The sequence below is a fragment of the Macaca fascicularis genome, chromosome 14 (assembly GCF_037993035.2).
Source record: "Macaca fascicularis isolate 582-1 chromosome 14, T2T-MFA8v1.1".
Classification (NCBI taxonomy): Eukaryota; Metazoa; Chordata; class Mammalia; order Primates; family Cercopithecidae; genus Macaca; species Macaca fascicularis.
This window is the reverse complement of record NC_088388.1, coordinates 32,612,131-32,736,125: the sequence shown is the minus strand read 5'-3', so window position 1 is coordinate 32,736,125 and position 123,995 is coordinate 32,612,131. Positions and strand designations below refer to the sequence as shown.

General features: G+C 39.7%; 1 protein-coding gene across 2 annotated transcripts; it reads left to right on the top strand.

The window, feature by feature from the left end:
- The first annotated feature begins 40,408 nt into the window (after positions 1-40,408).
- QSER1 (glutamine and serine rich 1) lies at positions 40,409-123,625 on the top strand. 2 transcript variants are annotated; one of them, XM_045371653.3, is made up of 13 exons: positions 40,409-40,929; positions 76,183-76,295; positions 76,983-77,144; positions 81,056-84,745; positions 96,998-97,320; positions 98,740-98,856; positions 99,445-99,578; positions 101,287-101,504; positions 109,661-109,798; positions 112,419-112,516; positions 116,757-116,909; positions 118,590-118,685; positions 119,685-123,625. In XM_045371653.3, the coding sequence occupies exons 1-13, from the start codon at positions 40,727-40,729 to the stop codon at positions 119,823-119,825; spliced, it is 5,586 nt and encodes a 1,861-aa protein (XP_045227588.2). In that variant the 5' UTR covers positions 40,409-40,726; the 3' UTR covers positions 119,826-123,625. The 2 variants fall into 2 exon arrangements, with proteins under 2 accessions (XP_045227588.2, XP_045227589.2); XM_045371654.3 differs by lacking the exon at positions 109,661-109,798.
- The last annotated feature ends 370 nt before the right edge of the window (positions 123,626-123,995 follow it).

The following is a 123,995-nucleotide window of genomic DNA, read 5'->3' as shown; positions in this document are numbered from 1 at the left end:
AGGTTGTGGATTTCTTGTGTTGAATATTAAAAAAGCAAGAATGTCCAACCATTAAGATTATCCAAAGTCAGGCTGGGTGCGGTGGCTCACGCCTGTAATCCCAGCAATTTGGGAGGCAGAGGTGGGTGGATCACCTGAGGTCAGGAGTTTGAGACCAGCCTGGCCAACATGGTGAAACCCCGTCTCTACAAAAATACAAAAAAAATTAGCCGGACATGATGGTAGGTGCCTGTAGTCCTAGCTACTGGGGAGGCTGAGGTGGGAGAATCACTTGAACTCGGGAGGTGGAAGTTGCAGTGAGGCAAGATTGCACCATTGCACTCCAGCCTGGGCAACAGAGCAACACTCCGTCTCAAAAAAAAAAAAAAAAAAATTATCCAAAAATATATTGGACTCTTTCTTAGGATTTTTTTGGCGGGGGGTTAGAAATACTTCACAGAATTTGACATTTCAGTATAAATCTGTGACCTTAATATAATCACTTGGTTTTATATGTTAAATTATTGCATAGCAGTCATCATATTTTGCAGGGTTTAATTCTTAACTCTTGCTGTCAGACATGTTTTATTATAGATAGTGGGGTCAGTAGTTTTCTTGTTCTAAAAAATACTATTTGCTATGAAGTTAGTTCTTCAGAGGATACAGGGTTGCAATGAAAAGGATTTGCAAGGGTTGTTATGCTATCAAATAAACAAACAGACCTCAAATCTAGGAGACACTAGAACTTAATGAAGTTGCCCCTGTTACTGATTAGTAAATACTCCCATCTTTGTTGCAAAATTATCTCCCTATATAACTACATATGATTATTTTGAAACTTGTTAAACTTCATAAATAATAGTTTGAGAATCTGGAAAAAGTAATTTGCTTTTCTCCTCTTAAAATAATATTGATTAACGTTACCAGAAACCTTTTGCATCTCTTAATATGTCTGAACACAAAAGGAAAACACCATAATCATTTAAACCCATTCTTTGCCTCTTCTTCTAAATCATATGTATAACCAGTTTTTCCTTAAGAATGTAGCAGCATATAAGCTATGAATTTCTGGAGTATGTGCACACAAATTTATCTGGGTGGGTATGTAGGTATATGTGAGTTTGTTTCCTCTTCCAGGAGCTCAAGAAATAACATACTGCTGGAAAATGGAATAGAAATTTCTGTGCTTTATTTTTTTTCCAGGCATTACATTTTCTTATCATTTAGGATCATTTATAAATGATCATTATTTATTTTGTTTTATAATTTTTACAAGAGTGAGACTGCAAACCCACATGTTTGATAACACCTACCAAATTAAAAGTTTAGAAAGTATAAATCAGATTACAGTGCATGTGTGAGTGTATGTCTCTCTTTTAAGATGCATCATTTTAAGGCAGATAAAAGTAAGTCCTTAATCATTACAGACTGCCAAAGACTTTATCCTTTTAGATTCTCAGTCTCTTTGTTGTGTGTTGCAAGTAAATCATCTAGCAACATTTACATTTAATTAGGAAATCTAACTTGCTTTTAAAAGTTACCCAGGTTGCGTATAAAAATCTTGCTATTTGTTGTGTCTTGGCTTTACATAAGCACTTTTGCTCATGTGACTTCGCACTTTGCACTTATTTTAATCCTCTTTAAAGGGCTACAGGCAAATTCTACTTTGCTATAATCACACTAAGGCATGGAAGAATAGCTTGCCCAAAATCTAGCAGGTTGGTGACAACTGGGTTTAGAATGAGTGAGCACACTTTTCTAGTCCCATGTCATGTGTATAAAATTACACTGCCTCAAATTATGAAATTCAGGGATCTTGTACGTAATTCTAAGTTTGGGACAGAAATTTACAAGCATTTCTCATATATATGTACATTTATATATGTACATGTTACATATATTTAGATGTATTCTCATATACATATGAAACACATTTATGATGAATAGAATTATAAGATATGTATGCATCTTTTACTGAATCATAATTTGAAATATTCCATGAATTCATTTACTTCTATTGACTCCCAAAATTCTAACTGCAAGCTAGCTTCAGAACCTGTGACAACGCCACCCACCCAAGCAGCTGCCTGGATTTGTCTACTGCTATCATTTTGTGTAAAGCAGTTGCTCTAACTTGATTGAGTCTAGAATTCATCATTAAGATTGTGATATTTATAAAGCATCCAATGTGGAGATCATGATACTTTAAATATAAAAAGTAAAATATGATAGAATTGTTATTGACAAATGCTTGTAATGATTAAAGGAAAGTATCTCAACATTGTATCAGTCACATATATTTCTGTTGCTTTCACCATTTGCTATTTCTGTTGTAAGTTTGGTGGTAGATTTGTTGTTTTGTTTGGTTTATCTGTTTTGTTTGTGTTTTGTCTTCCAGCAATTGATTAGTGTTAATCATTAAATCTATTTTGACACAAGGTTTTATATATAATTAGATCAGTTTTCCACTTTATGACAATTAAGAAATGAGTAAAATGTGGATATAAAAGGAGAACTGGATTGAAAAAGACAAATACACATTTACAAGGTTATACCTTCGGTAGGACAGACAATTCTATATAGAATATTCTCTTTTGATAATGAAAAAAAGTTAGAGAGCGCAAACTTTGGCTATGTCAAAATATTTTTATTTTTAAGTTTTTGCGACAAGGTCTTGCCGTGCCACCCAGGCTGGAGTGCAGTGGTACAATCACAACTCACTGCAACCTGAACCTCGGGGCTCCCGCGATCCTCCCACCTCAGCCCCCTGAGTAGCTGGGACTACCAGTGCGCCTCAATACACCTGGCTAATTTTTGTGTTTTTTGTAGAGACAGGATTTCACCATGTTGCCCATGGTGGTCTCCAACTCCTGAGCTCAAGCAATCCGCCCACCTCGGCCTCTCAAAGTGCTGGAATTACAGACATGAGCCACCACACCGGCCTGCTGTGTCAAAGTTTTGCATCTTTTTTTTTTTTTTTTTTTTCCAGAAGTCTCGCTCTGTCCCCCAGGCTGGAGTGCAGTGGAGTGATCATGGCTCACTGTAACCTCCGCCTCCCAGGTTCAAGCCATTCTCCTGCCTCAGGCTCCTGAGTAGGTGGGATTACAGGCACCTGCCACCACACCTTGCAAATGTTTGTATTTTCAGTGGAGACAGGGTTTTGCCATGTTGGCCAGGCTGGTCTCAAACTCCTGACCTCAGTTGATCCGCCTGCCTCGGCCTCCCTAAGGGCTGGGATTACAGGCATGAGCCACCGTGCCCGGCCCCAAGTTTTGCATCTTTTAATGCCCTCTGAGCGAATACATAGAGAAAACTCTCAGAACAATTAAAAACTGCAGAGCAACAGTTCTTCCATGTCTTAGGTTTCAAGTCCGCCTCTAAAATTCTAATCCATAGTTTTCTACTTCTCAGATAATTCATGTGTGTATACTCTTCCTAGATGTACAGGAGACTTTTTAATGCTAAAAGGTTTGTCAGTGCTTAACAAAAACTCAATTTCACATTACTCATATTGTTTTTGTTTTAATTGAATGTGAATTAAATTTTTGTTAGTTATTTGATTTGGAATGTTATGTATGCCATTAACACTATTAGGGGAATCTCTAGCATTTCTGTATTTTTAAAGAATTTAATTCTTGTGTAGGTTCTGCCTGTGTGGTCATTTTAAAACAAGTGTGACATATATCAGTACCTTCATTCTTTTATATTGTGTGTCTCCTCCAACTTTTTTTGTTTTTTGAAAAATGTTTCTCTAACACTTCAACAGTTTAAGGTGTTTCAATACACGTGTATCAGTATTTTCATGATCTGAAAAAGCAACCAATTTTTTAAATTCATATTTTTCCTAAAACTTTATTATGTTTTTATTTTAAATAAACTTTATACCAAGTGAATATTTATTGCTTGTTTCATTTAAGCATTCTTCCTCATATAATGACATACAATGAAATATATTATATTAATTAAATCTGAACAACACATTGTGTGTTTTCCAGACAATATTTATGGCATGATGTCGATGTATATCTTTCACCCAATGGGGCTAGCATTCTATTTAGACAATTTAGTTGCAGTTGTGAACGTGGTATTTTCTTTAACAAAATTTTAATATTTAATATATTGTTTGAGGCAAATATATTACTCCTTAATACTAAAGTTATTTTTTGAGCTATATCTATACATAATTGAAAAAAATCAGTAGTAATGTTATACTAAATTATGAGTAATACAGCAAGACTTCCAGCTTAAAAGAAGTAATACAAAGTATCATACACGTAAGTGAACATTGATTATTATTCAGTATTACTTAATGTTAAACATTTAGACTACCTTAAATTTTTTTGGATCTAAATGAGTTGACATAAATGTTAATATTTATACTCCTTAAAATTACTTTTATCAAGAGAATGAGAAGACTTCTCCCAGTCTTCTCATTTGTGATAAGATATTTGCAAAGACATGTATGATAAAATGTGTCCAAAAGTAAACAAAGACCTCTTACAACTCGACAACAAGAAAACAAGTGAGCCAATTTAAAAATGGGCAAAAGACTAAGACACTTCACCGAAGAAGAGATGCAGATGGCAAGAAAGCATATGAAATGATGTTTGACATGATAGGGGATTACAAATGAAAGCAACAGTGAGATGTCACTACACACCTATTAGTATGCCCCAAATCTAAAACACGAACACCACAAAACATCCTGTTGGGGAGGATGTGGAACAACAGGAACTCTTGTTCATTGCTGGTGGGAATGCAAAACGGTATAGCCACTTTAGAAGACAGTGGTAGTTTCTTACAAAATTAAACATATTCTCACCATATCATCCAGCAATCATGCTCCTTACTATTTACCCAATAGAGTTGGAAACTCATGCCCACACAAAAACCTGCACACAGGTGTTTGTAAGCAGTTTTGTTCGTAATTGCCAAAACTTGGAAGCAACCAAGATGTTCTTAAGTAAGTGAATGGATAAATAAACTGTGGCACATCCAGACAATGGAACAAAAAAGACTTTTGAATTCTTTTTTAGAGACAAGGTCTCGCTCTGTTGCCCAGGCTGGAGTGCAGTGCCGCAGTCATCGCTTACTGAAGCTCACTGCTGCCTCAAACTCCTGGGCTCACGTGATCTGCCCAGCTCAGCCTCTGGAGTCTCTGGGTTTACAGGCTCTAGGAGTATGACTCTTTTAGATTCCACATATAAGTAAGATCATACGGTATTTGTCTTTCTAGGCAATGCGAGTTAGCATGTATTGAACACTATACTAGTTTTCTATTGCTTCATAACAAAATACCACAAATTAGTAGCTTCAAACAACACACATCTCACAGTTTCTATCAGTCAGAGTCCAGGCACAGCTTAGCAGAGTCCTCTACTTAAGTTTTGACAGGGTCGGAATCAAGGTGTCGGCCAGGGTTGGAGTCAAGGTGTTTTCATCCGGAGGCTTTGCTATAGAAACCTCCACTGTGAAAGCTCTCTTGAGTTATTAGCAGAATTCATGCTGATGCATCTGTAAGACTGAAACCCTTTATGGGCAGGACACAGTAAGGCAACCATAGCTCCAAAAGCAGCCTGCGGTTCCTAGAAGCTACCTGTAGTTCCACATCAGCTTCCTCCGCATGGCCCTCACTCTGTCAAGCCGGCAAAGAGACCTCTAGAATGTGCCTGCTGCAAAATGAAGCCTTATATAATATGACGTCTTCAAGAGTGACATCTCATCACCTTCTATTAGTTAGAAACAAGCCATGGGTTTTATTAACTCATCGGGAGAAGATTCTACAAAGGAGTAAATACCAGAAGTGAGCAAGCCCTGAGAATCACTTTAGGTTCTGTCCACCAAAGGCCCTATCATGTGCCTGTTTCTAGGCCTTCATGTGCCTTCCATATGGTCTTTTCTTTCATATAAGCATATTTAAAAAGTCTTTCAGGCCAGGCGTGGTGGCTCATGCCTGTAATCCCAGCACTTTGGGAGGCTGAAGTGGTTGAATGACCTGAGGTCAGGAGTTGGAGACCAACCTGGCCAACATGGTGAAATTCCATCTCTACTAAAAATACAAAAATTAGCCGGGCATGGTGGCTTAAGCCTGTGATCCCAGCTACTTGGGAGGCTGAGGTAGGAGAATCACTTGAACCTGAGAGGCAGAGGTTGCAGTGAGCCGAGATTGGGCCACGGCACTCCAGCCTGGGTGACAAAGCAAGATCTTGTCTCAAAAAATAAATAAATAAATAAATAGTCTTTCAACTGTAAAGTGATATAAATATCATATAACACCTAATGCTAATATCTTAATGTTTCTTGAAAACTTTGTGACCTCTCACTATTTACTCATTTCACCTGTTCATTTTTCTACAATTCTTAGCATTAAATAGCCATAAACTGATTAAAGTGCTTATATCAGAGACAATAAACTGAGAGCAGCTTGGGAAACTGGTCCTACTCCTTAGCTGACCAAGGCAGATTCACCTAGATGGAAAGGAGCTGAAGAAGATCTGATCAAACCCACAGTCCTAGCATATCCCTGAATGTCTTCTTTACCCCACATTTGATTTATAATATGGCTGTATATCGTGTTCTAGGTTAATAATCATTTCCTTTGGCATTTTGCAGATATTCCTCTAATATCTTCTAGCGTTTGATTGCAAAAGAATTCTAACAATATTCTGATTTCATGACTTTGCACATGGCCCTTTATCCCACTGGAACTTTTCAAATATTTTCATCCCTGGTGATCTCAAATTCATGATTCTGTCCAGGCATGGTGCCTCATGCTTCTAATTCCAACTCTTTAGGTAGGCTTGAGCCCATGAGTTTGAGACCATCCTAGGCAACATAGTGAGATCCTGTCTCTACAAAAAAAATTTTTTTTAATTAGCTCAGTGGTACAAACTCCATACTACTCTGGAGGCTGAGGTGGGAGGATCGCTTGAGCCTGGGAGGTTGAGGCTGCAGTGAATCGTGATTGGGTCGCTACACTCCAGAATGAGCAAGAGAGCAAGACAGTGTCTCAAAAAAAAAAAAAAAGAAAAAGAAAGAAAGAAAGAAAAGAAAAAGAAAGCTGGGTGCGATGGCTCATGCCTGTAATCCCAGCACTTTGGGAGGCCAAGGCAGGCGGATCTCTTGAGCTCGAAGTTCAAAATCAGCCTGGGAAACACAGTGAAACAACATCTCTACCAAAAATACAAAAAAAATTAGCCAGGCGTGATGGTGCCTGCCTGTGGTCCCAGCTACTCGGGAGGCTGAGGCAGAAGGGTCAACTGAGCCTGGAAGGCAGAGGTTGCAGTAAGCCAAGATTGCACCATTACATTCAAGCCTGGATGACGGAGTGAGACCCTGACTCAAAAAAAAAATTATGATTCTGAGGCTTGGGATAAGTTTTCATTTATTGTTCATGGCACCCAATGCCTCCCTTTACTCTAGAGATCCGTGCCTTCCAATTCCAGGAAATATTCTTGTGTAGTTTTTTGCTAGTTTCCTTACCTTTGTTTTCTCTGCTTTTTCTGTGATTCATATTGGCTGAATATTGTACTTCCTGGACTGATCCACTATTTTCCATTTCCTTTCTATTCTACTTTCGGCATAACTGTAACTGAACCCAGCTTCAACTGCTTGCTGCTGAAAAGCCAGACACAAGAGACAAGGGTTGATGGGAGGAAACCACGTTCATTCAGAAAACCAGCAAAACTGACAAGATGGTGAACTAGTGTGCTAAAGCACCATCTTAAATTTTCAAGGTTGGCTGGAAAGTTTTTATGGGAGGGGAATAAAGCAAAGAGGAGGAGGTTGGGATCAAAAGGTGAGCAAGGACTGCAGATACCTGGGCACCAGCGAGGGTCAGAGGATGTTGGAAACTTCTTTGTCCTTGGTCAGTTCACAAGGCACTCCTGTAAATCTTTAACAAAACATAGTTAGTTGTTTTGATAGTTACCCTTTAATCCCAGACTTAGTTGTAAAAATTACATGATTATGTTTTTGCATATTATTTCAGTGCTCTAAAATTAGCTGGAATGGGGAAAGGCCACTTAAACAAAAATTGACTTAGTTATGTTAGTTCTTTGCTATTTCACTGTTAACAATTCTCCACTGTCAAAGGTTCATTCCACAATCTTGTGGAATTAGGGACAATGGGATGTTGTCTCTCATCTGGCTACTCCCTGTTGAACAGGGCTGATGTGGGGCAACTGTGAAATGAAACCATTTAACCTGGTAGCAAGCTGACGTTCAGGTCCTTGTTCCTTTCAGGTTTTTAGGAGGACCTGATCTCCCAGTTGAGAAGGATGTAGGGCCATGTTTGTGGGATAAGTGATCCTGCTAGAAGCAAACTCATGAATAGAATTCAGTATAGTGCCTAGAGTCTTAACATATTTGGCAATTGCTAAATTATTTATTTCGAGTTTGGTTCATTTTTTTTCAGTTTTTCCCATTGATCATGGTCTCCAAGATGACAATCTAAAGGTTAAAGGAAGGAGCACGTCAAAGTTTTCCCTGACATTTTGATAACCATCAGAGTCTTCTGTGAATCAGGGCATAGATAGGTATTAGCTATAGAATATGTGGCCCCCATATTCATAAGTTAATACACCTATTCCTCACTGTCAATTGTAGCCAGGGCTCCTGTGGGGATATGATGACAGGTTGGCAAAATATACATATTTAGCAGGTTACAGAAGGAACTATAAATATTTATGAAGGTGGTCCTGACACATACATATTGTACAAACATATATGTAACATACGACCCATGTTTTCCTTGGAGTGGAGACTTAACTCTTGCCTGGCATGGCCTTAGGTCTTATTTATACTTTGGTATCTTATTGCCACAAAGAGTTTGTTATGTTTTAATGTTAACTCTGGTCAGTTGCTGTGTCTAAACCACAAAAGGAAAGGGGTATAATAAGGTGTGTCTGACCTCCTGTCCTCTCATGGCTGGAAACTATGTTTTTTTTTTTTTAGTTTTTTTCTTGGGGGTTCACTTGGTCAAGGGGGATCCATTTGATTGGTGGGGTGCTTAGGACTTTATTTTTTAGTTTAAATTTCTGTTTTTTGATCAAGATATGCCAGAGGCAGCATCAATGGCTAAACTTTTATTTTGTCCCATGTTGTTGCCAGGATGGTGTGGCTACCTATCCCAGGTCCATCATGTCCTTTGGTGGGATCCCTATGGCCAAGGGACTTAGAGTAAAAAACTTATAGCCAATTAATCATTCTAAACCAGGTGGGAATGGAGGTGAGTAGACACTTAACCCTTAACACCCTTTTAAGTAACATAAGAGCCAAAAACCAAAAACCAAAAGGCAAGGTTACAAAATTGACTTATCTAAAAGCTTTACATGTTGAAAGAATTAGCACTGTTTATTTGATTTTGAGGACATTTGTCAAAGAGGTAAAAATCCTCAAAATATTTGATAAAAACAGAATAGTTATTCATTTAACCAAGAATGACAGTCAAAATACTTTAAGAGCAATACAAAAGTGACATGAAGGTACAAATTTTAACCCTTTTATTTATTTTTATTTTTTTGAGATAGGGTCTCACTCTTGCCCAGGCTGGTATGCAGTGACACAATCTTGGCTCACTGCAAATTCTGCCCCCAGTCTCAAGCCTCCCACCTCAGCCTCCACTGAGTAGCTGGGACCACAGGCGTGCACCACCACACTCAGCTATTTTTTAATATTTTTTTGTAGAGACAGGGTTTCACCATGTTGCCCAGGCTAGTCTCAAACTCCTAAGCTCAAGCGATCTGCCTGCCTTGGCCTCCCAAAGTGTTGGAATTACAGGCATGAACCACTGTGATTGGCCTTATCTCTTTTAAAGCTCAAGTTTCCTAAGGAAGCAAAAAATTAATACAGACAATATAGGAATTATCTTTTTAATTTTATTTTTATTTTTTTGAGGCAGAGTCTTGCTCTGTTGCTCAGGCTGGAGTGCAGTGGCACTATCCCAGCTCACTGCAACCTCCACCTCCCAGGTTCAAAGGATTTTCCTGCCTCAGCCTCCCAAGTAGCTGAGACTATAGGTACGTGCTACCACACCTGGCTAATTTTTATATTATTAGTAGAGACGGGATTTTGCCATGTTGTCCAGGCTGGTCTCGAACTCCTGACCTCAAGTGATCTGCCCACACTGACCTCCCAAAGTGCTGGGATTACAGGCATAAGCCACTGTGCCAGGCCAGGAATTATCATAATAAAATGCAAAATCTTGTTTCTTAAGCCATTTGCCAGAAAGGCAAAGAAAAACCATCTGCAGTGTGATTGCTTCTCCTTATGAGAAGCTCATTTAGATAACCTAGAAATCAAACCTGAAGAATAAAGTACCTGAACTTAATCAGACACAGGAAGAGTGTTTTCAAAGTTATGAGTATAGCATAGCAAGGGAATACATGACTCTCAGTAATTGCATGAGAAGTTTCCTAATTACATTTAAAAATTTAGACATATCAAGAAAAGTCAAGAGTACAGAATCAAGTTATACTGGAGGAAAGCATTGCTGTTTTAGACCTTCAAGATACCACTTTTCAGCATTAGGCCACAACAACAGTTAGAACCAGAGGAAAAAAGTTACAGAAGCTGATGAAAAAGCAGAAGGAGAGATTTCTCATTTCAGGCCTTCTCAAGAGGAGAATAAGCTGAAAGCACTGAGACACAACAAAAGCTGAACTTCTAAGATAAGAATCTGAGAAGTTTTCAAAAGAAATAGGTTTCAGAATTAAAAATCAAAATGTCTTATAATTTCACTAAGATCGGCCAGGCCTGGTGACTCTCGCCTGTAATCCCAGCACTTTGGGAGGCTGAGGCAGGTGCATCACCTGAGGTCAGGACTTCGAGACCAGCCTGGCCAACATAGTGAAACGCCGTCTCTACTAAAAATACAAAAAATTAGCTGGGCTTGGTAGCAGGTGCTTGTAATCCCAGCTACTCAGGAGGCTGAGGCAGGAGAATCGCTTGAACCTTGGAGGCAGAGGTTGCAGTGAGCCGAGATTGCGCCATTGCACTCCAGCCTGGGCAACAAGAGCAAAGCTCCGTCTCAAAAAAAAAAAAATTCACTAAGATCAAATTAATACCATAAGAAAATCTAGTTTTAATATAGAGGACCAATATTACAAGGACTATTATGAATAATTCTTTTTAAATTGTAGTCAACTTAATTACATACAAAATTCCTCTTGTAAATCCCCCTTCACAAACCTTATCACAACTCATACACAACACCCATGACTTGCTTGGACACTCTGATTTGTCCTACATTTTTTTCTTTTTTAAATAATCATATTACTTTAAGACAAAAATGTGCCATACAGGATCCTTTTTTACATACAATCTTTTTTTCTTTATAATCTTTTCTACCAAAAAAAAATTTTTTTTTTTTTTTTTTGAGATAGAGTCTTACTCTGTCACCCAGGCTAGAGTGCAGTGACACAGTCTCGGCTCACTGAAACCTCCACCTCCCAGGTTCAAGTGATTCTCGTGCCTCATCTTCCTGAGTAGCTGGGAGTACAGCACCACCACACATGGCTAATTTTTGTATTTTCAGTAGAGACAGGGTTTCACCATTTTGGCCAGGCTTGTCTTGAACTTCTGGCCTCAATGATCTGCCTGCCTTGGTCTCCCAAAGTGCTGAGATTACAGGTGTGAGCCACCATGTCCAGCCAAAAACAAAATTTTTGTTAATTCATAACTTTTCTTATACTTTCCTCTCTTACTGGTTCCTTTCTACCTTCCTTCATAAATAACTTTTAAATAAGCTCTAAATTATATAGAATTTTTTCTCCATTAGAACATAACTTACAAAATTATGTATTAACTAGAATTTTTATTTTTAGTAACCTTAAATTTTAATGAAAATCTAGGAAGCCAGAAATCCTGAACTATTTATCAGATAATAGCATTTTATAGATGAAACTATGCCACAATTTTTAGAAACATGTTACCCTATACCACAAAACTTTCTTAGTTGGTAGTGAACCAGACATCCAATGAGCATTTGTTATTTAATTTAAAATAATTTTGAGACATTAAATTACATAAAAAGTTCACCTACAAGCACTTGTTACATTTACTTGTATCAATTTTTTCATTTTTAACAGTTTATCTAGATTATTTTATTTCTAAAAACTGAGCTATCACAAAAAGCTAGTCATTATTATTATTATTATTTTTTTTTTTTTTGAGACGGAGTCTCGCTGTCTCGCCCAGGCTGGGGTGCAGTGGCGCAATCTTGGCTCACTGCAAGCTCCGCCTCCCAGGTTCACGCCATTCTCCTGCCTCAGCCTCCCGAGTTGCCGGGACTACAGGCGCCCGCCACCACGCCCAGCCAATTTTCTGTGTTTTTAGTAGAGACGGGGTTTCACCGTGTTAGCCAGGATGGTCTCGATTTCCTGATCTCGTGATCCGCCCGCCTCGGCCTCCCAAAGTGCTGGGATTACAGGCGTGAGCCACTGCGCCCAGCCAAAGCTACTCATTATTTAAAGTTATTTTCCTATTAACCATTTATAAAATCTGTGAACATCAAGTATTCACCTAGGTAAAAATCTTAAAGTGAAACACATGAGCAAGTTGCTAATAACTCAGAAGATTCAGATGTTTTCATTGAACCAACAATCCTAAAATAGTCTTATGTATCAAAACATACACACACACACACACACAAATATTATTCTCATTTTGACTTGGTTTATACTCTTATAATCTTTGTGTCAAACCCTGACATCTTAATATATCTAGCAGAGACAAATACAAAACTGTTTGGTCAATAAACTCAGATAAAAGTGTATGTTGACAATTCTGAAGACATTTTTATCTTACCAATAATTTTAAAACCAGCTTATTTATTAAAAATTTACTTAAGTCATATGAACATGAAAAACACTTGGACTTACTTAATTTATCAGTGCTCTTTTATTTATAATCCATTTTGGTACCATGTAGACACAACTTATATCATAATACATGTACAAGATACAAACACGCCTAAACATATATATACACACACGTATAAAGATCCTATAGCTTTTACCTTGGTAATCTAGCCATGAGATAGAAAGACAAACTAACCAGTTTACAAAAGATGGCTAGATCCAAATTATTTCTGACAAAATTGGAACCCGTTCACGTGGTTAAACTTTGTTTGCCTCAATTGGGCTGTAGGCCAAATTTTTGGGAAAAGTCATTTTCGTGGCAGTTTATTTTTTTTCATATTCTGTATTTATTATTTATTTTATCTTTTTTTGTATTTTTTATTTATTCTTTCTGGCAGTTTATTTTTAAAACCTCTCTTACCATTTTTTCCTTCAGCTTCAAATGAGTTTCCAATGTTTACATTTTAGCTAGAACTGGCTGAACTGTATAAGAAAAACAAAATTTCCAGGTATCCTTGAATTAGTGAGCTTTATCTCAATAGCAGTAACTTAATAACAGCAGATTCAAAGTAGCCAGGAAAACAGCCAGGCACAGTGGCTTATGCCTGTAATCCTAGCACTTTGGGAGGCTAAGGCAGGTAGATTGCTTGAGCTCAGGAATGTGAAGCCAGCCTGGGCAATAGGGTGAAACCGCTACAGAAAAAAAGCAAAAATTCGCCAGGCATGGTGGCACATGCCGGTAGTCCCAGCTACTCAGGAGGCCGAGGTAGGAAGATCGCTTGAGCCCAGGAGGTCAAGGGTGTAGTGAGCTGAGACGGTGACACTGCACTCCAGCCTGGGCACCAGAGAAAGACCCCATCTCAAAGCAAACACACAAACAAACAAAAACCCAAAAACCCAAAGGAGACAGAAAAGAGAGAAATAGAGAAATTTAAAAGACTCTACTTAACTCTATAGTTGCAGGTTAACCATTTGAACTCAGAATTTTCTTGCCATAATTTGCCTATCAGTTTAAAATGTGCACAAAAATGAGCCATAATGTATAACCAGCTGGAGTCCCAGAAAAATCTAGCATGCCTTTGAACTTTTCTGTTTTTAAATAATTTTTAAAAAGAAGAGAGAAGATCCAAATAAACACAATTAGAAATGATGAAGGGGGCTGGGCATGGTGGCTCAGGCCTGTAATCCTAGCGCTTTGGGAAGCCGAGGCGGGTGGATCACAAGATCAGGAGTTCAAGACCAGCCTGTCCAAGATGGTGAAACCCCGTCTCTACTAAAAATACAAAAAAAAAAAAAATAGCCAGGCCTGGTGGCGGGGACCTGTAATCCTGGCTACTTGGGAGGCTGAAGCAGAGAATTGCTTGAACCTGGGAGGCGGAGGTTGCAGTGAGCCGAGATCACGCCATTACACTCCAGCCTGGGCAACAGAGCAAGACTTGGTCTCAAAAAAAAAAAAAAAAAAAAAAGGCTGGGCACGGTGGATCATGCCTGTAATCCCAGCACTTTGGGAGGCCGAGGTGGGTGGATCACCTGAGGTCAGGAGTTTGAGACCAGCCTGGCCAACATGGTGAAACCCCATCTCTACTAAAAATATAAAAACTAGCTGGGCATGGTGGTAGGCACCTGTAATCCCAGCTACTCAGGAGGCTGAGGCAGGAGAATTGCTTGGACCCAGGAGATGGAGGTTGCAGTGAGCCGACACGGTGCTACTGCACTCCAGCCTGGGCAACAGAGTGAGACTCCGTCTCAAATTAAAAAAAAAAAAAAAAAAGAAAGAAATGATGAAGAAGATGTTACCATTGATCCCACAGAAATTAAAATAATCATCAGAAACTACTATGAACACTTATGTGCACACAAACTAGAAAACCTAGAAGAGATGGATAAATTCCTGGATATATACACCCTCCCAAGACTGAAACAGGAAGAAATTGATCCCCCGAACAGACCAATAGCAAGCTCCTACATTGAATCAGGAATACCAACCAAAAAAAGCCCAGGACTAGACGGATTTGCAGCCAAATTCTACCAGATGTATAAAGAAGAGCTGGTACCACTCCTACTAAAACTATTCCAAAAAATTGAAAGGGAAGGACTCCTCCCCAACTCTTTCTATGTGGCCAGCATGATTCTGATACCAAAACCTGGCAGAGAAACACGTAAATAAGAAAATTTCAGGCCAATATCCTTGATGAACATGGATTCAAAAATCCTCAACAAAATTCTCACAAGCCAAATCCAGCAGCACATCAAAAAGCTAATCTATCATGATCTAGTAGGCTTCATCCTCAGGATGCAAATTTGGTTCAACATACACCAATCAGTAAATGTGATTTAGCACATAAACAGAACTAAAGTAAAAAACCACATGATTATCTCAATAGATATAGAAAAGGCTTTTGATAACATTCAACATCCATCATGTTAAAAAACGCTCAATGAACTAGGTATTGAAGGAACATACCTCAAAATAATAAAAGCCATCTATGACAAACCCACAGCTGATATTATACCGAATGGGCAAAAGCTGGAAGTATTCCCCTTGAAGACAAGGATTCCTCTCTCTTACTACTTCTTTTTTTTTTTTTTTTTTTTTTTTTTTTGAGATGGAGTCTCGCTCTGTCGCCCAGGCTGGAGTGCAGTGGCCGGATCTCAGCTCACTGCAAGCTCCGCCTCCCGGGTTCGGGCCATTCTCCTGTCTCAGCCTCCTGAGTAGCTGGGACTACAGGCGCCCGCCACCTCGCCCGGCTAGTTTTTTTTTTTTGTATTTTTTAGTAGAGACGGGGTTTCACCGTGTTAGCCAGGATGGTCTCGATCTCCTGACCTAGTGATCCGCCCGTCTCGGCCTCCCAAAGTGCTGGGATTACAGGCTTGAGCCACCGCGCCCGGCCTCTCTTACTACTTCTATTCAACATAGTATTGAAAGTCCTAGCCAGAGCAATCAGGGAAGAGAAAGAAATAAAGGGCATCCTAGTAGGAAAAGAGGAAGTTAAACTACCCCTGTTTGCAGATAATGATTCTATAAGCAGAAAGCCCCATAGTCTCAGCCCTAAAGCTCCTTCAGCTGATAAACAAACAACTTCAGCAAAGTTTCAGGATACAAAATCAACGTATAAAAATCACTGGCATTCCTATATACCAACAACAGCCAAGCTGAGAGCCAAATGAGGAAGGCAATCCCATTCACAATTGCCACAAAATGAATAAAATACATAGGAATACAGCTAGCCAAGGAGGTGAATGATCTGTACAATGAGAATTACAAAACATGGCTCAAAAGAAATCGAAGAAGACACAAACAAATGGAAAACATACCATGCTCATGGATAGGAAGATTCAATATCATGAAAATGGCCATACTCCCCAAAGCAATTTACAGATTCAATGCTGTTCCTATCAAATTACCAATGACATTATTCACATAATTAGAAAAAACTATTTAAAAATTCATACAGAACAAAAAAATCCTAAGCAAAAACAACAAAGCTGGAGGCATCACATTACTCAACTTCAACCTATACTACAGGGCTACAGTAAGCAAAACAGCATGGTACTGGTACAAAAACAGACACATAGACCCAGGGAACAGAATAGAGAGCTCAGAAGCAAGGCTGCACACTTATGACCATAAGGTCTTTGACAAAGCTGACAAAAACAAGAAATGGGAAAAGATTCTCTATTCAATAAATGGTGCTAGGATAACTGGTTAGCCATATGCTGAAGTTTGAAGCTGGACTCCTTCCTTACACCATACACAAAAGTCAACTCAAGATGGATTAAAGACTTAAATGTAAAACCCAAAACTATAAAAATCCTGGAAGGCAACCTAGGTGATACCATCCTGGACATAGGAATGGGAAAAGAGTTCATGACAAAGACACCAAAAGCAATCACAACAAAACCAAAAGTTGACAAATGGGATCTAATTAAATTTAAGAGCTTCTGCACAGCAAAAGAAACTATCAAAGGAGTAAACAGACGACCTACAGAATGGGAGAAAATATCTGCAAACTATGCATCTGACAAAGGTCTAATATCCAGCATCTATAAGGAACTTAAATCTATAATAGAAAAACAATCAGGCCGGGCATGGTGGCTCATGCTTGTAATCCCAGCACTTTGGAAGGCCAAGGCGGAGAGATCACGAGGTCAGGAGTTCGAGACCAGTCTGGCCAATATGGTGGAACGCTGTCTCTACTAAAAATACAAAAAGTAGCTGGGCACAGTGGCATGCACCTGTAGTCCCTGCTACTCGGGAGGCTGAGGTGGAAGAATAGCTTGAACCTGGAAGGCAGAGGTTGCAGTGAGATGAGATTATACCACTGCACTCCAGTCTGGGTGACAGAGCAAGACTTCATCTCAAAAAAAAAAAAAAAAAAAGAGAAAAACAATCCCATTAAAAGTGGGCAAAGGACATGAACAGATACTTTTCAAAAGACACATGTGGCCAACAAGCATATAAAAAAAAAAAAAACAGTATCACTGAACATTAGAGAAATGCAAATCAAAACCACAATGAGATACCATCTTGCACAGTCAAAATGGCTATTGTTAAAAAGTCAAAAAATAACAGATGCTGGTGAGGTTGCAAAGGAAAGGGAACACTTATACACTGTTGGTAAAAATGTGAATTAGATCAACCATTGTGGAAAGCAGTATGGCGATTCCTCAAAGAACTAAAAACAGAACTACTATTCGACCCAGCAATCTCATTACTGGGTATATACACCCAGAGGAATATAAATCATTCTAACACAAAGACACATGCATGTGAATGTTCATTGCAGCACTATCCACAATAGTAAAGACATGGAATCAACCTAAATGCCCATCAATGATAGACTGGGTAAAGAAAATGTGGTACCTATACACCATGGAACACTATGCAGTCATGAAAAAGAACAAGATTGTGTCTTTTTCAGGAACATGGATAGAGCTGGAGGTTACTATCCTTAGCATACTAATGCAGGAACAGGAAACCAAATCCCACATGTTCTCACTTATAAGTGGAAGCTAAATAACTCATGAGCACAAAGAAGGGAACAACAGACACTAGGGTCTACTTGAGGGTGGAGGGTGGGAGGAGAGAGAAGCAGAAAAAATAACTATTGGGTACTAGGCTTAATACCTGGGTGATGAAATAATCTGTACAACAAACCCCCATGACACAAGTGTACCTATATAACAAGCCTTCACATGTACCTCTGAACCTAAAAGTGAAAAAAAGAGTAAAAAATAAAATAAAATAAAAATAAAATAAAATAATGTGAGTAGAAATAAAGAACTACTTGTGATAAAATAATCCATCAATTTATGGCTCAAAATTAAAGTTTGTTTTAATATAATTTTAAGGTAAGCTATGTCTCAAGACAAACTAACTGAAATTCTTTTTTTTTTGTTTGTTTGTTTGTTTTGTTTTCCAGACGGAGTTTCACTGTTGTTGCCAAGGCTGGAGTGCAATGGCGCGTTCTCGGCTCACTGCAACTTCCGCCTTCTGGGTTCGAGCAATTCTCCTGCCTCAACCTCTGGAGTAGCTGGGATTACAGGTGCGAGCCACCACACCCGGCTAATTTTTGTATTTTTAGTAGAGACGGGATTTCACCATGTTGGCCAGGCTGGTCTCAAACTCCTGACCTTGGGTGATCTGCCTGCCTTGGCCTCTCAAAGTGCTGGGATTACAGGTGTGAGCCACTGTGCCAGGCCTGAAATTCTTTTAAAAAATAATAATTAAGGCCAGGCGCAGTGGCTTACGCCTGTAATCCCAGCACTTTGGGAGTCTGAGGCAGGCAGATCATGCGGTCAGGAGATTGAGACCAGCCTGACCAACATGGTGAAACCCCATCTCTACTAAAAATACGAAAATTTGCCAGGCGTGGTGGTGCGCACCTGTAATCCCAGCTACTCAGGAGGCTGAGGCAGGAGAATCGCTTGAACCCAGGAGGTGGAGGTTGCAGTGAGCTGAGATCGCCCCACTGCACTCCAGGCTGGGCAACAGAGCGAGAGTCCATCTCCAAAAATAAAAATAAAATAAAATTTAAAAATAATAATTAAGCCAGGCCCGGTGGCTCATGCTTGTAATCCTAGCACTTTGGGAGGCTGAGGCAGGTGGATCACCTGAGGTCAAGAGTTCAAGACCAGCCTGGCCAACATGGTGAAACACCATCTTTACCAAAAATACAAAAATTTGCTGGGTGTGATAGCTCCTGCCTGTAATCTCAACTACTCGGGAAGCTGAGACAGGAGAATTGCTTGAACCCAGGAGATGGAAGTTGCAGTGAGCCAAGATCGTGCCACTGCACTCCAGCCTGGGTGACAGAGCAAGACTCCGTCTCAAAAATAAATAAATAAATAAATAATAATAATAATAATAATAATAATGTAAAAACTAATAAACACATAGAAACCAAAACAAATGGAGCACTCCCAAACTCATTCCTGAAAAGGGACACTGGAGAATTGTCTTTAAGAATCTTATCTTATACCAAATGGTACACAGGCAACCCATACTAGGTCCAAATGACACAAAAGCTCAAATAGCATAGGCAAAGGATTTCCAGTGTGTGCCTGGTTTGACTTACCCAGTCTTGGGGCCCATCAACTCCCTTGGATACGACTTCTTGCACCACCAAAGTGTTACAGGCTGCTGATTCCATGAAGGGGACAGAAGAGAAGGTCCCAAAAACAAAAGATTTCTCAGTTGCTGCTAGGACACCCCTGGAATCCCAGCCACAGGGGCAGCTAGCCATGAGCAGCAACTGGCACTCATAAGCGGTTGTTGCTCTGCCCGATAACATGAACAGGTAACCCCTGGTGCACTGCTGCCGCCAATTGCTCCATCCATGGAAACCAGGCAGGCTAGACCACCAGAGTGCACACAGCCCCACGTTGGGTGCCAAATTTTGTAACTGAACCTATGTTTGGCTGCTTGCTGCTCAAAAACCAGACACGAGAAATGAGGGTTGGTGGGAGGAAAAGCCAGATTTATTTGGATAGCCAGCAAAACCAATAACATGGTGAACTCATGTTTAAGAAATCATTGTGTACTCAAGGTTGTGAGGATTTTTGTTTGTTTATTTGTTTTTTTGAGACGGAGTCTCACTCTGTCGCCCAGGCTGGAATGCCATGGCATGATCTCGGCTCACTACAACCTCCGCCTCCCGGGTTCAAGCAATTCTCCTGCCTTAGCCTCCCGAATAGCTGGGACTACAGGCACACGCCACCACTCCCGGCTATTTTTTTTTTTTTTTGTATTTTAGTAGAGACAGGGTTTCACTGTGTTGCCCAGGCTGTTCATGAACGCCTGAGCCCAGGCAATCTGCCAGCTTCAGCCTCCCAAAGTGCTGGGATTACAGATATTGGGACACCGCACCCAGCCAGAAGATTTTTTTTAATGTTTTCTTCTAGTCACTTTATAACTTCAGCTTTTACATGTAAGTCTAATTTTTATGTTTATCAGGTAGGTACTGAAGTGTATTTTCTTCCTTGCAACTATGTAGTTCTTTTAGAAACACATCTTTAGGCCAGGCGCAGTGGCTCAAGCCTGTAATCCCAGCACTTCGGGAGGCCAAGACGGGCGGATCACGAGGTCAGGAGATCGAGACCATCCTGGCTAACACGGTGAAACCCCACCTCTACTAAAAAATACAAAAAACTAGCCGGGCGAGGTGGCAGGCGCCTGTAGTCCCAGCTACTCGGGAGGCTGAGGCAGGAGAATGGACTGAACCCGGGAGGCAGAGCTTGCAGTGAGCTGACATCTGGCCACTGTACTCCAGCCCAGGCGACAGAGCAAGACTCCGTCTCAAAAAAAAAAAAAAAAAAAAAGAAAGAAACACATCTTTAAAAGGCTGTCCTTTCTCCACTGAATTATCGTGGTCCCTTTGCTGAAAATCAATTGATCACACGTATGGGGTTCTGTTTCACTCATCATTGTTTATCCTTATATCAGTATCACATTATCTTGATGACTGTAGCCTTGTCATAAGTCTTCAAAAGAAGTAGTCTAAGTTCTGAAACTTCATTCTTTCCCCAAAATTTTTTGGCTATTTAATACATTTAACATTTGCATACATTTTGGAATTAGCCAGTCAATTTCTAAATCAAAAGACTGCTGAAAATTTGACTAGAATTGCATTTAATTTATAGAAAATCTTACATGTGTTGAATTAAACAATCCATAGTATTTTCTTTTTTTTTAGACAAAGTCTTGCTCTGTCGCCCAAGCTGAGTGCAGTGGTGCGATCTCAGCTCACTGCGACCTCTGCTTCCCAGGTTCAAGTGATTCTCCTACCTCAGCCTCCTGAGCAGCTGGAATTACAAGTGCATGCCACCATGCCCAGATAATTTTTGTACTTTTTGTAGAGACAGGGTTTCACCATGTTGGCCAGGCTGGTCTCAAACTCCTGACCTCAAATGATCTGCCTGCCTCAGCCTCCCAAAATCCTGGGATTACAGGTGTGAGCCACTGTGCCCAGCCCATAGTATGTTTTCTCATGTATTAAAATCTTTTAAATTTGTCTCAGCAATGTTTATAGGTTTCAGTATATAGGTGTTATGTATATTTTGTTAAATTCATCCTTAAGTACTTAATGTCTTTTTATACTGTTCCAGATGACATCTTTAAAATTTAATTTTCCAACTTTCTTTCCAAGAGAATTCCAATTATGTTTCCAAGAGAACTGAAAACGTATGTTCACATAAAAACTTGCACACAAATGTTTATAGCAGCATTATGCATAATAACCAAAAAGTGGAAACACCCAAGTTCATCAACCTATGAGTGAATAAACAAAAAGTAGTATATACATACAAGGGGATGTTATTCAGTTATAAAAAGGAATGAAGTGCTGACACATGCCACAACATTGGTGAACCTTGAAAGCATTTCAGTAAGTGAAAGAAGCCAGACACAAAAGCCCACATATATTGGGTGATTCCATTTTTATGAAATGTCAGAATAAGCAAATCCATAAAAACAGAAAGTAGATTAGTCATTGACAGGAACTGTGGGGAGGGGTAAATGACGAACAAGTGCCAATAGATAAGAGGTTTCTTTTTAGGATGATGTAAATGCTCTAGAATTAGATACTGGTGATGGTTACACAATTTTATGTACATATTAAAAACCACTGGATGGGCACGATGGCTCATGCCTGTAATCCCAGCACTTTGGGAGGCCGAGGTCAGGAGTTCGAGACCAGCCTGGCCAACATGGTGAAACCCCGTCTCTACTAAAAATACGAAAAAACTAGCCCGGCGTGATGGGGCGTGCCTGTAGTCCCAGCTACTCGGGAGGCTGAGGCAGGAGAATTGCTTGAACCCAGGAGGCGGAGGTTGCAGTGAGCCTAGATTGTGCCACTGCACTCCAGCCTGGGCAATAGAAGGAGACTCCGTCTCAAAAAAAAAAAAAAACAAAAAAACCCCACTGTATTGTATAATTTTAAATGGTGAGTTTTATGGTACAAGAATTATACCTCGATTTAAAAAAATTATTTTCCAATTGCTTATTGTTAGTATATAAAAATACAATTAATATTTGGTTATTGACGTTGTATCCTACGATCTTGCTAAATTCAACTTTTAATGCTATGGTTTGCATGTATTCCCCCAAAAGCATGTATTGAAAACTTAATCCCCGACGCAGCAGTGTTGGCAGCTAAGGCCTAATGACAGGCAATTAGGCCACGAGTGCTCCACCCTCATACATAGATTAGTGATGTTATCGTGGAAGTGAGTTCATTATTGTAGAAGTGGGTTCATTGTAAAAGGGTGAGTTCAGTGCCCTTTTCTCTTTCTTGCCCTCTTACCTTCTGCCATGAGATCACACAGCAAGAAGTCCCTTGCCAGCCTCTCAGTCTTGGACTTCCCAGCCACCAGAACCATGAGCCAAATAAACTTCTGTTCTTGGGCATCCTGTTACAGTAGCACAAAAGAACAAACATAGAAAATTGGTACCGGAGAAGTGGGGTATTGTTATAACAAACACCTGAAAATGTGGAAGTGACTTTGAAAGTGGGTAATGGGTAGAGGCTGAAGAATTTGGAGGAGAAGCCTAGGGAAAAAAAAAAAACTGTACAGAGCATTAAGGCTCAGAAGAAGAAAATAGCTGTTAGGAAAGTCTGAAATTGCTTAGAGATTACTTAAAGGGTCGTGACCAGAATGTTGGTGGAAATGTGGACCGTGAAGACTATTCTGATGAGTCTCAGATGAAAATGAGGAACAAGGTACTGGAAACTGGAAAAAGGGTCATCCTTATTATAAAGTGGCAAAGAAGTTAGCTGAATTGTGTCTGTGCCCAAGGGCTTTATGGAAGACAGAACTTAAGAACCATGAACTAGGATATCTGGCTGAAGTAAAATCTAAGAAGTAAAGCATCATGAAGCTGCGTGGCTTCTCTTAACTATATGTGGTAAATTTAGAGAGGACACACATGATTTAAAGATGGTGATTATCACTTAAAAGGGAAGCAGAATAGAAAGACTTGGAAAATGTCCATTCTGGCCATGTAAAGAGTGAAAAGCCATGTTTAGGAGAGCAAACCAAAGGTGTGGCAAAGCAACTGTTTACTAAAGAGATTAGTAGGGCTGGAAATGAGTCAGGTGCTATCAATCAAGACAATGCGAGGATGAGGCTGCCCCTCCCATCACAAGCGAGAGCAGGGTATTGAGGGTGAGCTTTCCAGAGAAGCACCAGCAGGTGATCAGCATTTACTACCTGCATTCCCTCAAGTCTCTGCTCCCTGCACAGCACTCCTTGGCCACCCCAGCCCTGGCTCAAGTGTGGCCAGGTGCAGCATGTGCTGCTGCTCCAGAGGGCGCAAGCTCTAAATCTTGGCAGTATTCACATGGTGCCAACTCTGCAGATGCCAAGAGGGTGCAAGCTATGGGCCTTCACCTAGATTTCAAGGAATATCTCGGACAGCCTGGGGGCCCAGGCAGAAATGTGGTGTAGGGTCAGAGCCACAGCAGAGAGTATCCTGGAGGCACCAGAGTCCCCGTTAGGACATCGCATAGTGGAACTTGTTTGATTTCACAGGCTCAAGGCTGGAAGAAGTTTCCCTCAGAATGAATTGTGCCATGAGTCTCTCCCATATCTAATGTAGATGAGACACTGCACTTTGGACTTTTGAATTGGTGCAGGAATGATTTAAGACGTGGTGTTATTAGGATGAAATGAATATCTTTTTCATGTGAGAAGGATGTGAATTTGAGGGGACAAGGATAGAATACTATGTTTTTAATGTATCTCCAAAAAGCATATGTTGGAAACTTAATCCTCAATGTAACATTATTGAGAAGTGGAGCCTAATGAGAGGTGATTAGGCCATGAAGCTCCAACTCTATGAATGGATTAAGGCCATCATCACAGGAGCAACTTCATTATTTCAGGAATAGGTTTGTTATAAAAGGGCAGATTCAGGCTGGGCGCGGTGGCTCAAGCCTGTGATCCCAGCACTTTGGGAGACCGAGATGGGCGGATCACGAGGTCAGGAGATCGAGACCATCCTGGCTAACACGGTGAAACCCCGTCTCTACTAAAAAAAAATACAAAAAACTAGCCGGGCATAGTGGCGGGCGCCTGTAGTCCCAGCTACTCCGGAGGCTGAGGCAGGAGAATGGCATAAACCCGGGAGGCGGAGCTTGCAGTGAGCTGAGATCTGGCCACTGCACTCCAGCCTGGGCGAGACAGTGAGACTCCATCTCAAAAAAAAAAAAAAAAAGGGCAGATTCAAGTTTGAACCCCTTCTCTCTCTCTCTCTCTCTCTCTCTCTCTCTCTCTCTCTCTCTGTTGTCTTTTTGCCTTCTGCCCTGAGATGATGCAGCAAGAAGGCCTTTACAAGATGCCAGCCCCTCAATCTTGGACTTCCCAGTCTCCAGAACCATGACCCAAATAAATTTCTGTTTATTTTAAATTACTCAGCCTTAGATATTCTGTTATAGCAGCACAAAATGAACGAAGACAATCAGTTCTACCTTTCAAATGTAGATTCCTTCAGATTTTTATGACATTCACAAATAAAAAGGGTTTTACTGTTTAATTTTTGTCCTATATATACTTTATTTATTTTTCTCCCCTTATTGCTCTGGCTAGATCTCCAGTACAATGTTGAATAGAATGGTAAGACAGAGAGCGATTGATAGCTAATATAAATGTTGATATTTAGAGAATGTTAATAACGGATACAAGGGAGTTCTTTGTACTATTCTTTAACCTTCTTTATATCAAAATAAATAGTTAAAAAGAAAAAACGTAAGAAACTATGTGCCACACACTGCTCTAAGCATATTTTAAGTTATTTAATTCTTTCAACATCCCTCTGAGGCAGATATTTTTACCCACTTTTACAAAGAAGGAAACTGAGGCATAGAAAGGTTAAGTAGCTTTACCAGGATCACACAGTTTGTAGTTAGCAGAAGCAATATTTGAATCAAGGCAGCCTGGCTCCCGAGTCTTTGCCCTTATCCACTATGCTATTCTGTCTATCCAAAGAGCATATCTTTAGTTTTTATTTATTTTATGAGGACATTCATGGGAACTTTCATAATCTCAGCCCCTCTAACTTACTTTTTCCCATTAGGTTAAGTTCTTCAACTAGAATTTCTCTTGGCCTCAGGTTTTGCTTGTTTGTTTATTCATTTGTTGAGGAACTTAAATGTGATAGCCGGAGAAGAACCACGGAACTTTATTGACTTTGATAGATAAGGGTCTGAAAACGTGGCAGAGTGTTGTCACTCTAAATAAGATGGCACAGAAGGTGAAGATGCTCAGGTCAAGAGGATGTCTGGTGTAGGGCTTGAGGCAAAGGGACTTATATGTAACATTAGCACTATCTAGCACTAACTGTAGAGAAAAAATGGACCAATTATGGTTATGTTTGTTTTTCTGTTTTTTGGAGACAGGGTCTTATTTTGTTGCCCAGGCTGGAGTGCAGTGGTGTGATCTCAGCTCACTGCAACCTCTGCCTCTTGGGCTCATGTGATCCTCCCGCCTCAGCCTCCCAAGTAGCTGGGCTATGGGCAAGTGCCACCATGTTCGGCTAACTTTTATATTTATTTGGGGGTATTTTTGTAGAGATGGGGTTTTGCCATGTCACACACCCTGTTCTCAAACTCCTGGACTCAAGCAATCTGCCGGCCTCAGCCTCCCAAAGTGCTGGGATTACAGGAGTTAGCCACCAAGCCTGGTCCCCAATTATGATTCTAAGCTTCTCAAAAACGTAAGGCAAACGACACAAATGTGGGTGTTGCAACCTTATTTTCTTCTTTTTTTTCTTTTTTTTTTTAGACAGAATCTCGCTCTGTTGCTCAGGCTGGAGTGCAATGGCCCGATCTCGGCTGACTGCAACCTCTGCCTCCTGGGTTCAAGAGATTCTCCTGCCTCAGCCTCCCGAGTAGCTGGGACGACAGGCATGTGCCACCACCATGCCCAGCTAAGTTTTTGTATTTTTAGTAGAGTTGTGGTTTCTCCATGTTGGTCAGGCTGGTCTCAAACTCCTGACCTCAGGTGATCTGCCTGCCTCAGCTTCCCAAAGTGCTGGGATTACAGCGTGAGCCACCACGCCTGGCCACCACGCCTGGCCTAGCAACTCTCACATCTGTGTCCTCCTTTGCTCTCCCGCTAGGCTGTAGCTGCTTGTCTAGCACAATAGTTTTCAAACTGTTTGCCTAGGGGCTTCAGAGTTCTATCAGGTGCCTTGGGAGCTGTGGTTGAGGAGCAAGAGAGAGGACGCATACGCCTCAGGATTCCACTTTTTTTTTGTTTTGAGACGGAGTCTCGCTCTGTCGCCCAGGCTGGAGTGCAGTGGTGTGATCTCCATTCACTGCAAGCTCCGCCGCCTCCTGGGTTCACGCCATTCTCCTGCTTTAGCCTCCCTAGAAGCTGGGACTACAGGCGCCCGCCACCACTTTTGTATACTAAAGTAGCATGTAAGTTTTTGTTTAGAAGGATTGCAATGTTTAAAAAAAAAAAGATGGTCCTGGTGCAGTGACTCACACCTGTAATCCTAGCACCTTGGGAGGCCAAGTTAGGCGCATCACTTGAGCCTGGGAGTTTGAGACCAGCATGGGTAACATAGGGAGGCTCTGTCTCTACAAAAATAAAACAATTCGCTGGGCATGGTGGCACATGCTTGTGTCCCAGCTACTTGGGAGGCTGACGTGGGAAGATTGCGTGGGCCCAGGAGGTTGAGGCTGTAGTGAAGTGTGAGGGCACCACTGCACTCCAGACTGGGTGACAGAGTGAGACCCTGTCTCAAAAAAGGAAAGAACAAAAAAGACCAAGTTCACTTATTTCACCCTCTATGTTGATAGCTTCTTTAATATTGTCCTAGTTCTGACCTCTTGAATATTCTTATAGGATGAAGCTTTGAGCACTTTTAGCAACATTACTTTGCCTTGTCTTTTTATTCAACTCACAGCTGACAGAAGAAGACCCAATAAGTAATTAGACTTGAGGGCAAGCCCCTTACGAAAGGACATCCATAAAAAGTTAAAATACAAAAACTAAAATTATATATCAAACAGTAATACAAGCAATGTTTCCCCAAAAGCAGATCCCAAGACAAGGATTTAGGTGCAGGTAGCTTATTTGGAAGGAAGCAAGGATGACAGAACAGGGAGAGAGACAGTGAAAATGGACAAGCCAGGGGTATATTATTAAAGTGGCTGCTGTAGGCAACAAGCACTCACTTCTATGAGCCTCCTAGAGGTGTAGGTTGCCTCCTAGAGAAGGGTGCAGAATGCCTCCTAGAACAGCCCACCTGGAAGCTGGGAGATTGCCGCAGTTACCCATTGACTTCCTCTATTAATTGAGGATTTATTTTGCTTTGTGGGGTGTGTTGGGAAGGAGATGCACTCAGTGGTGTTAAAGGAGAGCTCAGTGGTGTTAAAAAAAAAAAAAAAAAAAGCAGCAGGCTGGGTGCCCTGGCTCACACCTGTAATCCCAGCACATTAGAGGCTCTCTTGAGGCCAGAAAGTTTGAGACCAGCCTGGGGAAAAAAATGGGAGCCATCTTTACCAAATAATTAATTAACCTGGTGCGGGGTGGCATGCACCTATTCTGGAAACTGAGGTGGGAGGACTGAGGTTGCAGTGAGCTGTGATTGTGCCACTGCACTCCAGCCTGGTGACAAAGCAAGACACTGTTTCTTTTCTTTCCCTCTTTTTCTTTTCCTTCCTTCTTTCCTTCCCTCCCTTCCCTCCCACCCTTCCCTCCTCTCTCTCTCTCTCTCTCTCTCTTTCTTTCTTTCTTTCTCACTCTCTCGCCCAGGCTGGGGTGCTATGGCACAGTCTTGGCTCACTGCAACCTCCACCTCCTGGGTTCAAGTGATTCTCCTACCTCAGCCTCCCAAGTAGTTGGGACTCACAGGCATGTGCCACCATGCCCGGCTAATTTTTGTGGTTTTAGTAGAGATGGGGTTTTACCACGTTGGCCAGGCTGGTCTCAAACTCCCAACCTCAGGTGATCCACCCACCTCGGCTTCCCAAAGTGCTGGGATTACAGGCATGAGCCACTGCACCCGGCCGACACCCACCCTTCCTCTTTCTTCCTTTCTTCCTCTTTCTTTCCTTCTTTTTTTCCTTCCTTCCTTCCTTATTTCTGTTTATTTTTTTTATTGTTTTATTTTTTTGAGGCAGAGTCTCGCTCTGTTGCCCAGCCTGGAGTGCAGTGGTGTGCAGTCTCTGCTCACTGCAACCTCTGCCTCCTGGGTTCAAGCGATTCTCCTACCTCAGCCTCCCAAGTAGCTGGGATTACAGGCGTATGCCATGACACCTGGCTAATTTTTGTATTTTTAGTAGACATGGAGTTTCACCATGTTGGCCAGGCTGGTCTCAAACTCCTGACTTCATGTGATCTGCCCACCTTGGCCTCCCAAAATGCTGGGATTACAGGGGTGAGCCACTGTGCCCAGACCACTGTTTCTTAAAAAAAATTAAAAAATGGGCCAGGTGGTTCATGCCTGTAATCCCAGCACTTTGGGAGGCCAAGGTGGGCAGATCACGAGGTCAGGAGATTGAGACCAGCCTGGCCAACATGGTGAAACCCCATCTCTACTAAAATACAAAAAATTAGCTGGGCGTGGTGGCGTGCACCTGTAGTCCCAGCTACTAAGGAGGCTGAGGCAGAGGAATCGCTTGAATCTGGGAGGCGGAGGTTGCAGTGAGCTAAGATTGCGCCACTGCACTCCAGCCTGGTGACAGAGCGAGACTCTGTCTCAATAATAATAATAATAATAATAATAAATAAATAAATAAAGGCCAGGTACAGTGGCTCAGGCCTTTGGGAGGCTGAGGATGGCAAATTGCTTAAGGCCAGGAGTTCCAGACCAGCCTGGGCAAATAAACGAGACCCTGTCTCTACCAAAAATAATAATATTAAAATAAATTAGCCAAGTGTGGTGATGCACACCTGTAGTCCCATTTACTCCACATGCTGAGACAGGAGGATCACTTGAGCCCAGGAGCTCAAGGCTGCAGTGAGCTATGATCACTGCACTCCAACCTGGACAGTAGAGTGTGACCTTGTCTCTTAAAAAAAAAAAAAAAAAAAGGCTGGACACCATGGCTCATGCTTGTAATCCCAGAACTTTAGGAAGCAAAGGCAGGAGGATCACTTGAGCGCAGGAGTTAGAGAGCAGCCTGGGCAAGATAGGGAGATCCCTGTTTCTACAGAAAAAAAAAATAGCCAGGCATGGTGGCGTGTGCCTGGAGTCACAGCTACTCAGGAGTCTGAGGTAGGAGGATCCTTCAAGCCCAGGAGGGTAAGGCTGCAGTGAGCTTTGACTGAGCTGCTGCACTCCAGCCTGGGCAACAGGTGATACACTGTCTCAAAAAAATAAAAAAAATGGAGAAAGGGAAAAAGAAAAAGAAAAGAAAAAGCAGAATATAGAAAGACACATGGCAGGATCTTGAGGAAAGATGCTGTGAGTGTGAAGTAGGTTTAGAACTGTCTCAGAATTGAGCCAGGGGATGTGATGTGGGCATTCAAGGGGTCTGTTACAACATGCCATGAGCAATGTTCCTCTGAGTTTTTAAAGTTGTGAGCAAGCAGCCATATTCCATGAGCGGGAGCAAAATGAGTATACATAAATAGACTGATGGTGCAATAACACTAAACAGGTGTAATGAATAGTCCAGTGTTCACTTTGTTAATTTCATAAATGTTCTGTGTGCGTGTATTTTGGTGGAGGGAGGACTATGAAGAGGCTGAATTTCAATTTTTCCACTGAACAGAGAAAGGACTCATGGAAGCAGAAAGTTGAAGACGTATTGGACAAGAGACTGTAAGCCCCTCCAGAATTTGTAGATATTTGGGAGAGGCTTTTGGACTTCCACAAAAGCTTGAGTCTACCTTTTTGAATCTTAAGAAACAGAAAAATCCCTGTGACAAAATTTAACCTGATATCAAGCAATGATATGTTTAGCTAGTGTATTAGTCTGTTTTCACAAAGCTATAAAGAACTACCTGAGATTGAGTAATTTATAAAGAAAAGAGGTGACTGGGTGCGGTGACTCATGCATGTAATCCTAGCACTTTCGGAGGCCGAGGTGGGCAGATCATGAGGTTGGGAGTTTGAGACCAGCCTGACCCTAGTGAAACCCTGTCTCTAATAAAAATACAAAAAATTAGCTGTGTGTGGTGGCACACACCTGTAATCCCAGCTACTCAGGAGGCTGAGGCAGGAGAATCGCTTGAACCCAGGAGGCAGAGGTGGCAGTGAGCCGAGATCGCGCCACTGCACTCCAGCCTGGGAGAGACTCCATCTAAAAAAAAAAAAAAGAGAGAGGTTAGGAGGCCTCAGGAAAGTTACAATCATGGCAGAAGGGGAATGGGAAGCAAGGCACGTCTCACATGGCAGCAGGAGAGAGAGAGAGAGCAAGTGGGGAAGTGCCACGCTTTTAAACCATCAGATCTCATGAGAACTCACTCACTATCATGAGAACAGCATGGGGGAAATCCACCCCCATGATTCAATCACCTCCCACTAAGTCCCTCCCCTGACACATGGGGAATAAAATTCCACACGAGATTTGGGTGGGGACCTATAGCCAAACTATATCAGTTAGTATACATATACTAAAATTAACATGCAGCCTGGTCAACATGGTGAAATCTAGTGTTTACTAAAAATACAAAAATTAGCCAGGTGTGGTAGTGCATACCTATAATCCCAGCTACTCAGGAGGCTGAGGCATGAGAATTGCTTGAACCTGGGAGGTGGAGGTTGCAGTGAGCCGAGATCATGCCACTGCACCAGCCTGGGCAACAGAGCAAGACTCTGTCTCAAAAAAAAAAAATTAACTTGCATGATACTTAAGTGAAGTCTAGATCTCTCCCAACAAACTTCTTTTATCACCACCATATCTGGGGCTTTGCAATAAAGGGAACAGAGAAGTACCTAAGGAAAGGGGGAGGATATACCCAGCTGTGCAGAAGGCAGAGTGTGCTTTGGTATCTTAGGCCAGGCTGTAGCAAAGAGAAGCTGAGGCTTGAGAATATATGCTCTACAACCCTTAGTTTGGGGCTCAGTCCTCTGGAGACAAACCCTCTGAAAAATATTTGCCTCAAGCTGTGTTTTCAAACAACTGGGACAACAGGTGTACAATGAGACTGTACTAGGTAATAAAATGTTTTTTTTTTAAATTTTCTTTGTGTGTGTGTGTGTGTGTGTGTGTAGTATGTGTGTGTAAATCTATGAAGGGTCTATACTTGTCTTGTTGGCATACCAGTTCCAACCAGGCTGAAGATGTAGACTACAGTGGGACATTAGGAAGGGCAAGAGAATGTTTTCCATAGCGTTGATCAAATCACCCTCCTGCTTAAAATGTTCTCCTGGCTCCCTACTGTGAGAAAGTACACTCCCTATTGTGAGAAAGTATACTAAAGTACTTATATGTTTGGATGATGGTCCAAATCTGGGACTATTTGAACATCAAAATAAACAAATGTGGTAATGGATTATAATCCTATGGTTGGGAACCCCTAAGACCACCTTCAATTTCAATGATTTGCTACAAGAACTCAAAGAACTCAGACACATTGTTATACTCATGGTTATGATACATTACAGTAAAAGGATGCAAATTAAAATCAACAATAGGAAAAGGCACATAGTGCAGAGTCCAAGAGAGACCAGATGCAGGCTTCCAGTGTCCCCTTTTAGTGGAGCTGTGCAGACATTAATACTATGTGACAACACACGTGAAGTATTTTCAATCAGAAGCCCAACTAAGCCTTGGTGTCCAGGGTTTTTACTGGGGGTCATTTGCATAGTCATAGTAATTGCTTCTATGGCTGACCTGAACTCTCCAGTCCCTCCAGAGGTCAAGCTGATATTATGTGGCCCAAAGCGCCCACTATAAATTGCATTGTTAGCATGAATGATCTGGTGTGGCTCAAGGCCTTAACTAAACAAAAGTACTCTCTATTAAGAGCCTTGAAACTAGGCAAGGGCCAAACCTTTCTTTGCGCTGTACAGGGTTTGAACAACCCACACCTGCTAAGTTAAACCTTTATAAATCTGCTGAATAAAATAAAAATCCATGAGTACACATTGATATGAATAAACAAGGAATGTTAAATTAAGCTTAGCCTAAAGCTGCTGCCTTACATATTTTAATGTCAGCCTAAAAGTTTCTCCGTACATGGTGAACTACAACCTAACAGGATGTGCAAATAGATTGTACCTATTCTTGTGCCAGTAACTGAGTTTTAGCCAACCAAGGGTGGCCAACTGTTCAAACCATGTTCAAATAAGGCAAACACTGAGCTGTAATCAATCAGCTGTTTGTATACTTGTATTAGTCTGTTCTCACACTGCTATAAAGAACTACCTGAGACTGGGTAATTTATCAAGAAAAGAGGTTTAATTGACTTGCAGGCTGTAAAGGAGGCAAAGCTGGAGAGGCCTTAGGAAACTTACAATCGTGGGAGAAGGCAAAGGGGAAACAAGTAATTCTTCACATGGCAGCATGAGAGAGAGAGAGCAAAGGGCGAAGTGCTACACACTTTTAAACAACCAGATCTCGGGAAAACTCACTCACAATCACGAGAACAACAAGGGGGAAACCCACCCCCATGATCCAATCACCTACCACCAGGTCCCTCTCCCAACACTGGGAATTACAATGCAACATGGGATTTGTGTGAGGACGTAGAGCCAAATGATATCAATACTCACTTCCATTTTCTGTATATCACCTTCCTTTTTCTGTCTGTCAATCTTCCACCACCACACAGCTGTGCTGGAGCCTCTCTGAACCTATTCTGGTCTGGGGCTGCCCAATCCAAGTCATTTTTTGCTCAATTAAACTCTATTAAATTTAATTTGTCTGAGACTTTTCTTTTTAACACGGATAAGGAACAATCATTCTTGGAGAATGATAACTAATGATTGTAGAAGGAATGATGAAGTTAGAAAAATCACTACAGTTGGTCCTCTGTACGTGTATAGCAGAGCCTCCAGAGGAAGCGTGACCCTGCCAATGCCTTGATTTCAGACTTCTAGGCTTTGGAACTATGAGATAATGAATTTCTATTGTCATGTAGTTTGGGGTCATTTGTTGCAGCAGTCATAGGAAACTAATGATATGAACAGGAGACAGGGAGATTGGGAAATTCTGGGTAGAAGAGGGTGGTTCCCTGGCAAAGGCCCCAACTTCAAGCCTGGAGATCATGGCCTTAAATGGAGACAGGCATTCCTATTTTCATGCCCAAAACATTGCCTTTTGGCCCACCATGCCCCCTATCTTTTACCCATATAAACCTGGAACCTCAGGCTCCAGAAGCAGACGAGCAGACAAGCAGATGAGGAGACAAGGAGACAAGCAGATGAGCGGTAGCACGGCACAGCAGGGAAAGAGAGAAGAGGAGGAACGTCTGAATACCAAGAGGAGTTCGGCTGAGGGCAGTCAGAGAGGAGTTTGGCCACTGGAAGGCTAAACTCTAGGGGATCATCTTTTCACTCCATCCTCCCTTACAGCTCCCCATCCATCCCACTGACAGCTACCTCCGCTACTCAATAAAACCCCTCATTCGGCAGGGCGCGGTGGCTCAAGCCTGTAATCCCAGCACTTTGGGAGGTGGAGACGGGCGGATCACAAGGTCAGGAGATCAAGACCATCCTGGCTAACACGGTGAAACCCCGTCTCTACTAAAAAAAATACAAAAAACTAGCGCCTGTAGTCCCAGCTACTTGGGAGGCTGAGGCAGGAGAATGGCGTAAACCCAGGAGGCGGAGCTTGCAGTGAGCTGAGATCCGACCACTGCACTCCAGCCTGGGCGGCAGAGCGAGACTCCGTCTCAAAAAAAAACAAACCCCACATTCATCCTTCAAGCCTGTGTGTGACCTGATTCTTACGGGATGCTAGACAAGAGCTCAGGATACAGAAAGCTGTCACACTGGCCCTCTGCTCTTGCAAAAAGGCAGAGGGTCCGCTGAGCTGGCTAACACTCAAGCTGTCTGCAGACGGCAAGGCTAAAAGGGCACACGGTAACACACACCCCTTGTGCTCCTGTGCCTGCCTGTCCGTGTGCTCCGCCTCCCCTCAGGGGTTTGAGCAGTGGTGGCAACCAAAGAGGCAAACCACACCCCTGTCACACATCCTGCCAGGGAGATTAGGGAACACTCTTGTTTCACTAATACATATGCTAAAAGCAGAGGTGAAAGAATGATGCCTTGGGAATTTTTGTTTTTGTTTTTTTTTAGATGAAGTCTCACTCTTATTGCCCAGGCTAGAGTGCAATGGCGTGATCTCAGCTCACTGCAACCTCCGCCTCCCGCGTTCAAGCAATTCTGCTGCTTCAGCCTCCTGAGTAGTTGGGATTACAGGTGCCTGCTACCATGCCCAGCTAATTTTTGTATTTTTAGTAGAGATGGGGTTTCACTATGTTGGCCAGGGTGGTCTCGAACTGCTGACCTCAGGTGATCCACCCGCCTTGGCCTCCCAAAGTGCTGGGGTTACAGGCGTAAACCACTGCACCGGCCTCAGGAATTTACACAATATTCGAGTATCCACAAAATACTTATTGATCACAAAGTAAAATGTAGTAACTCTTTAGAGAAGAAATCTGGCGGTAACTCCTTAACCAAGCTTATTTGGTTTGAAGTCAAACAGCTGCATCGTCTTCTTTTTTTTTTTTTTTAAGACAGTCTCACTCTTGCCCGGGCAGGAGTGCAATGGCAAGATCACAGCTCACTGTAACCTCTGCCTCCCAGGCTCAGGTAATCCTTCTGCTGCAGCCTCCCAAGTAGCTGGTATACAGGCATGCATCAGCACACCCAGCTACTTTTGTATTTTTTGTAGAGACAGGGTTTCGCCAAGGTTACCTTGGCTGATCTCGAACTCACAGGCTCAATCAATCCGCCCACCTGGGCCTCCCCAAGTGCTGGGACTACACGCGTGAGCCACCAGGCCCTGCCTGCATCACCGTCTTATATTAGCTTGTACAATGTTGGGAAAGTTCCTTAATTTCACTAAGCTTCAATTTCCCGTAAGACAGGATTAATAATAATCCATACCCACATCTTAAGGATCTTATGAGGATTGTGACAATTCCACATCAAGCCCTTAGCACAGGACCTAAGACATACATGGTCAATATGTATCGGTTATTCTTATGAGAATCACTCTCATCTACAGAATAGGTTTAAATCTCCTGTAATCTATTTAGGGAGATAAAATATCCTCTCAGTGGAAGACTTCATGATAAGGCCACAGTCCTGTCTTTCCAGTTTATACTTAAATTGTACTCCTTTCCCAGATCTCCTGGTTTCTAATCATTCAACCTTGCTTATTGCAGGCCCTTGATCAATGAAACCATTCATCAGTGCCCCAAAGTCCCTCCATATCCATAGCTCAGAAAACTACCTCTGCACACATAATTGATGATCAAGTATGTTTCTTGAAGCTCTTTCAGGGACACCCCCTAGTGAGGCTGCAGCTTCCAGAGAAGCAGGATTAAACAGCAGCTTTCCTGATTCCGTTGCTGTCTCCGTAGAGGGGTATGGCAGTCAATAAACAGCAGAGTCAAAGATGACTGATAGGGTCAAGCCTCAGAGACAGAGGAAATTATAGTGGGACTTTGTTTCTTTTTAACTTTTTTTATTTGAATTTTTCTTTAGAGACAGAGTCTTGCTCTGTTGCCCAGGCTGGAGCATAGTGGCATGATCATTCCTTATGATAACCTCAAAATTCTGGGTTCAAGTGATCCTCCCACCTCAGCCTTTGGAGTAGCTAGGACTACAGGTGCACCACCATGCCTGGCTAATTTTTACTTCATTTCTGATGTTTTAATTTAATTTATGATGTTGACCTAAGAGATGGAAACTAGGGCTGCTCTGGCAAAGACAGGGCTTACAGTTTCCCTCAATGACAGAAGAGAAGGGAAAAATTTTAAACCGTATCTTCTTTCCCTGTTCAAATCACTTCTCACACACATATTCCTTGTATTCTCAGTGAAACTGCAAACTTGACCTTCTTGGATCTTTCTTCTTGATGGTAGGTCTATTTGTAACATAGGAGTGTGTGGACTTAACTGACTACATTTCCAGTTAGGCAACCCCAAATTCTGCATTTCCCAACAAGCTAATGAACAAGGCCACCTCAGTGAAGACAGGGTTTCCTGGGTCTCGCCCCAACTGATTCCCTCCATCACCTTATAAAGCAAGTCACTCAATGCCAGCCCTCAGTTTCCTCAACTACAAAAAGAAGGCAATGAACTATGTACTCAATAGAACTACAGTCTTTTTCTTTTCTTTTTTTTGTTTTCTTTTTTTGAGACAGAATTTTGCTCTTGTCACCCAGGCTGGAGTGCACTGGCGCTATCTCAGCTCACTTTTTTATTTTTATTTTTATTTTTTTTGAGATGGAGTCTTGCTCTGTCGCCCAGGCTGGAGTGCAGTGGCCGGATCTCAGCTCACTGCAAGCTCCGCCTCCCGGGTTCACGCCATTCTCCTGCCTCAGCCTCCCAAGTAGCTCGGACTACAGGTGCTCGCCAACTCGCCCGGCTAGTTTTTTGTATTTTTTTAGTAGAGACGGGGTTTCACCGTGTTAGCCAGGATGGTCTCGATCTCCTGACCTCATGATCCGCCCGTCTCGGCCTCCCAAAGTGCTGGGATTACAGGCTTGAGCCACCGCGCCCGGCCTATCTCAGCTCACTTTAACCTCTGCCTCTTGGGTTCAAGAGATTCTCCTGCCTCAGCCTCCTGAGTAGCTGGGAATACAGGCACACGCCACCACCCCCAGCAAATTTTTGTGTATTTTAGCACAGACGGGGTTTCACCATGTTGGCCAGGCTAGTCTCAAACTCCTGACCTCAGATGATCCGCCTGCCTCAGCCTCCCAAAGTGCTGGGATTACAGGCATGAGTCACCATGCCCTGTGAAATACATATTGATTTTCTAATGGGATGGGAGTTAGGGTGGAAAATGTGGGGGGATTGTTCATGGGCATATTCTAAGGCATGACTAATTCTAAACAATAAACTCAGAAGGAAGTGGGAGATGGAGGTGAGGAAGAAGGAAAGAGCTTTTTTCGTTGTTTTTTTGAGACAGGGTCTTGCTATGGTGTCCAAGGCTGGTCTTGAGCTCCTGGCTTCAAGCAATCCTCCCACCTCAGCCTTCCAAAGTGCTGAAGATTCCTTCTTAAGTGTAGGATTTACTCCAATTCATCTTACAACCAAACTGCCTTTGATTTTCAAATCTTGTCCCGATTTTAGAATTGAGATAGAAATAGTGTCTTTTTTTTTGGGTGGGGGGAAGGAAAGGAATATGTAAATTACTAATTGGAACTTCTGAATGGGCATTTTTTAAGTAGCATGCATATTTATTCATTCAATAAATATGCATTTAGAGCCTAATATAGTGTCAAGCATAATACTAAATGCTGCAAATATGAGAGTAAATTTAATACAACCCCTGTCTTTATGGAACCTAAGACCTTTATGAGGAAGTAAGTAATTTATGAGGAAAAGAGGCAGACACCCAACTAATTGTAATGCAATAGGATAGTGTTAAACGTAATAGAAATTGGAATAAAGCACCAGAGGACAAATGAAAAGGAAGTAATTGATTTTGCCTAAGGCAGTTTGCATAATGTCATGATAGATGTAATACTTTATTTGGATCTTGAAGGATGAGTAGGATCCGGGCAAAGAATAAAATGAACATTTTTATTTAAAACGAGACCACGGCTGGAGGCTGGAGGCTGAGGCAGGAGAATCGCTTTAATCCGGGAGGCAGAGGTTGCAGTGAGCCGAGATCACACCACTGCACTCATGCCTGAGCGACAGAGCGAGACTATCTCAACAAACAAACAAACAAACAAACAATCAAAAAAACGGGAGACCAACAATGCTCATTCTAGAGTTTGACACTACCTAGATCAGACTTGAAGCAGTTTGGTTATGAATCATTTGAGAGATCCCGAAACGTTCACAGAGCTGGAAGTGTATTTTCAGTAGGAAAGACATTCTTCAGATAGTATCATCAACTGCACAAATTTTTTAAAGATTTATTTACATATATCAAAGCATCACATTGTACCCCATAAATGTATGCAATTATTTGTCAATTAAAAATAGTATAATAAAAAATGTAATCATGTTATTTGTAGACATGTAACATTTGAAAATAAATATAATTGTACTGATTTAGAGTGAACTAAGGAAATTTCATTTAAATGGCAAAGGAACATATGGTGACAGAGTAATATTACTAAAAATACTCACTAGAATTTTTCCTTAATATCTTTCTCTGATTTATGTGACATAAACAAACTACATAATGGTGTGAGGGACTATAAAGGTTTTATTGCCACTTGTTTGGTATTGCCTGCCTAACTCACTCTGAGTGCCAGTTGTGGGTATCTCAAACTAAGTGCCATAAAACATTTATAGCATGCCACTCCATTTCCTATACTTTTCACAGAGACAGAACTTTAGCGCTCACAAAAGTACTTATAAATATAATAGCTAGTTGTGAAAACTTTTGAATTTAGATCCCACATTTCCAGTTTGCAGGAAGAAAAATAAATGTAATGAAGAATTACGGTACTTCTCTGCAGGAACTCAGATTAGTTGGCAAATTCCTTTTCCAAGAAAAACCACTTTTCAAAGATATCCTCGGTAAATGCATTTTGTAATTAACATAAAATTGGCAAAGTCGCTGTGCCTACACGTTTGAATTCATTTGTAAATAACGACTACTCACTTCCTTGCTTACCCACCCGGGGACCAGGCTCCAAGCATCACAGGTGGAGAAAGACTTGCAAAAAGGAATGAATAGGAACAAAAGGATGTAGGCGCCAGGAGGAAAACAGGATCTTCCAGAACAAAATTAATCTCGCAAGGCATAGCAGATCCAACACCAGATATTATAAAAGTTTAAACTTTTTCAATGGTCATCAGAGATAATGTATCAAGTTTATTAGGTCTTTCACTACGGCTGTCTGATTTGCTTAAACCTTTACGTTAGGCTTATCTTGAGGGATAGATTTCTGTGCTAAGCACATAATAGGTGTTAAACCAATATTGATTTTTAAAAGGAGGTGGTCATTAAATCGAAACTTTACTGTTATTTTAACCTTTAAATTTATGGCTCTAGGGCCAAACGATGATTTGTACGATTCCCTAGTTTCACTACTCATGTGTTATTACAAGAAATACAAGTCTGCTATGCAACAGAAGAACCGCAAATAGTCATTAAATTACCGCACACCAAACAGCTTGGAAATCAGATAGGAAATGTTTGGAGAGAGAGTCCTGCTTAAGTTCCAAATCTCAAACAAAACCCCTCAACATCAGAGTGCATAGTGAGTTTAAATTTATTGTAATTAAAGTCATCCAGATGGCAGTTGGATTAATCAATGAAGAGGTGGTTGTCTATCTTGGGATAGAAGATTCTGAAACCCAGAGTGAGAAAAATCCTCAAGGTGGGGGTGGGGACAGTTAATAAGAGCCCTTGGGAAAGGCCCTTTCAGCAAGGATTGGAAAATAATACGTTTGAATTTGAATCTTTTTGAATATAAATCTCCCCTAACAGCAGGAAAAGGCTCCTCTAGCTCAGCAAGCTTTGGGGAGGGAGTAAGCGGAACTGTAAAAGAGCCCGCTCAGCTGTTTCTGGATTGGGGCGCAGAGAAAGAAATCGCGATCAGAGAACTGAGTACTGGAGTCCCTCAAAATAACCCGAAGAGTCAAATAGTGAGCTCCAAGCAAAGCATTGACCCGGCTACCCCTGCGCAGCGCCCTACGCTGGGTTCCGCTCCACTTCCCCTCCCCCGCGCGGGGCGATAGCCAGGCGCGGTCTCTTCCCCCGCGGGACGCGGCGAGTGCGGACACCTCCCTTCGGGGCTGCGAAGGGCGGGAAGTCTGCGGTTCGCGGGCTCCGGCCGGCGGGCGCCTCTCGGAGTCCCTGAAGTCGGCCGGGCCTGCGCCTCCTCGGCCTCAGCTGTCCCTCGCGAAGCGTCCGACAGCGGCGGAGGCCTCGCGGCCGCCCGCCCGCCCCGCGAGCGGCAAGCGCGGGGCTCAGAGGGGAGGCGGGGCGAGGCCGCGGGGCGGAGGGGGGCGGGAGGTGCATCCTGGGAAATCCACCAACATGGGGCGCAGCGGCCGCCGCCGCCGCCGCCGCCGTCGCCGCGAGTCCCGGCCGCGGGTGCCTCCGCTTCCCTGACGCCCAGCTGGGGTCTCGCCGCCCGCCGCGGCCCGGGTCTTTGCGCCCCAGACTCGACAGCGCGCCCTTCTCCCGCCTGCTCGCCGGGGCCATGTGAGGAGGCAGCTCCCTCCGCCGCCGCCGCCTCCTCTTCCTCCCCCGCCCCCTCTCCCTGCCCGCCCCCCTCACACGGAGCCCTGGAGGATCCCCCGCTGCTGCCCGCCCTCCCTACGCCACCCCCACGATGGACAGGAACTACGCGACCTCGGGCTTCACCGAGCCGCCGCCGCCGCCCGCGCCCCCCGCCGCCCCCGCCCCCGCCAGTGCCGCGGCGCAGCCCCCCGCCCCAGCCTGGGCCTACGAACCCCGAGCCGCCGCCGCCGCCGCCAGCAGCAGCTGCAGCAGCGGCAGCTGTAGCAGCGGCAGCAGCCCCAGCCTCAAGGCCAGGTAGGGAGGGTGGGCGGCGGGGTCGCGGTGGACCAGGAAAGGCCGGGGATACGTTTGGGGCCTTCGCTCGGTTGCAGCGCCGCCCAGAGGTCTGGGCCGGGCGGGGAGCCCTCCGCTCGCCCTCGCCCAGCTCGGGGGAGGCGGCTGATGACTCCTACGGGGTGGTCGCGGATGGGTGGGGGCACCCGGTGCAGGATTCGTGCCTGGGGACGGCGGGTGAAGGGAGAGCTGGGCGGGAGTCGTGGGGCTCAGTCACCTCTCGGGTCCTGGGCTCTCACATGGTGAAGTTTGGGCTCGTGGCTGAACTCGGGATCTGGGAGACCCAAGATTGGCGCCGGGGGTCCGAAGGGGGCGCCGGAGAGTTTGGGGCAGTGGCGATCCATTGTATTGGAACCTGGGTGGCCGACAATGCAGTCTTGGGGACCCCGGCGTGTGAGGGTTGCGGAGGCGGGAGAGGACGAGTCGCGGAGCCGCGTCCCGGAGACACTGGGGGACCCAGGAGGGCTGGGCTACGGGAGAATCCCCGGGGCGCAGGGCAGAAGAGGGGGCCCGGCAGGGCGCGAACGCGGCTCCAGGGCCGGGTGACATATGTTTGCGCTGGTGGCCAAGATTTAGGCGATTTCTCTTCCACTCGTTCAAAGTTGCTCTTTGGTTTCCTCCCCTTTTAACAACAGCAGGAAGTAAGGAATCTTTCTGTGCTTCGGGGTGACGGAGAGTTGGGAAGAAATGGGGCGAGGGTTGGGGTGGGGGTAGTGAAGGCCATAAAGGTTGAAGAACGAAAGCATGCTTCTCCATCTCGACCTCTAAAGTCCGGGTGCATTATGTAGCGCGAGGTTCAAGAGTTCATCTTTCCTGCAGCATGACCAAGGGAATCTAAAATGTTGACTCCTACTTGATATTTAAGCTCGCGGGAAATGTGTAGTATAGTAGTGCCACACTGTGAAACGGTCCCATTTGAATGATAACTGGAAGGCGTGGTCTGGTTTGGAGGATTGGTGAGCGGGGTGTTTTAAAGCCACCTCTCCCGAACAATACAGAATCTGGTAGGTGCAGCTTCTGATTACATGGACCAGGGAATCCTGGGTTGCTAATGACTTCATCCTCAGCTACCAACAGGAAGCTTCGTGGCTTTATGATCTCATCAGATTTCTTCATTATTTTTCACGACAGAAGTGAACTTTTGTTTTAAGTTTATACATTACCGTGTTCCAGGTTATCTTCTTTGTTTTTATGAAAGTTCCACGTTCATGATTGAGCATATAAGTGTGAAGAGTAGCTGGTCTTTGTCTTAGATTGTCCATTGGGATGATTGTGAAAGAATGAGAAAAATTTGCTTCAAGAATAGGGATATAAGCTTTCTCAGAAAATTTTAGGCCCTTTGTTTGAAAGACGTGGGAGTTAACAAAAATAATGTGATGTGCCAGTTTGGAGCTAAGTAATTAAATGCTGAAACCTTTCAGAAATAGCCATAATTTTGTGTTATATACAAGTAAGCCATTTTAAGGAGTTTTATGAAAGACGGTTGGCACTTCACCCGTTATTTCTTTTTGATGGTAATTTGACTATCCTTTTTCAAGTAGCTTTTTGCATTGACTAGGATAATTTACAAATTAAAATTACTTTCTCATCATTGAACAGCATGATAGGTATTTGTGCCACATTTTTTATGTTTTAAATGAAAAATATTTTATCAGGTAAATGAAACTGAAATACTACCTAGTTACTTCTGTTGGTAGAATACTTTTGAGGCAAGAAACTAAAATCTACTTGTCATATTTTCCAAATTTATTTATCAGAGTAACACGGAATGACTTCCCAAACACACTTGAAAACAGTGAGTAGATTCACTTGGCATACATAATGTAAAGGAGATTTATTTTCTGTTTACTGGAAGTTATTGAATCTTAAATGTTACCCCCCATGCCCTCTCCCCCTGCTTTTTTAAAAAATAAGGGGGGCGGGAATCAGCTAAAATACAGCATAGAAAATGCAGGTTTACCCCCCTCCCCCGCCAACCTGCTTTGTTAACATCTTGTATTGGGATCAGGCCATCTGTACAGAGTTACACACACTTCTGAATTATACCTCATTTTATTCCTCAAACTGTGCAAATATTCCTCTTTGATTTCAGTTATATCAACAATAGCAAATCTGAAATACGCCCTGTAAGTCTAAATATTCTACATTTCAGAAGCTTATTTATATTTTTATAGCATTTTAAAAAGCTTTTTCATAATGCACGTATCAGTTGAATGTTTTTGTTCCCCTTTGTGGCAGTTTCTTCTGAAGGTGCAAATGAGTACTAGTTGTGATGATGTAATATGGATGCTTATCCGTAAAGAATTAGCCTGTCTGACACCTTGTTTCCTGTAACCTATTCAGAAGCTGACAGATGGTAATGACATTCAGTTGTTGCCGACAGGGGTCTAACATCCTACTTTATGCCTTCTTGGTCTTGAAATACATCATTTTCATCAGTTTATGGGAAAGTACATGATAAAGAGCTTTTCATGAGTTTGAAACAATACTTTTTTTGAATACAACAGCTCTGTTAGTTATTAGGTAATTTTATGGTACTAACAGTTGAAAAATAGAGTGGGAAACTCGAGCATTTTACCTTAAATAGGGCTTACAGAGAGATTTGTGAATATTTCTCAGAGTACTTGCTAGGTACTTGGAAAGTGCAGGAATAAGGACTGGCCATATAAATCTTCATTTATTTGTGCTCTTTTCAGTTAGTTTTAGGAACTAAATGAACAAACATGTCCTTTGCTGAACACCACGCAGTTGGAAATATCTTTTGGGGTGCAGTTTTGGATGTTGTAAATACCTTTGCGTGGCTTGGGAAGTAAGAAGGTCATCAGGAGTCTGCAGGTCCACTGCCCCATTCTGTACTTGATACTTTATCTTGTTCCCAACAGGAAGAGGCGGGCTGTTTTATGGTGATAATCGATGTGTTTGTATTTGAATATGCACCAGAAAGGGAATGGAAATATTTTGCATTTAAACAGTTTTATTTATTATTTATTTATTTATTTATTTATTTATTTATTTTTGCGATGGAATTTCACTCTTGTTGCCCAGGCTGGAGTGCATTGGCGTGATCTCAGCTCACTGCAGCCTCTGCCTCCTGGGTTCAAGCAATTCTTCTGCTTCAGCCTCCTGAGTAGCTGGGATTACAGGTGCCTGCCACCACGCCTGGCTAATTTTTGTATTTTTAGTAGAGTTGGGGTTTCACCACATTGGCCAGGATGGTAATTTTTGTATTTTTAGTGGAGATGGAGTTTCACTACCTTGGCCAGGCTGGTCTTGAACTCCTGACCTCAGGTATTTTGGCCCCCTAAAGTGCTGGGATTAGGTGTAAGCCACTGTGCCCGGCCTGTTTTTCACCTTTCTAACTTGAAATGATTTTTGGCACCGATTTTTAGAATTCCTAATGCAATTTTTTTTTAGTAGGATGTATAATGAGTATGATAAATACTCCTCTGAAAAACCAAAGTAATGATTAGCTCTTCTAAAACCTGTCAGTTTCTATATGATGGACATTTGTTTGATACATTTCAAATCTAGAGTTTTCCTCAAGGTTTTTGGAAAAAGGCCTTAAAGATCATAATTTGTAAGGAGTAAGAACAATCTCAAGTTAATGAAAGGTTATTTCAGACAAACTTCCACTGTTAGAGTTCAGAAAGTTTTTTCCCATGGAAACCATGTTGTAAGTAATAGTAGCTGTCATTTACCTCATGAGCAACTAATTTGTGCTAGCTGTTTTAAGTCACATATACATACACACATTCATTTATCAAAATTCATTATAAAAATCCTTTGAGGTAGGCATTCTTTTTACCATACTTTTATGGATGAGGAAACTGAGGGATAGAGACATGAAGTAATTTATACCTACAGCTACATAGCTAGTAAATAGTGGAGCTGTGATTGAAAACTGGGCATTGTGGATCTGGAGCCTGCGTGATGGCCAGTGTAACTACACTGCTTTATTGTAAGATGGTGGAATGCTGTAATCCACCTATATGTGAAAAGAGCTTCTGTGAGCTGTCCTGGAAACCTAAGCATCATTAATATCCTTATTTCAGTGTTCTTTGTCACTGTTGACCATTTCCTAGTTGAAATATATTCCTTTTCACTTCCATAGCACTGCACTTGCCTGGTTTTCCTCCTACTTTTCTGGCCCACTGCTTTTTCCTGTTCTTCACTGGTGTTTACTCCTCTTCTGTCTAATCTCTGCGTGTTACTGTTTCCTCAGGGCTTGGGATTGGTAAATTTCTTGTTCATTCCTTGCTTTCTCCTGAGGACTCACATCCATGTCCATGCTTTTAAATACTATCTCAGTGGAGATGCCCATGTTTGAGCAGACTCTTCTGAGGTCCTCAGACTCTTCTGAGAACCTGATCACATAACCAGCTACCTGTTTGACCTTTTACTTGAGCTTAATGATACGCTTTCCCAACCCATCACACCTCTGCTTCTCTAGTGAGGCCCATCTCAGTAAGTCATTAAGTCATACCTCTGTCCACCTAGTTGCCCAGGCCAGATGGTGGGAGTTGTGTGCTTAGTCACTAAAACCTACTGCTTTTGAATCTAATGTCTTGAAACTCTTTTGTATCCACTGCTCCAGCTGATCCAAGCCACCATTATTTTTCACTTGGACAACTGCTGTAGCTTCCTAATTTAGTCATCTTGGACCTTTTCTTTCCTCCCTTCAATTCATTCTTCTTAAACCATCCAGAGTGATTTTTAAAAACACACATCTACAAGTTTGCTCTTGGTCCTTTGCTTAAAGCCTTTCTATGGCTACTCCTACATATTAAGGTCACGTTTTTAAATATCCGTAATATGGTCAGGAGTGGTGTCTCACGCCTGTAATCCCAGCACTTTGGGAGGCTGAGGTGGGAGTATTGCTTGAGCCCAGGTGTTTGAGACCAGCCTATGAGATGTGATGAAACCCTAGCTCTACAAAAAAATAAATAGAAAAAATTAGCCAAGCATGGTGGCTTGCGCCTGTGGTCCCAGCTACTCTGGAGGCTAAGGCGGGAGGATCGCTTGAGCCTGGGAGGTGGAAGTTGCAGTGAGCTGTGATGGTGCCACTGCACTTCAGCTTGAGCGACAGAGGGGGAACCTGTCTCTCTCTCTGTCTGTGTCTCACACACACACACACACACACACACACACTGTATTGTGCTCTGTATGGCTCTGCATTTACTGACCTATTTTTTTTTAATTTATTTTCTTTTTTATTCTTGAGACACGGTCTAACTCTGCCGCCTAGGTTGGAGTAGAGTGGTATGAACACAGCTTACTGTAGCCTCGACCTCCTGGGCTCAAGTGATCCTCCCAAGTAGCTGGGACTACAGGCATGTGCCACCACACCTGGCCAATTTTAAAATTTTTTCTAGAGATGAGGTCTTGCTATGTTGACCAGGCTGGTCTGGAATTCCTGGCCTCAAGCAGTCTTCCTGCCTTAGCCTCCCAGGAGTGAGCCACCATGCCTAGCACTGGCCCATATTAAATTCTTTGAATCATCCTAAATTCCTTCTTACCTTAAAATTTTCATTCATCGTCTTTACCTTCACCTAGATAACTCTCACCCTATCCCCACCTCACACCCTGACTTCTTAAGGTATCTCATGTGAGAAACCTGCAGTATTTTCAACCCTCACTCCTTGTTGCTTTGTGCAATGGTGTATGTTTTCACAGAATATTTTATTTTACTTTCATATTCTTAGAAATATACCTATGTATTGTCTATGTAATATGTGTCTTCTTCAGAATGGAGGTTATTTGAGGAACCCTATCTGTTTTGCTGTTATATTTGTAGTACTTAGTATTTACTTTAATCCATGGTATATAGTTGGTGCTTAATACATGCTTATATCATGAAAGCCAGAACTCTGCTTCAGTGTGGGAATTAGAAGCCGCTTTCTTCCTGCTGCAGCCTCTACTGCCATTCCCCCCTACCCTGTAATTGGGACCAAGATGAAGGGTAAGTTTGTGATTATCCTTGGTTAGCAGCGTGGGGATATGGGCTACTACTTGTTTCTTCCTTTCCTTGCTATGTTCTCTGGAACAATGAGTAGTAAAATATGTCTACCAAAACACAGCTTTCTTTCATTCATTAAACAAATATTTGAGTACCTACAATTGTTAAGGCAGTGTTGCCTGTATTTCCTTGAGTTACTATATTTCTGCAGTGAAAGCTTGAGAAATCAAGTGACAAGCATGCAATCACTCATTAAAATGTAGTGACTGTCTCTGAGTTTCTGTTTCTCAGCTAAGTTCTGCAGGGTGCCACAAAAATGAAGAAAACACTGTCTTGCCTCTTAAAGAACTTGTGATCTGGAGGGTGACAGGGCAATGCACTTGCTTCCTCTCCTTGGCTTCTAAATGTTGAAGTGCTCAGAAACTTGGAGTTCTGTCCTTTTTTCTTCTCTCTCCACTGAGCCTAGGTGTAGTTGCCGTATATATGAGATGACTTTCAAATTTATATCTCTGGATTCATATCTAGCATCTGACATCTTTATTTGAATATTGAATAGGTGTTTCCAAAATGACACGTCCAAAACATGATTGTCACCCTGTCAACCTGGGCCTCCTCTAGCCTTCCCCACCTCAGTAATTATTATCACCATTTACTCCATTACTTATGTCCAGAAGGTTAGAGCCATCCATGATTCATTTCATTCCTTCCCATATCGAGTCCCTCAGCAAATCCTGTTGGTTCAGTCTCCATATCTTTAATTTCCTGCATGGATTATTGCAGTTGCCTCCTGTTGCTTTTCTTGCTTCCTTTTAGGCCTTCTATAATTTATTAAGTATGCAACAGCTAGAATTAACTTTTCAAAAGTATAAGTCAGGTAATGTCATTACCCTGCTTAGAACCTTCCAGTGTTAATCAGTAACATCCAATGACTTGGTCGGGTGTGGTGACTCATACCTGTAATCCCAGCACTTTGGGAGACTGAGGCAGGCAGATCACTTGAGGCCGGGAGTTTGAAACCAGCCTGGCCAACATGGTGAAACGCTGTCTCTACTAAAAATACAAAAATCAGCTGGGCATGATGGCAGGCGCCTGTAGTCCCAGCTACTCGGGAGACTGAGGCAGGAGACTAGCTTGAACCCAGGTGGCGGAGATTGCAGTGAGCCAAGATGGCGCCTCTGCACTCCAGCCTGGGTGACAGAGCAAGACTCCTTCTTAAAAAAAAAAAAAAAGAAAAGAAAAAAGAAAGAAAAATCCAGTGACTTATCGTGGCCTACAAAGCCCTGCATGATCTAAGCCTCAGCTAATTTATCCAACTTCGTGTCATTCCCCTCCCACCACCATCCTTCAGCCATACTGGCTTTACTTCTGTTCCTGAAACATGCTAAGATTATTTCTGTCTTAGGACTTTTGCACTAGCTGTTCTCTTTAACTGAAGTTTTCTTTCCAGGTCTTTGCTTTGCTGCTTCTGCTTTTGCTGATAGTTAGGTGTTTTCCCACATGTTACCTTCTCAGAAAGGCTTTCTCTGACTGCCATGTCTAAAGTAACTGCACATCACTAACACATGATAATTTTACTTCCTCAGAGCATTCTCACTCTCTGGAGTAATTTTGTTGATTTATATGTATCATTTATTACCACCCTTTCCCGATACCACTAACCATCACTGATAGAATGCATGTTCCATGAGAACAGGAACTTCTTTGTCTTGTTCACATCTGTACAAGGCAGGTTAGTATAGTAGTTGATAACATAAGCTCTGGAGTCAGAATGTTTGAATTTATATTTTGACTCCGCCGCTTGCAGTATGATCTTAGACAAGTTTCTTAACCTCTCTGTGCCTCAGTTTCCTTGTGTAAAATGACACTTTTCGAATTCTTGAAGATTAAATGGGAAAACTTAGAAAAGTATTTAGAGTGATGTCTAGCATATAGAATAGCATATAGATTATTAACTTTATTGTCAGCACTTAGAACAATGTCTAATGCATTGTGTCATTAAACATGCAATGAATGAATGAAATAACTATGCTATTAATACTTGTCAGACTATTCCTTTTCAAGAGGTACAAAAATACTTCAGGGACTTAGTGGGAAAATTATATTGAGTTCAAGGGGGATCATGGTAGCATTTGTCAGGTAGATTGCATACAAACTGATCTGAATTATTGCTAATGTTGCATAGTGGAATAAGGGATTAGTACAAAGAAGGAACTTCCAAGAACAAGTGTTCCAAGAGGGAGGAAATGGAATCTGCTGGCCAGTTATAGACTGGGCCTTGAACTGGCATAGCATCACTTCTGCAAGTGTGTTGGTCAAAGCAGTTCCTGGTCCATTACAGAATCGTCATGGGAGGGAAACTACACGAAGGTGTGATTCATTGGGGAGCTCAGCGGAGTAACACTGTGTCATAGAGCATTGGTACTAGATTGTAGAGGGCTTCTCATGACAGATCATGGAGTTTAGTCTCTCCACTCTAAAGGATAGGGAGTGGCCAGGTGTGGTGACTTGTGCCCATAATCCTGCACTTTGGGATGCCACGATGGGCTGATGGCTTGAGCTCAGGAGTTTGAGACCAGCCTGGGCAACATGGTGAAACCCCGTCTCTACAAAAATACAAAAATTAGCCTGGCGTGGTGGCATGCGCCTGTGGTCCCAGCTACTCAGGAGGCTGAGGTGGGAGGAGGAGCTACTCAGGAGGCTGAGGCTCAAGCCTGGGAGGTGGAGGCTACAGTCAGCCATGATTGTGCCACTGTACTTCCGTGTGGGCAAAGGGAGTGAGACCTGTCTCAAAAAAACGACAAAAAAACCCACACAAAATCTCTGTTCTTGTGGAGTTTACATTCTTGGGTGAAGGAGGTGGGCAAGCAAATAATTGAGAAAATTTTCTCCTGGAGGAAGTGCACTTCCCTGTGATCTGAGGAAGCAGCAAGTGCAAATGTCCCGAGGCAAGAACAAGCCTGGCAGTTCCCTTCCCTGGCAGGATCTTACTGTAGCTCAGTGGTACTTCAGAACCACCTGGAGAGCTTGTTGAAACATAGGTTGCTGGGCCCAACTCCAGTTTCTGAATCCATAGGTCTTAGGTGGAGCTTAAGAATTTGCATTTCTAACAAGTTCGTAGGTAATTCTTATGCTGCTCATCCAGTGAGGAGATTTTGAGAACCACTGATCTGGATCTCGTCAGTGTTGGCTTCTTGACATTCTTATCTCTCCTTAAATATTGTCTCTTTACAAAGACCTTCCTTGACCAACAGATCTAAAGTCCCACCAGGTTTCCTTTGTTCTAACACTTCTGTTTTCCCTACAGTATGTGTCCTTAGCTGACAAGACCAGAGAGCTGAGTTTAGGAGTCTGACTGGACATTTGTATAAAGACAATAGTGGAATCTCAGAGATAAGGTCTTTGGGGGTGAAGAATGAAAGTCTGAGAACTGAGCCTTTGCCGTTGTAGGTGATAGTGTCTATTACATGCCTACTATGTGCTGAGCACTGGCCTAATAATTTTATAGTGTTATTTCATTTAACTTCTCACAATAATTCTAGAATATAGGTACTATTGTTAGCCCATTTTATAGACAAGGAAACTCAAGCAAAGAGAGATTTATTAATTTGTCCAACATCACTGCTAGTAAGTGGCAGAGGCAAGATTTGAACCCAGGAGGTGTAACTTCAGAAACTGTGCTATTAATCATAAGCTTTCAGGGAAAAATCCTTTTGGGAAGTTGAGGGTATGGGATTAAATAGAATTGGCAAATGAAGTCAGAAAGAGGTTTAATGATAGAATACTTTGAAGAAGGATGTTGGGTCTTTGTGATTTAACATTGATGCTGGGAGGTTATATTTTCCATTTTTAAAAAAATTAGAATCATTTTCCCAGAGCGTACTTTTGCTAAAAGTTTTTGGAGAAAACGTGGGGACATGGGCTTATACCAAATTGAATAGTTGCCATAGGGATGGGTAGTTCAGAGATTTTAACTGACCTGAAGCACCTCTCATATTCTAGACACTGTTCTGGGGGCTTGGGATACATGTGAGAACAAAATCAAGTTCCTGAGGCGAATGGGGTGAGACAGTTGATTAAAAAATGAACATAACTGTACATTATCTAGTATGTTGGGAGGTGATACCAGAAAAAGAAAAGCAGAATAAGGAAGAATGGAATGTGGATGGGGGAGGCGTTTCTGATTTACAAACAAGGTGGACTGGGGAGGCTCATTGAAATGATATTTGAACAATGACTTGAAAGTGCTAACTTTTGAAATGAGAAGAAAAAATGTTACATTGGGAAACAGAGTGCTTCAGTAAGTTTTTTATTTGTTTGTTTGTGAGATACAGTCTTGCTGTGTCACCCAGGCTGGAGTGCAGTGGCGCGATCTCAGTCCACTGCAACTGCAACCTCCACCCCTGGGATCAGGCAATTCTCCTGCCTCAGCCTCCTGAGTAGTCGGGATTACAGATGCCCACCACCACACCCAGCTAATTTTTGTATTTTTAGTAGAGATGGTGTTTCACTGTGTTGGGCAGGCTGCTCTGGAACTCCTGACCTCAAGTGATCCACCCGCCTCAGCCTCCCAAAGTGCTGGGATTACGGGGATGAGCCACCATGCCCGGCCCCAATAAGTTTCTTTTGCCCCTAGTTGAAATGAGACTACAAGTTTTGTAAAAAAATTACCTGTTCCTTGGGTTAACTTGCTTACAGGAAATCTTATTTCTTTGTTTAATGTTTATCCCTGTTGCTGCTTCTGGTGGTTTAATTTCAGCCACATGCTAGGTGACTTTCTGTTACTAGGCTGCTACTAACACAGTTTCCTTACATTGACTCAGGCCAATCTAGCCGGGGCTTTCCAGTCTAGGCCTTTCTGCAGTCAAGGCAAGAGTAAGCATTTCTTTTTTTCTTTTTTTTGGGGGGGTGGGGGTGGGAAACAGAGTCTTGCTATGTCACCCAGGCTGGAGTGCAGTGGTGCGATCTCAGTTCACTGCAACCTCCAACTCCCAGGTTCAAGTGATTCTCTTGCCTTGGCCTCCTGTGTAATTGGGATTACAGGCATGCACCACCACACTCAGCTAATTTTTGTGTTTTTAGTAGAGACGAGGTTTCACCATGCTGGCCAGGCTGGTCTCTAACTCCTGACCTCGTGATCCACCCACCTTGGCCTCCCAAAGTGCTGGGATTACAGGTGTGAGCCACCGCGCCCAGCCAGTAGTAAGCATTTCTTAATGTGCTAGCAGTGAATATGAATATGTGTATGGATGTTGTATAATATGAAGAGGTAAATGAGAGGATGTGGGCCTGGTTTCAGTATATCCACTCGTTTTGCTTTTTTTTTTTTTTTTGCAGAACCATCTTCTCTTTTATCTTTGAATGAAACACACTGTTTTTTCACTGTTCCTTGAATGGTGTTAGGAATGCTCTTATCTACGGCCTTTGTGCTTTTTCCTGTGCCAGGACCACTTTTTCCTGAGATAATCTGCATAAGTTCCTCATGTTGATCAGTGGCCTCTCCTTAGTACCCTCAAAAGAATGGTATGCACCCCCATCACCGTCAACCCTGCTTAAGGTTTCTTCATAACGTTTATCAATCCTTGATATAAATACTTATCTGTTCTTGTTTATTGTAGTCTCTGTCCTTTAGCTTGGGTGTTTTTTGACAGTAGAACTTCAGCTGTGTTTCCCCCCACTTGCCTGGCATATAATAACTGTTAAGTGAATATTGATTTAATAAAGAATATGTTTAATGGGGAATATTCTGCTTTTACTTGTCTAATATTTCAGAGTTTAAATTTGGCCTCTCTAAGTTAAAGACTCTTACCGTGTAGCTTCTCCTATGTTGCTAGGCATGTAGGCATTTATGGGGTGTAACTAAACGTAAAATAATGAAATTTTCATATGGCCTAATGCCATCATTCTCATTACTGTGTGATCACTGATCCTGTTTAAGTAACTTGAGACCAGATTTGTCTGACCCAGTGAAGCAAACACAAATATGTGGATAAGCTAAAATACTTTTGCTTGGATCTGCTTAGATCAGATGGCTTAACATTTTAAAACATTTCTCATATTGAGCAAAACTGCAAGATGAACACTACTCTGGTAAAGCAGCTGGTACTATTTTCACTTAAACAGACATTAAACTACTTCAAGTCAGAGTTTGATTTGGTCAGAGCCACAAGGCACTGGTGGAATGAGGCCAGAGTAAAAGTGTGAACCATTTGGAAGGATGGGAATTAAGTAGAACTGTGCCTATGCGGAAAACTCCAACTCCTCAAGAAACCCAAAACTTAGAGATGGTCTTTTGCTATTTGTTAATACCTTTGTATTACTTTTTTTTAAACAGCAGGTTTTTGACTCAAATCTGATCCTCTAACATGGTAATGATTAAAATTGTTTCTAAGACTCCTAAGTTGTGTTTTTTTTGGTTTGTTTGTTTTTTGTTGTTTTTTTTTTTGAGACGGAGTCTTGCCCTATCGCCCAGGCTGGAATGCAGTGGTGCCATATCGGCTCACTGCAACCTCCGCCTCCCAGGTTCAAGCGATTCTCCGGCCCCAGCCTCCCAAGTAGCTGGGATTACAGGCGCACGCCACTACACCCAGCTAACTTTTGTATTTTCAGTAGAGACGGGGTTTCACTATGTTGGTCAGGCTGGTCTAGAACTCTTGACCTCGTGATCCGCCAGCCTCGGCCTCCCAAAGTGCGGGGATTACAGGTGTGAGCCACCGCGCCCAGCCCTAAGTTGTGTTTTAATAAGGCATAGGAGTTGAAGATTCCAAACTTGCTTTAAAAAGCTAATCTAGTATACCAGCTAATTAACCTTGATCTACTGGGCTGCCTTTTAAGAAGGTCATGTTAGCACCATCCTCATAGATATCAAGCATACTTCACAGTATGTCTACTATTTGCTCTTAATAGATATGCTTATTAGGGGAAATTTAAAAGATAGTAAACTTGTGTGTTATGACATTTGATTAATATGTTATAAAATCTTTTTTAGTGCATAACTTGTATTAAAATATATACGTCTCTAAAATTCATTATAATTTCTTTCTTTAACCTTTGTTGTGAATTCATAGTGCAGAACAAGAATTAGCCACCTTCAAGTTGATTTTCTCTACTATAAAAAAGACTATTTTTTAGTTTTTAGGGTTTTTTTTTTTTTAAGTTAAAAAAAATTGGGGCTGGGCACGGTGGCTCACCTGTAATCCCAGCACTTTGGGAGGTTGAGGTAGGTGGATCACCTGAGGTCAGGAGTTCAAGACCAGCCTGACTAATATGGTGAAACCCTGTCTCTACTAAAAATACAAAATTAGCCAGGTGTGGTGGCGCATGCCTGTAATCCCAGGTACTTGGGAGGCTGAGGCAGGAGAATCACTCGAACCTGGGAGGCAGAGGTTGCAGTGAGCCGAGATCGCACCACTGCACTCCAGCCAGGGCAACAAGAGCAAAACTCTGTTTTTTAAGAGACAGGGTCTTATCCTGTCATCTAGGCTAGAGTGCAGTGGCTCACTGCAACCTGAAGCTTCTGGGCTCAAGCGATCCTCCCACCTCAGCCTCCCAACTAGCTAGGACTACAGGTGTGTGCCACCATGCTTGGCTAAATTCGGGTTTGTTTTTGTTTTTGTTCATTGTAGAGATGGGGTCTTGCTATTTTCTCAGGGTAGTCTCAAACTTCTGGGCTTAAGTGACCCTCCTGCCTGACCCTTCCAAAGTGCTGGGATTATCAACATGAGCCACTGCACCTGGCCAACAACACTTTTATAGAAAATTTCAAACCAAACAAATTTAGAGAGAAAAGTATAATGAACCCCTGAGTATCCATTACCCACCTTCAACAATTTTAGCACATGGTGGGTCTTTCATGTATATCCCTACATACTTTCTCTCCCTACTCCCATGTATCATTTCAAAGCAAATTTCAGGCTATGTACCTCTTTCAACCGTAGTATGAAAGAGAACTCTGAAAGATAAATACTTAATTTTTTTTTTTTTTTTTTTTTGGAGACGGAGTGTTGCTGTGTCGCCCAGGCTGGAGTGCAATGGCACGATCTCGGCTCACTATAAGCTCCATCTCCCGGGTTCATGCCATTCTCCTGCCTCAGCCTCCTGAGTAGTTGGGACTACAGGCACACACCACCACGCCCGGCTGATTTTTGTTGTATTTTTTAGTAGAGACAGAGTTTCACCATGTTAGCCAGGATGGTCTCGATCTCCTGACCTCATGATCCGCCCGCCTCGATCCCCCAAAGTGCTGGGATTACAGGCGTGAGCCACTGCGCCCAGCCAGAATTAAATTTTTTTTGACATAACTACAATAGGTAGGATATTTTAAGGCAATCTGTACATATTTTATTGGTTTTAGTACTTGATGTCAGTCTTCTAATATTATAGTACAATTGAAATAGTATAAGTAGTATAGTACAGTTACAACAGGATAAAATACTACCGGTTTTATTATTAAGTCTTTGGCTTACAAATTTGTGGAATTTTCTTAGGAAAACAGAAGCATCAAACTTTTTAAGCTTCTAGATGATTTCAGATTACTTTTCTAAAAGTTTGTAAGGAAAGAACAGCACATTGAGTATAAAATGAATAATGCAATTTTGGATTTTGGTTCACCTGAAAATATTCTTTTCTACCCTAAAATGTTATTAAATTCTTGTATTAAACCAAAGATGTGTAAACGTTTGTCTGTAAATCTAGTTCATATCCAGATGTGAATTGTGATAAATATATTTTTAGACAGATTTCCTTTATCTAATGCCAGAAATCATAGACTGTGTTAATAATAATACATAAAATCGTGATGTAGTGAAAAATTGGCTCTACAAGTTTCTCAAACAAGGGAGAAAATTTAATTTGGTAAATGAAAGACTAAGCCACAAACAAAAGGATACATTGAAAAAGCTGAAAAAAACATTTCATAGCACCCATACATTTGAATCATGGAAATATGAACTGTGTTACGTGTTGAGAAGTAACCAGCTATATGTTAGTTCATTTTTATTCATTCCTTTGTAGCCAAAATAAGAGACAACCATCCAGGCAAGGCTCATATAACCACTTTTGTCTATCTCTTAAATAAACATGCCTGGTATTTACAGGTAGTTAGTACATGCAAACACAAAATAATTTGCTTTGATGGATGTATTTCTTTTAAAAGAAAAGCATAGGCTGGGCATGGTGGCTCACGCCTGTAGTCCCAGCGCTTTGGGAGGCCAAGGCAGGCATGGATCTCTTGAGCCCAGGAGTTTGAGACCAGCTTGGGCAACATAGGGAGACCCTCGTCTCTACAAAAAATATATAATTAGCTGAGCATGGTGGCATGCACCTGGAGTCCCAGCTACTCAGGTAGCTGAGGCAGGAGAATCACTTGAGCCCAGGAAGTCAAGGCTCCAGTGAACTATGATCACCACTTTACTGCAGCCTGGGCAGCAAAATGAGACACTTTCTCAAAAGAAAAGAAAAGCATTACAAAAAAATATTGAAATATTGGAAATGGGGAAAACTTGGGACCTAAAAATCTTATCTTTGTTCAGAAGAAAGATTGATAATGCAAATGATGACAGAAATAGAAAAGGAAGATGATGAAATGCAATTTTGGAGTTGTCCAATCCAGGCCTTGGTGGCTGTTATCATGGATATAGCCAAGCATATGCCATATCACCATCACATTTCATTATTTCCCTGTGAAACAGCAGACAGAAATTCTTAGCTGCCTTGACTTTGCCAGTATTTTTCTTGCGCATGTGTTACAAATGCCAACATCTGTCTCTTTTTGTTGTGAATACTGTTTGGAACTGATATATAAGTTTTTTAACATACTCTGCCACCCCACTAGATAGGAAATTCCATACTACTAATTTGACCTTGCTTAGTGAAAACAAACATCTTCTGCTTAACCAAGTTGAGTGTATCATTTGTACAAAATAGGATTTTTGGTAAAGATCATTAATGATGTATATGGCCGAATAATATTTCACTGCATAGACACAGCACATTTTGTTTATCTGAACTCTTTTGATGGACATTTGGGTTGTTTCTACTTTTTGCTTATTGCAAATAATGCTGCTGTGGATATTTGCATGTAAGACTTTGTATGAACATGTTTCCTGGGTAGATATCTGGGAGTGGAACTGTTGCAAATTTATGTTTAACATTTTAAGGAATTGCCAAATTTCTCTCTCCTAAATTGGCTGTACCATTTTATATTCCCATCAGAAATATATGGGCCAGGCGCAGTGTCTCACGCCTGTAATCCCAGCACTTTGGGAGTCTGAGATGGGTGGATCACGTGAGGTCAGAAGTTCAAGACCAACCTGGCCAACAGAGCGAAACCTCATCTCTACAAAAAATATAAGAATTAGCTGGGCGTGGTGGTACACGCCTGTAGTCCCAGCTACTTGGGAGGCTGAGGCAGGGGAATCACTTGAACCCAGGAAGTGGAGGTTGAAGTGAGCTGAGATCGTGCCACTGCACTCCAGCCTGGGCGGCAGAGCAAGACTCCATCTCAAAAAATGAAAAGAAATACGTGGATGTTCCAATTTCCCCATGTCTGTGCCACACTTGTGATTGTCTTTTTTATTATTGCTCATTCATTTCTTGAAAAGTTTAGCATGTTTGACTCATCTGTCTCTTCTACCTCTATTTTCTCTAAAATTGGGTTCAAGGAAGGGAAGTATCTTTTATCAACAGCTTTATCGATTTGATGTTTTCACTGATTTTTTTTTAAACTAAAAGATGATGTGAGATTATTCAGCAGTTGGTAGCCAAGTTCATTAAACTCTAGGTCCTTTTTTTTGAGTCAGAGTTTTGTTCTTGTGGCCCAGGCTGGAGGGCAGTGGCACAGTCTTGGCTCACTGCAACCTCCGCCCCCCGGGTTCAAGCAGTTCTCCTGCCTCAGCATCCCAAGTAGCTGGGACTAGAGACACACACCACCATGCCTGGCCAGTTTTTTTGTATTTTTAGTAGAGATGAGGTTGGCCAGGCTGGTCTTGAACTCCTGACCTCAGGTGATCCACCCACCTCGGCCTCCCAAAGTTCTGGGATTACAGGTGTGAGCCACTGCACCTGTCCTAACCTCTAGATCCTTTAACATTTATTTTAAAAGCAATTTCTCTTGAAACTTGGAGCTACTTGGGTAGTCATGTGTATATGGGGGGGTGTGGTCATGACATTATAAGGTGTATTTTGATTTTAGGATTCCCTTGGTATTGATTTTAGTTTGGAAACTAAGGTAAGTTGTGTAGCGGGTAGCTATGTTTAAAAAATGTAATTTAGACACTCCCATGCTTAAAAATCCTTTGGTTTTCCATTGCAGTTGGAATGAAATCCAGACTGGTTGTGTCTACAAGGCTTTCCATGTCTGACCCTTAACTACTACCTTTCCACGGATCTCCTACTGCTCACCCACTTCCCTTAGTACACTCACAATATGCTGGTGTTCTTTCAGCTTCTCTGTGTTCCAGACTCTTCCCAATTCAGGCCTTTTCCTAACTGTTATTTCTCTTCCTTTGGTTTGGGGCAGGGCTTGCTTAAGATCCCTTCTTCAGGAGGCATTGCTGATCACTGTGTCCTCTTTCTCCCATAACGTCTGTATTTAGACTTTTTTCTTCTTTATTCATTTGATAGAGTTTATAATTGTTTTATTAGTTGGTTTCCTTTTATTTACCACCTTGCCTCACAACTAAACTGTAAGCTCTTCAAAGACTTATCCTGTCTTTTATTATATCCCCAGTGCCTTGCTTATTGCCTGGTACATAACATCTAGTATCTGTTGAATAAATTAATTTACCCTGCTCTGCCATATATTTGTTTTATTCTATTTTGTAAAATTGGCTGGACACTTGTATACTGTTTAATCCCCCATAGTTAACAACAGGTCATGATGGCAGGAACTTTGTCATTGTGTATACCTTTCACTCATGCCTTTTGCATGCATATACTCAGTAAAGACATATAGACTTAAGGTGAAATTTTCCCTTGAAAATAACATTGAGCATGTTGAAATGGATATGGTAGAAATGTTCTGCAGCTACACTGCCAATATAATGAGAAATTTTAAACAAAAACTTTAAGATCAAAGGTAAATAGAGTAAAACTCAGAATGGACATTTTAGATCTAGGCCATAAATTAGGATTTACAGGCACTTTCTTCTTCCTGTTCCCTGCCTTTTCCTACCTCCCTCATGCCACTGTTATAACTGCTTTCTTGTTCCAGTTGGCTTTTTCTGTTTTGGTCCTAGCCTTCTGGTCCACAGAAATTCGTAGTGCAAGGGGTTGTGGGAGGAGATAGTACAATGTAATAATTGTACAGGTAATGTATATGTAATATGTGTGTCATAGCTATGCTTGATTTATTATTATTGTCTCCTCAAACAGTTTCTCTAACTGTCTAACCTTATTGCAGCAGTTAGTCCTCCTTTCTTGAAACTTAAGTTCCTTTAATTTTTGGAGACATTCCTGGTTTTCCTCTCAAGTTTTTAGTTAAACTTTCTTATGGTTTCCTCTTCCTCTACCTGTCCCTTAAATCTGCATCTCAGGTAATTGAGTTTAAAAGGACCAAGTTATAACACGGACACAGGGAAGGGAACAACACACACCAGGGCCTGTTGCGGGGGGTGGGGAAAGAGGGGAGGGAACTTAGAGGATGGGTCAGTAGGTGCAGCAAACCACTATGGCATATGTATACCTATGTAACAAGCGTGTACGTTCTGCACATGTATCCCATTATTTTTTAGAAGAAATAAAAAAATTAAAAAGTACCAAGTTATGAATGATTACTCATTGTCTTTAAATAAGATAGAATTGATCCCTATGATATGGTTTGGCTCTGTGTCCCCACCCAAATCTCATCTCAAATTGTAATCCCCATGTGTCAAGGGAGGGACCCGGTAGGAGGTGACTGGCCTATGGGGGTGGGGTTCTCCCATACTGTTCTCATGGTAGTGAGAGAGTTCTCCTGGGATCTGATGGTTTAAAAGTGGCAGTTTCCACTGTACTTGCTCTTTCTCTGCTGCTGCCTTGTGAAGACATGCCTTGCTTCCCCTTCCCCTTCTGCCATGATTTTAAGTTTCCTGAGGCCTCTTCAGCTATGTTGAACTGTGAGTCAGTTAAACCTCTCCTTTACAAATTACCCAGTCTCAGGTCGTTCTTTATAGCAGTGTGAAAATGGACCAACACAGACAGTTGATACCGGGAGTAGGGCACTGCTATAAAGATAACCTGAAAATGTGGAAGTGACTTTGGAATTGGGTACCGGGTAGATGTTGGAACAGTTTGGAGGGCTCAGAAGAAGACAGGAAGATGTGGGAAAGTTTGGAACTTCCTAGAGACTTGTTGAATGGTTTTGACCAAAATGTTGATAGTGATATGGACAATGAAGTCCAGGCTGAGGTGGTCTCAGAGGGAGATGAGAAACTTACTGGGAACTGGAGCCAAGGTCACTATTGCTATACTTTAGCAAAGAGACTGGCAGCATTTTGCCCTGACCTAGAGATCTCTAGAACTTTGAACTTGAGAACGATGATTTAGGGTATCTGGCGGAAGAAATTTCTAAGCAGCGAAACATTCAAGATGTGACCTGGCTGATCCTGAAGGTGTTCAGTCATTGCATTCACAAAGAGATTATCTGAAACTGGAACTTTTATTTAAAGGGAAGCAGAGCATAAAAGTTTGGAAAATTTGCAGCCTGACTGTGGCAGAAAAGAAAAACCCATTTTCTAAGGAGAAATTCAAGCAAGCTACACAAATTTGCATGAGTAGTGAGGAGCTGAATGTTAATAGCCAAGACAATGGAGGAAAATGTCTCCAGGCCTTTTCAGAGATCTTCACGGCAGCCCCTCCCATCACAAGCCTGGAGGCCTAGGAGGAAAAAATGGTTTTGTGGGACCAGTCTGCTGCACTGTTCAGCCTCAGGACACAGCACCCTGTGTCCCAGTTGCTCCAGCGCCAACCATGGCTAAAAGAAACCAAGGTACGGCTCAGGCCATTGCTTCAGAGGGTGCAAGCCCAAGCACTGGCAGCTTCCATGTGTCGTTGGGCCTGCGAGTGTTCAGAAGACAAGAGTTGAGGTTTGGGAACCTCCAGCTAGATTTCAGAGGATGTATGGAAATGCCTGGATGTTCAGGCAGAAGTCTGCTGCAGGAGCAGAGCTCTCATAGAGAGAACCTGTGCCAAGGTTGTGCAGAAGGGAAATGTAAGGTTGGAGCCGTGACACAGAGTCCCTACTGGGACACTGCCTAGTGGAGCTGTGAGAAGAGGGTAACCGTCCTCTAGACCCCAGAAAGGTAGATCTTCTGAAAGCTTGCACCACATACTTGGGGAAGCCACAGGCACTTGATGCCAACCTGTGAAAGCTGCAGTGGCTGTACGCCACAGAGCCACAGGGGTGAAGCTGCCCAAGGCTGTAGGAGCCCACCCCTTGCATCATTGTGCCCTGGATGTGAGACATGGAGTCAAAGGAGATTTTGGAGCTTCACTATTTAATGACTGCCCTATTGGGTTTTGAACCTGCATAGGGGCCCTGGCCCCTTTGTTTTGGCTCATTTCTCCCATTTGGAATGGAAGCATTTATCTAATGCCTGTAGCCCCATTGTGTCTTGGAAGTAACTAACTAGCTTTGATTTTACAGGCTCGTAGTCAGAAGGGACTTACCTTGTCTCAGATGAGACTTTAGTCTTGGACTTTTGCATTAATGCTGCAATGAGTTAAAACTTTGGGGGACTGTTGGGAAGGCGTGATTAGTTTTGAAATGTGAAAAGGGCATGAGATTTGGGAGGGGCCAGGGGCAGAATGGTATGGTTTGGATCTGTGTCCCACCCCCCAATCTCATCTCAAATTGTAATCCCCATGTGTCAAGGGAGACCTCATGGAAGGTGACTGGCTTGTGGGGTTTCCACCATGCTGTTCTCACGATAGTAAAGGAGTTCTCATGACATCTGACAATTTAAAAGTGGCAGTTTCCCTTGCGCTCACTCTCTCCTGCCACCTTGTGAAGACATGCCTGGCTTCCCCTTCACCTTCTGCCATGATTGTAAGTTTCCTGAGGCCTCTCCAGTCATGCTGAACTGTAAGTCGATTAAACCTCTTTTCTTTATAAATTACCTAGTTTCAGGTCATTCTTTATAGCAGTGTGAAAATGGACTAATACACCCTATATTAGTATTATTACTCATCTATTTCTGTGATATCTTAAGTGGAAGAGGAAAGAGTGGTACTTCAGTTGAGTTGCAAAGAATTTTGAGTTGCAGATAAATAACATCCTTGAGAAGCAGGAAATTAATATTATTGGTCATATGTGTAAAGCAGTGTCCCTATAATTTCTGTCCTTAGCCCACTTCTGATGTGACTCACTTTTGGACATTTTCATTCACTTCCATGACTTCAAAAAACACTCAATTTGTAATGATCCCCAATTTTTTATTTCCAGCTCAGATTTCTCTTCTGAGTCCGAAGTAGGAATATTCATTACCTCTCTTTCAATTATTTCTCACAGTATGTCTCTTTTTAACACCCCAAACTCAGTGCTTTCAAAATTGAAATCGTCTGTTTGTTCAGCCTTGTGGGTGGCTCACTGTCATTCATGATTCCTCTTTCTTCCGTGCAAGTCTTCTCAATTGTGTTTTTTAAGAATTCCTAAGTATCTAACTATTGCCACTGTTTTGCCCTCATAATTTCTGCAATAGGATCTTGGCCTTCTCTCTTTAAGGTTTGCTCTGTTCTGCACAGTATTTATCAGACTAAGATAGTGATTCTTTTGAACTTTTCAGAGTGAACTTATAGGGTCCTATGTCACATGTCAGAACTACTAATCAATAATTTCTGAAAGGGAGATCTGGATGTATATAGTTTGAAAAAACTAACCAGATGATGCTGATGAGCATGCCTGGTTACAAACCATTCTTTAGGCCAGGCAAGGTTTCCCATGCCTGTAATCCCAGCACGTTAGGAAGTGGAGCTGGAAGAATTGCTTGAGCCCAGGAGTTCAAGACCAGCCTGGGCAACACAGGGAGACCTTGTCTCTGTAAAAAGATGTTTAAAAAACTGGCAAGGCATGGTGTCACACGTCTTTGGTCCCAGCTACTCAGGAGGCTGATGTGGGAGAATTGCTTGAGCCTGGAAGGTCACACCTAGGATGAGTTATGATCACACCACTGCACTCCAGCCTGGACAACAGAGCAAGACCCTGTCTCAAAAAAGTATAAATTTAACTCTTACTAAAATTCTTGAGACGCTCTTGATTCCCTTGAAGATAAAATGTGAGATCCTTATTTTGGTATATAATATTCCATTGTTTGATTCCCGTCTACCTCATATCCCTATTCTCCAATACAACCATGCTGAATTACTACAGTTCTAATGTGCCATGTTAGGAATATTTCTAGGTCTTTGTATATGTGATTTTGTCTCCTTGAAACCTTCTTTTTCTTTCCTTGGATAATTTCTCCTCTTCCTTTGTTTTGTTTTGTTTTGAGATGAAGTCTCGCTTTATCCCCCAGGCTGGAGTGCAGTGGCTCCATCTCAGCTCACTGCAAGCTCCGCCTCCCGGGTTCACAGCATTCTCCTGCCTCAGCCTCCTGAGTAGCTGGGACTACAGGGGCCCGCCACCACGCCCAGCTAAGTTTTTGAATTTTTTTTAGTAGAGACGGGGTTTCACCATGTTAGCCAGGATGGTTTCAATCTCCTGACCTTGTGATCTGCCCACCTCAGCCTCCCAAAGCGCTGGGATTACAGGCGTGAGCCACTGCGCCCGGCCTCTCCTCTTCCTTTTAATACTCAGTTGTCATGTCCTAGAGGAAGTCTTCCCAGATTGTGTTATGTTTATTTACTTATGCTGTTTTATTTCTCTAGTCCCTAGCATAACACTTGGCAGTCAATAAATGTCATTTGTATAAATGCAGACCTCACCTTTAGATGCAATAATAATAGCATTGATTCAGCATTCATTATGTGCCAGTTGCTGGACTGTGCTAGTTGCTGCTGACCATATATGCTTTATTGTTTATTCTCACAACAACCTGATGAAGGTAGGTGTTACTATTACCCATATTTTACTGTTGAGGAAACGGAGACTTGGTTAAATCTAACTAATTATCTGTGTGGCTAGCCTCTAAGTCACAGAATTTATATAGAACTGGATTTGAATCCTGTAGCTTTGTTTGCAGAGCTGTGCTTTTATACAGCTGTTACACAGTTGTTTCAAAGTTCCCTAGTTTATTTTTTAAAATTCATGATAAATAATTTCTTAATAAGAGCTGATTATTCTTAGGCTACATGTTTTTACTTTTAACTTATCAAACTGGATTAACTAAAACAAAATAAAGATTTAAATTTGGCATTTAGGTATGAATGGGATAGGTATATGCTAGAGTTCCGTGCAGACTTAATTCAGTGGACTTAGTGTTTATTTCTGTTCAGATTTTATACCAAAGAATACTGTGTGCTAAATGAAGTAAAAATATTAATCTTAACTGAGAATATTAGAACTACAAAGAACATTAGGCTTTATAAGTAGGAAAACAAGTATTCTACAAGAGTATGTATTTTGCTCAAAGTCTTGTAGCATTTATTTGCAGAAGCAGGACTGGAATTTGGGGCTCCTAACTTCCAATCCAGAATATTTATCTTTCTCACCTGTGAAAAGCTGATATACCTAAAACTGTAACAATATTTTCAAAGCTTGAAGAGAATTCTATTTTTATTACATTCTAGGCATTAGTGACCAAATTATTTAACACAAAAAGGACAAAGTGATATGACTCCTTAAGGCAAAATCATTTATTCAGTGTTTAAGTAACTTATTACTTGTGTGCAAGTACTGGTTTGTTTTCTCAGATTTAACGTATTTTATGAAACATTTGCTAATTGATTTTTAAACCTGGAATGTGTTTTATTTCTTACGCATCAAGGAGTAGGTTTATATGTTATTCATATCTGGATATGAACCATAAGAGCACATATTTAAAAGCATTTTATCTTACAGTCATATACTGTCTTCACTGCATGAGTGGACATTTTAGATGAATTTTTTTGCCTTGGCTATATCGGCTTTAGAAATTAATTTTCTTTGTTATAGTGAAGTTGACTAAAAAATGTTCACACTTAAACAGTATAGAAAGTGATAACCAGATAACTAATCTTTGCTGGTTTGTTTTAGTTTTTTGTTGTTGTTTTTGTTTTTGAGATAGTCTCACTCTGTTGCCCAAGCTGAAGTGCAGCAGCCCGATCACAGCTAACTGTAGCCTTGACCTGCTGAGCTCAAGCCATCCTCCCACCCTAGCCCCCTGAGTAGCTGGGACCACAGGTGCCACTATGCCCAGCTAATTATTTTTTGTAGAGATGGAGTCTCACTATGTTGCCCAGGCTGATCTTGAATTACTGGACTCAAACAGTCCTCCAGCCTTGGCCTCCCAAAGTGCTGGGATTATAGGTGTGAGCCACTGCACCTGGCCTGTTTTGGTTTTTTGAGGAAATTATAAATTTTTTAAAAATGTGACAGTGACTGAAAGAAGATGATACTTCCCTTTGCAAAATTCTAACCTTCCTTGTCCTCAATTTCATACCTTATTCATGAGTGTGTGGGGAGGAGATGGAAGATTTGTTTTATGCTAGGCTGGGAATATGAAGATTGAAACTTCGTTCATTTGGTTCATTCTTCTCTAGGCTTTAGCCGAGGTAATACTTGGAGTATGTAAGGTGATGGTAAAAGTTTACTATTCTCTCCCTACCATGACTACCCAGGGCTTGGGGATTAAGAAGGGCTATGCTGGGCCACCATAGGTCCTATCTTACATAAACGTACATATATTCAAAGAAGAGTCTGTACTGGTCCAAACGTGGGAATTAGAAATCAAGACCATGTTTTGAGGCATGCTTTTTCCTTTTAGGATTACAAAAAAGAAATTCTGGCTTTTGTTTAAAAAATAAGCAATCTCAACAGACCAGTGACTATCAGGTTATTATTCCTGGGATTAATACCTTCTGAAATGGATTTTAAAACCATAAAGCATACAGATTTTTAAAAAACATTATTATGTGGGATATGGAGATGGGCCAACCGTAAGAGATTGAACACATGCCATGCATGACAGCAAGGCTTATCTAGAAACCACCTTCTTATTTGGTAGTGTTGCATAGTTCATGAAAAATTAAAAATGATCACTAAGGTTGGATGAATATAATTTTTTTTTTTGAGATGGAGTTTCACTCTTGTTGCCTAGGCTGGAGTGCAGTGGCATGATCTCTACCTCCCAGGTTCAAGCAGTTCTCCTGCCTCAGCCTCCTGAGTAGCTGGGATTACAGGCATGCGCCACCACACCTGGCTAATTTTGTATTTTCAGTAGAGACAGGGTTTCTCTATGTTGGTCAGGCTGGTCTCCAACTCCCGACCTCAGATGATCCACCCGCCTCAGCCTCCCACAATGCTGGGATTACAGGCATGAGCCACTGCACTCGGCCAGATGAATATAATTTTTATTGATATAATTTACATGGATAAGTGACCATTTTAAAGCATACAATGCCATAATTTTTAGAATATTCACAAGGTTGTACAGCCATCACTATTATCTAATTTCTAGAACATTTTCATTACCTAATAAAGAAACACATACCCAGTAGCAGCCTTTTCTAGTTTCCCCTCTCACCAGTCCTTAGCAAATACAGTAATCTGTCTCCATGAATTTGCTTATTTGGGACATTTCATATATAGCCATGCATCACTTGACAAAAGGGGTATGTTCAGAGAAATGTGTCGTTAGGCAGTTATATGACTGTGCAAACATCTTAGGGTATACTTACACAAACCTAGATGGTGTAGCCTACTACACACCTAGGCTATATGGTATAGTCTGTCAATCCTAGGCTACAAACCTGTACAGCATCTTACTGCACTGAATACTCTAGGCAGTTGTAATACAATGGTAAGTATTTGTGTATCTAAACACACCTAAACATAGAAAAGGCACAGTAAAAATAAGGTATTGTAAGTTGTACATATACTCTATTGATTGAAACATTGTTATGTTGGGCTTGACGCTTTTTTTTTTTTTTTGAGATGGAGTCTCAGAGTCTCGCTCTGTTGCCCAGGCTGGAGTACAGGGGCGTGATCTCTGCTCACTGCAACCTCTGCCTCCCGGGTTCAAGCAATTCTCCTGCCTCAGCCTCCTGAGGAGCTGGCACATGCCATCATGCCTGGCTAATTTTTGTATTTTTAGTAGAGACGGGGTTTTGCCATGCTGGCCAGGTTGGTCTCAAACTCTTGACCTCAGGTGATCTACCACCTTGGCCTCCCAAAGTGCTGGGATTACTGGTGTGAGCCACCATGCCCGGCCAGGCATAACTCTAAATGGAATTATATGTGGTCTTTTGTGTTTGGCTTCTTTCATTTAGCATAGTTCTTTCAGATTCCTCCAGGTTGTAGCCTGTATCAGTATTTCATGCCTCTTCGTGGGTGAAAAATATTCCAGTGTTTGATACATCACATTTTGTTTATTCATTTATTAGTTTTTGCACATTTGGATTGTTTCCACCTTTTGACTATTATGAATAATGTTGCTATGAACATTTATGTACAAGTTTTTGTGTGAACATGTTTCCATTCTCATGGGTATGTACCTAGGAGTAGAGTTGCTGGGCCATGTGGTAATCATGTTTAACTGTTTGAGGGAGGCATGAGATTTTATTAATATTTTCTTAATTCAGTTAACTACTATTGCTTTATTCACAGCTAATTTTATGTCAAATGTAATCTTTATCCCATTGCACATAAGATACCAAAAAACCCTATTTTATGGCCAGGCGTGGCGGCTCATGTCTGTAATCCCAGCACTTTGGGAGGCTGAGGCGGACGAATCACTTGAGGTCAGGAGTTCAAGACCAGCCTAGCCAACATGGTGAAACCCCATCTCCACTAAAAATACAAAAATTAACTGGATGTGGTGGCACAGGCCTATAGTCCCACCTACTTGGGAGACTGAGGCAGGAGAAGCACTTGAACCCCAGAGGCGGAGGTTGCAGTGAGCTGAGATCGTGCCACTGCACTCCAGCCTGGGTGACAGTGTAAGACTCTGTCTCCAAAAAAAAAAAAAAAAAAAACCCACCATTTCTCTGTATTGCTCTTTGTGACTTATGATGTAGAGCTCTCTTGATTTGTGCTTCAATAATTAACATCATTAGATGGTAGCTCAAGTAGGTTTTGGCCTTATATGAAATCCTGATATAATGCCTAAAATTAATAATATTAAGTCTCAGATAATTCAGTTTTTAATTAGCATGGACTGACCTACTGGCTTAATCTTTCATTTCTGAGTCCCTAGTCCTTAGCAGAATGCCTGCCTAGTCAAGTAGGCACTCAGTAAAAGTTTGAGAGATGATTCAGCTCTAACTTGAAGGTGATTTCTCTTCCAAAACTGTACATGGGTTGTAATTATTTATGAGTACCTACTGTGTACCACATACTATTCTGGGTGCTTGGGATGTACCAGTGAATAAAGCAAAGGCTCTGTCCTGAAGGAGTTTACCTTTCAGTGCATACTGGGCAAACTAGCACACTATATATAGTATGTTGAGTATTAATGCATGGAGAAAAATAAAGAGGGTTAGGGCATGTGGAGAGAGAGGACAGAGTAAGGATGTTGTTTTATATGAAGTAGTCAGGGAAATCTTGAGTGAGGTGAAATTTAAGCAGAGACCTAAGGGGAAATGAGGAGTGAGTTTGAGGGATGAGGCAAGAGACCTGTGTGGCTGGAGTAAAAAATAGGAGCTAAAATCAGAAGTGTAAGGGAGCAGCAACTAGATCATGTAGTGCCTTGAGAACTTTGTAAGAAGTTGTGGCTCTTACTTGTGAGGTGGGAAGCCGTTGGAAAGTTTTTCGTGATTTTATTTTACCTTTTTAAGAGAATGACTCAGGCTGAGGAGGAGGGGAAGGAGGGGCAAGAGCAGAGGCAAGGAAACCACTTAGGTGTAATAATTCCTTGCCTGTTCAAGAAGTGACTGGAGTTAGCAAAGATTTGTAAGGAACACCCTCTTCGTCCAGAAAACCCTGATATTTATAAATTAGATCAATAATTATTCTAACTCTTAGGAAGTTGTGTTTAGGTTTAGCATGGCTTACATTTTTTTAAATGTAGACTTCATTTTTGGAAACTGCTTTAGATTTACAGAAAAATCAGGAACATATTATAGAGTTCCCATACATGCCCCTCCCCCCCCCCAGTTTTCCCTATTATTGCCATCTTATATTGGTAGGGACATTTCTTATAATTAATGAACCAATATTAATACATTATTATTAACTGACACCTATAGTTTATTCAGATTTCCATAGATTTACTTAATGTCTTTTTCTGTCTCCTCTTACCTATAACAGTTTCTCCAGCTTAGTTTGTTGTTTTTGTTGTTGCAGGTTTTTTTTTTTTTTTTTTTGGAGACAGAGTCTTGCTCTTTCATCCAGGCTAGAGTTAAGTGGCATGATCACCTATGAACTCCTGGGCCAAAATGTGTAGCTGGGACTACAGGCAAGCACCACTATGCCTGGCAAATTTTTAAGTTTTTTAGACACTAAGTATCGCTGTGTTGCTCAGTCTGCTATCAAGTACTCCTCCGGCCTCAACTTCTTTTTTTTTTTTTTTTGAGACGGAGTCTCGCTATGTCGCCCAGGGTGGAGTGCAGTGGCCGGATCTCAGCTCACTGCAAGCTCCGCCTCCCGGGTTTTTACGCCATTCTCCTGCCTCAGCCTCCCGAGTAGCCGGGACTACAGGCGCCCACCACCTCGCCCGGCTAGTTTTTTGTATTTTTTAGTAGAGACGGGGTTTCACCGTGTTAGCCAGGATGGTCTCGAACTCCTGACCTCGTGATCCGCCCGTCTCGGCCTCCCAAAGTGCTGGGATTACAGGCTTGAGCCACCGCGCCCGGCCTCAACTTCTTTTTACTTTGCTTTTGATAACCATCACAGTTTTCAGAAGTACTGGGCAAGTATTTTGTAGGACACCCCTCTTTTGGAATTTGCCTAAGGTTTTTTCTTTTCGTGTTTAGACTGGTGTTACCGGTTTTGAGGAGGGAGACCACGGGGGCAAAGTGTCACTTTCATCACATCATGTCATTGGTACATACTATCAATGTGATTTATCACTAATGATATAGGCCTTTATCACCTGGTCGATTCTCATCAGGTTTCTACATTGTAAAGTTACTCTTTTTTTTTCCACCTTTCAGTACTATACTCTTTGGAAAGTCATCATTGTGTGCAGTCCACACCTGCGTGGGGAGTAATGGTCTCCCTCCTTTAGGATAGAAAATCTACATAAATTAATTGGGAATTCCTCAAGGGAAATTTGTCTCTTCCTCTCTATTTATTCAATCATTTAATTATCAGTATGGACCCATGGATATATATTTTATACTTTGGGTTACAATCCAGTACTATTTTGTTGCTCAAAATGTTCCTGCTTTGGTCATTGGGAACTCTTTCAATTAGCTTGTGTGTTCCTTTGACATAAATGTCTTTTTTTCTCCCTTCTTTTCTGCCCCCTTTCTTTTTAGCACTTTCTTACTTTCTGGTACTACAAGATGCTCCAGACTCATCTTGTATATTTCCTGCCCCAGTACTAGAATCAGCCATTTCTCCAAGGAGCCTCGATTCCTTTTTCTTGGAGAATGGTGTGAGAAACCCATCTGGGTACTGGGTATGTTCTTTGCTGCTGGAGTGTCATTGCTTCTGGGCTCTGTCCACCAGAGTAAGGAAATACACATGTAGCCTGTTTTAATATAGAGAATGATTGCTATGATCATTTTAAAAGCATATAAAATTGTAAGAGTATTTTGAAAATAACAGTTGGGCATTTGGGTTTTTGTATTAAGGGATTTCTACATTGCGCTTTGAGTAGCAAAAGAGTGAAGCTGGACTCCTACCTCACACCATATAAAATAATTAATTTGAAATGGATCAGTCATCCTAAATGTAAAAGCTAAAACTAAAAAGAGAAAACATGGGCATAAATCTTCATGACCTTGGATTGCAAGTTATTCCTTAGATATGCTATCAAAAGCATGAGTGACAAAGGAAAAAATAAATTGGACTTCAAAATAAAAACTTTTGTGCTGTACCTGATACCATCAGAAAGTGAAAAGATAACCAATGAATGGAAAACAATGTTTAAAATAATAGATTTTTCAGGGACTTGTATGCAGCATATTTAAAGAACTCTTGTACTTTAATAATAAAAAGATAACCCAGTTAAAATATGAGCAAAGCATGTGAATAGAACCTTGTCCAAAGAAGATGCAAGTGGTCAATAAGCACATGCACAGATGCTCTACATTATTAGTTATCATGAGGTAAATGCAAATCAGAACCACTCCACACCTGTTAGGATGTCTATTATAGATAATGAGAAATATAGATAATAAATATTAGTGAGAATGTTGAGAAATTATAACTTACACTTTTGCTGGTGGGAATGTAAAATGGTACAGCCACTTTGGAAAACAGTTTGGCCATTTCTCAAAATGTTAAACATGAAGTTTTCATTTGACCCAGCAAATTCATTCCTGGATATATATACCCAAGAGAAATTAAAAACATACATCTATGCAAAAACTTGTACATGAATATTCATAGCATTGTCATGATAGCCCCAAAGTAGAAACAACCCAAATGTCCATCAGCTGATGAATGGATAAACAAAATGTGGTATATTCATACAACAGAATATTCAGCCCTAAAAAGGAATGAGGTACTGATATATCCATGTTGTAACAAGGTGAACCTTGAAAACATATTTAGTGAAAGAAGCCAGTTATAAAAGGCCACATGTAGTATGATTCAGTTTTTATGAACTGTTTTGAATAGGCAAATCCATAGAGACAGAAGGTAGATCAGTGATTGCCAGAGGCTGAGAAGAGGAGGGAAATAGGACCAAGTGCTCATGGATACATGTTTATTTAGGGGGTGATTAAAATATTCTAAAATTACATTGTGGTGACAGTTGCACAAGTCTGAATATTCTAAAAACCACTGATTAGCATACTTTAAAAGGGTGACCTTTATGGTATGAAAATTGTATTCCAAGTTTGTTTTTTTACAAAAATATTTAGAACAGAATAGCAAAAGATACTTAGGGATAAATTTAACAAAGTACATGTAAGAATTATACACTAAACACTACAAAAGATTGTTGAGAGAAATTAAAGACCAGAAGCAGCTATACTGTATTCATGGCTGAAAAGATTCAGTACTTTTAAGATGGTATAGTTTTTCCCAAATTGGTGTTTAGATTCAATGCAGTTTTTTTGTTGTCATAGAAATTGACAAGCTAACTCAAATGTATGTGGAAATACCTAGCACAGCAAAACAGTTTTGGAAAAAGAACAAATTTGGAAGATTTGTGTTATTGAATTGAAGACACTATAAATACAATTGTATAAAAATATAGTTATTTGTGGATTGATTTATATGAACAGACATTGGTCAGTATAATACTATAGTCAAGAAATAGAAACCCAAATATATGGTTTATTGATTTTTGACAGAGGTGCCAAGACAATTCAATAGGTAAAGAATAATCTTTTCCATATATAGTGTTGGAACCATTGCACATTGAAATTTTTAAAATGAGTATCAACACTTTACACCACATATAAAAAATTAACTCCGAATGGATTATAGCCCTGAATGGAAAAGTTGATAGTATAAAACTTCCAGAAGAAAACACAACAGAAAATCTTTGAGGTCTTAAACTTAGACAAAGATTTCTTAGGTACAGCACCAAAAGTACAGTAGGTAAATTAAAAACTGATCAAAATTAAGAGCTTTTGCCCTTCTAAAGATACTGTTACAAGAATGAAAGCCACTGGGTGGGAGAAAATATTTGCAAAACATAACTGGCCAATAATTTGCTCCAGAATATATAAGCAACTCTCAAAACGCAATAATAGAAAACAACCCAATAAAAATGGGCAGAATATTTCAGTAGTACTTTTACTAAAGATTTCTACATGGCAGATGGTGAGATATTTATTGCACATCAATTAGAATGGCTTTTTTTTTTTTTTTTTTTTTCCAGCCAGAGTCTCACTCTGTCGCCCAGGCTGTAGTGCAGTGGTATGATTTCGGCTCATTGCAACCTCTGGCTTCCCAGGTTCAATTGGTTTTCATGCCTCAGCCTCCTGAGTAGCTGGAATTACAGATCTGTGCCACCATGCCTAGCTAATTTTTGGATTTTTAGTAGAGATGGGGTTTTGCAATGTTGGCCAGGCTGGTCTTGAACTCCTGACTTCAAGAAGCAATCCACCCAACCTCAGCCTCCCAAAGTGCTGGGATTGTGAGCCACCACACCCAGCCTAATTTTTTTTTTTTTTTTTTTTAAGTAACAACTTACAAACTAACAATACCTAGGGCCCACATGGATGCAGTTACTAGACATACATTAGTGGTGGGAATGTAATATGTTATAACCACTCTGGAAAACATACAGTTTATCTGAGTTAAACATACATTACTGTATAACTCAGTCATCTCCCTACTCAAGTGAAATTAAAACTTACGTTCACACAAAAACTTATGCACATGGGTATAGCACCTATATTCATGATTGCCCCAGATGTCTCTCAACTGGTGAGAAGGTTTTAGAAAACAAACCAACCAGCCAGGCGTGGTGGCTCACGCCTGTAATCCCACACTTTGGGAGGCTGAGGCGGGCGGATCATGAGGTCAGGAGATCAAGACCATCCTGGCTAACATGGTGAAACCCCGTCTCTACTAAAAATACAAAAAATTAGCCGGGCGTGGTGGCAGGCGCCTGTAGTCCCAGCTACTCGGGAGGCTGAGGCAGGAGAATGGCAGGAACCTGGGAGGCGGAGCTTGCAGTGAGCCAAGATTGCATCACTGCACTCCAGCCTGGGTGACAGAGCGAGACTCCGTCTCAAAGAAAAACAAAAACAAACAAACAAAAAAAACCAACCTTTGATGCATCCATGCAATGGAATACTGCTCAGCAATAAAAAGGAATGAATCACTGATAGAAATAACACATAGATGAATCTCAGAGGTGTTACACTAAGTGAAAAGTGAGACACAAAGACTACATATTAAATGATTCCATTTATGTGACATTTTGGAAAAGGCAAAATCACAGAAGCAGAAAACAGATCTGGGGACTTGGTGGTAGGATGGGCTTACTGCAGAGAGACGGGGAATCTTTGTGGTGATGGAGGTGTTCTCTCCCTTGGTTTTTGTGGTTTGTTTATGCAGGTATCAGAACACACACTAGAGGGCCAGGAGCAGTGGCTCACTCCTATAATCCCAGCGCTTTGGGAGGCTGAGGTGGGCAGATCACCTGAGGTCGGGAGTTCAAGACCACCCTGGCCAACATGGCAAAACCCTGTCTCTACTAAAAATACAAAAAAATTAGCCTGGCGCAGTGGTGCGTGCCTGTAATCCCAGCTCCTCAGGAGGCTGGGGCAGGAGAATTGCTTAAACCTAGGAGGTGGAGGTTGTGGTGAGCCGAGATCGCACCACTACGCTCCAGCCTGGGCGACAGAGTGAGACTCTTGTCTCAATAAAAAAAGACCAGGCACGGTGGCTCACGCCTGTAATCCCAGCACTTTGGGAGGCCGAGGCGGGCAGATTACGAGATCAGGAGATCAAGACCATCCTGGCCAACATGGTGAAACAGAGTCTTGTTCTGTCACCCAGGCTGGAGTACAATGGTGCAATCTCAGCTCACTGCAACCTCTGCCTCCTGGGTTCAAGCGATTCTCGTGCCTCAACCTCCAGAGTAGCTGGAATTAGAGACCTATGCTAGCATACCCAGCTAATTTTTGTATTTTTAGTAAAGATGGGGTTCTGCCATGTTGGCCAGGCTAGTCTCGAACTGCTGACCTCAAGTGATCCACCTGCCTCACCCTCCCAAAGTGCTGGGATTACAGGCATGAGCCACCACACCAGGCTGTGTTGCAGACGTTAGTAAGGACACATTACCTTAACCACTTCAAGCTCAGAATCATCAGTAATGAGACAAACTGACATCGTGTGCCTTCTCATGTGATGCAATAAGAAGTACACAACAGGCCAGGTGTGGTGGCTCATACCTGTAGTCCCAGCTACTTGGGAGGCTGAGGCAGGAGGATTGCTTGAGCCCAGGAGTTGGAGGCTACAATGAGCTATGATCCTGCTGCTGCACTCTAGCCTGGGCGACAGAGACCCTGTCTCTTAAGACAAATCCAGAATTTGGGACATCTTATAATTTAGTTGCCCTGGATTCTTCAAAAGTTCAAGGGATTAGGGATTAGGGGATGGGTGAAGGCACTGATACTAAGAGAAATAACCAAATGAAATCACTGAATTTTGATTGAATCCTAGTTAAAAAGAGCTTAAAACTTCTAGATGTTTGGCAACAATGGGGGAAACTGGAATATGACCTATATATTATATGATTATTGAATTAATGCTAAATGTGTTTAATAGTGATATCTGGTTATATGAGAATGTCCTTGTTCCTATGAGATGTACCTGATGATATCTCCCAAGTTATTTTCAAGTTGTTTAGCAAAAAAAAAAGAAAAGTGTGTGTGTGTGTATACACAAAAATAAATGATGTTACAAAATCTTAATAGTTGTTGAATCTTAAGGGACAGGTATATGGGTGTTCATTGAAGTTTCGATTTTTTCTATGGGTTTAAAATACTCAAAATAAAAACATAATCTTTCCTTTCCAAGGGGAGGGGGTAAAAAATCTTGTTTTGGACTACTCTGATAATGTTTGAGCTTGAAGTTTTCTCAGTGAGTTATTGGGAAATAGTATTAATTCTTTTTTTGAATTACCTGTTATTCCATAGAATACTATAATTGGGTTATGGAGGTTATTTCATCTGGTCCTTTTTTTATACAGATGAAATTAGTCCAACAATAATTGAGTCACTTATTTAAATTACACAGTAAGCCAGAAGTAGAGCCTATACAATGAATTCAGCTCTCTGTTGTCCAGGATATTGCTTTTTCTGCTGTACCACATTACCTCTCCCAGTAAAAAGACTCTTGTTTGAGGTAGAGTTGAATTAAAGAAAATACTGTGTATTATTTTTCTCCTAATGCATCTTAAATATATTTTCTCCATTGTGATAGTATCGTCAGACTGTGTTTGATCCACTAATCTATAGGTCAGGAAGTTGGTCAAAGGTTTCTACTACTTTTATAGTTGCTCTTCTAGAAGTTTTTTTTATCAAATGGTTTGGACTGTATATTTTGTTCACTGATTTTTAATGTCCTCTAGTTTAAGCTATGAAGAAGGACATCCCTCACACTCTGAAACAGATCTCCTTCAGAGACAGAGTTTTGCAGCCTCTCATCAGCTTCCTGGATATGCTCCCACACCTCAACCTACTGGTAACAATTCTCTTGTGAAATATACTATGAGTCTGGGTACATTTAGTGAATAAGAAGGAAAACCAATTTTCATGTGTTGGGTTCTGAATGTGTAGGACATACTCATGCCATGGGAAATGAAATGAGAGTATAAGCTTGTTTTTTGTTTTTGTTTTTGACACTGCTCTGTTGGCCAGGCTGGAGTGCAATGGCGTGATCTTGGCTTACTGCAACCTCCACCTCCGGGGTTCAAGTGATTCTCCTGCTTCAGCCTCCCGAGTAGCTGGGACTACAGGCGCCTGCCACCATGCCCGGCTAATTTTTGTACTTTTTAGTAGAGATGGAGTTTCACCATATTGGCCAGGCTGGTCTCAAACTCCTGACCTTGTGATCCTTCCACCTCGGCCTCCAGAAGTGCTGGGATTACAGGTGTGAGCTGCCGCACCCGGCCAAAGCTTTGGTTTTTACCAACAGGGAATATTTATATAATTAATAAATTAAAAGATCTTTTTTCATGTATCTTTGGAGATTTTAAATTATAAATATGCTTGGTCAAATTGATATGTTTACTATCAAAATAAAACTATTTGGGGTTGTAGAATGTTTTGGCCTCAATTTTCAGAAATTTTAAAATAGAGTCAGGAATATAATTTTATACAAGTACATATTTTTTTTTTACTTTGGGATATATTTTATCTTCCAATGTAGGTCTTTCTGGAATATTTGATACTAGTGTGAACAGTGCCAGCAGTAACACTAAAGAGTCTTCAGTGATGAATTTTCTGTCTACTGCTGAATCCCGAACTGCTCAGGCTGCTGCTTCAGGAACTACTCTCTTACCACAGTTCAGGGCTCCATCCTGGCAGACAGGTGATTCTCTGTTTTTAGAATTTTTAAGTCCTATAAAAATGCTGATGAAAAATATACATTTGATGGCCTTGTCATTGTAGCTGGGAGTTTTGTTACAATATTGATTTTCCACTGAACTCTAAAACCTGGAATTTTTCAAAATTTTCAGGTGAATAAAATTCAAGAATTTATTACTGGCAGAAATTTCGTTTTAGCATTCGACAAAAACTAATAAGTTGACATTGAGGGGTAGATAATGATTAAAGAAGGTCTGATATAAGGTTTATATCTAGCAATTACTTGTCTACTTGAAACAAGCAAATATTAAAATTTATTTTAGTGACTTCAAAATGGATAGGTGGTATAGTAAAAAAATTCTTGGGACTCATTTCAATGTTAGTGTTATATAAAGTTATCCTTAATTGGATAGGTTAAATCATTAATAAGAGCCATTACAAGTTGATATTATGATGTGCCCATTTTCCAGCAATAATTACAAGGTCTATAATGTGCTTTTCTATTTCATTTTTCTTATTTTACTTTTCAACCGTTTCTCATCAAAAGTTATATTTCTGTTTTTTTGTGGTATGACAGGAATTTTTTTTTGGAGTTTTTTTTTGAGTTTTGTTGTCTTAAAGAAGAAATGTCATAGTGTATTTGAGAATATGTTTTTAAGGGATAGCTATAGGAAATAGTATTTTAACATTCTCATGTAAATTCCACTAATAGAAGTTTCTCAGTATACCTTAGTGACATTTTTTTTCCTGCTTCTAAGGAGATAATTAATGATTTGGTGAAATAAAATATTTTAAAACACAGCTTTATTTTTACTGCCTGAAATAATTTTATATTTCATGTATTTTCCTATTAGTATATTAGTTAGATTTTCCTATCTGTATATTAGTGCTGAAACTTGAGAGTTGAAGAAATTTTAAAACAAAAGAAAATCTGTTAATATTTCTGTGAAGTGTTTTTACTCTTGTGTAGTTTGTTTTTAAAGTTTTTTTGGCTTTTTAGGTTTCAATTTTGTTTTGTTTTGTTTTTTGAGACACAGTCTCACTCTGTCGTCCAGGCTGGGGTGCAGTGGCACAATCTTGGCTCACTGCAACCTCTGCGTCCTGGGTTCAAGTGATTCTTGTGCCTCAGCTGCCCGAGTAGCTGGGATTACAGGCATGCACCACCATGCCCAGCTAATTTTTATGTTTTTAGTAGAGATGGGGTTTCACCACATTGGCCAGGCTGGTCTCAAACTCCTGACCTCACGTGATCTGCCTGCCTCGGCCTCCCAAAAGCGCCCGGCCTAGGATTCAATTTTTAACAATTCATTTTTACAATTATTTGTTAAATTGCATTGAACAATTCATTTGTATCTGATCCTATAATTGAATTGCATTCAGAAGGGCTTGGACTCTCAGGTTAGTAGGTAGAAGTTTTTTTATTTTTATTTTTTCAGAGCATGACTGATATTACTATCATATGGACATTTAAAAGAAATTTAATGGATTTTTGAGCACATTAAACTGGACCTAAACTAATGTACTCTAAATGGGAAATAAAAATGAAATTGAGACAAAAACATACACAACATATAAATATACCATTAGTTGGAAGAAGGTATTAGTGTGTTAGGATAAGGAACATCTTCTTTTGACATGTTTGAGATTATAATATGAGCATTAGATGCATTTCAAAATAGCTTCTGTGGGCATACTGTGGTGAATTTGCTAGCCTCTGTGACTCCCTTCTACATTAATCTAATAAATCATGCAAGTAAGTCAAGTAAGAAAGATCTTTTATCACTCTACTGGATAGAAGGATTTCAAGAAATAGAAGCTCCTTACCACCACTTTAAGCCCCAAATATTCTCTGTCCTTTCTAACTAGCCTCTTCCTCATTCTAGGCATAACTGTGATAGTGTCAGTCACCATGTAATTACAATTGGTTCTTTAAATATGATTTGATATATGTGACATAAAACACTTACCTCATAATAAACATTAAAACTGAATCCATTATTTGTAACTTTACATTTACTTAAATGTCAGTTCTTTATTGCTGTTTACTTATTATGTTTTAACGCCCCCCCCCCCACCCCAGCACACACAAAAGAACAATAGGAGTTCTCTGCTAAAGAGCAGTAGAGTCAGTTGGTTGGAGTTTCATGAATATCACTTGACCCTCAGCAAGTTACATCACCAGTCAACCCCCGTTTCCTAATTGCTAGAACAAAGGAGTTGAACTATATTATTTCAAAAGACTACTCTAGTTCCTGTCAGTTTCAGTGTATTATTTTAAACATTTCTAAGTGTTATTTATTCTTTCAAGTGCCACTAGATATTTTCTATCTTTGTAGTAGTAATTCTTTTTGGATATTTAATGGAAAGTAGGAAAATATTTTTCAAAGAGCCAGAGAATTGTTTTCCCCATTTTTCCAAAAATGAAAAAAAAAATTTAATGGAAGTTCACATAAAACATTTAAATAGTAAAAAGGTATATAAAGTGGAAAGTGATAGTTCCTAACTTTTCAAAAAGGAATTAACAGTTTATTTATTTTTATTGGATATCCTTCTATGTCAAAACATATACATCCACCTTCATCAATGTTTATGGCAATAGTATTATTATTATGATATGCTATAATTATTTGATCCCTTGTTTATGGACTTTTTGTTGTTTCTACTTACTGTAAACAGTAACTATAATGAACATCTGGTACAAATATTTTTTGTATGCACTTATTTCTATAGAATAAATTTCTATAGAACTTTCAGATCACAAGGGTGTACCCATTTTTACTTTTGCTATATGTGGCTAAAATGCTGTCCTGAAATGTTAACAGTCTCTTTCTGACAGTACTTTATTAATTTCTGATCAACTTTTCATGATAAACATGCATCTGTTGTGATTGGGAAGTTGTTCATAGGAAGTCAAAGCTTGAAATGCAAGAGATTTTTAAAGTGAATATATTGTGGTAAGAGAAACTGCAGTTCACTGACTGGTTTTTTATATTTATTTATCATGTTAGATGTAGGCAAGTTAGTGGTTTTTTTTCCATTTTAATGTTATGTACATTTTAGTTTGTCCAGTGGTATTTTGCATTGGGACTTTGGGATAAATTAATCACTAGAGATAAGTACATTTTTACTGATTTCTTCATTTTCCTATGACCTTATCAAACTGCATATAAATTCTCTTATATAACAATTACAGATATGAATTGCTGATATCATTGTAACTTCATTTTTGCTCTATGAAAGCTAGCTAACCCAGGCGTGGTGGCTTGCACCTATAATCCCATCACTTTGGGAGACCAAGATAGGAGGATCACTTGTGCCCAGGAGTTCAAGATAGCCTGAGCAACATTGCAAGACCTCATATCTCTACAAAATTTAAAAATTAGCCAGGTTTGGGGGCATGACCTGTAGTCTCAGCTACTTGGGACACTGCGGCTGCAGTGAGCTATGATCACAACACTGCGCTCTAGCCTGGGCAACAGAGTAAGACCTTGTCTCTTTTTTTTCTTTTTTTTTTGAGACGGAGTCTCGCTCTGTCGCCCAGGCTGGAGTGCAGTGGCCAGATCTCAGCTCACTGCAAGCTCCGCCTCCCGGGTTTACGCCATTCTCTTGCCTCAGCCTCCCGAGTAACTGGGACTACAGGCGCCCGCCACCTCGCCTGGCTAGTTTTTGTATATTTTAGTAGAGATGGGGTTTCACCGTGAAGACCTTGTCTCTTAAGAAAAAAAAAAAAAGAGGATGGGAGTGGGAAGCTAGCTATTTTGAAATGTAATTTCAAAATTTACATGTAGAACTTACTGGTCAAGTTTTTCAGTCTTAAGACATTTTAATGGGTTATGTAAGTCACTACTATGAAAACATATATTAAAGTAATTGTTATCATAATTACATAAAAATCTTTGTGCCTTTTCTTTATAGGCATGCATTCTTCAGCAGCAACTGAGCTGTTTGCTACTGGACCTTTGCCAAGCACTGGAACACTTCCACCATCTCTCTCTGCTTATCAACATCCCACCACCTTCAGCAATAGAAACTTTGCTACCACTTCACCTTTGGTGCTTCAGGATTCAACTTTTAACACTACATCAAATGGAATTTTAAGTCATCATGACCCTTTGCTACAAATCAAGACTTCCCAGGGAACTGTTCCAACTGCTTTGGCATTTGAGCGCCTGGGCAGTTCTGTATTAAGTAACAGCATACCACCTCAGTCTTCAACATACCGCTCAGCTCAAGAGTCTGCACCCCATCTTTTACAACCTCAATTTAGTTTGTTGCCTTCAGCACTTGGGGGAGCCCAGCAGACTCCTCAAGCCTACAGTTCAACTCTCTTTACTAGTTCTACTGCTTCCATTGAAAGAGCTCTTCTTCGAGAATGTAGTGTTATCAAACACCATCAGCGGCCTTCAGGTACCCAGTCAATTCAGGCACAACTGACTGGTTCACAGCACTCCTTACATAGTTATCTATCAAATTCAAGTGTAGTTAATTTTCAGGAAACAACCAGGCAGTCTTTATCCTGTAGCCCAATTGGAGATTCCACTCAGGTGAGCAATGGAGGATTACAACAGAAGACCTCCCAGGTCTCAGTGGAACTTGCTCAGTCTTACTCATCTGCAATTCCATCATCAGGGTATCCTCCTTCTACTACAAAAGTAAAAAGCTGTTCTACAGAACAACCACTAACATCAACCAAGACCCCTAAACCTCAAAGTATAATTCCTCCTGTGCAAACACTAAGCTATTCCAAACCTTTACATAACCAGAGTTCTGTAATATCGGGCCAAGCACAAATTTATTCTACTGCGCAGCTACCAAGCCTTTTATCAGTCAGTCAGTCCCAAAATTATGGTTTAGTACAGCCACATAATGTGCCATCTATTGTTCATTCACAGGTTTATAGGTCCAGCAAGGTTGAAAAATTGCCACCCTTGTATAAAACATTGACTTTTTCTGGGTCATCTCAGACTATAACTCCTGAAAATCAGACGCTTAGTTATTCATCTAATCAGCAAGAGGTATTGTCTTCAGTTACAAATGAGAATTACCCTGCTCAAACAAGAGATCTGTCTTCAGTCAGTCAGTCTCAAAGTTACTCATCTGGTCATTCTCAGGGTTTATCACCAGTTAGCCAGACACAGGTTAGCTATTCATCTCAATCACAAGTTTTGTCAGTTGTTAGTCCTTCAGAAAGCTATGCTTCAGGGGAGTCCCTAACATTAACAGCCCCTTCTCTTTCTTATTCTTCTGCCTCTCGGGCTCAGAATTTGCCAGACTCTAGCCCGACCCAGAATTATATTTCTATGCATTCTTCTCAAAATGTTCAGACTCAAGAGTCATCATCTCCCCAGTCCCAGAAGTTTTTGCCTGGTGTCCAGTCATCATCTTTTGCATCCTCTACTCATTGTCAGACATTACAAAATAACATAACCTCCCCTGACCCAAAGTCTTATGCTGAAAGAAAGCTTGACTCAGATGTGTATACATCTTCAAAGCAAGAAGATGGTTTTCCAATGCAAGAGTTACAGGTATTGCAGCCACAAGCATCTCTTGAGTCGTCAACCCAAAGGCTATCTGATGGGGAAATTAATGCTCAAGAATCAACTTATAAGGTGTCAAAGGCAGATGACAGATATTCTCAGAGTGTAATCAGAAGTAATTCCCGTCTTGAAGATCAAGTTATTGGGGTTGCTCTACAAGCGTCAAAGAAAGAAGAAAGCGTTGTTAGTTCAGTGACACAGCTTAACCAACAAATTGGCCAAGTCAGTAATGCAGCTACCCTTGATCTTAAGAATGCAACTAATTTAATACAGACTCCACAAATAAGGTTGAATACTAAAGACTTAAAGCAGCAGCATCCTCTTGTACTTAAGGTGCATGAATCCAAGGTCCAGGAACAGCACAATCAAATAATTAATGCTTCATCTCAGATTCAAATTCCAAATCATGCTTTAGGGCATGGCCATCAGGCATCTCTTCCTAATACACAGGTCCTTTTAGATTCTGCCTGTGATTTACAGATTCTTCAGCAGTCAATACTGCAGGCAGGTTTAGGTCAAGTAAAGGCATCTTTACAAGCACAGCGTGTTCAAAGCCCTCAACAAATAGTACATCCTTTCCTTCAGATGGAAGGTCATGTTATTCAAAGCAATGGTGATCATTCTCAGCAGCAACTCCATCCTCAAAATTCTGAAGTTATGAAAATGGACCTCTCTGAGTCTTCAAAACCGTTACAACAACATCTAACAACAAAGGGCCATTTTAGTGAAACAAATCAACATGACTCAAAGAATCAGTTTGTTTCTCTTGGATCGATGTGTTTCCCAGAGGCAGTGCTTCTTAGTGATGAAAGAAATATTTTATCAAATGTAGATGATATCTTAGCAGCTACAGCAGCAGCTTGTGGAGTTACACCTTCTGAATTTTCCAAGTCAACTTCAAATGAAACCATGCAGGCTGTTGAAGATGGTGATTCTAAATCTCATTTTCAGCAGTCGTTAGATGTCAGGCATGTGACTTCAGATTTTAACTCTATGACAGCTACAGTAGGAAAGCCACAGAATATAAATGATACTTCCTTAAATGGAAATCAGGTTACTGTGAACCTTTCACCAGTACCTGCCCTTCAGACAAAAATGACTCTTGATCAACAGCACATTGAAACACCTGGTCAAAATATACCAACTAAAGTAACTTCAGCAGCGGTTGGACCAAGTCATGAAGTCCAGGAGCAAAGTTCTGGCCCATTCAAGAAACAGTCTGCTACCAATCTTGAATCTGAAGAAGACAGTGAAATTCCTGTTGATAGTACATTAAATAATAACAGAAACCAAGAGTTTGTTTCTAGTAGTAGAAGTATAAGTGGAGAGAGTGCTACATCAGAGAGTGAATTTACCTTAGGGGGTGAGGACAGTGGTGTGTCAATGAACCCAGCTAGGAGTGCACTTGCACTGTTGGCCATGGCCCAATCTGGGGATGCAGTCAGTGTCAAGATTGAAGAAGAAAACCAAGATTTAATGCATTTTAACCTTCAAAAGAAAAGAACTAAAGGAAAAGGGCAAGTTAAAGAGGAAGACAATAGTAATCAGAAACAGCTGAAAAGACCTGCCCAAGGCAAACGCCAGAATCCAAGGGGAACAGATATATACTTACCATATACTCCTCCTTCCTCAGAAAGCTGCCATGATGGTTATCAGCATCAAGAAAAAATGAGACAGAAGATCAAAGAGGTGGAGGAGAAACAACCAGAAGTCAAAACAGGATTTATTGCGTCTTTCTTAGATTTCCTGAAATCTGGGCCCAAGCAGCAGTTTTCCACTCTTGCTGTACGAATGCCTAACAGGACTAGACGGCCAGGGACCCAGATGGTTCGTACATTTTGTCCCCCACCACTTCCCAAGCCTTCATCTACAACACCCACACCTTCAGTGTCTGAAACTGGCGGTAACAGTCCATCAGATAAAGTTGATAATGAACTTAAAAACTTGGAACATTTATCTTCATTTTCTTCTGATGAAGATGATCCTGGATGTAGTCAAGATGCTTATAAAAGCATCTCTACTCCCTTAACTACTTTGGATGCTACTTCTGATAAAAAGAAGAAAACAGGTAAAGTTTTAAAATTTAGATTCATAATTATTACTTTCTTCTTTTTCGGGCTATAGCTCACATTTAAGCTTTTTTCACTTAAAGCAGGTCTGCAAGTATATTTTCAGGACAAAATGTATAGGTAGGTATCTTAAGGACTTTTTAAAAAAAATTTTCTTGCCTATAGGAAAGGTCTGGGTTTTAGGTTAAGTAGTTCTGATTTTTCTTGGCTTTTTGCCAAAGGCAGCATAATCTGTACAGTGTGCCATCCAGATTTCTCTAATCTGAGACATTGTGAGGTAATTGAGGCACTGTATCGTGGGTATTGCTGTAGTATAAACCTGATACATTTTCTTAGTTTGCCAATTTTATCTGAAGATTAACATTTTAGTATTAAATATGGTTATGTTTAAATATGTTGCAGTAGTCCAAGTGACAAATGAGACAGATGAGACAACAGGGATGTTACAGAGTTAAAATCTGAACCATTAAATATGGTTATATGCAGCATGCGTATAATAATTAAGATAAAATTTAAAAATTTTGTGCTGGCTCCAGATTATATACCCAAATCTTTGGGTATGTGTTTCACTTGACTCTGTGGCTAAGGGAGCTTTAGAGGAAATATTTTAAGAAGCATTGACTTTATATAAACAATTGGCAGTAAGTATGGAATTTTCTATTGTAAGAAACATGCCAAGGAAAAATTTATTTGTAACAATAATACAACTGCCACCTCTGTGCCAGGAACTAGTAGCAATGTTGTGAGATACACATTGTTATCTCCAATATACAGATGATATAACTGAGAATAAATGAATTATGTGGGCCCATACCCCTAGTAAGTGACAGAGCTGGAATCTGAACCCAGGTTTGTCTGGTTCTAGAGCCCACATTCTTTCTCAGCTCTTTAGGATAAATAGGGTGGTGCTTGAAGACTTAAACTTTGTTTTGTAACATACTTCCCAGCTTCTCTCTGGACTTGACTACCTTTAACTTCTAAAGTGTTACGTGACAACTGGTATCCAAATAATCTGTTAGCATAAATATCTGATAATACATTTCTAAAGAATTCTCATTTCATTACACAGGGAAATTAACATGATAGAAAGTCAGTCTTAGATTCAAAGACATTACTACCATGTCTAATCCTAGTACGGTTTTATAACGTCTCCCCCAATTCAGAGTGCTTTGCAATCACTATTCTATTCCCTCTTACATTCCCAGAATAAACCTTTTGTAATCTCGGTTCTAAAACATGAGTCTAAAACTAGTTTCTTCCAGACATATGTTATCTCATTTTTAGTTAAAATCATCACTGTCAACCCAATCCTTACTATTATGTCTTCGAAGTTCTCTTATCACCATCCCTGTTGCCTCATCTGAAAAAAGCTATCATTTGTCATGTGGACTACTGTAACTGACTACTCATTACAAACATTTTTTCTTTTTTTATTATTTTAAGAGACAGAGTCTTGCTCTGTCACCCAGGCTGGAGTACAGTGGTGTGATATTGGCTCACTGAAGCCTCAAATTCCTGGGCCCAGGCAATCTTCCTTCCTCAGCCTCCTGAGCAACTGGGACTACAGGCACATGCCACCATGCCTGGCTAATTTTTTAAAAAATCTCTTGTAAAGATGGGATCTTGCTATGTTGCCCAGGCTGGTCTTGAACTCCTGGCCTCAAGCAGTCCTCCCGCCTTGGCCTCCCAAAGTGCTGGGATTATAGTCATGAACCACTGTGCCTGGCCTAGAATTTTTTCTCACCAGTCTGTATGCCAGTCCATCTTCCACATTATCAACAGATTCATCTTTATGAAAAAGGAAAGCTGATTGTTACTTCTGTTTCAAAATACCTCTATGCTTCATGGGAAAAATAAAGATTATATGTAAAAATTCATTTTTCTGTGTTTTACTCTTCTTTCCACCGTCCCTCTTCTGTGACAATTGAATTTTTCATTGTTTCTTGGATGTCTGTCCCCCTTCCACAGTTGTGAACCTTTGAACACATTTTTCTCTGTGTAGACTACTCTCTTCGCCAGTTTTTAGTCTAGAAGATACTTGCTGATCTTTAAAGACTATTTTCAAAGTCATGTTGTAGACATTTTTCCAGACAGAATTAGTGCTCCTATCCTTTCAATTCCCACAGCCCTTAAATGTCAATGAAAGCATTTACTTTTGTGTTTTAATGTGTTCATTTATATTTGCATATTTCATTAGCAAGTGAATTCCTTCAAGCTAGTGCAGGGTTATGGTTGAGAATTTAGGCTTTAGAGTTAAATCACCTTGGGTTCAACTTCTAGAATCATAGCTCTGTGACTTTAGGGCATGTTCCTCATCTGTAAAATAGGACATGGTGATACAGTCAGTATATATAGATATAGTCAGTATATAGTAACCTCTCGGGTTTTTGAAAGGACTCAGGGACATAAAGAACGTAATGCACAATCTGAGTCATTAGTTGTAGTTATTATACTGTATTCATCTTTGTATTTGAAAGACCTGAAATGTAGCAGGTACTCGAATAATGAGTGAGGCTATGTAAAAGAAAAGTAGAACATTGAGGTGACCGTGAGTTAAAGTAGCCAGGTTTGGGTTTTAATTTTGTGAGTAGAATTCTGCGTTTTGCACATAGGTTGTACAGTCCCAAACAGTTAAAAATGAAGTCACAGAGATACGATGAGCCTGTGGTACTCCACATTTCACAGTTCCATGGTAAATAACTTAAAAGTGAGTATGTCTTCCACTGATGCCAGTTTCCAAATACTTGTAATATTTTCTGTAACATAGGCTTGCTGTTAGTTTTTTTGTGGACTGCTGTAGCCATTCTAAGCATATGAAGATGTCTTAAGTTGCAGCTGTTTCCTCCTGTTTTTTGACTTTTAAATTATTTTTGACTTTAAATTATTCAGATGCCTAAAGGGCACATTCCTTGCTCTAAAATAATAAAGTTTTCTAGTTAAGTTTGTGATAAAATAATTATCTATAAAGTAAGAAATTTACATATTTACTTTCATTATAGGAGTTTGATTAAGAAAAAAAGAAAAAACTAATGGAACTGTATCTTGTATCAACAACATAAACTAAATCCTGGGCTCTTTTAGGCAAGATGGTGCACAGTTGTCTAACACTCTGAATTCTGTATTTGCATTAAAAAGACCAGTGGAATATAAAAACCCACCCCTAGTTTTGAATCCTGAAACGAGGGATGGGTGCTGTTTTCACCATTCCTTACTCCTTTCAGATTGAATTAAAGTTCAGTATAAAACTAGTTTTTGCATTACTAAAATGTTTCTGAACCTGTATCAAGTAATTTACTATTATCAAGTCAGTGGAAGCAGAATGTTAGAGTTACACAGTCTAGTTACAACTTGATTTCACTCAAAGTGACTGGTACATTTTTTCAAAATGAAGGCAAAGCTGACGAACAGCACTCAGCCCCGACTTCTTAGGGAAGCCATGGGTATGCAGAACAAACTGTTAAGGACACAAGTGACAGGCACCCAGATCTCAACAATGTAATGAAACCAAAATTGGTGTTTCCCTTCAGTTTTGTTTGCATCTCTGGATAAAATGGACTTGGCTGAAATGTGTTGAAAGCTTAAAAAAAAAAATGTGTAATACCACTGTCAGTTTTCTGGGCTTCTTGAAGATCTTTTAAAACTTAAAATTTGGGGCCAGGCACGGTGGCTCACGCCTGTAATCCCAGCATTTTGGGAGGCCAAGGTGGGCGGATCACGAGGTCAGGAGATCGAGACCATCCTAGCTAACGCAGTGAAACCCCGTCTCTACTAAAAATACAAAAAATTAGCCGGGCATGGTGGCAGGCACCTGTGGTCCCAGCTACTCGGGAGGCTGAGGCAGGAGAATGGCGTGAACCCGGGAGGCAGAGCTTGCAGTGAGGGCGAGATTGCGCCACTGCACTCCAGCCTGGGCGACAGAGCAAGACTCTGTCTCAAAAATAAAATAAATAAAATAAAATAAAATTTGGGTTTTAATTTTGTTTTAAAGTCTGTTTTAGTTCTTTGTCTCTGAAATTTATTTGGCATTATGGGATATTCTGGGTCTTTGTATATTGTGTAATTTTGGATTGTATCTTGGACATTTTGAGTGCTGTATTATAAAACTCTAGGTTCTATTAACATCTTCTGGAGCATATTGATTTATTTTGTTCTGTTTTAGCAGGTGGTCAGACCATAAGTTCTGTCTTACTTTGTGTGAATGGTGTTTCCAGTATCAGTTCTGTTTTCAAGACTTTTGCTTTGCTGCTATAGGTCTGTTTCAGCAGTTAGCCTGGAACTTGGGTGTGTGGTAGACTGTGTTGTAGTTCAGATCTCAAAGGCTTTCTTTTGCTAGTTTTGGTCTTACACTTGTGCATCCTAGGTATGAAACTCTGATTTGTGTGGGTCCATACATAGAATGAGAGGATCCCATTCCCCAGCTCCCTTTTCCCTGGGATTTTCCCTACACTGCCCAGATCCCAGAGTCCCCTTTCCTAGTCATTTGCCTAGAAGGCTGGGATTGTTTTTGGGTTTTTTTTTTTTTTTTTTTTTTGAGATTTATCTGCCCATGCTTAGACATAATTCTCTGCAACTGGGACTGCCCTTGGGGCAATGCAGTGAGAGAAATGAAGGAACAGGGATTCTTCCTATTCTCTTAATGCCTTAGGGGCCTTGTTTCTAGCTTCCTTTTGCCAAAAAGACAAGATTTCTGTTAGGGTTTTAGATTTCTGGTTCCTTATTACTGCATTTCAGCTCTTTGACTTGGGCCCCTCTCTGGACAGAGTTGGGAGTGAAAAAGAGAAAAAAGAAATAGATTTTCCCCTTACTGTTAGCCTTGCACAAGGCTTCTTTACCCATTCCTCATGCCAGAAAGAGGGTTTTTTTGTGAAGTTTCATTGCTTTGGAGTTGTATAGTTTTGCTTAGGGACTATCATGATCCCTGCTTGGTCATGACAGATGATTTTAATCTGTTGAAAGATTTAACTTGCTAGTATTTTATTTGAGAGTTTTACACTTAGATTCATAAGTGAGATTAGCTTATAGTATTTTCTGTCTTAATCTGACTCACTTTTGTATTCAGGATTATGTTGATCTTACAAATTAAACTGGGAAAATTTTTCTGTTCATCTAAGCTTTGAAAGTTTATCATACATAACAGGGATTTGATAAAACTTTCTAAGAATAGATCTAATTAACCATCTTTCCAGTTTTTCTTGAGGTTGCTTGGTCTGTCTAGGTCAATTTAAGAAAGTTACATTTTCTAGGAGAAATCATTCATTTAGATTGTAAACTCTGTGGTTGTAAAGTTATCCATAGTAATCCCTAAGTTTTAGTCTCTTCTGCCTCTGTAGTTATTATACCCTCTTTCTTCCTCTAAATAATTATTTGCATTTTTTCCTTGTCAGTGAAAGGTTTTGCCAAATAAATGGTTTTTTTTAAAGAGCCAAATTATTTTTATTTTTTTGCTCCTGTTATTTTTTACTCTTTTTCTAAAGGTCTGTTTTTATCTTAATTCTTTTGCCCTGTATTCCTTGGGTATAATTTGATAATCTCTTTCTAGCTTCTTGAGTTTAATCCTTAGTTTATTTTTGTATTTTCTGTCTAATGGCATTTAAGCTGTAAGTTTTCTTCTTTGCACCATACTTTGACCATATCTAACGGTTTCGGTTTATAATGGTCTCACTTTCTTTTCAAACTGGTTTATTATTTCAGTTTTGATTTCATTTTTAGCCCAGGAGTTATGAAGAATGGTCAGGGGTTCTTTGTCTGTTTTCTAGTAGTTTTTGTTTTAATTATTAATTTGACTCTTTTGTATTGTGTTCAGGGAATATGTTCACATTTTGAAATTTATGGAAATGTTGTTAGTAGCTTGGTCAATGGTCCATTTTTATAGATAGTCCAATTTTTATAAATACTAAGTATTAATAGATTTTATTAATAGTGTTCAAATCCTTTATATCTTTTTTATTTAATAAATGATATTAGGTTATTTAAGAAAATGTTTACATATGAACCAAAATGTTTGTGCTTGTTACAGCTGGGTTGTAGTAGGGTTTGTATTCTCTACTTTTGTGTAGTCTAAAATTTCATAGTAATAAAAGGTTTTAAAACTCCTCTCTACCCTTATTTGTTTTTAGATTGCTTGATCTGTTGATTCCTGAGAAAGGTGTGTTAAAGTTTCCCATTATGTTATATTATTTTTCTAATACTGTTTACTTGATATTTTGAACCCATGTAATTCAGTGCATAAAATTTTACTACAGTTAAATTTCCTTTTATCATAATCTTTCTTTTTCCCACTTAATGATTTCTGTTTTTAATTTTGTCATACTAATTTTGTTATTAGCATTTTTTAGTATAGTTTCCATATCTATGTTTTCTTTTGGGATATTTTTTCTTGTGAAATACAACCCATATATGAAAATTAAACATGCATAAAGAAAAATACAAAACAAAACTTCCACAGATTTGAAAATGCAGACATTATTCAAGCTATATTCCCTGGGTACAGTGCAGCCATTTCTAGAAAGAAAAAAGAAAGGAACAAAGAAAAACTCACCCTTCTAAATAACTCTTGGCTTAAAAAGGAAACCAAAACTGGAATGACAAACTAATTGGAATGGACAGTGGAGCATTATATACTGAAACTAATAGGATGTGGCTAGAGTTTGGTGTGAAGAAGCAGATTTATAGTGTTAAATGTCATTCATTGGAAAGCAAGAAAGTATCAAAATTAATTGAGTATTAAACCCACTGTTAACCTCTAGAGCAAATCACTAACTGACTTGGATGGTAATCACTTCCTTACTTTTCTTAATATAATTTTACCATGTATGTATGCATCTCTAAAGACTGTATTTTTTAGCTTGGGAAACATAGTGAGATGCTATCTCTACAAAAAAACAAAAAAACAGCTGGGCATGTTGGCATGTGCCTGTCTTCCTAGCTAATGGGGAGCCTGAGGCAGGAGTATCGTATTAGCCCAGGAGTTTGAGGCTGCAGTGAGCTGGAATCACACCACTGCAATCCAGCCTGGGTGACAGAGATAGATGCTATCTCTTAAAAAAAGAAAAGACTATTGTTTGGTTTGTTTTAAAACTTCCTATAAAGGGCATATAAATAAAGTATTGATGAACTTTCCCTCTACTAGAAGTTATACATTCTCTTTAAAAAAATTTTTTTTTGCTTTTTTCATAGAAATTTTCAAACATATACAAAAAGCACAGAGATTGGCATAATGAAACCCAATTCTGGGGGCATCATCCATTTCAATAATCATTATGTGGTCAGTCTTGCTTTATTCATACCTTTATCTAGCTGCCCACCCCCTGATTATTTTGGTGAAATATTTGTTCTTTTCCTGGTTACAATAGAAATTACAACATGCACTTCTAGCTTCTCCAAATCTGTCAGTATCTTCCTTTTTCTGAATAATACAGATTTTTGAACAGTGGAACTCTATGTAATCCCCTCCTGACATAAATGTTATTGTTACACATATTTAATTCTATCATCATTAATAGTCTTTTAAATAGTCATTTGTTTACATTTACTTATACATTTCCCAGTTTACCCTTCATTCATTCTTATACCTCATAGCTTCTCCTTGGGATTATTTTGCATCTGATTAAAGCAAACTAAATACTAAAATACCTTTAGTATTACCTTTTCTCAGAGTCTGCTGCAGCATCTCTGTTTTTGTTCACAGATAGCTATGTGATTTGTTTTGCCATATAACTTAGAAAGTATTTGCAGAAGTCAGTGACCTTGCTATAACAAAGTCACTTTTATTCCTTAATTTGTCCATTATTTATATGAACATGGTTTCTCAGTTCTTATATCAATAAAAGTGAAGGACAAATAAAATTGGTTGTAAAATTTATCTCAATAAGTACTATCCATGGATCCATGTATGAATAATTTTAAGTGCCATGTCCAACAGAAGCATGATTTTTACATTTAATACTTGTCTAAAATGTGAAAAGATATTACTATGGATCAACTATACAATTGTATAATGTTAGAAATGTGTAATATTTTGAGCCTTCAGTTACAAATCAGTTTCCATTTACACACATATTTTTGTGACAGAAAAGTATGACAGTGTAACTATAGCATTATAGAAATATGTTAGGATAAAATAATATGGGCTCCTAACATGATTAGAATATTCATCTGTATTTCCTCAACAGGCCTTTTCCCTTGAGTGGGAAATGTGTAAATGTATGAGGATAGCTTTAATTTGGGACAGGAACAGGTAGGCTGGCTGGTAGCAATAAGGAGGTCTTTACTCTGTTTGTCAAGCACTTTAGTTCATGGATTTCCCCTGCCAGTCTGCATTTCCATTTTTTCTGTATTGGAAGTCTGGCTTTGCCTCAGGCCCTGCTTTGGTTTTCTCTCAGCTCCTCCACCATTCTAGGCAAGTAGAATTCACTTTCTTCAGAGTACAGCTTTTGCATTTTACCCTGTGGTCAAACACCCCTTCTGCCTATAGCTCAGTACAGTTAAAGGGATCACTGGCCTTCCCTTTTTTTTTCTTTTTTTGAGAGGGAGTCTTGCCCTGTCACCCAGACTGGAGTGCAGTTGTGCAATCTCGGCTCACTGCAACCTCCGCCTCCCAGGTTCAAGCGATTCTCCTGCCTCAGCCTCCCGAGTAGCTGAGATTACAGGCATCTGCCATTATGCCTGGCTAATTTTTGTATTTTAGTAGACATGGTGTTTTACCATGCTGGCCAGGCTGGTCTTGAATGCCTGACCTCAAGTGATCTGCCTGCCTCAGCCTCCCAAAGTGCTGGGATTACAGGCATGAGCCACTGTGCCTGGCCTGGCCTTCCCATTTTTATTTACTTACTGTTGTATATGTGATTATTTTAGTTCATCAGTATTATTCAGACTTAACACTGGAATGCTACATGTTCTTTATATTTGTTCCTCAGCCCAGAGTTCCTCTATCAGCTCTGGTATTTGAAGTATTTTTTAAGTTTTATTGAATTATAATTCATACACAATAACATCCACCCATTTAAAGTATACAATTCAGTGGTTCATAGACTTGTGCAGCATTTCCATCTTTCAAAAAGAAACCCTGTATCCATTAAGGAGTCCATTCCCATACCCACACCCAGCTATAGGCAACCACAAATCTTTCTCTCTCTGTAGATTTGCCTATTTGGGATGTTTCGTGTAAAGGGAATCCTATAATATGTGACCTTCTGTAACTGGCTTCTTTCATTTAGCATAATGTTTTCAGGGTTTATCTATGTTGTAGCATGTTTCAGTATCTAATTCCTTTTTATTCCCTAATATGGATATATCACATTTTGTATATCCAATTATCCATTGATAGAGTTTTTGGCTCTTATGAATAAATCTGTAAACATTAATGTACAAAGGTTTGTATGGATGTTTATTATCTCTAGGGTACACATCCAGAAGTGGAATTCCTCAATCATATATCTGCATGCTTAATAGAGGAATGGCCAAACTATTTTCCAATGTGGTTGTACCATTTTACATTTTCATCAGTGATGTATAAGAACTCCATTCATTCCACTTTCTTGGTAACATTTGTTAATGTCTGTATTTTTAATTATAACCATCATAGTAGGATGGTTAACTATTCTTTCTCTATTGAATGGTTCTGGCACCTTTTTTGAAAATCATTTGCTCATAAGTATAGGAGTTTATTTCTGAACTTTCATTCTATTCCATTGATCTGTACCTATGTATGTCCGTGTCAGTTTCACAGTCTGTATTTCTATAGCTTTATAGTAAGTTTTGAAATTGAGAAATGTCAGTCTTCTAACTTTGTTTTTTCAAGATTGTTTTGGCTATTCTGGGTCCCTTTCATTTCCATATGAATTTAGGAACAATTTGTCAATTTTTGTAAAAAATGAAGCTCAGATTTTTATAGGAAGTGGGTTGATTCCATAGATCAGTTTGGGGAACATTGCCGTCTTAACAGTGTTGTGTCTTCTCATCCATGAACATGGGATGTTTTTCCAGTTATATAGATCTTCTATAATTTCTTTGAACAGTGTTTTTATAGTTTTTACAATGTAAGTTTTGCAGTTCTTTTGTTAAATTTATTCCTAAATGTTACTTTTGATGCTGTTATAAATGGAATTGTGTTCTTAATTTTATTTTTGGGTTGTTTACTGCAAATGTATAGAAATACATTTGATTTTTATATATTGGTTTTATACCCTACAATCTTGCTGAACTCATTTTTTAGTTCTGATAGTTTTTCAGTATATTCCTTGGGATTTTTTTTTTTCTTTTTTGAGATGGAGTTCTCGCTCTTGTTGCCCAGGATGGAGTGTAGTGGTGAGATCTTGGCTCACTGCAACCTCTGCCTCCCAGGTTCAAGCAGTTCTCCTGCCTCAGCCTCTCAAGTTGCTGGGATTGCAGGTGTGTGCCACCATGCCTGGCTAATTGTTTTGTATTCTTAGTAGAGACGGGATTTCACCATGTTGGCCAGGCTGGTCTCGAACTCCTGACCTCAGGTGATCCGCCCACCACGGCCTCCCAAAGTGCTGGGATTACAGGAGTGAGCCACTGCCCCCAGGCCTTGGGATTTTCTATATACAGGATCATGTAATCTGCAAATATAGCTTTGCTTCTTCAGATATCTTTCTTAGGGAGAAAGTTTACAGTTTTAACCACTAAGTATGATGTTAGTTACTGATTTTTTTCTAAATGTACTCTGTAAAGTTGAGGAAGTTCCCAGGTAGTTGAATGTTTTTTTATCATAAAAGGGCATTACATTTTGTCAGATGCTTTTTCTTCACCTATTGAGATGATCCTGTGCTCCTATGCTGTTTTCTATTAACATAGTGTATTACATTGATTTTCAGGTGTTAAACTAACTTTGCATTCCTAAGATAAATCCCATGTGGTCACATTGTATGATTCTTTTTGTATGTTGGTGGATTTGCTAGTATTTCATTGTGGGTTTTTGTATTTATATACTAAGGGATATTAGTCTATAGTTTTCTCATGCTGTTTTTGTCAGGTTTTGGTATTGGCATAATACTAGCTTCACAGAATGAGTTGGGAAGTGTTTCCTCCTATTGTTTAGAGTTTATAAAAGATTGATATCTTCTTTAATTATTGATAGAATCATCCAGTGAAGCCATATGGGCCTGCGCTTTTCTTTGTGGGATGTTTTGAAATTACTTTTATTTTCTTTACTTTGTATTGGGGTGTTCAGATTTTCTATTTCTTCCCGAGTCTTTTTTTTTTTTTTTTCTTGAGACAGAGTCTCTGTTGCCCAGGCTGGAGTGCAGTGGCACAATCTTGGCTCACTGCAACCTCCGCCTCCCGGGTTCAAGCAATTCTCCTGCCTCACCCTCCTGAGTTGCTGGGATTACAGGCACACACCACCATGGCTGGCTAATTTTTGTATTTTTATTAGAGACAGGGTTTCACCATGTTGGTCAGGCTGGTCTCCAACTCCTGACCTCGTGATCCGCCCGCTTTGGCCTCTAAAATGGTGGGATTACAGGCATGAGCCACCGCGCCCGGCCCCAATCTTTGTTAGTAGTTTGTGTCTTTCTAGGAATTTGTTCATTTCATCTAACTTATTTAATTTGTTGGCATACAGTTTTTCATAGTACTACTTTATAATCATTTTAATTTTGATAGCCTCTAGTGCTGTTTCAGAATGTTTTGGGTTTTTTTCCCCACATGTATTTGGTTTTTCATCTTCTATGAAGAGTCACAGTTTTGGCTGGCCGACCCTTCCTTATCTTTTATCACTTTCATGTCTTTATTTTATTTTTTTAGGTAGGGTCTTGTTCTGTCACCCACACTGGAGTGCAGTGGCACCATCATAGCTCACTGTAACCCTCAAACTCCTGGGCCCAAGCAATTTTTGCATCTCATCCTCCTGATTAGCTGAGACTACAGGCACACAACACTATGCTCGGCTAATTTTTTTGTTTTTTTTAATAGGGCTGAGACTACAGATGTGAGTCACTACACCCAGCCTCTTTTAAAAATAGTTTTGCTCTACTTACATGGAATTGGCAGCAGGAGGGTAGGTAGATAGTTGCAGGTTTGCAGTCTACTTGTCATTCAGACTCAATTCTCACATCTTTGATTCTTGGAAATTAACATCTATTGTCTAATTTCTTCCTGTGGTTTTGTTTCAACCAATTTTATTACAAAATAATCAAGTCTTTCTTTTTAAGCTGTTTAAGTTTTACACAAAACAAGTAAGTGTTTAAATATTTGTAATACTGATTTCCATTTGCTTGGTTTCGTTTCAGAAGCCTTACAGGTGGCAACTACTAGCCCAACTGCCAATACTACTGGTACGGCTACTACTTCCTCCACCGCTGTGGGTGCAGTTAAGCAAGAACCTCTCCACTCTACTTCATATGCAGTAAATATTCTGGAAAATATAAGCTCTTCGGAATCCTCAAAGCCCACTGAACTTGATGGTCTTCCTTCAGACCAGTTTGCAAAAGGACAGGACACTGTTGCCATAGAAGGTTGTACAGATGAGGAGAACACAGAAAGCGGAGGAGAAGGCCAATACAGAGAGCGTGACGAATTTGTGGTAAAGATAGAAGACATAGAGACTTTTAAGGTGATGTCAGTGTTCACCAGTGTGGTCATAGTTTAGCCGGTGTGCCTGTGATAGCCTTCATTATGACTTTAATAGCATGCATCTACTTTGAATTATAGAAAGTTTTATCCTGTTATAAGTGTTTGATAAAATCAAAATATTAAGAGTAGATGTCAGATATCATTGAAGATAATTTTAACTTTAACTTAGTTGTATGTATATCTGTACAAATGTAGTCAGTTGCATTTCAGTATTAGTAATTACAGTAGTTTAAAAATGTTGACTTTTTTCAAGGTTCCCAACTCATTATTAGTAGTTTGGAGAAAATCGTTATTTATATAATTTAAAAGTTTAAACAAAAATAACAGAGGACTATCACATAAAAGTAGAATTAAATTTAATTTCATAATTTCAAGTTGTATAACCATGAAAAGAATGTAATAATTTTATGTAAGAAAGTTGTAGCTGTGTTTAAAATAACATATTTTGGGGTTTCTGTTTGCTTGCTTTGCTTTTGCCTTTTTATGTATTTTTTTAAATAGAGATGGGATCTTGCTATGTTGACCAGGCTGGTCTCAAACTTTTGGCCTCAAACAGTCCTCCCATCTTGGCCTCCCAAAGTGCTGGGATTACAGGTATGAGCCACTGCATCCAGCCACTTTTGCCTTTTTAAAAAATATTGGAATGACATTAAAAAGTGCAGTGAAGGCTGGGCACGGTGGCTCACTCCTGTAATCCTAACACTTTGGGAGGCCAAGGCAGGCGGATCATGAGGTCAGGAGATCGAGACCATCCTGGCTAACACAGTGAAACCCTGTCTCTACTAAAAATACAAAAAATTAGCCAAGTGTGGTGCGGGTGCCTGTAGTCCCAGCTACTCGGGAGGCTGAGGCAGGAGAATGGCGTGAACCCGGGAGGCGGAGCTTGCAGTGAGCTGAGATCACGCCACTGGGCAACACAGCGAGACTCTAGCCTGGGCGACAGAGAGAGACTCCGTCTCAAAAAAAAAAAAAAAAGAAAAAAGAAAAAAAGTGCAGTGAAGAATATAACATTCTATATTCTCATTATTCACAATTAACTACTTTTAATATTTTAACGTGTTTGTTTAGGGTCTTTTAAGATACGTATATATACATGGTTATAAAATTGCATATGTAACATAGGACAGTGTCATTAGAAGAAAACTTTCCAGTAGTTTAAGCTGCACAAATGGGTAATGGGCTACTTTGTGTGTTAATGAACTCCCTATTTCTGGAATAATTTAAGCAGACACTGAATAACCTAATCAGCTTATAAGAATTATTGCAGAATATCAGATAGCGAGGTAAGATAAAAGGTTGAGCTAGGGTAGGCCTTTCAGATTCTTTTCATCTCTGACATTCTAAGATCTAAAATATGTTGCTGTGTTTTATAAAGTATCATTAATTCTGGTTATTACAGGAGGCTTTAAAAACAGGAAAAGAACCTCCAGCTATTTGGAAAGTACAAAAAGCTTTATTACAGAAATTTGTTCCTGAAATTCGAGATGGTCAAAGAGAATTTGCTGCTACAAATAGTGTAAGTAAAATGCATGTTTATATTAGCCTTATTTTGACAATGGTCCTGAAAAAAACAGAATGATTTAAATTTAGAAGTATTTTATATTGAATATTTTTGATATAAAATAGCATATAATTTGAACTAGAATATTGATGCTCTTTGATAGTCTAATATAAAAATAAAGTCATTTGTTAAATATCAGCTATTTAAAATTAAATGACCTTGTACTATTTAACTTTTTTTTTTAATAAAGGAAAGGGATTAATGTTAGCCTATGAAGAGTTCAGATGAACTCAGAGGCTCCTTTATATTGATTATTCTACTAGTCAAATATCCTGATATACCAGAAGACTGATGGAAGTTATTCTGTCATACTTATGTAACTGGAAGTACGACTATGCCTAATGAGATTGCTTGTACATATGGGCTTGTACATATGAAATCAATAATGAGCCTGGGATCAGTTTTTTAGAGGGTAAAATTAGCCCGGCCAGAGCTGCATTTTAAAAACTTGAAGGTTGGCTATGTGATAGTCAATCAAACCAACAAAGTAGCATTTATATGTAGATTGAACAATTATGTAACTCAAAGTATTTCTTTCCTCAGTATCTTGGATATTTTGGAGATGCAAAGAGTAAATACAAAAGAATATATGTGAAGTTCATTGAAAATGCAAACAAGAAGGAATATGTCAGAGTGTGTTCTAAAAAGCCAAGAAATAAACCTTCACAAGCTATCAGGTATGTGTTTTCTTAGGTGATATATTTGTGCATATATATTGGTGTATTATTAATGATACCAATGTACAAAGGAGCACATCAATTAAAGAGATTTTTTTTTTATTATACACAAGTCAAAAAATTTCAGAGCCTGATGAAATAAGTGATTCTTTTGAAGGCATGAGATGGGCACTGCAAAGCTCATGGCTTTCTGTTGTGGGTGGGTGCCCTTTTCTTTTCCCTGAGTCCTTTTGGTGTCACCCTAGTATTGTGAAAAAAAATTGTAGAGGCAAAAAGTTAGAGTCCAGCTTTATGTGACCTAAAGAAGACAACTTCCCTGATGCTCCCTTTTTCATCTATAAAATGTAAATAACAAATAAATTAAATTTAAAATAATTTTTGAGAAAAAAACTATGAGAACTCTACATTACTGGACAAGTGTACACAGTAGAATTATGATTGTGTATTAATGTGACTCTGGGTTGTCTGGAGCATGAATCTGGAAGATAACTGACTTGACCCTGTGGTCTATATGAGAAAGCAGGTATGACCCTAGATATTCTTAATCTAGTGCCAAGTAGGTCCAGTTTCATTAACATTCCCACCTACTGGAAGCAGCTTACCTTATTTTTATGATGGAATTTTATCCACTCAAATCTTCAGACCTGGCAGAGAGCAAATCTTTTTTATTTGAGACAGGGTCTCACCCTGTCACTAAGGCTGCAGTGTGATCACAGCACTGCAGCCTTGACCTCCCAGGCTCAGGTGATCCTCCTGCCTCAACCTCCCAAGTAGCTGGGACTACAGGTGCGCACCACTGTGCCCAGCTAATTTTTGTAGGAATGGGATTTTACCATGTTGCTCAGGTTGGTCTTGAACTCTTGGGCTCAAGCACTTTGCCTGCCTCAGCCTCCCAAAGTGCTGGAATTACAGACGTGAACCACCGTACCCCGATGGCATAGAGCAAATCTTGAGGGACTCTAGGACAGATGCATTTGGGCCCCTCCCCTCCCCTCCCCTTCGACGGAGTTTTGCTCTTGTTGCCCAGGCTTGAGTGCCGTGGCGTGATCTTGGCTCACTGCAACCCCCACCTCCCAGGTTCAAGCGATTCTCCTGCCTCAGCCTCCCAAGTAGTTGAGACTACAGGTGCATGCCACCACTCCCAGCCGATTTTTGTATTTTTAGTAGAGATGGGGTTTCACTATGTTGGCCAGGCTGGTCTCGAACTCCCGACCTCAGGTGATCCACCCGCCTCGGCCTCCCAAAGTGCTAGGATTACAGGCATGAGCCACCGGTCCTGGCCACATTTGGGTTTCTACATCAAAACCTGACACCACCAGAGACTGTGAGAGTTTCTTAGGGTCAGAGGTAGATGTGGCAATTATGGTTATATCATTCATTACCTTCCTAAGCCCACTGATCATCTGTTGTACAGCCTCATAGTCTCTGGGAAATAAGTCCATAAATCAAGGAGGGGAATGAGGAAGTAGAAATAAGGACTGAACTAAAAGTCCCTTAGTAACTGAATATTGAATGCTACTGATGAAAAGAATGTATTTTAAGAAAATTTTATGGGAATCACCATTGAGAGGAATAGGACTTGGACTGTATATTTTGGAGGTATTGGTGAAGGTAATTAGATAATCTTCTCCTGTGATTCTTTTGTATTTTTCTATTTTAGTTTAACAAGATTTCAGTGTGTTAATGAAGTTTGTTTATAACATTGCAGAACTGTTCAAGCTAAGCCAAGTAGTAGTAGTAAAGCTTCTGATCCTCCAGCATCAAAAACTACAACTACAAAAACCCCTTCTGTGAAACCCAAAGTTAAACAGCTAAAAGTAAAGGCTGAGCCACCACCAAAGAAACGGAAAAAATGGAAAGAAGAATTTTCATCATCCCAATCTGACTCATCTCCTGAGATCCATACTAGTAGTAGTGATGATGAGGGTGAGTTTTCCGTGAAATGGCTATCCTGATAACTTTAGATTATCTACATGAGTGGCGAGGAGTGGTGATGCTGACAATTACCAAAATGTATGTATTTTTCAGGGAATTTATCTACCTAATAAATTCTGTTTAGGTTTTTATGAAAGTAAGTTCACATTCCCTGAACATACCAACTGAAGCACAGTTGACCCACACATGCAGCCTTGTAAATAGAAAAGGCAGAACTTACCTTAGTAATGCCAGTTATCTCAACTCTGGATGAGATGGAGGTTAGATCAGATGATTACTAAGAATCACCTACTTCTAAACTTTTTTTTTTGAGACAAGGTTTCATTCTGTCATCCAGGCTGAAGTGCAATGGCATGATCCTAGCTCACTGCAGCGTCGAACACCTGGGCTCAAGTGACTCTCCTACCTCAGCTTCCAAAGTAGCTGGGACTACAGGTGTGCACCACCAAGCCCAGCTAATGTTTTTTTTAAGAGATGGGCTCTTGCTTTGTCACTCAGGACGGTCTCAAACTCCTGGGCTTAAGCAGTCCTTCTGCCTTAACCTCCCAAAGTGCTGGGATTACAGGCATGAGCCTCTACGTCCCGCCTAGTTCTAAACATTTGAGTCTAAGTTTATGCTAGAAGAAAAGAATAATTAAGCCTAGGAAAGAGGAACTCAAATTATAATATAGTAATATATTTAATAACGTATACCACTACATTATTTAATAAATGCTTACTACTGTATATCTGCCACTAGCTAATCATGTACCTGTGACGAAGGTAGGATATCCTCTTAGTTTTTTCTTTTTTTATAAAATGGAAAGGTTGAAATAATCTGTTATCAAACTTCTTGACCTTAGAACCATTTTACATTCTTAAAAATTACTGAAGATCCTAAAATGCATTTATGTAGGTATATCTATTGATATTTACTATATTAGAAATTAAAATGGAGATAGTTGTAATATATAAGATTATACCAGCACACAAATCATGGTGTGTGATATATGTAAGAAATTTCAAGTGGTTCAGTAGTCTAGTACAGAGGTTGCCAAATGGCTTGCAGACTGAATCTGACCCTCAGCCTGTTTTTATAGTTTTATTGGAACACAGCTGCATACATTCATTTGCGTATTTCCATACAGTTGCTTTCCCACCACAGTGGCAGATTTGAGTAGTTCTACAGAGACCATATGACAAAACCTAAAATATTTACCTATAGCCCTTTACAGAAAAAGGTTGCTGGCCCCTGTTTTTCTAGAACGTAAAATTGAATATAAGAAAAGAGTAAGGGATGATGAAAGACCTTGTATGCCATAATAAAGCTAAGAAGCTTGGGATCTTGTAAACAAATGAGAGTCCTTAGAGGGATTTATAAAGGGGAAACAATATGGTGAAACTGAATTTGAATTACAGGACATAATTCAGGCATAAATTGAGTCTGTACCTAAATAGTGGCAGCAAGGATGGAGATGAGGGGACAGTTTTGAGAAATTCAGGATGTAATCTTGGCAGAACTTGAATGGTGAATTAGTTGTTGGGGCTATGGTTGAAGTTGATGTCCAAGATGGTTTCTGACATTACAAGTATCATTGCTTGAGAGATTATCTTAGAAATTATCTGATTAGAAATAGAACCATAATTTAAAAAATTCTTCAGTGCTGAAGTCTACTTTAAATTTACTGTTTTTATTTTTTATTTTTTTATTTTTTGAGTCAAGGTCTACTCCATTGTCTAGGCTAGACTACAGTGGTTCTGTCATGACTCACTGTAGCCTCAACCTCCCAGGCTCAAGTGATCTTCCCACCTCAGCCTCCCAAGTAGCTGGGACTACAGGTGGGCACCACCACACCCAGCTAATTTTTAAATTTTTATCATTGTAGACACAGGGTCTCACTATGTTGCCCAGGCTGATCTCAAATTCCTGGGCTCAAGCAATCCTCCCACTTTGGCCTCCCAAAGTGCTGGGATTATAGGTATAAGCCACTGTGCCCAGTCTAAATGTACTGTTTTTAAATGCTATTTGTGGGCAAGTGCAGTGGTGCACATCTGTACTCCTAGCTACTTGGGAGGCTCAGGAGAAAGGATTACTTGATCCCAGGAGTTTAAGACCAACCTAGACAGACAACATAGTGAGACTCCATCTCTTAAAAAAAAAAAATAAAAAAATAAAGCTATTTGTAAATGGTTGTTTAGAAATATATACATCAGGCTGGGCGCAGTGGCTGATGCCTGTAATCCCAGCACATTGGGAGGCCAAGGAGGGTGGATCGCCTGATGTCAGGAGTTCGAGACCAGACTGGCCAACACGGTGAAACCTTGTCTCTACTAAAAATACAAAAAAATTAGCCAGGTGTGGTGGCAGGCACCTGTAATCCCAGCTACTCGCGAGGCTGAGGCAGGAGAATCATTTGAACCCAGGAGGTGGAGGTTGCAGTGAGCCAAGTTTGCGCTATTGCACTCCAGCCTTGGCCAACTAGAGCGAAACTCCATCTCAAAAAAAAAAAAAGAAGAAAGAAAAAAAAAAGAAAAATATATACATCAGAAAATAAGGAAATTCAATGCCTTGAATATGCAGAGAAGGCATTATACATAATTTTTGCAGTTAGCAGTCTTGCCTACTGCTTAGAATCAAAATGTTTGGTTCTGAATTTGCTCTCAATTATAGTTTCTTCAAATGACAAGATAACATTTTCTTCCCTTGGTAATTTGAGTGACCACTAGGTGTCACTAATAGTTAAGCAAACACTTTTAGTGCCTTTTTTGTTCCTTGTTTTACATTCTCAGGCTAACGAATGGATTTAGTTCTCTTAAGAAGTCAAATATTGATAATAAACATATATTCATAGGCTGGTGATTTTCATTGTTTCAGGACTCCAATGAAGTCTTCGAACAGACTGAGGATTCTAGATACTTTGGTTTATGTGTGCTAAATCTATTGATATTTACTAAATACCAATTCAAAGTTTTAAAATATTTATTTAAAATGAACCCATTACTTATTAATGTGAGGTGTGTTTTTTAAAACAAAATTAACAGTATTTAGTGAGATGAGTACATATCTGCTTCTACATTTAGTTCGTTATTATATGTTATTTTGGCTAAAGTATCAAGAATATCCATACTTAACTGAGAAAGCAATTGAAATATTCCTTCTGTATGTAGTTAGGAAAAGGAGGAGGATTTCAGTTGCCTTCTCAGATACTTATAGATGCTCCTGATACTGACAAGTAGTAGTTTCTTGAGTTTTCATGCTATTACATTAAAATCTATTGGTTTGTCTTAACTTTTATATATCTCTCATCCATGCATGGATTTATAACATTGTTAATTGGTCATGTGAAAATATTAGTTAGCTTGGTGATATAGATTTTCCAATATTTTATTTCACACTTTAAAACACTGGTTAAATATAAATTTGCCTTTTTAACCATTTTTAAGTGTACAATTTATTAGCATTATTTATATTCAAACTGTTGTATAACCCTCACCTCTATTTCCAAAACTTTTATCATCCCAAACAGAAACTGTAACCATTAAGCAACAACTACTTACTCTCTTTTTCCTCCAGCTACTGGTAACCTCTAATCTATTTTTTGTATATTAATTTTGTCCATTCTAAATGTCTCATATAAGTGGAATTATATAATATTTTTCCGTTTGTGTCTGGCTTCTTTCACTTAGCAGAATATTTTCAAGGTTCATCCATGTAAAAGCATATATTAGAACTTCATTACTTTTTATGGCTAAATAATATTCCATTGTATGTTTATACCACGTTTTATTGATGGACATTTGGTTTATTTCTTCCTTTTGGCTAACTGAATAATTGGTGTAATAAACATTGGCATACAAGTATCTAAGTTCCGATTTTCAATTTTGGAGGCATATACCTGAAGCAGAATTGTTATTGTTGTCACATATAATCCTGTGTTTAGCCTTTAGAGGAACCACCAAACTGTTTTCCACATGGTTACACCATTTTATATTCCCACCAGGAAAGCATGATGGTTCCAGTTTTTCCACATCTTTTGCTAACACTTGTTGTTTTCTGTGTGTGTGTGCATTTTTTAAAAGTCATCCTAGCAAGTGTGAAGTGGTATCTCATTGTGGTTTCAATTTGAATTTTTCTAGTGACTAATGATGTTGAGCATTTTTTCCATGTCCTTATTGGCCATTCGTGTATCTTCTTTGGAGAAATGTCTATTCAGATCCATTGCCCATTTTTAAACTGGGTTATTTGTCTTTTTGTTGTTAAGTTGTAGGAGTTTTTAAATATATTTTGGATATTAAACCGTTAATCAGATATATAATTTGAAAATGTTTCCTCCCATTTCGTAGGTTGTCTTTTTTACTTTCTTGATAATGTCCTTTGATGCACAAAAGTTTTAAATTTAGATGAAGCCCAATTTACTTATTTTTTCTTTTGTTGCTCAGCTTTTGTTCACATAGATCCATTGCCAAATCCAAGGACATAAAGATTTACTCCTACATTTTCTATTAAGAGTTTTATGGTTCTTGCTCTTAAGGTCAGATATTTCATTTTACACTATAAAAAAAAAGCACTCATCAATTCTACGAATGATCTCATTAATGAAGTCTTAATTGGGAAGCTCTCAAACTCACAGTAGGGATAGAAGATGTCCAGAATTCTAATTTTCACTTGAAATCTCAAATTTTATCATTGGCAGCAAATACTGTCAGTTGTTTTCCTTGAATGAACAGATTCTCTTAATTTACTTTTAAGAAAATGTCTGCCAAATACCCAAGTCTGGATAGCCATAGTGTATCTGTCAGTCATTCTTTCAAATAAAAATGGTGTTTTGTTGGGGGAAAGAATAGCTAGTTCATCTTGTAACTCACATAACTGTATGGGTGCTCCTCCTGGTCATACCCATTATACTTACACAGAAGGGCTTTATGTGTACCTGCTATTTCATCACACAGAATATTAAAAGACATCTATTCAAGAGTAGAAATTTCATAAAAGTAGTAATTTTTACTCCTTCATCAAGGACTATTATTTTTTATGTTATCTTTTTTTGAGACAAGGTCTCACTCTTACCCAGGCTGGAGTGCAGTGGTGCAATCACGGCTCACTGCAACGTCAATCTCCAGGCTCAGGTGATCCTCCCACCTCAGCCTCCTGGGTATCTGGGACTACAGGCGCATGTGTGCCACCATAGCTGGCTATTTTTTTGTATTTTTTAGTAGAGACGAGGTTTTTCCATGTTGCCTAGGCTCTTTTTGTTTGTGTTTGTATTTTGTTTGTTTCTGAGATGGAGTCTCGCACTATCATCCAAGCTGGAGTGCAGGGGTGCGATCTTGGCTCACTGCACCACCTCCCAGGTTCAAGCGATTCTCCTGCCTCAGCCTCCTGAGTAGCTGGGACTACAGGCGCCCGCCATCACGCCTGGCTAATTTTTTGTATTCTTAGTAGAGACAGGGTTTCTCTATGTTGGCCAGGCTGGTCTTGAATGCTTGACCTCGTGATCCACCTGCCTCGGCCCCCCAAAATGCTGGGATTACATGCGTGAGCCACCGCATCTGGCCTTGCCCAGGCTCTTTTTTAATTTTGTATTTTTAGAGACAGGTCTCACTCTGTCACCCAGGCTGGAGTGCATGGTGCAATCATAATTCACTGTAACCTCAAACTTCTGGCACAAGCAATCTTCTCACCTCAGTCCCCCAAGTAGCTAGGACTACAGGTATACACCACCACACCCAGCTAATTTTAAAGTTTTTTGTAGAGACTGGGTCTCACTCTGTTGCCCAGGCTAGTCTTAAACTCCTGGCCTCAAGCCATTGTCCTGCTTCAGCCTTCCAGAGTGCTGGGATTACAGGCATGAGTCACCGCACCTGGCCCTAAGACTACTCTGGTTGTTAATTAAGAGATGGGGTCTTATTCTGTCACAGGAGAGGAGTGGTACCTTTTTAGCTCACTGCAGCCTCGAACTCCTGGGCTCAAACAATCCTCCTACCTCAGGCTGCCAAGCAGCTAGTACTACAGGTGCATGCCACCACACCTAGCTAACTTAAAAATTTTTTTGTAGAGATGGTATCTCGCTAGATTGCCTGGGGTGGCCTTGAACTCCTGACCTCAAGCAATCTTCCCGCTTTGGCCTCCCAAAGTGCTGGTATTATAGGTGTGAGACACCATGCCCAGCCCCTAGGACTGTTCCTAAGTGAAACTGACTTTTTCCCCCTCCGAATACATGGTAGTGACATGACAAAGTCATGCAAAGTATATTACTACTAGTAGAGTTTGTTGTCATTGCCTTCATTTGTGGTAAGTAAGGCACCATCAATTTTACCCAATATTGGTTTTGCAAATGGCAATGCAGTGAAGAAAGTTCATAATATCTTAATATTATCATGAATACAGTTTTGGTATCAGAGACCACTGAAAGGGTTTTGGGGTCCCCCCTGGGGTCCATGGACTGTACTTTAAGAACTGCTGTTTAAAATACATACACCTACTATAGGCAAGGCACGGTGGCTTACAGCTAATCTCAGCACTTTCAGAGGCTGAGACAGAAGGATCACTTGAGACTGAGAGTTCAAGACCAGCCTGGACAACACAGTGAAACCCCATCTCTAAGAAGAAAAAAAATATATATGTATATATATACACACACACACACATACACATATATGCACACTATATACCCACATTAAAAATATTTTTAAACCTGCTATTTAAGGGTATGACTTGATTATATATTTGAATACAAAAAGTCAAAATTGAAACAAACTTTTTTTTTAGATGGAGTCTTGCTATATTGACCAGGCTGGTCTTGAACTCCCGGGCTCAATCAATCCTCCCACCTCAGCCTTCCAAGTAGCTGGGACTACAGGTGTGCACCAGCGCACCCAACAAGTTAATCTCCTAGTTCTTCCCATTGGATTTGAATGAAATTTCCTCTGTGCACAGGCTGCGTTTACATTAAAACGATTTTTTTCTTTTTTTCTTTTTCTTTATGAGACAGAGTCTTTACTCTGTTTCCCAGGCTTGAGTGCAGTGGTGCAATCACAGCTCTCTGCAGTCTCAACCTCCTAGACTCAAGCAGTCCTCTTGCCTCAGCCTCTTGAATAGCTGGGAATACTGGTACATGCCACCACACGTGGCTAATTTATTATTTTTTAAATTGAAACGATGTCCCACTATGTTGCCCTAGCTGGTCTTGAACTCCTGGGCTCAAGCAGTCCTCCCACCTTGGCCTCCCAAAGTGTTGGGATTACAGGCATGTGCTACTGCACCTGGCATACTTCTAAAAATTTTAATACATCCTAGGCAGGAATTTTATAGCAATATATGTGTAGGAATAAAATGGAAATCTATGTATTACTCATACATTGGATGTCATACGATTTCTTTACTACTAAACATAGAGAAACCATCAAGACTAGAGTAGCACCACCTGGCACCAGATGTCTGTGGTGGGATCCAGCGGAAGACAAATAGTTTCTTACCCAGTCTACTTTTTCTGGTGTTGGGCTTCAGAATCACCTAGGAAGGGCCAGGCATGGTGGCTCACGTGTGTAATCCCAACACTGGGAGGCTGAGGCGGGCGGATCACCTGAGGTCAGGAGTTTAAGACCAGCCTGGCCAACATGGTGAAACCCCGTCTCTACTAAAAATACAAAAAAATTAGCCAGGCATGGTGCTGTGTACCTATAATCCCAGCTACTCCGGAGGTTGAGGTGGAAGAATTGCTTGAACCTGGGAGGCGGAGGTTGCAGTGAGCCAAGATCACGCCATTGCACTCCAGCCTGGGCAACAAGAGCAAAACTCTGTCTTAACACACACACACACACACACACACACACACACACACACACCCCACAAAAGAATCACCTAGGAAGCTTTTTAAGAGCATAATACTTAAGCTTCGTCACCACTACCACGACCACCACCACTACCAAAGATTCTGTTTTAGGAAGTCCAGCAGTCTGGCTTTTTGTTCTATTGTTAACAAAGCTCTGCAGTCATTGTGATGTGCAAACCAGCTTTGAGAATCCCAGACCTTTTAAAGGTAAGGTGAGAAGTCTTGAATTTGAAGAAATTGTATCTGCAATCTGCTTCTAGAGTCTCGTTATAGAGAAAAGTGTTTTTTAAATTGTCAGGAAGGAAAATTTAATATTTAACCCTTTCTCCCTCCCAGAATTTGATCCTCCCGCTCCCTTTGTTACTCGCTTTTTGAACACAAGAGCAATGAAGGAAACCTTTAAGAGCTACATGGAATTGCTTGTTAGCATTGCCTTGGACCCTGACACAATGCAAGCCTTAGAGAAGAGCAATGGTACAGTCTTCTAAGCAGTACTTTCTTGGTAGTAATTCCTGGAATTAAAAAAAGAAATCTTGTCCGTTAGTTATATGTTTATATGTAGTTACATGTTTATAGGTGGCTTGTGTAATATATACCTATAAATTGTCAGTTAAATACATAGCATCTTAATTCTATAAAATGGTCATATCTTTTCATGCATTCTCTGAATATTTGAACTTTTATTGCTTTCTACTTGTGGGAAAATTGTATAGCTACTAACCAGTTTCTTCCAACTCTAGAATCTAATCATCTTCATAAATAGTTTACTAAGTTTTGGTATTACATGGAAGGTCTGTATGTCAGTATATTTTATTTTCCAATAATTGAAAAGATGAACCAGATAAAAGTGGCATAAAGATTAAAATCATATACTTGTATATTTAGTAAAAGATACATCATAACAATTATTTTCTGATCAATTAGTATTAAACCAGTAAATGCACTGGGTTATACCAATTAATATTATTCCTTTTAGTTATTTGAGAAATCTCCATACTGTTTTCCATAGCAGTTGTACTAATTTACATTCTCACCAGCAGTCCCACTACTGAGTATCTACATAAAGGAAAATAAATCATACCAAAGAGACACATGCACACGTATGTTTATTGCAGCACAGTTCACAACTGTAAAGATATGGAAAGTGACCATCAGCCGATGAGTGGATAAAGAAAATATAGTGAATTCTATTCAGCCATAAAAAAGAGTGAAATAATGTCTTTTGCAGCAACTTGGGTGGAACTGGAGGTCATTATTCTAACTGAAGTAACTCAGGAATGGAGAACCAAGTATCACATGTTCTCACTTATAAGTGAGAGCTAAGCTATGGGTACACAAAGGCAGTGTGGTATAATGGACATTGGAGACTCAGACGGGGAGAGGGTGAGAAAGGGGTAAGGGATGAAAAACTACCTATGGGGTACAATGTACACTACTTGGGTGATGGATGCACTGAAATCTCAGACTTCACCACTATACAGCTCATCCATGAAACCAAAACCACCTGTACCCCTAAAGCTATTGAAATTTTTTAAAAGTTGTTGTTAAAGAAGAAAATAAAAGGTACAGGAAGAATATGGCATTATAGTCTTATGGAACCACCACTGTATATGTGGTCTGTCATTGCCAAAAATGTCATTATGCAGTGCATGACTATATACTGTTTTATTATGTTCACATACTTAGGCACATATTCTAGTTTAACCTTAAAACAACTTAGCCATTTTGTGGATTAAGACAGGTTCAGAGAGGTTAAGTGACTTGCTTAAGGGCCCACAAACTGGAAAGTGGCAGAGAAAGGATTAAAATAAAAAGTCTTCTAATTTCTGGTCCAGTTCTTCTTACCACGTAATCAGAGACAGTAACCTATATATCAGTCATTTTCGAGTAATGTGGAGCTGGAAGGGACTTTAGATATTAACTAGTCTAAAACATTTATTTTGTAAAGTAAAGTTCAAAAGAGATTAAAGTTAGATAACAAGTTAGAGGTTGAAGAACCATGATTAGAACTCAGTTAATCCCAGGTCAGCATTTTTGCTATTAAATGTTATATTCCTTGCATCATAAAATATGCTTCTCTTTGTGGTAGTCATTTCTGTATAGTTGTATTTTGAAAGATTTTTAAAAATTGCTTATCAGTGTTTTCTGATTTTTCTCTAATACAAGGGGAGAAAAATTTTTAAGGTTATTATTTTTAAATCACAAGTGTTTAAAACTTGTTTTTGTAGAATGTAAATATAGTATTAGAACAGATTTAATCACTAACAGAAAGACTATATAAACAATCATTTTACTTAGCTGTGAAACTTGTGACCTGGATTCTGGGGATTTTTTTCCAGAAAGGTTATTAGAAGCAGTTAGTATTATAAAATATAATAAATTACTATGCTGATAAATTAAGAGTCTAATAATCTAAAATGTTTAATGCTACACCAAAACTAATTATATTCTAAAAGTGCTTTTCTTAATGGAACTTAAAGTTCAGAGTGTTGACATTGAAAGCCAAAAGCTTTGAATAGGAATCTTTGTCATAATTTTACTCTCCCCTCTTTTTCTAAAATAACTATTTTGATTCATATTTTTCATACTGGGTTTTGATCATTTTTCTTCCCCTACTTTTTCTTTGCTTCAAATTAAAGTGACTTAATATCCCTTGGTCATACTCAGTGTTTTGTTAGATCAGTTTGTATTTTGTAATACTACGATTGTTCAGATTGTTCAGAGGGTAAATGAGGTCTGAAGAAATTAGGCAGCTTGCCCATTGGTCACATAGCTGCCACATATCAGTTGTATTCAGTTAAAAGCCAGTTCTAGTTTATCCAGCAGTTCTAGTTCAGCTAAAACTTAGGACTTTGGATCCTCATATAGTGCTCATCCCATCATCATACTGAGCTGCCTCTTTCTCACTTGCTATTATAAACCTACTTTTCAAGTTAACCTTTGTTCAGAAAGCTTCATGTCCAGTTTTTTGCAATCAATATTTTACATATGCCAATGAATTTAGTGTATTTTAATACATGTTTTGAGAAAAAGTTGGAATTTTTATTAAGTATTTATTGATAGTTTATCCTGTTAAATTATAATGTTGTTTCAGATGAGCTACTTTTACCTCATATGAAAAAAATAGATGGCATGCTAAACGATAACCGAAAGAGACTTCTTTTGAATCTTCATTTGGATCAATCATTCAAGGTATTTCCTTCTGATGACTTATTAGCAAAACTCAATGGCAATCATAGTCTTCAGTATAATAGAAAGGACATTTATGAAAATCATTCACTTACAAAATTTTTCACCTAACAAAAATTTGGTTTTTATTCATTGTAAGTCTATTTAGTTTGTCTTTTTTAGTGTTAATCATTTGCTTTTCTCCACTTAAATTTATTTTTTAGGCATTTATAGTTATCTATTTTGTATCTTCTATAAAATAATTTCCAGATGTCTCCGAAAGTATTTCCTTTAAACTACTGTATTCTAATTTTTTCTTTTAACATTTCAAAATTTTTACGTTTTGTCTGTAATTAAAATTAGCTTTTCCTTAGCACAGTTGTCAAAATTCCCCTTACGTGCCTCATTTATTCAATATCAGAGGAAACATTGATTTTTATAAGGGTAGGAAATGTATATAATTCTATCTGTTAATATATCTTGGCAATATAAGTTGGTTTTGGTGTTATCAGAAATATAGAAAAGAGCTAATCTAAACTCAGATAATTTATCATAGAAGCTACTTAGTAATTTAAAAATTTCTAGCTTTTTTTTTTTTTTTTTTGAGACGGAGTCTCGCTCTGGTACCCAGGCTGCATTGCAGTGGCACAACCTTGGCTTGCTGCAACCTCTGCCTCCTGAGTTGAAGCGGTTCTTGTGCCTCAGCCTCCTGAGTAGCTGGGATTACAAGTGCCCACCACTACACCCGACCAATTTTGATATTTTTAGTAGAGACAGGATTTCACCATGCTGGCCAGTCTGGTCTTGAACTCCTGACCTCAGATGATCCCCCCACCTTGGCCTCCCAAAGTGTTGGGATTACAGGCGTAAGCCACTGCACCTGGCCGAGCTTTTTATTTCAATTGGAGAAGAGGCACGCAAATTTATTAACGTGCACATGGGAGAGAATCACAGAGTGATTACTCCCTAGCCTTTCTTATTCAAAGTATAATATCACATTGAGAATCATTTGGTTATATCTACTTTGGGGAACATTTTTTAATTGATGGTAACAATATTATACATTTGAATAACTTGTCCACATCCCTATTTATGTGAACTCCATGTAAAAGTGAATATTGACTTCATTTCAATTAGGTGAAAACTGAGGCTATTAGATTGTGTTTAAAACTAAATGACACTAAACTATCATAGTAGTCATGTATTCTTCACTGCCGTGTACTCGCAGCAGGAAAAAAAGTTAGAAGCTAGTAAGAAATCCAGTACTAAGAATTTCGTCTCCTGACTCACAGTCCAGTTTGTGTTTTTTTGTTTTTGTTTTTGAGATGGAGTCTTGTTCTTTTGCCGAGGCTGGAGTCCAGTGGCGTGATCTCAGCTCACTACCATCTCCACCTCCTGAGTTCTAGAGATTCTCCTGCCTCAGCCTCTCCTACTCAGACTGGATGTAGCTGGGACCACAAGCATGCCCCACGACATCCGGCTAATTTTTGTGTTTTCAGTAGAGATGGGATTTCACGATGTTAGTCAGGCTGGTCTCGAACTCCTGACTTCAAGTGATCCACCTGCTTCGGCCTCCCAAAGTGCTGGGATTATAGGCATGAGCCATGGCACTCGGCTCTAGCCCAGTGTTTCCTACTTAACTGCTGCCTTCAAATAAATGAAATATTCTTTTGTGAAATACTATATTTTGTGGAACAAGGGAACATTTTTAGATAGGTGTTTTCTAAAGATTTACTAAATTTTAAAAATTACCAGGTTTGGCTAATCACTGTAGAAACGTCAAACCAGTTCTTTAACAAGATTTCTAATTCTGTTATTAGTTATTAATTTTGATAATTGTCATATAAAGCAATTTGCATTTCTTTTTCTTTTTTTTTTTTTTTTTTTTGAGACAGAGTCTCACTCTCTCCCAGGCTGAAGTGCAGTGGCGCTATCTCCGCCCACTGTAACCTCCTCCTCTCCTGCCTCAGTCTCCAGAGTGGCTGGGATTATAGGCGCCCACCACCACACCTGGCTAATTTTTGTATTCTTTTTTTTTTTTTTTTTTTTTTTTGAGGCGGAGTCTCGCTCTGTCGCCCAGGCTGGAGTGCAGTGGCGCGATCTCCGCTCACTGCAAGCTCCGCCTCCTGGGTTCCCACCATTCTCCTGCCTCAGCCTCCCGAGTAGCTGGGACTACAGGCGCCCGCCACCACGCCTGGCTAATTTTTTGTATTTTTAGTAAAGACAGGGTTTCACCGTGGTCTCGATCTCCTGACCTTGTGATCCGCCCGCCTCGGCCTCCCAAAGTGCTGGGATTACAGGCGTGAGCCACCGCGCCCGGCAATTTTTGTATTCTTAGTAGAGATGGGGTTTCACCGTGTTGGCCAGGCTGGTCTTGAACTCCGGGCTTCAAGTGATCTGCCCGCCTCCGCCTCCTAAAGTGCTGGGATTACAGGTGTAATCCATGCCCAGCCTTAGCAATTTGCATTTCAAAGCCAAATTACATAATATTAAGAGTTATAATGATTTGAAGTAAAATATTACAAATAGTAGATGAAGAAAGGTTTTTCTGTTCTTTAGAAATAATTAGTGTGCTTTCCTATGTTGATCTTCGTGATGTTAGGAGTCCTGAAGCCTTTTCAAGGTAATGATGTTCTGCCTTTTTCTGAAATCTGCGTACTTCGGATCATCTTAGGCATCTTGTGGTCATTGGAAAGATTTAAATTTTTTTCTTTCATCTCCACTGACTTAGTGTGTGTTGATTCCAAATTTAGAATGTTTAGACTTTAAATTCTATTTGTTGCAAATAGTAATTCTGGATCCAAAAATTGTCAAGGTGCATGTTTTAAATGGAAAACACCAGAGTACATGATAAGAGCACAAATAATCTGAGAAAGGAACAAAGCTAGAACGTGATGGTAGCTCACTCTGGTAGAAAATGCCAAAAGTGTTATTGTTTCTATCAAATGAAATTGAGTTCCTTAATACACTTATACTAAGAAAAATTTAGGTTGCCTGTTTTTAAAAAGGTACCATTTTCAGGGCCCCAATACCAGGTGCTTGGAAACAATAGATGAGTTTGGAGAAGAGTGGCCTTAAAGGTTGTAACTGTTCATAAAACGTGCTTATCGAATGAGGACTGCATTCTGAATCATAAATATTATAGGAGAACATCAACATTTTTAGTGTCAAAATAATAAATGATGGTAGGAGCTTGATTTAATTTTTATAAAGTCATAATCGAACTAGTTAAATGTCACTACAAGTATCATTCAGTTATTGTTTGTAGCTTTTCAGTCAGGCAGGATGATTTGCCAAGTAGGTGAGGGCATAAATAGGCCAGTGGCTTATTTATTTATTTATTTAGAGACAGAGTCTCTCTCTGTCACCCTGACTGGAGTGCAGTGACGTGATATTGGCTCATTGCAACCTCTGCCTCCCAAGTTCAAGTGATTCTCTTACCTCAGCCTCCTGAGTAGTTGGGATTACAGGTGTGCACCACCACACCCAGCTAATTTTTGTATTTTTAGTAGAGACAAGGTTTTGCCATGTTGGTCAGGCTGGTCTCGAACTCTTGGCCTCAAGTTATTTGCCCACCTTGGCCTCCCAGAGTGCTGGGATTACAGACATGGGCCACCTTGCCTGGCCACCAGTGTCTTTTAAAGGATGGAGTGGAATTGGTTTTACCACATGACCACTGTCAAAAAACCCATCATACTCTGTTTTAGGATCTTATCTTACAGGTACTTGTCTCGCATTCAAAATAAGCAAGAGAAGAGTGAAGTCAGGGAAGCACTACAGTGCTGCTTCTCCTCTGTCCTCATCTTCACCAGAGGCAGATGACTTCTCTGTAGCAAGGTCCAGCCACATTTCACGGGGCGAGCAGTGGTTTAAGTGGTAGGGCTTTACTAAAACATATATGTGTCTCTTTCTCCTGCCTTGAAGCCAGAGACATTACTAGAAATTAGACATTACTAGGATTCCCAGTGTGGTGTGCTGTTGCTTAAATAAGCAGGTCATAGAGTTGGCTCAGATTCAAGGGATGGGGAAATAGATTACATATCCAATAGGAAGAGCTGCAAAGAACTTGTGACCATGTTTAAACCCCAGCCTGTGTATGTATATGTATGCATATGTGTATATATTTACCACATCCCATCAGTACCCACACATCTCTCTGCAGATAGGTGTTTGTGTGCACACACACTTCTAAATTTTAGATAGCTAGAAGTAGTTTAGGTTAGTTTTCTTCTGGTGTCAGTTATTTTACTTCATTGTTTTCCAGAATGCTTTGGAAAGTTTTCCTGAACTAACAATAATTACTCGAGACTCTAAAGCAAAGAGTGGAGGAACTGCTATTTCTAAAATCAAAATGAATGGCAAAGCTTATAATAAGAAAACTCTAAGGACCTCTAAAACAACCGCTAAATCTGCACAAGTAAGTGTAATTGATTATTAATGCAACTGTACCTTTTCCAATTGTTACTATAATTCCTACTTAAAACATTGAAACAAGCAAATATTTTACTATGTTGTCATTAAGTGTGAAGGTTTTTCAGGTAGGTATAAGCAGCACTGGCCTAAAGAAGAGGGATGCATGATTGTTTATTTTTTTTCTATAGCACAGTATCAGGCATATAATATGTGCTCACAAATTTCTTAAATTGACTAATATGGAATAAATTATCTCACATTCGTGTTGATATATTCGTAGGTAGTTTTTTATTTTCTTAATTGCATATATTATGTACAAAATGTTATGTTTTGAAATGTGTGTACATTGTGAGATGGCCAATTCGAACTCATTAACATATGCATTACCTGTATTATAGGTATATTTTTAATTGGGTATGCATGCACATAGATAAGTGAGTGTGCACAACACATTCCATAAAAAGATGAAATGTTTATTTCATATCCGCAAAGTCATTAAAATTGGAATTTGCTCATCTTTAAACATAGTATAAATTGTTATAACCTTTTCAGAAAACAGTTTGGCAACATATCAGCTTCACAGCAAAAATGTATTCAGGGCTAAGCACAATGGCTCAAGCCTATAATCCCAGCACTTTGGGAGGCTGAGGCAGGAGGATCACTTGAGTCCAGGTGTTCAAGACCAGCCTTGGCAACAAAGCAAGACCCCATGTACCCTGCGGGGAGAAAAAAAAATTAGCCAGGCATGGTGCCGTGCACCTGTAGTCCTAGCTACTTGAGAAGCTGAGTGGGAAGATCGCTTGAGCTCAGGGAATTGAGACTGCAGTGAGCTGTGATCACATCCCTGCACTCCAGCCTGGGTGACAGAATGAGACACTGTCTCAAAAAAAAAAAAAAAAAAAAAAAAGTATTCTGTAGAAACAGATTCAGAAATGCATAAAAATACATACCTTTGCTCATTGTAGAATTGTTTGTAAGAGCAATCCAATTATGTACCACCAGTGTGAAGTTAGATAAATGAAGAGCCACCTAATGTCATACTACGTGCTTTTTATAAAGAGATAGATTTGTTCATTCTTTCAAAAAAAATTTTTTGAGTGCCTATAGCATGCCAAGTACAGTTCTAAGTACTAAAGATACAACAGTGAAAACTGGTTAAAAGTCCTCACCCTCATATAGGGACAGCTATATGTACTAAATGAAAAGATAACCAATTTTTAGTTAGGTCAAAAAACAAGTTGGAAGAAAGAAAAGTTGCTGGACAATATGTATAGTGTGATTCCCTTCTCAATACAGAATTAGTGTTATTAACATACATGTTATACCTAGGGGAAAAACATTAAAAAATATATAACATGCCATCAGCTTTGTTTAGCTCTGAAGCAGGAGATTATAGGGAGCTTTTATTTTATAAATCATCTCATATGTTTATTATTTAAATTTTCCTATAATGCTTAAGTTTTTTCAATAATGCATATTTATATTCAGGATAAAGAATAAGATTTTAAAATATAATTTAAATTCTTATTTTGAATAAGTCTCTCCATATTAACACAACTGAATACCTACCCATATATGTCATTTTCGACATTGCCATTGAGACTTTTGATCCAGTATTTTCCTCAAAGTGTTCTTAGCTCAGATACTCCATGAAATATATCTATAAACTTTTTTCTTTTTATAGGAGTTTGCTGTCGATCCAGAGAAAATACAGTTGTATTCTTTGTATCATTCACTCCATCATTATAAATATCATGTTTATCTGATATGTAAGGATGAGGTAATTTCTTCTCATTTATTTAAAAAAGAAATGTTTTTCAGAACGTTAAGGAGACTCTAGCTATGGTATTTTGGAATGTTTTAAAGAGAATTGTGAAACACCTGTGTGTATATATTTTGCCTATGTGTTCTATAAATAATGATTCGATTTATTGTTCTGAGTCTCTCTGCTATGTTTTGTGCTCAGATTTACCCTAGCCTCACCACCTCTTGTAGCAGCTATAATTGGTAATGTTTTAAAGCTGTCGATGCTTGCTTTACATCGCCATAATAAATGATGTTTTATTGCGTTTTGTTCTCTCACAGTGTATGATGATCTGCTTTAATTCACTTCAGTCACTGCTTTGACATCTCGCTGCTTTACTTATTACTTAGAAAGGCCTTATCCCACTTAATTGCAGAGAAATGGGGTTTTGTGCCTTGGCATGAAAAACTAAAAGTTAAAATTTAATTGTAGCTTTTCAGTTGTTCAGAAATTATACATGACAAAATATTACCTCATGGATGGGATATAAGCATTAATTTCCACAGACAGGTTAAATGGTTGTAGACAATACTACCTATTTAACCAGCACTATCACTTCTGTTAATTAAAAAGGGTTAAGTTGGTCCAAGGCTATATCTAATGTGTTTGACAGTAGTCTGGTATGGAAAGATGCTCATAAATCTAACCTTTATATAGCAAAAGACAAAGCAAAGATGGTGATGCAAAATAGGTTGACTACTTTTACAATGCTTTAAAATGCAGAATCGACTCCAAAATTTGTCATTTGGCTTTTAACGTAATTGGAAGAAATGGAGGAAGTTTGAAGTACGTTTTCTAGCCTTCCTTTCTGCCCCCTTGGAGCCAAAGATGAGAGGATTAGATCTCACCCAAATTTATCTGAAATAATAATTCTCCATGGATAGAATGAAGAAAAAAATTAAATACCAGTACTTGTAGTTGAACTTAAGTATGACGTGATAAGTATAAGCTAATTTGGCAATTTTCTTTTTTTAGATTTCTTCCGTGCAGAAAAAAAATGAAGATTTAGGACAGGAGGAAATTGTTCAACTTTGTATGAAAAATGTAAAATGGGTGGAGGACCTCTTTGAAAAATTTGGAGAACTTCTAAATCATGTACAGCAGAAATGTTCCTAACTTTTCCACAAAAATCCCATCTTTCTGTAGCACTAATGAAATGGCAGATATGGGGCGGTCAAAGATAATCAGATGTCAAGTAGTGGTCTGCAGGCCGGCCGCTTCCATCACGGACCTGTCATCACCACCTCTGCTGAAGGACAGTGGTGCGCCTTTAGGAAGGAAGTTAGTCCTCTGGAAATGGACCTAAATCCCACCACATTTTTACCCTAATGAATGATTTTTCTATTTTGTAAACCATTGGGTAACTTGAGTTATATTTTCAGAAACATTTTTTGACAAATGATGAAGCATGCACTAAGTATAATTTTTCTTTATTGCTAGAGAAATAACACTTAAAGTAACGATTTTTTTTTCTGACTCTGGCTAAACACCAGAATGACAGAGAAGTGGCAGAAACCATACGTTTGTACTCACATCTGGCCACAAAACCAGAAATATTGTACATTATGTAAAGAGGTCTGGTGTGGTGTGACATCCTGTATGAGAATATCATCAATTTAAAATATAAAATTTGGAAACTGTTCTGCTTTACAGACTCCTTTTACTCTTAACATGTTCAGGAAACTGGATGTGGAATTGGTGCAATTCTCTGACTGCTTTTTGTGTCAAATTATATTGTGACAAAAAAACAATGACATACTATTTTCCCTATCACAAAGAAAAGTATTTTCGTTTATACTGTGTTTTTTCCTTTGGAAAATTTTCAATTGTACATTTTATTTCACTAATAGTTGTATTTTTCACAAGGAAAATGTTGTGGTTATAATTATGTTTGATATATCTCTACAACACCTTTTGTTATTTTCAGTAAATCTTATTTAGTTATATGTTGAATTTTTATCGTGAATTCTATCTTGAGGTAACCATTTTTGTTCATACAAATTTGCTTCAGTGTTATCCAGAATATGCATTCAGTACTAGAATTAGTTTAGCTTTATAAATAGGGCTGTGTTAGACACTGCAGTAATTTTCTAATTCATAAAATAAACTTCTTACTAAACTAGCACTTGATTAACTTGTCGAGGTAAAAATCTAACTACATTTACATTTTGAAGAATAAAACTGATAATTAGACTATTTGCAGTGTTAAACACAGCTTCCTTAACTCTTAGAACTGGAAGTTGTAGAGCTCTCCTTTTGGTGCCTTTCCAGCCTTTATACACACTATTGTAGCTTTCTTAGGTTTGATAGGTAGCGTTTCAAGTAGTTTAGCTGAGACAGTGAATGTATTAGGTTCAACATGACCTTGTGTTTTATTTGTGTTTGCCAACAGGATGCCTTATTTGTTTGAGAAAAAGATTTACTAGTGTCATTCTAAACTATCTCCTTTTTTAGGATTCTAAAGAAGTTAATCATCATCCTTTTGTTTATTTTACCACCGTTTAGTGCCTTAAATCCTATCAAGAAAGCAGTGTTACTGCTCAATGCCCAAATAAGACACGTGGATATTGCTATTGTCTTGCTTTTGAGTTAACAGGCCAACTTTTTATACTTAAAACCTCAGTAAACTGGCAAAGAATTGAAGGTAACGTGATTTGATTTGAGAATAAAACATTGTAGCATTGGGTGAAAAATGAGTATTTGAATTAAGCTTATATATTTATTTCTGATGGTTATCTTATTAAAAGCAATAATCCTTAATACTGTACTTGCCATTAGACTAGGTACTCAGTAATGGAAGTTTCTCTCAAGGGTTAAATGTTCCATTTTTGAAAGTTTTAAAAAACCTGTTTGGGTGGTTTATTTTGAAAACAAAAGTAACCTATTAGATTCATTTTGCCTAACTCATATGAGAGTCACAGAGTATCAACGGTGAGAGCATCATAAAATGAATTTTCCAAGTGGAGAAGAGTAGGAAGCAGCCATATTTCTTTCTGATATTATTGACTCTGGACAGAATTGATGTCTTTCATTTCCAAAATGCAAAGTAGGGAACTACATCTCCTAAAGTAGCATTATAAATATACATCTTTATATTACTCTTCCAGCTTATGTTCCTAAATCATTGATAATTTAAACATTTTTAAAAGCCACCTTAATTTAGGTGGCTCTTGGAGTCGATGTTTGAATTCACTAGCCACATTTTCTTCATGATATGCCTCGTGGCAAACAAAGATGTTTCCTTAAGATGAATTTTATGTTTCCCATAGAAAATAATTCATTTCCTTTGGCACTGCAGTTGCCCTCAAACTGCTTGCAGTTGTATTCATTTTAGCACAACAAAGGTTTTCATAATACGGGAGGCCAAGTCTATGATACTGCCTCAAAGAGACCCTATTGTTTAGATGCATCATCTTCTCTCATTTGATCCATAGAGTATAGGCAAAGACATCAACCTCAGGCCTTAGAGAAAAGTGGAAATGTTATTATGACAACCATCCATGAGTTATCGCTTTTTATGAAGTTAAATACAGTCATGTGTTGCCTAACAGCAGGGATACATTCTGAGAAATGCATTGTTAGGCAATTCCGTTGTGTGAACATCATAGTGTACTTACACAAACCTAGGTGGCACAGCCCACAACATACCCAGGCTATATGGTAAACCTGTACAGCATGTTGCTGTACTGAATATTGTAGGCAGTTGTAACACAATGGTATTTGTGTATCTAGACATAGAAAAGATACAGTAAGAATATGGTATTACAATCTTACGGGACCACTGTCAGATATGCGGTCTGTCTTTGAAAAGTTGTTACGCGGCGCATGACTATAAATACCTAGCTGGTTAGCATTTACATTCCTTGCCAGGGAGTTTGAAATTTATAATATAGAAATAACTTTAGGTTTTAGGTAGAGTTAAAGAGGTAAAGCACATGTTGCCACAACCCAGGAAAGTATTTTTAAGAAAGACTGGATTTTCCTACCTTTAGAGATCTAAAAAAAATTTAATATAAAAAATCAGTTTGTGTTGGTGTTTATTACTAGTTCAGATGAGTGCCTGCTGAAGGGCCCCCTTGTCATTTTCATTATAACCCAGTTTCCACTTACTTGACCTCTCAGTCATAAATGTGTAATGATTTATGAATTAGCACAGTAAGTTGACACTAGAAACTGCCCATTTCTGTATTACACTATCAAATAGGAAGCATTGGAAAGATGGGGGAAAAAGTCTTATTTTAAAATGGCTTAGAAAGTTTTCAGATTACTTTGAAAATTCTAAATTTCTTTGTTTCTAAAACTTGAAAATATGTAGATGGACTCATGCATTAAGATTGTTTTCAAAGCTTTCTTCACATTTTTAAAGTGTAATTTTCCTTTTAATATACATATTTATTTTCCTTAAACAGCTATATCCCAACCCATGACTTTGGAGATATACCTGTAAAACCAATATAACAGCAGGGTTATTGAAGCAGCTCTCTCAAATGTTGCTTCAGATGTGCAAGTTGCAAATTTTATTGTATTTGTAGAATACAATTTTTGTTTTAAACTGTATTTCAATCTATTTCTCCAAGATGCTTTTCATATAGAGTAAAATATCCCAGGATGACTGCTTCTGTGTCAGTTGCATTTGACGCATAACTGCACAAATGAACAGTGTGTACTCTTGGTTGTGCGTTAACTTACATGTATAATTTTTGGCATCTGTGTTCACAAATGCATGTGTTAGCAAATCACCTTTATTTATAAGTGACAATATTTGAAGTTAATGATATAAAGAAACCTGCATTTGTAGTCCAGCATTTTCATTTGGTCCATAACACAATGTATGGAAATGTGAAAGACAATTTTGTACATTTGTTTGTTACTAACTCAGATCATTAAAATGAAAACAATTTTTTTAAACAAGAAAATCAAAATGTTTGAGGGTTTTTTTGTTGTTTGTTTTTTTAAGAATTGAAAACAGGTATCATATAGCCAAAATCATCATCATGTTACAGATTCCTCACACAAACTAAACAGTTATTAGTTACAAATGGTATAGGGCCCACCCATTATTTTCTCAGATTATTTTAAGTTAGTATTTGATGAACTTTGCATCTTTAGCTAACAATAGCAGACCATATTTAAGAGTTTCTGTTTTAAGATATAACTTTTAGTCCTTTTCCACCTATAAAGAGTTAAAAATCTGCCGGGCACAGTGGCTCACACCTGTAATTCCAGCACTTAGGGAGGCCAAGGAGATCGAGACTGTTCTGGCCAACATGGTGAAACCCCATCTTT

Coding starts and splice junctions, on each gene's coding strand:
- QSER1 (XM_045371653.3), top strand. CDS start 40,727: ATGGACAGGAACTACGCGACCTCGGGCTTCACCGAGCCGCCGCCGCCG. Junction 98,857..99,444: donor AATTTGCTGCTACAAATAGT/GTAAGTAAAATG, acceptor TTCTTTCCTCAG/TATCTTGGATATTTTGGAGA. Junction 116,910..118,589: donor CAACCGCTAAATCTGCACAA/GTAAGTGTAATT, acceptor TTCTTTTTATAG/GAGTTTGCTGTCGATCCAGA.